Source organism: Episyrphus balteatus, chromosome 1, assembly GCF_945859705.1.
Source record: "Episyrphus balteatus chromosome 1, idEpiBalt1.1, whole genome shotgun sequence".
NCBI lineage: Eukaryota > Metazoa > Arthropoda > Insecta > Diptera > Syrphidae > Episyrphus > Episyrphus balteatus.
The window spans coordinates 10,418,195-10,562,373 of record NC_079134.1 but is presented as its reverse complement, the minus strand read 5'-3'; the positions used below and the strand labels follow the sequence as shown (position 1 = coordinate 10,562,373).

The following is a 144,179-nucleotide window of genomic DNA, read 5'->3' as shown; positions in this document are numbered from 1 at the left end:
AGCTCATTTTGCGATAGTTTTTTTCGAAACAAAAATTAAAAGAATGATGCAGAAGGCTTATTTTTTGGTGTACAAAAAAATTTTTTGTAGTTTTTTCCAAACAAAAATTGCAGAAGAAAGAACAAATTTTTTTACTTTTTATTGTAAAAATCTCACTTTTTGCAAAAAGTGAGCATTGTAGGTATGTAGTTATACCTACCTACCTATACTTTCCAGTCATTTTGCCAAGAAAATTTCCTATATTGAAAGGACTGAAAAATTGCCTAATATTTAGACCCCAATCTTTATGAACTTGCCCAATAACAAAAAAAAAAAAAAAAAAAAAAATAGTTATGTATAGTTATGTATGTATAGTAAATTTATTTTTATAGACCAATTTTAAGAAATCTAATAATATTGTTTTCTTGTAAGTCACTCATTGGATTGGAAGAATGCACTCTGGAGGTCTGTTTAAAATTTTTATGTCTTTTTCTTTCACTCCAATGAGAGTACCCTTTTAGTACTTATTTTTGCACTAACTTTTGAAGGTTTTGTGTTCTTTAACGCCACAAAAGTGTAAAAAATAAAATTACTCCGGAGTACTACGGAGTACCCCGGATTTACTCCACATTTTTAGTCAGATTTATGGCGTTTTTAATTGGCAATCTGGAAGCAAAAAAAAGCAATCTGAATGCGTTCAATTGGGCAAAACTGACAGTTCTGATTCTGAAAAAAAGAGAATTTCTCTTCTGGTTTTAAAAACAGAATCAGAAGCAGAATCACTCACACATTCATAGATTTAAATGTCAGCAGTACAAAATGTTTGCAGCACAAATACAAATGAAATTTGGCGCGAATACACATATATGTGAAACATGTTAAACTCAAACAATACATTCACACCAAACTTCAGATTCTTCGGAATAAAAAAAAAACTGTTCAATTGGGATTCCGAATCGAAGAACAATTCCGGATTGCCAATTAAAAACGCCATTACATCGATTTGCACCCAAACTTATGAATTTGAAGCTTGACATTTTAAAATTTTGTTTGAAAAGAGAAAAATTCGAAAAGTGTTTCTTTAAAATTCTTTTGTTATTAACAAACAACAACCATTATGAATATATTTCCTATTATATTATATTCCACCATTTAAATTTCTTCCATTATTTTCCAGTATTTCCATGAAATTGAAAGCCGAATAAAAGAGTTTTTCAGCTAGAGTTCTTCATTAATAAAAAAAAATCATGTGCCGATCAGAAGTATAATGAATAATATACCAAAAGTAAAAGTAAGTCCGCTTCTACAAGAAGCTATAGAAGCACCTGTAATGCTTTACAGAAGCAAAATTGTTTGTTAGGCGCTTATTATGCTTTATATGTTATAAATATTTTTTTTTTTCCAATTCATAAAATTTTTTCTATAGACCTGTTAGATATCACTTTTTTTAAGAAATTATTCATTTTTGCCTTGCCACACTTTCACAAGATTTCGTATCACCGAATCCGCCGGTGCGGAAGTGATAGAATGACATTTTTTGGCTATGTCCCTTCAAGCAAGAAAACTGAGTTCAACAAAGACACTCCGACCTCAGAACGCAAAAAAAGGGGTTGCACTCACACACTTGCAACTTTTTGTATATGAACACAAAAGTCGAAGGAGAAGCGTGGTGAAAAATGCGAAAAGGAGAACTGACGAAAGAAAGACATGTCTTTGCAAAGGCAAGAAAATGACAAAGCGCCATTTTGTTATTTATTTGTTATTTGTTGAAGTTCCTCGCGTGTCGTGCTCGTGACTCGTCAAAAATAATAATAATAATATTATTAATATTAATTGGAATAAAAAACAGGTATGCATTGCTGAAATGTAATTTCTAATCAATAATTAATATTTTTTATGTTTTTCGTAGGAAGTCATCTTCTCCTGCAGCCTGACGCCACCACCAACCATGAACAACATTCAACAAATAAAATTTTGGAAAATCAATTATTCCTGCCGCTGGCCTGTACCTATGCTGTTTCTTTAGAAAATAAATGTAAACATTTGTGTTTGTGAAAGTTAAATAAATAAAACAATTTCAGTGAAAAAAAAATAAATCTTGTTCTTTTTTTGGTCGCAAATGCGAAACGTAATCCCTTTTTTGTTCCTCTTTCTGGTAGGTTTTCGCTGATCCGCCTCGGGTCCGACTTCGGCTCCGTTTTCTCGGAATGGAGGTTTTCACCACACCAATACATATGCAATCGACTTCGCGGTGATTATAATTTCCATACTAATTTGAGCCGCTTTCGGACCAGTTTCTGATCCGAAGTCGGACTCAGCTCCGCCTCAGGCGGAGCGGATTCGGACCGAGGTCGGACTTGTTTGCTTGAAGGGGTAAGTGTAAACAATGACATATGTCGGTAAGCAGTTTAGTGTGTTTTCGTGGATCGATAATACAGTTCATCCCGGGGAGTTCACAGATTGAAATTTGATTCTGTTGCGGATCGAGTAGATTCCCGGGGAATGTGTCACTGCGTCTTCTGTTATAGGCATGCCTATAACCGAAGACGCAGATGCACTGCGGCGGGAGTGAGAGTCACTTTCACAAGATTTCGTATCACCGAATCCGCCGGTGCGGAAGTGATAGAATGACATTTGGCTATGTAAGTGTAAACAATGACATATGTCGGTAAGCAGATTAGTGTGTTTTCGTGGATCGATAATACAGTTCATCCCGGGGAGTTCACAGATTGAAATTTGATTCTGTTGCGGATCGAGTAGATTCCCGGGGAATGTGTCACTGCGTCTTCTGTAATAGGCATGTATATTTGTGGTGAAACAGAATGATACCGAGATCTTAGTTGAAATATCCGTTTGTAAATCATTAATTACAAATCGTGGATAAACCTCATCATCATCGTCATGTAGAAAAATTGATTTAATAGAATCGAAAACTATAAAATTATTTAATTTGAATAAATCAATCATCTCTATTTTAAATTTTTTTTATGGAACTTTCTGCCATTAGTGTACAAACTACCTAACCGACTTATTTCTTCTCATACTTTTTCACTCATCAACAGATGTCGCTAACTACACTAGAAAGAAACATGTGCTTTTTTTGTATTTCATTTTCTGCTTCTCATTTATCTCAACTTTCGCATAACACACACACTTTTTGATTTTGTGCTCTTCTTGTTGGTCGATGATTGCAAAAAAAAAAAAATAAATTCTAATAAACTTTGTTGGATTCATATCATATCTTCTTGAGCTAGAATGCATCTTTTATTAATAAAATAAACAGACACCACGGGGTTCGTTTACGTATAGTTTCATATTCGTTGTAGTTCAATATTCGATTTATCTAAATTTAGCTTTTGTGTGATTGCGATTTGCTGAATTTGTATTCGTCTTCTTGTTCGGCAGGGTAGTGGATATATTATTGAAAGATATGCTTTTTTTAGTTTTGTAATCATTTAAAAAAAAGTTCATTCATCGACCCAAGATTAAATTGTAAATTAATGACACAATTGCTTTCAAACTCAAGTGTATCCCGAACCCAATTGGAATCCAAATGAAATCAAAATTGTTCCAAAATAGTGTCAATCAGAAGAATATCCTCTCAACAAAATAATCAATTAAAAAAAAGTGAGTGTTTTTTTATGTTGTCTTATCTCAAAAGTACCTACTTTCCATCAATATTTTTTAAGCTTCTTTAAGACTTCTCCGATAAAAAAAAGCAAAAAAGCCTCCAAGGCCATTTAAATTGTTATTAAGCATTCATCGTATTCGTGTTTTAGTTTTGTTTCTTTTTTTATTCTTATTTTGTTGTTTAACCAGTTTATTGTCTCTTATTTGTATTTATTTAAATTTATTGCCATTCTCATGAAAGGTATACCAAAAGATACCAAAAAAAGAGAACTTAAAAGCACTTGCGCTTGCATCTGCTATCTAGTCCTTTCTGTCCTGCCACCTGCTTCTTTTCCGGAGCTCTCCATCTGCATGTTGTTCCCTTTCCTTTTTTGCAACAATTTTCAATACGACAACAACTTGACCCTTGAATTTTCCCTTTTTTAACCTTCGATCTGCAATGCCATCATCTCGACATCATTTTGACGAAAATAAAACTATAAATTCTTAGATAATTTCTGTTATTTTTAAAAATTGGCTAAACTCAAAATTATTAAAATTAGGTCTTTCTTCATTGACAAGAGAAACGAGGGTAGTCGGGGGGGGGGGGGATGTGTGGATTTCTTTAAAAAATTAAAAAAAATACAAAAAAACGGAGGCAAAAACATTTAATTCTTTGCACGTTTCATTAATGACGACGGGAAAACCAAATTTATTGCACAATCGAAATGAAAAATTTATATATATTTTTTGTTGTTTTGTTTTACCGGCATCGGGATGAATCGTCTTTCAGCCAAGTCACTCTTATAAAGTAGTCTCTGTACAGTGTTGCCCACCAACTGATGGAAAATGTAGTTCCATTTTGTTTTTGAAAATGCAAAAATAAGAACGTTGCTAATTCGTCAGTGGAAAACTAAATTTTTCTGAGTCCTTATAAGTACAGAAAGTTTATTCGTTAAATACTAACGTTATACATATGTAGGTACATTTTCTTAAAATTAAAATTACATATATAGGTATTATATTATTACAAAACTAAAAGAAAAACTTACATCTAATGTACATTATGGGTTATTTTGAATAAAGAAAATCTTTTTAAAGTTAAGTGATTTTATATTGTCAATGCTGGAGTTATTTATATTTGAATTTTTATTGTAAATATTAATTAAAAGATTTAAAGGGCTATTAGCACCGTAGTTTGATCTACTGTAAATGTTAGAAATTGGCAACTGCCTTCTCAAACTATACTGACTAGCAATGAAATTTAATCGACAGAGGATCGATGGAGCTGAAATCGATCCATTGATTATCCCGACAATTAAACAAAATTGTAGATACAATCTGTGACTAGTTAGAAATGGAAGATTTATAAGTTTAATACGTTGAGCGTAAGGTGGCAAGTTAATTCGATTTGACCATGGTAGAAATCTTAAGCAAAATCTCATAAATCTTCTTTGAACGGACTCCAATCTATTTATATGAACCGCATAATATGGCGCCCATATAACGCAACCATATTCTAAAATGGATCTTACGAATGAGACATAAAGAGTTTTTAAAACGTAAGGATCACGAAATTCCCGAGCAAATCTTTTAATAAAACCAAGAGTCATGTTAGCTTTTTTAATAATGTAGTCAAAATGGTCAGTAAAAGTTAATTTTGAGTCCAATACTATCCCAAGGTCAGTGAAACTAGACAAATTAGTTAGTGGTGATAGATTAATCGCATAATTATAGACAATCACTCGTGTAAAACACATTGTTTTACACTTGTCAATATTTAACAAATACTATGGAGTATTGCTTTCCGCCGCCGGCGGAATTTTTAAATCAGAAAAAGAGATACAATAAGCGATGCTAACTGAAGCATAATTATGCCTTTTAGGCATAATTTTATTAGCTAAGACATTGAGGCTTATTTTTTTGCCAAAAAGGCATAATTTTTTTCATTCCACTCTTGTTTTTATTTTAAAAGTTTCTTGTAATTTTTTAAATATTTTGATAAATACAAAGACTACAAATTATAATATTATAGGTCGTTTCAAATCAAAAGTCCTGACTCAGAGTTTATTTTCTCCCTTCCAATAAAATTGAGAACAAATAAACAAAAAACTCAATTTTATTGGCTCATTGCGACAAATCAACTCAAAAATAACAACAAATCATGCTTGTTTGAATGAAAGAAATGCTAGAGAAAAAAAATAAGCAAATTAAAAATCTGAATTTGTTTATTTATGATTTCTATGGTGACGACTCCAAAATAATTGAAAAATAAAAATAAGATATTTACTGCCCAATTATACAAATGAAAAGATGTGAAAGAATTTTAAGTTATGAATTGCTATCATATAAACTGGACATTTCTGGTCCATATTCACCTAGTCCTATAATAATATCTTCGACAAAGTTATCCCAACTGCCTTCAAATGATAAATAATTAAATAATTGTATGTTTTTTTGTATTGTCCGCGGATATGGAGTGATGCAAGCCCGGGAGACTTGCCTCTGCTTTCTTAGGCTAACCCAGTGAACCTCACAGACGGATAAATTAATTAAATAGGGATATCAAGAACTGTTCTTCATTATTTTATCGTAATTTTAGAAAAAGTTCAGCTGCCTCATAAATGCTTCCTTCCAGTAAGCGAATGAGTTTTTTTTATTTTTGCTCAATTTTCCATGGGACTTTTGATTTGAAACGACCTATATAACAATATCTTTGAAATAAATGTTATTCGACATTTTATTTACAGAATTTCTTTTTGCCATTTATAACTCTTGGTAATGTTTAAATTTTTCGGATAATTTCGTCCTCACTTATCAATTTTATTAGAATTCTGTATCTGTAAAAAAGCAATTTTGTTGCTATAAAAAGATCTAAAACGCTTGCAAATAGGCGATTACCTATTCCTTATTGGTGAACAAATTTGGTCTTTAATTTGTTCCAATAATGTAAAGGAATATTTAATTCACTTGAAGAAAATAAGTTGCCGTTTCGTGACAAATAAGTAGCCGTACTGTAATGTATAAATTTATTAAATAAACATTTCGTTTTGTGTTCTTGCACTTTTTGTATATAATTTTTCGAACATAAACTAAGAAATCTAAATTGAGGCCTAATTTATTTGAAAAGGTATACATTTCTCTCAAGTGAGGCATAATATTGACTGAATGGGTTGGCAACGCTGGATACAATCAAAGAAAGCTCAATTTCTTTTTAATTTAAAAGAAATTCTAATGTCTGGCAGTAGTTTACCTAGATTGCTTTCAAATTTTTCATACAACGTTCCATTTACACCCGAACGTTTTTATACCGGAGAAGTTGGTAAAACGCGGCACAGTGGACTGATCCATACATGCTAGACGTAAAAAATTCTTTCTTTTGGTTTAATGTTTTTATTTGACACAAAATGTCATTTAAACACGATAGTTTGTAATAAAAACAATTTTCTCGAACTAGCTGATTTCCAATTTTTGTCAAAACTTGCAGACAAAAGCTTAATTTTATTTTTAATCTGCTTGTAAATGTCGATATTTTCTTCTGAAATACTATATTTATGCAAAACATGTTCAAAAATTTTAACAATCCGTTTCTTCTTTGGATTCGAACTCCAAACGCCATAAAACTCCATACGTGAAATTGCAAATTCTACTAGGATTCAAACCAAAAAAAATATGCCTTGCAAATTGGTGCGAAAGAAAAAAATATATATTCTTTAACTAGGCTTGACACACTTTATAAAAACATATAATTTATCAAGACACTTTGAGATACTCATATTTAGATTGTCTAAAACAAAAAAAAAAACATTTTTAACATTTTTGACCACAAAATAAGTGTTTCACTGAAAGATCATTTTCAAGACAAGTAAACGGGACACAAGATATCAAACATGTAAAAATATTAGAGAACAAACCGACTAATACACCTGCCATTTGTTTAAATTTAATTCTTTTTCGATTCAGAGCCGATTTTTCAATCTTCTCAGATAAATTTATTAGGCTCATAAACAATCGGATAACAACATTGAATTTTTCATTCCTTTAAAATAATTTTTATTCTTCTCTGAAAGAAGCAGATAGTTTTCTTCATAGGAATAAGCTATATCTGCCTGTTGAAAAAATGATTTTTTCTCTATCAGAGGAATAAGTACTAGCTGACTGTTGAAAAATTGGCCCTCAAAAAAAATATAAAAAAAAATTTTTTTACTTTGAATTTAAAAAATTGTATTCAAGAAATATTAGCTGCGTTCCTTTGGAAATATTTATCTACTTTTTAGTACTTAAAACTACTTTGAACTACTTTGCTATACTGAAAAAGTAGTTCAAAGCAGCTTTAAGTACTAAAAAGTAGATAAATATTTCCAAAGGAACGCAGCTATTGCAAATTGAAAGTTTGAGTTTAAAGTGACAAAACTTTTTATTTAACCAACCAAATGTCAAGTGGATTGAAGTTCTGAGATCAGCTGGGTATTCTTATTGTTTACCAACGCATGAACAATGTTGAGTCGCAGTTGACTTTTTTACGTCTGACATGTATAGATCGGTCCACTGTGCGCGGTGAGATACGAGGTGCGTTCTTTTTATTACAATAGTTAACTATTGTTAACTATTGTTAACTATCAAACAGTTACAAATCGTAACTATTTACAACTCACCTCCATGATATGAGTTGAACATTCATGAGATTGTTGATGTGTCAAAGTGGATGTTTTGTTTACAAAACGAACACAAAGATTTTTTTTCTTTTGAAATAAGCGGAAAAAATGAAAATAAAAAGAGATTTTTGTAATTTTATGATGCGAGAGAATTTAATTTGATTAAAAAATTATGATTTTTTGTTACAATTAAGCAAATAAAAGTATTCTTAAAACAATTTTTTTGATGGTTTGACAGTTTAACAATATCTAACAATAAATCGTTCCTAAATGATTTGTAAAAAACCCAACAATTTTTAACAATGACACATCAACAACATTTTTTGACATAACAACGATAGTTGACTATTGTTAGTAAAAAGAACGCAGCTACGGCAAAGCGTGTCAGATAGTAGGTCTGTTTAATGAAAAAAGTCTAGGACAGAACAGATCAGAGCAGCACAAGTTTGTAAATACTGTCAGAACAAGAAAGAACAGAAAGGTTCAACTTCGTATTTAACAAGATTGACAGTTGTCTATATCAGTTGCAAAATTCTAATTTCAAAAATCATTTCTTGAAATGATTTTTTACTAAAATAAATGATTTACTAGCACTTTTAATATTCCCGTAATTTTTGTTTGTTATTATTCAAAATCTGTTAAGAAACTCACTTTTTAAAATCTTATTTTCTCTTATTTTTATCACAATCAAACAAACAGCTGACAAAATTGACACTTTTCACAAACTTGCTCTATCATAAAAGTAGGAGCAGAAAAACTTGAACTTTTCTGTGCTGAAAAAATTCATGGAACACAAAATGACAGAATGTAGAACAAGTTGGGTCGAGTTTTTTTTCATAAAACACAAAAACTTGTACTTTTTGGATCTTTTCTGTTCTTTTCTGTGCGGATCAGATTCATTAAACAGACCTAATTATACTAAAAATCTAATAATCAGAAAAATATAACTTTCTTCTTGTTAAAAACAATATGAGAACTTATAAGAAGACAAATAAAACGTTGTATTAAAATTTAAAAGCAATTGGTAAAGAACTTTTTGAGATTTGCTATTAGAATAAAATTAATATGACATTAAATAATAACAAAGTAGTGGATATTTTCTGATTGTACGTAGTGTGTTTTTTTATTAGAAAATAATTGTAGCAAAAACAATTACAATTGTAATAGGGTGGCAATATTGAGCAAGAACCATAATTGGCGGATGGAGTCGGAAGCTACTGTCAATTGTTGTTGTTTTCTTTGTATTTTCGACAAGTTTTCATCCGTCGAGTGCGGTTGCGAGCGCTGTTCCCCTTCGTTTTTATCCGACGATCCGACAATTATAGTTCTGGCTTTGCTTTGTACCTTTTTTTTAAGGTCACAGTAGAATGTTCAATGTGCATTCAGTTTCAGGACAACAAATTCGAGAAAGAAATCTACTTTCATTTCGTGTCTTTCTTGTTGTTGTGAGAGCACTTTTTATTTGAAACGATTGTCGTTTTACACTTACTTGTGTATTTTAACAAGGTGTACCTACAACATTGATTAGCATTCAAATGGAAAGTCACTATGCAATTTCAGAGAATAACTGGTTAACGCCTGGTTGAGCCTAATCGGGGTCAAATGAACCGGAACTTGGCGTTATACTTTGTTTAATTCCAGCCTATTTGTTTTGTACCTACCTATAAATACTATTCGCTCTGTCTAGAAGAGGACAGTGTAAAACAATTATTTTCATTATCAATAGAAGTACCTAGATTTATACAGTTGAGAGGAGATAAGCTTGTTGTTAGATTAAGTTGTGAGCTTTATAGTTGCTTGCCTCAAAATGGGTTAAATGACATGGCTTTGTTATTTGCGAGATGCACATATGTATACTTACCTATACACCTGCAATATTATAATTATTATTCTTCTGTTCATACTTAAAATGCATTTATAATTTGCTATATACCTAGTCAGAGATTTGTTTGCTGTTGCAAATTAAGTAATCTGAAGCCCCAGACTTAACGGTTGGAAGAATTGAGTGACATCTGCATAATGTGAAGCGAGAAATTAGTATGTAGTATTAGTAGATTGAAATATGAACTTTCTTCAACTCATGTTTAAAAATGTTAAAAACGAGTGTCATCAGTTTTACCATATTTTTTTTTTTGTTTTGTTTATTTCTATATATTATCGCGGTAATTATTTTAATGTTTTTAGTTTGTTAGTTAATGTTCGAAATTATTTTTTATAAGAGAAAAAGAGACTAGTTTATACGAAGGGATGATGCAAAATTTTCGACGTCATAAGTCTAAGGGCCCACAGCAAATTTTGGAAGTGGAGTTATAACTAAAATGTTAGTATGCAGTTTTTTTTTTGGCCTTATCCACTCAAATCACGAATTCGGAGTCCAGTAACTTTAAATCGGGGTTTTATATTGTTATCAGGAGGTTTAAAAGTTTTCCAATTAATATGAATATGCTGAATTCACACTATTTCATATTCTAAATACAGATGCATTATCATTTTTACTAGCCTTGGAGACCTCAATCTTGATGATGCGACCAATAGAAGTCAAGATATAAGCTGTTTAATCGGATCCGTTTGTCTGTTTAATTTTTGTTTAGTTGTTTGATTTCAAAACTCTCAAAAAATAGAGCCGATATGGTTATATTAGTTAAAAAATCGTATATCTTGAGTTCTTTTTTTTCGCATTATCGAGGTGGAGGTTTTCAGGCTTAGTTAAAATGACAGGTCATCAATCCCTATATCAGAATGTGAATCTGTTTGAATTTAGTATACTCACATTAATTGGAAAACTTGCGTTCTTTAACCACCCATTTTCAGCTTAAAAATGATTTTATTTATCTACATAATCTCCTTCAACCTAAACACACGTTGAAAACGTTTCAAAATATTCATTGGAATAATCGAGTTCATCAAACCTAAAACTTGAAAATTTACCATAGCAAAGAAACTATTGTGAACTGGGTGACAATGTTGATTTTGACGGTTGAAATCGTTCATTTCATATAAAATTAATAATAACTGCTAACTACCAAGTTTGAAAAAAAAAGAAAATCGCTCCAGTAGTTTAGGCTGTAGTTCGGATTGTGCGACCCCATTTGTTTGGCATTCTCCATCATCGTAAACTTGCCCTATTGTACCTTTATCCAAGTAAAAATAAATGAAAAAAATAAGAAATTCAATGTCCTTTATTTAAATTTGGATCTTTACTTATAAAATGTAGGTGTGATGCGAATTATGTACTTGTTTTCAAATTAAAAGAATTTTTCTTTAAAAAAATATTCACAGGAGCTTATTTAAATTATTGCACTATTTAAAAAAAAAAATATTTTTGGTTTTCTTTTGAATATCTATTTTTTTTACTTTCAGTTGTCATTATTTTATTTTGTTCAAAACAAAACAAAACAAAAATGCATGTACAAACAAAATATCAATTAATTTGTTTAAAAACTTGTTCAGCTAAAAAAAATTTAACAAAAATATAATCGATTTAAAAAAAAAAATACATCCGACCATCACTTGAGACATTTTCTCTTTAACATAATAGCTATTTCTCCAAGGTTAAAAGCCTCTATGAGATAATCTCAAAAAATGTACCTTGTTGACTTTTATGACACATAAGCATGTGACTTTTCTATTTTCACTATCATCAAAGAACACACAAAATACCTCCAGTTAATACGTAATATACAAAAAATACATTCAACTTGTTGACAATTTGCCAACATTAATTTTGTGAATAAAAACAAACAACTGTTGTACATCTCTGTAGTTCCGATAGAGGACAAGATATAGGCTGAAACAGGCTGATAGAGAAATTAAATTTTATATTTTGTAATGCTTACAAAAAAAAATAAAACGATATCCATTTTAGTGTAATGGACCATACAATAGTCTTAGTGCGTCAAGCGTTTTCTCGAAAACCACCTCAACCTGCAAATATTCTTTTTCATTTCTGTTACAATGCCTTTTACGATTATTATCTAATAAAAATTTATTTTTAATAGGTTTTTTTTTATTTGATGCCTTACTGGTACTATTTTTCTTTCTTAATAGTCACAGTCAAGTGAAAAAAAAATAGTGAGGAAAAACTAGTTGTTTTTCTTTTTTTGATAAGGATGTGGATGTTTCCCATCAGTTTTCAATGCATATCAGTCGGAAAGTTGTCAAATTCGTCTTCCTGACCTCTTGTTGAGTTATTGGCATGTTGGAAAAGACTCATAGCTGGCGTATAAATAGCATGTTCTAGCTGTTCATTCGACCATCTTCTAAAATAGTACGATAATGAATTCTTATATAACTAACATGGCAAACTATGCAATGCATAAAAAGTAAACCGAACCATTTGGAGAAGCAAGAACTTTTATTGTAACTTTGGTATTAATTCTATGCCCGCACGAATCTATCCAACTACTCGGATCTTGAAGCAATTATCCACTCAGTAAATTTCCACATCGTTTCAAGTGATTTTTGTCAGAAACCAACCGAGAGCGTTATTTAGCAGGTCCACCAAACGATATGTCACAGGAGTTCAAAGAACGTCGATAGATCCATTAACCTACCTCCTGAGAACAGAAACCTAAGTTATAGATCGATATTGCAATTGATGATCAGGAAAATAATGTCAAAACTGCTGTGGTTGTACAAACGCAACGAACGCTTCATGGGATAGATAGTAACATCTGTTCCTGTTGTCAACTGTTTAGGGAATTTCAAATGATTACGGTCATCAAAACTTCTACTGGTGATGTGACAGCTATCCGAAGTAAAACTAAGAATATGGCCTGTATTTTCAGTCGCTTTTAATCACTTCTTGCAGATATAAACACTCTGAGGAACGGAAATTTTTTTTTTGAGAAATCACAACTTAATTCAGGTCGAAATGATTCTCCTGGCAATGATACTGAACAACTGCTAGGGTGAAAGTAATACTTAGGGGACTGAAATGTCCTTATAAATTTCTGAGGGTCAAGCATGAATTCACGTTCGCCTCTTTCTACGTCCTTTGTTGACGGTTGTTCAAAAGAAGAGTTTTAAAGAAGAGTTGAGACCCTTAATAGTCAACTTTAAGATTTCAAAAAGCGCTGGGGCTTCAGTCTACTCAAAACTACTTTACTTCAAAAGTCTATGCAGATCTTAAAAAGAACGATCCCTCATACAACACAGGAGCATTGTTATCAATCTCCGCGATGGAATGCTACTTGAAACCGTAAATGAAATCAAATACTTATGAATTACCGGTTAGTAGCTGCTTCCTGCTATCAAAAGTGCTTTCACAAACCTTAATTAGTCAAAAGCAAGATGTAGGTTATAAAAACAACTCATAACCTACGGTTTTTCAATCTAGTTAACTTAAACGAAAACGCATATAGGATCTGCACGAACATGCAGTTTTACACTCTTCGATGAAACCAAAATCCAACAACTGGACAGCTTTATTTTTCAGATCAGGAAAATACCAAACACTTTTTTGATAAATATCAAAGACAGAAAAGAAGGATTACCCCATGAAAACAAAAACAACCTGGTCTAAATAATTTGAGACCACAAAACTAGCAATTAAGTGTCGGCCGTGACAGAAATTAATAAGTTTCGTTTGAATTGAACACCAAACCTCAGGCACAATATTTCGCTACAGAAATTCTCTCACTTTCTGCCAAAAAGGTGAGACAGTCATCAAAGCATTATTTGCTTTCCTAATTTCTTCTGAGATTGACTGATCGATTCAATCTATAAACTTGTCTATCAAACTATCTTCAACTTATAAAGTGTAGATAGGAATAATTATTTCATCTGCACATTTTTAATACTTTGAAAACAAATCGAAATAAAATCACACTTCATGTAGTGTAACTGACACTATACACGAGTATGAGAGTATATCAATACGAATAAGAAATTATGTCATCTATCTAAAATTAGTTCTTTTTTTCAAAAAAAAAAAAGCCAACCAGTGGCAACGGTAGCTAGCAAATACTACTACTTGGCAGCTTTGAATGAGTTGTGAGCAAATGTTAAATGTGCTTTTGTGCATTTTTATGATATGCGGTGCGGATCGATTAAATTCCCACCGCCAGCCATGCCAGTAGTGGGTTTCAGTTGTAAATCACTATCGCAGTCTCTGTGTATTGTCTCATTTTTGTGTTATACTAAAGACCTCATTCGCGGCTCTCGCTTTGTTTTTACCGGTTGTGTTTATTTTTTCAGTTTCTAATTAAACTGACTCGACATTTTTATTTGTTTATTTTAATTTTTCTTTTTTAAATAAAAGAAAAAAATTAATAATTTAACATTTTTAACATTTAAATGCAACATGTAAATAAAGATATGACAAGCGTGTTAAGTCGCTTTGACTGTTGCTGATGTTGATTTTTTATATTTATAAAGAATTTTTTTTTTTTCGTTACGACCATTAGAGTTGAAAAATATTGATTTTGTGATGATATAATCTAACCAACCAACCATACATTATATTGACGAATGTGAGTGCATCAAGAAAAGCTAATTCGAATTAGTATTAAGAACAAAAATATCAAGTAGTTGTTTTGTTTTCTTATTGATTACTTACATATGTTTTATTTAATTAATATCGATTATGTATACTCAAAACATTGGCACAATGCAAAAGCTTGCGCGTAGAATAATACATATTTTGAATTTTTTGTTGTTGTATTTTAAAATGATTGTGTTGGAAAGAAAATGATAGTTGTTTCATTGCCAAGTTAAACAAGTTACTTGTTGATAGAAGAAACCTATTGTTTTTTTTTTTTTTTTTCAAAATAAATTATGTGTACATTGACACCCTCAACTGAATCTTCTCTTTTTTGTTTTGTTGTTTTCTGTGCACAGAGCCCATTCAACATCTCTAATTAATATATCCTTCAGTGCAATTATGTTCAAGTTTAATGCTCTACACATTAATTACAAATGGCTCAGGAAAGTTTATTGTGTTATAATTTTAGCATTGGGTGGAATCGGATAGATAACTGATTTGAATATCAAACCATCACTTGGGTTCCTTTCAAAGTGATTTCTAAACTGCAACTGGTTTACGATTTTCAATTTAATAGAAATCAGAGGTTTTTAGTACTAGAGAGTTGAAAATATATAAAACACAATAAGCAAATGAACTGTATAAGTTGATCTCTAACTTAATTTCTGAAACTACATTTTAAAAATATAGTATTATGTTGGAACCAGTTTCAACAACTCTCCTTTTGATTAAACTGGTCAACAAGATTTTTGCCACAAGAACCAAAATATACTTTTCTGAAGGTTTTAGGGTTTTTTTTTGCATTTTATGACGGTAATATTTCAAAAATAATACAGTATTTCAGGCTTCGGCTTCGAGTTCAACACTCGTAAAACCTGTTGTTGTGACAAAAATAAAGTTTAATTTTTTTGACCAGTTTTATTTTGTTTAAGGTTCAAATTAAATATGTATGTTATAAATTAAATATTTAAGCGCTTTTGCAGTAAAAACGTAAACGAAGCTCAGAAACAGTATAGTGCAATCCACGAACAAAATTTACATAGAGCTCTTAATTATAAAAGTGAACTTAGTCATTGCTAGAAAAAAGAACTATTAAAACAAGTATATAACAAATTATATTTTAACAGTCAAACTCCATAGACTTGTTTATTAGAATATTCTTCAATTGTTTAGGAAAGAAAAAACAGTTCTCCTTGTAACAGTGTTAATAATTAAGATCACTTATGTTTGCATATGAGAAAGTGAATTTCGAAACAATTGTGCAAAAATTTCTATTTTGGATATATTAAGCATTTAAAATGTCAATGTCCCATAAGGATTCACTATATATAAAACAAATGTAAATAGCATAGTAAGTTTAACAAAAATTTTATTACAAAAAACTATAGAAAATTTATATATTGTAAAATGTTATAAGTCCAAAAAAATGGATTAATTTGTTTTTATTAATTGCATAGAAAATAACAGATCAAAAAGCCCAATTAACATACAAAACTTGATATTTTCAATCCATTTGTTTTAACTGAAAATTATTTACTTATGATAACATTATTTCAAAACAACTTAGCTATATTTTTTACATTAAGGTCTTAGAGCCGTTTTCTCAGACTAAACTTAAGAATTTAAGTTCTACATAAATCCTTATGTGACAGTTAACGCAGCAAATCGCCCTTAATCACTTGGATGTAGAAGGTTTTATAATAGCTACGTTGACTGTTGATCGAACACAGAGAAAATAGATATCAATCAATTTTTCAATTTTGCTTAAAATTAAAAATAAAATTTGTGTTTTGTTCAAAACACACATAAACAAAATAATAAAAAATTAAAATTTTCAATTTTAGGTTTGACGATAAAAAGAACGATTCTTTCATCGATTCTTTCGTCTTCAGAAGTGTACAATTTGAATTGAACCATTCAATTCAATTCTTTCTCAAAAAAGATCAATTCTTTTGCACAGTTAAAAAGCTATTATAAAGTACTATGAAAGTCTATGTAAAGCAGGGCTAACAATACTTCTTGCATCTAAACACCAAGTTTTAATTCTTTGACCTCCATTTAATTATTTGGTTCGCTTTGCCTTCCTGTACAACACGTTCTTTTTGTATCTCGCAGAAAATATGAATATAGTTTTAAAAACTGCAATAAATTTTCAGCAAAATATTATTTTAAACTTTTGGCATAATTATTTTGTTATCTCTTTCTTTGTAGCACAACATTCTGTAAGAATGAATAAAAAGACTTATGTCGTTTTCGATTGGTTTCACTCGAGGATTCACTCGTTCTGAAATCCAATAAAACGGTTTGAAACGCTTCCACTCAATTCTGTTATTTTGCGTTTGTGTAAAATTTTAAATGTCAAAAATTTGAATTAATTTTTTTTTCTGGCAAACTAGTGACATGGTATTGTATTAAAGTTGTAAAACTATAATTATGAAGACGACGACGAAGGAGATGATGGTAATAAATTATTCCATCGCTTTAATGGATTAATTTCTTGATTGAGTTTTTTTTTGGCATTTGAATATTTATGTATTAGTACTTTTTGAGTGGATTCTGATTTGAAATCGAGAAGAGAATTTCTCTTCTCAGAATCGTTCTAGCTGTCATTTTTATGCCAATAAAATGGTTTCAGAACCCTTCTGAATGCTTCCGGACGCTTCTGAACGTCCAATCGAAAACGACATTAAAAATATACTTTATATTTTTTTGTTTAATGTCCTGTTTTCCCATTATATTGATTCATTTAAAAAATATTTCCAAAAAATTGTTCTACTTTATTCAAATTTTACAATTTTAATAGAAAATATTAAGTTTAAAACTCAAAACGATCAATTTGATAAAACAAAAATAGAATAAATCCATTATAAAAACATTTTTAACTCCTCGATCTTCTATTTAGCATTCTCTATCATCTTTTGAAAGATTTAACAGTTTTCTCGAGTTCGAGTTAAAATAAAATTTTGTTTCCATTGGATTTCTCAGAAAAAAATTAAATTTAGAAGATTTTTAGAACTTCTTTACTAATTTGCTTTTTCTATGAATTGAATTAATAGGTACTAAACGCAGAACGATTATGATACGATTATGTCAGCATCATTATTGAATGGAATAGATATACATTTTTTCAGTACAATAAAATCTATGTTACGAAAGGTTATGCCCATTATAAATTCAAAACAAAAGAACATTACTTTGTACAGAAGTTCTTCCTAATTGATCATCATTCAAAAAAATTAAAATTAAAATTAAGCGACGGCATAATGCCAATCGTTAACGTAACAAAAATGTATTCAACCAAAACCTCTATGGGATCACCCAACCCAAAATAGTATTCCATCATTTCGATTTTTATTTTTATTTGGTTTGTTGGGATTCATTTTTGTTTATACTTACACCAATTAAGATTATTTATGTATTTTGTATATATTACGAATTAAAGGGACTGACAAAAAACGTGACAACCGTTAGAGTGAGAGATAAGAATTTCAAATTGTTTGCTCTCTGCGCTCTACACACATTTTATTCGTTAAGTGAGCTTTTTCACCGGTCTTTTTCGATGAAAGATACATTACTTCAACTGAATAAAAGTTTAAAGTATACCGGCCGGTTTGGTTGGTTGGCTTTAACACACACCTGTTCTCCCCCGCTCTCCTAACTTTTATTTTAGCTTTGTAAACATTTAATTTATTGGCACGAATATCTTAAAGTCTGAGAGAAAAATGAACGAAGATTTCTGTTATTATGAACTGATGACATCGTGCTTTTGAATAAGTTCTAAACTTATTTCTGATTTAAATTATCATAACTTGAAGGCTTTGAAGCAAGATAATAAATTTCTGTCCCTCTTTTTTGAATTAACTTGAACTTTCATTCTTATTTGCGTGTTTTTTTTTTTATCGATTTTGTTGTTGGTTTGTGGTTTGAATTTTTGTTTTATGGCAGTAATTATATTTTGAGAAAGGTATTGGAGCGAAATGACCTTGAGACGGAGTTTTTTTTGTTTATAAATATTTCATTAAGATAAGTAGTGATAAACTACATGAAAGAAAAATATACATATTAAGCTTTTGAAGCATGCAATGTTTGTATTGTTATAAAAATTAGCACATGTTTATTGGTGTGAGAGCTATGAAATAGAATGAGAATCTTTATTATAATGCAAATTCTCTGTAAGTCGTAAACTAAAGAATTTGTTTGACAATAAAGATCGGCGGTATATGTTCTTTTAAAAGACTTTGATGTATGCGCCAATAAACTGTTTGAAGTGCCATATAAGATGAATTAGCCAAATCTCCTTTCTTATTAATGTTAGGAAGTATTATCATCATTATGCAACATTAAATAGGAAGTAAAACAGCGGTACAATAGTTGCTGACATCACTGTTCTCGACATTCAGTAAGAGTATTATGCAAATATTTAATTGATAATTAATTAAAAAAATAATGATTTCATCTTTTACGTTTTCAATTTGCATGTGGGTAGAGCTTAGAGCACATGTACTAATGTTAATTTTATTTTGCGGTTTTTGTATAAATATTTAGAATATTCTTATTCATAAGCGAAGACAAGACGACTAGATCTATATTCATCCATTTTAGAAAATATCTACAAAATTTATCAAAAGAAAGTCGATAACACTATGAAAAATTATTCCAGTAACATAGGTTTTTTGAGTTGCTAGCTAAATTTCTGAAATGGTTCAATAGTTTTAATGATTATGGCTTGCTATATTTTTTTTTATTTAATGAAATATGATTTCATTCAAATGATTTCATCGGTTGACTTATTTTATCTGTTAATCGATCTAAAGCTTTTAAGTTGACTTGTTGAAATGAAACTTCAACCTCAAATAAATAATTGACGGTGAGATCAGGGACTGTTTTAAGTGGCAGTTCTTAAATCCAAAAAAGGATAAGCGATATTTCGGAGAAGCTGTTTATAAACATCGTACATACACTGCCGGTCTCACACATAATAATCTTACTTTACGAACCAGGCTTTCCCGACTTCTTTCAATAATATAAATGTCCAGAGTGTGAGGTTTTACTCGTTTATCCAGACTGAAAATGTTGTGGCGGTTTGAACTGACTGAACTTACATTTCGGTTCGTAAAGGCGGAAAATCAAGACAAATCTTACTAAAATAAGAAACATCACTCCAGACCATAACTTCGACAATTCGAAATCTAGAAAATAGAAATCTAGACTTTCTTTAATTTGATGTTTTAACAGAGTTTTTTTTTCATATTTTTGGTCTAATTTAGAGTTGGGCACTTTTAACTTCTTCCAGTTCCAAAACTAAGATTACTGACTTTTGTGACTGACTGTACTACATTATGTATTTCAATTAACCCCTTGTAACCCAACATCGTAAACTTTAAAATTAATAATGTAAATCGAAAGGGCTTTAGCTATAATAAAACACGTATTTTTTAAAAATTCAATAAATTCATTGTTTGCTTAGTTATTTCGAAATTTACGCAGTAAAAAAAAAGTTTAAATAATTTATTTTTATTCAAAGAAAAAGATATCTAATATTTATTTTTAGGCGCATTCCTAAAATCCAAAAATAAAACCCCGTTAGTTTATGCACGAAAAATATTTTTTCTGAATTTCGTAGTTTTTACATAAATTTGCTTGTTTTCCAAAAAAGCCGAACTTTCAACATTAACTGCCAATTAAAAACTATTGGTGCTATTTATTAGAAATATGGCGCATTATTCTTAAAGATTATATAAGAAGCTTTAAAAGAATAAAAATATGTTTTTTACAGCTTTTGGGCGATCTTTTCCGGTTTGTTACAGAAATGTCACATGGGGCTACAAGGGGTTAACACTTTATAGTTGTTAGAAAATGCAGCCTTTTTATTATGGTATATTTTTAGTGCATAATTAGGACCCTATCTGAATCTAAGAGAGAATTTTAAATCGCTGCAAAAATGTTTATCTGTTATTAATGGTGCGGAAATTTCCACAATAATCCCCATTTTAACCGAGCCTAAGGTTATGGGCTTGTGACCACTCTTTTGTTACATCGCCTCTAATATTATTGGTTAACAGACGTCTTCTTTGAAAGACAGTTTTTGTTGGAAGTTGGAAAATTGATATCGGATGTCTAACAATGCAATCCTGAACGTCCACGTAGAGAACCTTTTTCTTGGCATAAATCTCACTTCTAGACCGATCTAGTTGTCTTGTTTATTGAATAGATGCCAAGGAAATTTACAAATCATTAAAAAGAATTTGTTTAAACAAAATAACAGCCAAGGAAATAACAAATCTACTAAATCTCTTTAGAAGAATGAAATTACTCTTAGCTTGAAAACTTTTCTGAAATAGTTGATCTTTTATAAACTTCGCGTATCACATACAATTTCCGGTTTCTGTATGAACTTCTATATACGAGTAATAGTATAAACTCTTCTTATTTTTTAGCTTCAGTTTTTGGGATTTGTTCTTTAGTTTTTATGTCATTATTGAAAAAATACAACTAAAAACTTGAATATTTAATACTTTACCAATGCGATATAGCCTTTAAACACAACAGCAATTTTTTTCAGTTGTTCCGTGCAAATTATTTTTTAAATCATTCCTTTTGAATTCTTTGAAAACTTTTAAAGCCTTTAATTAAAAAATTCTTACCATTTTAAGTCTTTGAAAACCTAGCGCCAGTTTATTGTTTTATTCCCATCAGGTCAAAACTTTCAAGTCACTTTTTAAAACCTTTTTCAATTATGATGATCAATAACGATTTTCCCCCAAGATGTTGCAATAAAGGTGTAATGCAAAAAATTATCCCTTTTATGAGTCAATTTTTTGCAACAGGATACACAAAATGTATTTGAAAAGACAGAGGTGGTAATATACACACAAATCTACCTGTGGTCTATTCTAAGAATCAAATGTTATATACATTTTAAACGAACATTTAAAAACCCCTAAAATTATTCACGTAAAGATCATATGACAAAAGTAATTATGAAATTCCAAAATCATTAGACAAAAATGAATTTAAGAACGATTCGAAATTGCCACAGATACATTAACCATCTATCTGTGGCCGAGCTTACTAAGCATATTTTCAATTCCTAGAGCAGAGTAGTTCAAGTGAAAGTATGTAAACGGTTTTAACTAAAGTTGTTGTTTTTATTTGTTATTCCAACTTTCTATTAAAACAAATCCTTTTGGTTTTTAATTCAATTCAATAAATGCAATATATTTTTCTTTCATTTTAGATAAATATCCTCAAACTCTTTTATTAAAATAAAAAACAAAAAAAAAGACAAAATGCTTCGTAGCGCAGCTAATCCCGCCTTGAAACTTATCCTAGGCCTTGGCTTATGCACCGTCGGCGGTGCCATGTTATATGTTTATTTTAAAAATCGTGACGAAGAAGAAGATGAACTCGATAAACTTCGCAAACCGCGATCCTCTACCGCAACATCAGCCGCAGCCCCAATTCAAAAAGAAGTGAAAATCCAAATGACTATTGGCAATGAGTATATACCTCTTGTGGTTGGACGTGCCGGAGCCAATTTGGCTCGTATCGAAGAGAGAAGTAAAACAACTATTCGCTTTAGGTATAAAATCTATTCAAAAATGATTTCCTTTTTATTTTCTATCTAACATAAAATCCCCTTTTGCTTCTTCCAGAGACAAAGATGACATAAGTAAGCTATGTGAAATTCGTGGTTTTCCTTTGGCAGTGAAAGAAGCTAAACAAATGATTCTCAAAGAAATCGAACGCTCTCCCATTGTCAAGGAGGAGATCTTCGTCCCACAGAGTGTGTGTGGTAAAATAATCGGTCGTTGTGGTGAATCAATGCAGGAAATCTGTCGCCAGTCTATGGCCAAAGTGTCTGTTGATTCGGGCGGGCGTAATGGCGGGATCCATAAACGTCGTATTGTCATTACTGGCAATCGTTCTCAAGTGAACATTGCTAGAAAACTCATCGAAGATAAAATCCAAGAAGATGAAGATCTCAAAAAATCCATGGAAGAAGTCGAACTCACAAGAGAACCTCGTCGCAGTCCCACCAACAGCATGTCATCAAGTATTTACTCGTCACAAACCTCGCTGAATTCTCAAATGCTATCGCCACGTGAGAAACTATGCACCAGTGAATATGAAAAACCATTGGAAGTGTATGTTTCGGCAATTGCTTCGCCTGGTAAATTCTGGGTTCAATTGATTGGACCGCAATCGAAGAAACTTGACAATTTGGTCAAAGAATTGACTGACTATTACAATGTTGCTGAAAATCGTGAATTACATACGATTACTGAGCCTTATTTGGGACAAATTGTGGCGGCTGTCTTTAAGTATGATGGCAAATGGTATCGTGCAGAAATTGTGGGCATTCTCCCAAATGAATACAATGCCAATGAAGTGGTTTTGGATTTGTATTTTGTCGATTATGGTGACAGTGAGTATTGTTCGCCACATGAAGTGTTTGAATTGCGAACGGATTTCCTTACTCTGAGGTGAGTTTTGAGAGATGGTAAATTGATTTGAATTGTTTTGTTAAAAGGGGATTTTTTTTTTGTATTGTTTTATTTTAGATTCCAAGCTATTGAATGCTTTTTGGCAAATATTAAGTCAACTGTGCCAAATGATCCAGACACATGGGAACAGCAGTCAATAATACGATTTGAAGAATTCACACAAGGTAAGTGTTGATATAATAGTTTAATTTTATTTAAGGTGTAAAAGATTACAGTTGCCTCCCACCGAGACTACACTGAATAGTCTATTTGAACCACTTCGGTTTCTTATCAACCGTCCCCCATTTCCCCTTTAGTCGAATACTTGATTACTTCCAGGTTTCCGTTTTGAGTTCGTTTGCGTCAGCACATCCAAAATCAAACAAAGAATTTTTCGGTGATATACATACAATTACTTCTTTCTGAGTGCTAGAAGAATAGAGTTCGAAATAGAGTTCGAAGGTTTAGCTTCCATCACATGCACGAAATTCATTGGTTCAATGAGTAAATTTTGCTCTCACATAGTTCTTGGCTGCTCCAAAGTTTTTCAAAGCTCTTCTACCAAATAATTTTTGACTGCCCATTTCCAACAGTGGTAATTTATTAAAAAAAAAAAAATTTGTTATTCCGACGATGCACAACATTAAAGTGAAAATAAGCTTTCAACAAAAAAAGTTTACCCTATTAAACGGTCTCATTTGGCAGAATTCATATTTACACATAAAGAAACTCCTTTCAGTGGGAACACATGTTTACAACGATATGCTCATGTGCCTTCTCACGTAGCTTTCATTGATAAACCTCTCTTCAAATCTTTTGTCGCAATAAACAATCTGCCATTGAAATTTCGTTAAATTTTTTCAATATTGTTCTCATAATTCTATGTATTGAAATAAAAATGGGTAGTTCAGTTTTTATTTTGTCTTCTCATCTCATTAAAAACATTGTAAATCAAATAATAAAATTTATATTTTCATTTCAGTTGCAAATTGGAAGAAATTGATCTCTAAAGTCGTTACATACAAGGATCGCCCGAAACCCGGTAATCGTTCCAAAAGAGAGGGATCTCCTGTGCCTGGAGTTGAACTTTTTGATTTATCCGAAGGTAAGTTTTTTCATTAACAATTTTGTTTTTGAAAAAATTACTAATTTATATCAACTCACTTTTCTAGGTCATGAGGTCAGTATAAACAATTTACTTTTGTCACATGGACTCGCATTACCCGAAAATGGAAACGAAGTTTTACGACTTGGTGGCGGTAATTCACCCATGTCCAGCCCCCGAACTATTTCATATGAAAGTATACCGACCCACAACGAAGATATTCCCGGAAAAAATCCAGCCTATACAAATGGAAATAACTCGCTAAGCTTACAAAGCAATAACACATCAATCAGTAATAATCCTAAACAACCAGAACAGCAAATACAGCAAGTTGCTGGCGATTACTTTAATGGCAACTATTCAGTTGAAGAAGAAAGTGATTTAAATTCAACTGGGAAAAGTAGATTTAACAATTCGAATGGACAGTGGAAGAACGTTTTAAGTTAGATTATTAGAATTCAGTTAAAAAGAAACAAAACAAAAAAACGCATAGATTTAAGTTTATTTTAACTTTTGATGATGATATGTAAATAGTTGATTTAATTTTTTCTTCCCTTTCCTACTTCTATATCTCTTCTATGTTCTCTAAATCTATGATTTTAAGCTTTCATAAATTATATTGCAGAACCCTTAAGATATTCTTATATAATTATAAGTTGACTTATATGTAGTTTTTAGAGTTTCTTAAATTATTTTTGCCAAAATTATAAGCAAAGCAATATTAAAGAATCAAACCTAAACAAGATAAAACGTTTTATTTGAAAATAAAGGTAATCGGCCCTAGTGAGGTATTCGTCGGAGCGGAAAATTCTCCGATTTCATACGAATTATGCTTTGAGGTGTGCTTCTGACAGTTAAAAACTCTCCGACGGATACCTCGCTAGGGTCGAATATCTATAGACGTGCCAATTTATATCAATTATAACAGTTTTTCTTCATTAAAAGCACGAAATATTCAACATCAAGCAAGCGGAAGAAAAACATCTCTGTTATACAAAAACTGTTATACTGTTGGCATGTCTTGAGTGATAGTCACTGATTTCTATAACACACTCGATAGTGGATTCATATTCAAAAAATTACAGTTTTTTTTTATCGTTTTCTTCCTTTTACGAAAAGTGAGATGATACAATTTTTTGGATAATAGTATAACAAAATTATTATACTTATCTCTGTCTATCTTTATCAAATTTAAGCTAATATTAAATGCTCCATTTTTTTCCATTTTCATTTTTACTGATAAGTAATTTACTGTTGGAAACAAATTTTATTCGAAGTTAAACTTCTTTTGTCGCGTTTGTTCTTATATTAACGAATTATTAAGGTGTGAACCTTATAAATAAAAAATGGCATATTTACACGAGTACGAAAAAAGTTTTGACAAAAGTAAAGTATAATTTATTTCAATCGCGTGTACATCTGTACATTCTCTTTTTGTTTTTAGCTGAAGATGCGTGCTAAATTTCCTTAATAAATTTTAGCTTGGCTTAATTGTATTGAGAATTTTGTATGGGAGTTAAAATTTAGTTCGATCTGCGTTGTAGTTCTTACACTATACAGAGTAAGACGGCACTGTGCGAGGTACACCCAATCTGATCTCTAATAAATTGAGGCAAAAAAAAAAAGTACATATACTTTGAACGGAATCCACTATCCAATGTATTATAGATATCAGTGGTTATAGCCTTAAACAAATTATGATATTGTAATTTATACCAACTGACTGTTTCTAATTTGTTTATTATTTTATGCCAATAAATGTATCTGTTAAAAGGTTATATGTTCAAATTAGTTGCATGAATAAAATTAACCTTGAAAATAAATGTATAAAAATGACAACAAAAATGTAAATTAAGAAGATTAAAATGGATTGTGATTTCGTAGTCCAACTGATGCCACATTTCGGAAAACGAAAAAAAACTATGATTTAAGATATGGGAACAGTCAATATGAAATGAAAAGAAAACATTTTTAGGAACTTAATTTAATTAATTTATTGATTTCCTTTATTTTATTTTATCATTTATAAAAAAAATAATTATAATTGATGTGTAAGTAAGGAAATAAAATTTTATTCACATATCTTGAAATACAAAAAAAAAAAAAAATGTAATGAATGTATCATCCAATATACAGCGTGAAAATGTAAAATTAGGAATGGTTATTTTCATTCAATGGATTTATTTTTACTTAAAGTGACATTTGAAAATAAAATTTTACTATCTATTTTAAAAATGAACTTAAAGTTTTATGAATTGCATAATATACATATATTTTAAATATACATAAGTATAATAAAATATTTACAAAAAAAAATATGCATACTGTTTTATTTGAACACAAACATGTCACATTTGCGATCATAACATTGCCGTATTGGTATTTTACTTAAAAATGGCTTCTTAAAAACCCAATTTCCGGTGTTTTTTGTTATACGATTTGTGTTTTTATATTTAGAAAGTTTAAAATTTTAAAGGACTTTACTGAGAAGCAACTTATTATTAAGTAAGCCAAAAAGAAAAAAAATTCTCTCTAATTCGATGTACTCGTCTACCTAAATTTCCGTTCAGAAAATGATGTTGACTAAATATCTAGTCCCTAATATTTCCTGAAAGTGTCAATGCCCAGCCCATTAACAACAAAAAAAAATAATGAATTAAGAAGTCATTTGGCTGGAATATTAGAAATGTGTATTCATTCTCTTCCAGTTCCATAACACAGCCACACAAAAAAATATAAAAGTTCTGACCTGGGGTTGCGACTAGGTTTTTCATATAGTTTTTGGGTCGCTAAAACCGAATCCGAAGTTAATTTTGCCTTATCACGTCAGGTTTTCGAGATAACCTCAAAAAATGTCACGAAAACAAAAAATTTTTTTCTCTGATCTGGATGTGCGAATATGTTAATCATATAGTTTTTGGATCTCTGAATCCAGATTCGGAGTCAATTTCGCCCTATCACGTCAGGTTTCATGTCAAAACCAAAAAAACAAAAGTTCTTATCTGGAGTTGCGACTAAGTTTTTCATATAGTTTTTGGGTCGCTAAAACCGAATCCGAAGTTAATTTTGCCTTATCACGTCAGGTTTTTGAAATATCCTCAAAAAATGTCTAAACTCAAAAAAAAAGTTCTTATCTGACATTTTTTGAGGATATCTCAAAAACCTGACGTGATACGGCAAAATAGACTTCGGATTCGGTTTTAGAAACCCAAAAACTATATGAAAAACCTAGTCGCAACTCCAGATAAGAATTTTTGTTTTTTTGGTGATGGGGCAAAATTGACTTCGAATCTGAATTCAGCGATCCAAAAACTATATGATTAATGTCGTTTTCTATTGACGAATCTCAGAATGAGATTTGTGAATTTGACAGCTGAAAGGGGGGTGAAGAGGGGAAATAGTGGACAAATCTCAGATTTCATGATCTATTTGCGTCATGAGATTCAAAAAAATGACAAAAAAATGAATCTGAGATTCAAGAATCTGATTCTGGATTTTTATCAAGATTCACGCATACAAACACACGCACTTTCACACACACTCCTCTGTTTGACATTTGTCTGAACATTTGTTGTTGTTTTATTTTTTTATACGCACAGATTTCGCACACAATTACAAAACTAGATTTCATACCCAACTAACAATTTTACTTCCACAAGGATCTAACGAAGCTGTTTCGATTTTAGAAATATTGCTTGTATACGACCATAGAGAAGCCCATCTGGCCCACCCGAGAAGATTGATAGGCCTTAGAAGAGTCATATGCAAGTTGATTGGAGAGACTCATTACATGTCTTTAATGCCTTATAGAAACAACCAACATTTGAAATTTGAAAATGTGTATTATTGTTGCAGGCTTTTATTTTTATTTAGAAGCTCTGAGCAGACTTGTGGAAGGATTGTGAAAGTCTAAACGAGGTATATCCCAAATAGAATAAAGAAAAAATAATATTTTTTTTTGTGTACACTTATACATTTTATTTTTTCATTTTCTTCTTTGTTTTCCATCCAGACAAGTTTTGCTTCTGAAATTAAATTTCCAAACACAATTATATTAAGAAAAAAACTTCTACTTACTTGACGCATTTTGCTGGATTTGAACCTCGTACATCCTGATTGAAAGTCCGGTACCTTACCCATCGAGCTACTCAGGTATATAATAAAAGAGTTTCAAATTTGGACTAGTTGAAACCAGAACTTCCTAAGGGCTTCGACTTAATTCCTGATGAGTTGCACTATCTTAAAGAATATGGTGACCATTTGTGTTTTTTTATTTTTTCAAAGTTATTATTTTTGGTTAGGTATTTTCTGTTTTTTTTTTTATATTGTAAAAAATTATTTAATAAAGACTTAATAATATTATATTCTGATTGTCAAACCATATCATTATTGAGAAGATGAAAGAGAATAACTTTTTACTCAAGAACAATTTTTCTGGAGCAGAAAAAAATATCTGAAAAATTCGGTTTTTTTAGACTTTAGAGGTTTCACCCGGATGCCGTCAACCCGCATTTTTCCGAAGCAGAAAAAAAATTTTTAATTTTTTTGGGCTTTTGGCTTTTTCTTAAAAATAAGAGAATTAACTTTGTTTTGAACTTAGGTAAAAAATCTAAAATGTCTATCAGTATTTTATAATTAAATATGTGGTTTTCCTTACTTCTCTACTTACTTGAATATGAACTCCAAATTGGTCAGTAAACCATTTTTAATATCACTATTTTAAACCAATTACCGATATGAAAAGATTCACTTTTTTATTTTTTTCTTTATAACAATGAATAAAAAAACCAAAAATGGTCACCATAATGGCACTTATCCAAATATTTCTTATTCTCATGAGTTTGCCTGACAGTTTAAAAAATTTAGCTTGTACTCACTTTCACAGGGCTTCTAGAAATAAAATTAGTTCGCTCAGGCAAACTTATAAAATTAAATGCTTTTTACAATGTTTTCCTTGTACTTAAAGGATCTCTACAAATATAAATAAATGTCCCCTAACTTCAAAGGCAAACATATAAAACTAAAAGCTTTTCGCGCACGCGCCTGAAATTGAACTTTTTTTTTTCTCATACAGAGATACAAAATAAACATTTATGTAAGTCGTTATATTTGAAAGTAATATAAAACATACTTTGTAATATTTTCAATCAAAAACAATGATTCAACAATTTTTTAATTCAAATATTAAAATGCAGTAACTATATCACATCTATTTTGTGGAATATTTGTTTAAAAAGGCAAAACCGTTTAATGCGGTTTATTTGAAATTCAACGTAATGTTTTTTTTTTTTTAATGAATATCACGACTCATATACCTACTATTGACATAATTTCGGTAATATAGAATTATAATAATAAATGCATTTAAGGCAATTGTAGGTATAAGTTGTAGGTACTTCTACCATACTTAAATACATACCTAAGTCATTTTTGAGTCTAATAATTTTCGAATTGGATAAAAAAAATACAAAGCATTCATAAAGATTTTGTAAGCAGTTCTACAGTTATACAATTTCTTTTGCAAAGCCATTTAAAAGAAGTCAGTTATTGGCTTTTATTTCTTGTGCTTCTACAATGGAATTTCATGTGGCCGTATTGAAATTTAAACGAAATGTTTACATTAATTCTTGTAGAAACTTTTAGATTCCACTTGCACTAGGTTTCTAGGAAGCGGTTAACGAAAGTTAAGCCTCGAAAGTTTGAATTTTCGATTCACAAACTAAATGCAAGCCCTGTAGAGATAATAGCTGCAAGAAATTAAAGATCTTAACCTCGTGGAAGTAAAATTGTTAGTTGGGTATTCTATTTGCAGTGGAAAATCTGAGAATTTTACACAAAAATCTCAAAAGTCAATAGAAAACGACATAACATATTCGCACATCCAGATCGTGACATTTTTTGAGGTTATCTCGAAAACCTGACGTGATGGGGAAAAACGGACTTCGGATTCGGTTTCAGCAACCCAAAAACTATATGAAAAACATAGTCGCAACCCCAGGTCAGGACTTTTATTTTTTTTTTGTGTGGCTGTGTAATTGAGCAAAATAAGGCGAGTCGAAATAGAGATTAAGATTATGGACTGAATTCATTAACGCTGTGATGCTCTTGCATCAAAAATGTTGTGCTAAAGTAATGCTTTGCAGGCAGTTAGTGTTTTCTTTCCATACAAAAAGTTGTGATGCAAAATTAGAGATGTGTTTATCAATTCAACCATGTAGTACGACCGACTTCGTACTCCATAGTTGGCCTTTTGAGCTAGATGTCAAATTCTAACTCGAAAATGGGAGAATGTTGTTGTTTTCCGTGTTATTTTTCATGTAAAATAAACGTCTAAAATACCGATGGGACCACTAAACAGGCATGATCTTACACTTCTTCGAGATGATTGGAATTTTTAATCATTGGCCACTATTCGGTATTCGTATTCGGTATAGTTTAAATATTCGGCCGAATACCGAATACCAAATGGAGAAGAAAAAAGACAAACTATTATATTAAAATGTGTGTTTTATTAAGAAATTGTAATTTTAGTACTTATAATCTACTAAAGGCAAGTTGTGGGTGTTTTTATAAACATCGGAAATCTGCGTTAGTACAATCGTCTTTCTGCTTTGCTGCATTAATGAACACACCAATTCTGCAGAATGTTTGCAGGCCTGCGTTGCGTTGGTACAATTTTCAGCAGTCACTGATAGTTCATAAACGTCAGAAAAAAAAATATAAAAAATTACCCCGGAATGAGTTTTGTTTAATAAGCAAAAAATATTTACTTTTCAGTTCCCGAAAATATTGTTTTTAATAACACGATAATTTTATAAACCGTTTCACATTAGGGTGGCTCAAAAAAATACATACTTTCTTCTAAAAAAAAAATTATAAAAACACAGAGTGGTTCACATTTGGAACAAATTATCTATGGAAAAAATATTTTTAGTTAGGGTGTTCAAGAAAGTTTTTTTTTTGCGTTTGAAAAAAAAAAAAATGATTTTTAGTGCACAGAAAGTTTTTTAGCAGCGTTTTATAGTATAGTAATGTTAAATTCATGTCAAATTAATTAAATTGAATTTGGTTGAATTCCAAGCGTAAATGTAAAATATACCATTTTTCTTAGCCACCTAATTTGAAAATACCTAACCCAATTTTACATTATATTTCATAAACCATGTTTTAAAACTTTCTCTGCAGTGAAAATAATTTTTTTCAATAACTTAAAAAAAATGTTTTTGAACCACCCTAATGGAAATTTTTTTTTTCTTCGAATTCCACAAGCAACCGTAGAAGATAACATTTTTTAGAGCCACCCTAATACGAAAAAAAAAAAACAAAAAACACGATTTTTAAATTTTCTGCGTCATTAAAATTTAAATTTTTCGAAAAATGAAAAAAAAAATTTTTTGCACCACCCTAATTAATATATTTGCTTTTCATTTTTTTTAAAAATATGTATTTACATTTATTAACAAAAAAAAAATTGAATCAAGAGTCAAATAAATTTCTTCGTGAGTTCTGCAGCAATAAAATTTTGGCTGCGCAATCTGCCCGATGTTGACGACATAATGACGTTTATGAACAGCAGAACTGCAGTTGGACTAAGTTAGTCCGATCGCAGATCTGACTTTATGAACACGACTAACGCAGGCCTAAGTTAGGCAGACGTTTATGAAAACACCCTATTTGTTCCGCATTTGTTGGTAGTAAACGATTACGTTTATCTTCGTAGACTGTTCCTGCTTCGAAAAATAGTCTTTTGCTGTAAACACTTGTCCCAGGAGAAGAAAGGTAGACTTTAGCAAATGTTGTCAAAATATGAAATTTTGTAGTTTGTGTTAACCACCACTTGTATGGGTCCGCCGTTCGATCTTGGCGAACAGTCCATATATATAATTCGATTTTAGATGTCTACCTTTGCAGTAATAGGTAGTGCGTTCAGACATTTATCTTAAAAGTAGTTCAGTTATTCATCGTTACAATACGATGTTGTTGGGAATTTTTAAGCCACATCTATTCTTAAGACAAAGTATAAAATTTTTGAAATTACCAACGTTTTTTGGTCCTTGGTCGAATATTCGTTATTCGGCCGAGGAGCGTGGCCGAATATTCGCTATTCGGCCAAATCAATGTTCGCGGCATCTCTAAATATATAGCTTAATTCTTAGGGCAAAACAAAACACATGCAAAGCGAAGTAGAAAAAATAACATAAACTATGTTGATTTTGTAAGTATGCAATGTTTTTTTCTCATGCATTCGAATGCATGATTTAGAAAAAAGAAAATACGTATACGCCGTAGTGATCAAGTGGCGTACACATTTATTTATAATCGATATTCTATATATTTGATTTATTTTTGAACAATGAAAATAAATTATCTCATTTTGATAATAAACAACAAAACAAAAGGTATAAACAAAAAGACTATATAACTACTAGTTATATGATCTTTGGTATAAAGTTCTAGGCATTGTTTGTCCAGATCGTGTAAAACTCTTCAACCGCCTTATCCACCAGTTGTTATTAGCAACATCACGTGAATCTCTGAATTGAATCACCCATTTTGCTATCCATCGGATAAACTGCACTATTATAGCCCTTTTTGACGTTCACGTGAACGTCGACTATAAAAATCTTGTGAAGTAGATACAATTCAATGAAATACTTTCTAACCTCAATTCAACTGTAATTTTTTTTTTTTTTTTAAATGTTTGTTACCTCAGAAGTTTCCTCTAGGTGAACCGATTTTGATGATTCTTTTTTATTTGTTGTCCCGTGTGGTCCCATTTCAACTTCATTCTGACTATGGCATCCATCAGATGACGGTTTTATATTTATTCTGTTTATGTTATAGCTACACCCGACATTTAACACTAGAGTATGCTAAAAAGGTCTTAAGTCCCTGGACTTTAAGTTGTTTATGCAATGGTATTTATATTTACTTACCCAGCTTTTACTCAGAATACGCATCTAACATTGAAGAACTATTTCGAGCAAACAAAATTTCGTTTGAAGTGGTTTTCGAAATACATTGCCTCATGTAAGTTGCAACATGCCAAACAATTATTTAAACCGAGGTGGAAACATCAAAGGGTTCTGCATTTATATTCTGTTTCATCCTGTTTCCTGTACTACAGCCCGTTTTTAAACGTGCCTAATACTTTAAGCATGACTGTACGTTTTGTAATAGGTAAATAATAATTTCCTTCAAGATGGACTAATTGAAAATATTTTGTTCCGTTTTCTCCCACATCTTCGATTTTGTTCTTGTCTCAACCCAATCTCTTCTTGTTTCTTCATTTGTATGGGTAAATGAAACCACCATATTTGTTTTTCTTTATCTATGTGTTTATTAATTTTTTTTCTGTATGAAATTAAAAAAGAAAAAAAACTAACAAAATTATTTCGTTTATTTTGTTTTTATTATTTTTTTTTGTTTTGTTTTTTTTTTTTTGGAGAGAAAATTAATTGATAACATCCGCATTTTGTGAGGAATAAAATTGTATTAATATTTATATAATTTGTTGTTTCTTTTCAAGATATTTCAAAAAAAAAAAAAAATAAAAAATAAACCTAAAAACAAAAAATGATTCTAAATTAAAAATAATTAAAAAAAAGGAAACTTCCATTTCTTTTTTGTTGTTGGTTGTTTATTCTATAAATTATAAATCATTATGTATAACAAGGTTTTTTTTTGATTAAGAAAAAAGATATAAATTTTTCTTTTTGTTTTTTTTCCATTTTAAATATTATTATTTTTTATTATTTTGTATCACTTATTTGATAGGAGACAAAAAAAAGAAAATGATTAAGTGCGTTATTATTATGGTTTATTTTTATTTATTGATTTTTGTTGTTTTAAATATTTTCTCTCTTTTTTAAACTTTCAAGTTTTAATTTAAAAAAGGTAATGAATGAGGTTAAATTTTTTTTTTATTTTGTATACTATTGTAATTTTAGTTGTAATTGTAATGGAGAAGAGGTTACAGAATAAATTAAATTAAAAAAAAAGTTTATTTATTATAAAATGGGCTGAAATTTATGATTTGAAAAAAAAAAAATTAACAAGATATTTTCTTTTTATATAAAAAAAGAGCAGTTTTTTGTTTGTTTTTTTTTTTTTTTTATTGATAAACAATTGTTGTTATCATCTGTATCCGCTAGACTATATTTTTTATTTCTTTTTTAATTTTAAAGAAATTCAATTAATTTCTTCTTCTATAGTTCTCTGTTTTTTGCCAATGTTTTTTTAATTTTTTTTATCTCTTCAATGGCTTAATTTTTTCATTTAGAAAAAAGAAAACAGTTCTGAATATTTTGTTTATATTTTTTTTTTTCTTTATTTTATATCATTTTCATGTCTACTTAATTTTATATTCCTAATTGTAGCAAATTAAAGTTTTTTATTTTTGTTTTTTTATTTTTTTTGTTTTATTTTTATTTTGTTTCCTCTAAAAATAATTAATAATTATAATAATAATAATCAGCAAACAATGTTATTTATTTGAATTAAAGAAAACCATCAACGAGAACATATTTAATGAATACTGTTCAGTATTTATTTGAAAACAAAAAAAAAATTAATGTAAATTTATAGTTTTTTCGTTTTTAATTTACAATTTTTTTTTAATGAAAATTAAATTTAAATGAATGAATTTTCTTTCGCCGATAAATAAAAAAATGATAGCTAACCGAAATTTACAAATTTTTTTTATGAAATTTTCTTTAAATGGACCAGCCATTTAAAAGGATAGATTTTTTAATTAAAAATCTTATAAGAAAAATTAATAAGCAAAACTTTAACTTATAGAATGTTTAATTTGGAAAACTCATGCTGATTGAAGAAGTCGTTACATTTTTTTACAAGATTGGGTCAGTTTTTTCTTGTTTAACCTTTTAACTTTTAGTACCCTGATATTCCAAAGGTTTAAAACTGGTTACTTACGTTGCTTTCGAGGTCCTGTAAACAACTAGAGTAAGACGACATGCACATTCCTTTCACCCTAGTTGTCCTGAACATTAGCCAACAATATGGTTCCTTGAGGATGTCAATGTGATGACTTTTCTCTAAGATCCAAGTATTCTGAAATCCAAGTTCTTCCCAATAAATAAATTGCCTTGGGAAGGCTTCGACACACTTAAATGCTTCATAATTGAATTCTTTTTTTGGTCCTTCGAGCTGAATAAATGCTTTTATTGGACACTACTGTTTTTCTTCTCGAAAGATTTGCCTCAGTTGGGAGACTATTCCCAAAATTTAAAAGCTCCGAACTTTTTTAAGATATCCTTTTCTACTTTCAGGGGCTATCAAGTTCTTTAAGAGAAGACCAAAACATTCCATGAGCTAAAAACAAAACAAAAAAATTGCTGATCGAACAAATTTGAAGGCAAAAGAAACCCATAAAATGGCGAAAAGAATGAAAGAAGACGAAAAAAAAAAAGTTCCAATATTTGTTTTTTGTTTAGTTTTGTGATTTTTTTTTATTTTTTTATATCATTTTTTTTTTTTTTTGAATAGCATAAAGTATTTCTGGTTGTTTCGGTTTTTTTGTTTCTGTTATCATTGTTTATAATAATAAATTTTTGTTTCCAAGTTTTTTTTTTCTTTTGTTTAAAATCATTTAGCTTCAGAACTTTTTTTTATTATTTTTTATATAATTCAGTTTTTGTTTTTGTAATAATTGTTGATGTTTTTTTTTTGTTTTTTATTTATTTTTAAATTTTATTATTATTATATAACTATTTACTATTAGGTTTTATAATTAATAATAATAATAATAACTGTATTCTTCTTGTAGTTCTGTTGATTTTTTTTTTCTTGTTTTCTTGTTGCTGTTGTTTCTTTATTATATTTTTTATTATTTTTTTGTTTAAATTTTATTATTATTTTATTAATTCTCTTAAAGGAAATAGTCGGGAGTTCTTCGTGTAACATGCGGTTCTCCACGTCTTGGTGCTGGGTCGAATTGTAGGCTAAAATGAAAAAAAAAAAGAAAATTATTTATTAATAAAAAGATTTGATTTAAAGATTTTTTGTTTTGATTTTATACATAAATAGGGGATTGGGGGCAAAATGTTCTGAGTGCCTATATACAATTTCCAACTTGTATCTAGTAAAATACTTTTAATAAACGATAATTAAACAAAAATAAAAGCTTTTGGAATGAATTTTTGAGCGTCAACTAATGTTCCAAATTAATTTTACTTTATTTTTGTTCAAATATCTATTCTCACCAAAATATTATACGAGATTGTTTTATTTAAAATTGGAACTGTTGGCACAGAGAAACAAAAATTAAGACAAAATTTGGTTAGAATTCATTTTTTTTAGGATTCGAATAATAATATTGTAATAGAAATATGTATATCAGGCGAGTTAAAAATGTTTATGGGCCGCAGATAAAAACTAGCAAACATTTTTATAAAACAAATTTATAAAAGAAAAAACAGGAAGAATGATAACATTAAAGTTTTCCATTGACCATTTTTTCTCAGACCAAGGTTAGTTAGGCTGAAACTTATAGGTAACTCATTCTTCTTAATGACTGAAGTAACTATGGTCGTATCGACATGTACATACCTTATCCCTACTTTGACAATCGCAATCGATTTTATATGGCAGTTTTCAAGTGTACAAAATACTTACATATAAAATCGGGTATACCAACTTCAACAATTTGGAACCTACAACGAATCACAGTAAAAATCGCTTGGCTCCTTTTTCATATTATTCGGCATTTATTCTATGTTACGGAAAAAAAACGAAGTAAATCAAGAGAACTTTTCTTTCAATGACATAATTTTGCAAGCCTTTTTTATATTTAGTTTTTAAGTTTAGATTTTTTTGTTTTTTTGATCGACGGGACGAACGATGCAAATTAACTTGAATTTGACATATTGCATGTAGGAAAGTTAAATCCTCGTTTTTCTTTTGATGTCCCAAAAGAGGATGCTATAACTTTGTTACATGTTCGTTATATTATGAATTTTTCTTGTAGTTTTAAGTTTTGCTACATCTAGGTATCATGGTTTATAAATTCTGCCACAATTCCAACAATTGCTGGTGTAAAAACAAAAATCAGCCTAAATTTAAAAAATAGATAACCGATCGACACAGCTTCTATAGCCATTTTCAAAAGAAAGACTGGGATGGAATCGGCTAAGGTGATTGTCACCTTTTTGATTGTCACTTTTGACCATCACCTATTCTTTGCTCTGAATAAAGTGATCACCAAAACCCTACAAGTGCAGAATACTCGATGAGTATTCGACTCAAACGCTGGAGACCGAGGTTCGATCCCTACCGGGGATCTGTATATTTTGTTCACAAGAAACCATATTTCACTAAACCAACTAAAATGTTCGTATTTATTTAGATTATAATGTAGTTCGCCGTTGAGGATTTCAATAAAAATAGAAAGTGAAAGTGACACCTTAATAGCTATCACCCACAAACCATAACATAAAGGTGATCGTCACTTTGATAATAACCTTACGTGGAGCAAAAGTATTTATTGTGATGATCAACTATCAACAATCACTTTAGCCGATTCCACCCCTGATTTATATTCGGGCGAGATTTGTAACCAAGATCCATATCTACATAACTCAGAACATAACTAACAACAAAGTCCTTATTTATTCCGGATTCCGGATATTAATACGGAACAAAAAGAGTATCAAGCCTCTGTCCCTGTTCTGTTCTAACGCATTGTCGAAAAACATTTTTGAATTGTCACAAAGTCTAATAATAAATGAATTTCTAATGTCGTTTTCTATTTGCTTTCGAAATTTTTGTGTAAATTTCCCAGATTCGATGGCACTCAACACTCTAGTGTCCATTGAATTTAAAAGAGACAAAAATATCAACTTGCAACGCCGTCAAATACTCCGACATGACACACACAATAGATAAGATAAGAAATCGCTCGAAGCATTTAACTGGGCATTGTGATTTTCGTTAAATTAACAATATCTTGCCTGTTATTTTGTGACCAATGCCCGCAGATTAGCTTACCGCATGCTTCAAATCATTCTGTCTTTGGAACCTAGTAGAGTAATATACGCTTGCGATGAACAAGCATCGGAAATGAAAAAAAAAAAAAACGAATAAAATTTTACATCGTATGGAGCAAAATAAAGATCGTTGAGTGAGTCTTGGGTAATAAGGCTATCTGATGACCAGTGCGGGTTTGTTGCGGGTAAATCAACCACAGATGCAATCCAGAGTATAAGAATCATTATGGAAAAACATCGAGATTCCTTGGAGGATTTGCATGTGGTATTGGTTGATTTTGAAAAAGCATTCGATCGACAACCACGAGATCTGATATGGGTGGCCCTCAGACAACGAGGAGTTCCGGAAACCTATGTGCGGATAATTATGGACATGTATGATGGAGCAGTAACTAAAGTAAGATGTGCAGCTGGAGTCACCGAAGAATTCGAAATCACAGTAGGTGTACACCAGGGAAGCGTCTTGAGTCCTCTGCTCTTTATTACCGTTCTTGATTACCTGCTTGAAGGCAAAGTGACGGACCCAAAAGTGCATCAGTTATTCTTTGCTGACGATGGAGCCATCATAAGTGAAGACCCGATATCCCTGCAACGAGCACTTGATGTATGGGTGGATGTTCTAGAAGGTAGTGGGTACCGCATAAGCGCGAAAAAGACAGAATACCTATGCTGCCCATTTTCTGATCCACACAGGCCTATTCCTGACATTTATTTGAAAGGTGTAATGCTTCCCAAGTGTGAAAAGTTTAAATATCTGGGGTCTATGATAAATAACGAAGGTACTTGTGATGACGATATCAATCATCGCGTAAGCGTAGGGTGGATGAAGTGGCGGGAAAATTCTGCCATCTTCTGTGATCGAAAAATGCCCCCTAAGCTGAAAGGAAGACTCTACACCGCAGTTGTGCGTCCAGCACTCACATACGGTTCACAATGTTGGACAATGTACAAAAAGTATGAGAGTAAGTTAACGGCAGCTGAGATGAAGATGCTTCGTATGACAGCAGGAGTAACAAAGCTTGATAGAATTAGAAGTACGAAGACCCGAGGAAGCCTTCATGTTAAAAACACCATCTCCCAAAAAATTGAACACGACCGACTCAGTTGGTATTGCCATGTTCAAAGGAGAGATCCTGAGAACCCCGTCAAAAAAGCAATATCATACAACGTTCCAACACGAAATAGAAAGAAAGGTAGGCCTAAAAACTCCTGGTACAAGCAAATGCAAAACCACCAGCATTCAGTTGGCCTTAGAAATGGAACAATACAAAACCGGGAGGCTTGCCGCCAATTTCTGAGGTCAACCCGGCGAACCCCACAGGCGGATCACTAGTGTGAAGCAGTTACGTGGGATAGTTATGATCCCCTTGACATCGAGATCATAACAGCGCCGAGAAAAAGGAAGAAGAAGATGGAGCAAAATTGTCGATTTTGACTATCAACTTACGACTAATGCATTGACCGATTTCAAGACGGAATAATATTCGAAAACTGAAAAATTTGATTACAACTGTTTTATGAAATTGTAGTGTCCTATAAGATTATTTTCTTTTAGAATATGTAAACCAAGTTGAGCACTATGCACATACCCTTTCTCCCAAGAACCAGAGAATCTCAACCTCAGTTTTTCAAAAATGTGTCGCATAACATGAAGAAATATACATTGCGTACAATTATCTTTTTAAAAATTTCAATATCACTGTCATGATTATGTTTCGTATGTTAACAATCTTTTATGTTTTATTCCTTAAAAACATTAAGTCAATGTTTATTTGCACGATTTACCATCGTTAGCCTAACATGTGCTGCCTTATAATTATAACTTTCCTTATATAGAACCACCCACCGTTTCACACAGCCAATAGCCATATGTATATCTGAACTCCAAACGTGTTGTGATATTATTATCCCCAACGTGCTATATCTAAACTCTAAAACTACCTATTTTGCTCTATCAGTGCCAATAAATCGGCGATGCGTGTAAGTGGTGCCACTATATACCCTCTCATCGCCCTGCCTGCCCAAGCTTTTATTAAATAAATATTATCTACAAGCTAGATACTAATTACGCCCACACATTATGCTTTCAGTCCATATTAAAAAAAAAAAAAACACAAGAAAGAGCATAATGTTAATCAAAGTCAATGAACTTCCGTTCTGCTTTTATACATAATGTAACACTGAACAGAACTTCACAAGAACTTAAAAGAAAACTTTGAACTAAAATAATATGTATTTTGTGTTTTATCTAAACAAGATTGTTTTACGCATTTGCCAAACTAAATATTAACAAAATTATATTTGACTATATAATGAGATATCTATTCCATCAAATGTGTATCCCATCGAAATTAAAATCTCACCTTTCTTCATTATTTATTTATCAAACAAAAATAAGTCTGAAATTCACTCAAGTTGTTAATTTCCTTGAATTAGATATAAAATCTCAATTGCGCATTTTAAATTGAAAACGATATCTTTCAGATTAAAAAATCAATAAAGGACGTTTGTATTTACATATCGTTATCTGTTAAACAGATAAGATGATGAATGTATAAAACGACCTTTGTAGTGTGTAATTGTATGTTCACAACTGCAAGAGTAAATAAATATCTTATCAAGTTTAATATATATTTTTGAAAGCATTTGACTTGCAGGCATTGCAGATAAAAAAAAAAGTGTTCACATTTTGCCTAGACCCGTGTGTTTGGATATCATCTTTTTTTTTCTGCTTTGCACAATGGATTTGTTGATATTAATGAAATAATGAAAATAGATATCACGTGTATGTAAATAATAGAGATTCAAGTATAAAATTGGAAAGTTGAAAATACATGATAATTGTTATAAAAATTAGCGCATGTCGTATCAATACGACAATATGTATGTTTATATCCAAATATTTTTGAATATTGTGTTGTCTTGAGCAAAAAAGTATAGAAATATGTATACCTATAGAAATTTAAATTTTAAATAAATAACAAGAAGATAATGTACTCTTGAACGTAGCTAAGGGAATTAGACTTTTATTGCACTAAGTATTATTTTAAGTCTACAATAAGAAATTTTAGTATTGTAAGTTACTGAAAAATTATCTGCAAAGCAAAAAGTACAAGTTTTTTTTACTGATATTGTCCTCAAAACTTTTCTGAGGACAGGTGGAAGTTTTCTGTCATAAAGGCCTGTATGCATAAAAAATAGTAAATACTAGAAATATAAAATTAATAAGTATAAACTAGGTTTGATATGCACAAAATGTGGATACAAAATGTTCATACATTACAATTTTTCAAGTAAAAGCATTTACTATTTTTTATGCATATGACCCAAAGAGTCAACTTTTTTTCGATTTATGATTTTAAGCCCCTTTTTAGAATTTTAGTTTGGTCACTGTCTACCGATTTAAAAGTTGTGTTCTTAGCCATTCTAGGGAAAATGCTGGTCTATTAAAGTAACACTTAAAATTACGTTAAGATAAAATTTATCAAATCTAAAGAAAATTGAAGTGTAGATCGACGGACATCAGGACTGAAATCACTGTTTTGGATTGTTCCCTCATCAACATAGTATTGCTACAAAACAAGAAGTTAACTGTAGTAGTAGAGAAAGTAAGTGGATTATTACGTAAAAAAAAAAGGTGTGATGAAGAACAAAATGAGCTCCAAATTAAATTTCACATTCTTCCAGTTGGACTAAAAATAAAATATCTTTTTAATTTTCAACAGTTGGCTGGAATCGGGCTAAATAAATAATTGATAGCAGGCCTAAAAGCACGAATAAGTTTTTTTTACTGAACCAGTGGCAGTGTATCGACTCGCTTAAGGGTCAATGCAGTGGAATTTCAAGCGAGAGGTTATCCTATAAACTTTATCTTTTTTATGCTTATGCTTATAGATTAAACTATAAATCTATTTCTTCTAGTAAACAATGCAGTTGCAGTACTATCTCAGAAACGATAACAAATGGAAAAGCAAACACAGTTATTTGGTTATTGGTTATTATGCAAAACACCTTCTAGAATGATGAGAGAATACTTCGTCAAAGGAATTGTATGCCAATTTTTCAGTATCAGATAATACAGAGAATAAATTATCAAAGATTCTGTTTAGTTAATCCAAATTTACCGAGTTAACTCAGGTTAATCTTTAATCTCGCAATGGAAAACTGGACCTTAGAACTGATATGACAGACATAAAGACAGAGTTTGCTTGCGACCGACGCAATTCTGACTTAAGATTGCTAGACATAGCAAGTTTCGCACTGAGACTTTTAATTCTTGACAGTAAACACAATGCAGAAGACATGGAGCATTATTATTATTTTCACATTGAAAATGGCTTGCCAGTTCTTCACCATTGGCCTGATTTTGAGTTAAATTAAAGATTACGTTGATAAACATCCTTGGCATCGGTCGTAACTTACAGAACGAACGTTCGATATTGCCACGCTTTTCAAAATCCCTACAATCATTCAGAAGCGTTTTAGCGATTTGAAGGGTTGTATTTAGTGCCATTTTTACCATCTTTTTTCGATTGCAGTGGGTTTTGAGATTTTTTTTTGGGGTTCGTAAAAAATGTTTGGTTAAGATAAAACTTGTTTTAGCTGATTGAACAGATAACAGACACACAGAAAATAAACCACACACAATAACAATTTCTCTGTAATCATGGTTCGCTAAAATATTGTGGAGGTATATAGAAATCATATTCTAATCCTGAAATTTGTTTTCCCAACTAAGTCAATAATAACTTTATTCAAATATACTTACAATGAAAATTTAAGTGAATCGTCTAATTCCATTAGAGCCGCTTGATTACCGCAACGGTAACAATAATTTGGCGCTGAGAAGATTGTGACAACATTACGATCGTGACACCAATTGTAGCCCTCCATCACCAATTGATGGGCACGTGAGACCAATGTAAGACCATTTGTGTTGTTAAATGTTTCCGAAATATCCTAAAAATTAAAAAAGTAAAAAAATCAATTAATAAATTAACAATTTGTATTGTTTAATTGAACTTACTTGACCAAATGTGTATCCAGCACCACGTGGTGAAATGCCCCAGCCACCCCTATCATCTGGATCAGACCAAAGTAGATCGCACATTGGACCTTCGTGTGGTACTTCTTGCAGGCGATCTAATGCGCGGATATGATCCAAACTATCAATCGATGGACTCAATCCACCATGCAAGCAGAAGATTTGTCCATCAACCAATGCAGTCAAAGGTAGGTAATCAAATAAATCGGTAAAGTATTTCCATACATTAGCATTGCCATATTTACGCAGACACTCATCATAAAATCCATAGACTTGAGTAATCTGTCGCGATTCATGGTTGCCACGCAAAATTGTGATTCTCTCACGATAGCGTACCTTAAGGGCAACCAATAGCGTTACTGTCTCAACCGAATAATAACCACGATCGACATAATCGCCCATAAATAAATAATTTGTATCGGGCGATTTACCGCCTATCCGAAAGAGTTCCATAAGATCATGGAATTGTCCATGCACATCGCCGCACACTGTGACTGGACATTTGACCTCTTGAACATTTGACTCTTTCGAGAGGATTTCCTTTGCCTGTAAAGAGAAAAATACAAAAATTGAATTAGAAAATATACATTTGGTTGTAATTTTTATTTTGGAATTAAAAATGAAAACTTTTTGGACATTTCAAAGGCGTAAATAGAAAGTACTTCTTAATCATTCTAAATGAAAATTCCTCCCACCATTTTTGTATATATTATTTTACCCACAAACTAAGAAAAAATACAAATCTGTTTTGGTCCAGACAGTTGGGCTGCATGTGGCGGCGCACCACCTCCTCTAAATTCAACAAATCTATGTCAATCGATCGTGAATGACCTTCTTACAAGAAAATAAAAATCGAACGTTTGTTCATTTTAATAATGAAAGAAATAAAAAAATCGTCACCAGAGGCTTTTCTGATGTAAAGTATTGTAGGCAGCGAAAAAAATTTAATTCATTTTTATTCTTTTGTTGGAATACATTTTTGTGTGTTTTAATTTTAAAACCCACTTCTCCTTTCCACAAAAAACCTGTACTTCAATCGGTTCATTTTTGCATAACTATTTTCAATCAGCAAGAACTACGTACAAAAAATATATAAATTTGATAGATTCAATCCCAACAACGTAAAAAAGCCTCCTCCCTCAATGTGGATTACAAACAAAATCTCAATCAATATTATATGTATGTAAAATGTACATTGTATAACAAGAGAGATAAGGAGGTATATAGTTGTTCAAGTGGAATAGGCGGCAACACTTAGACCGTCTGAACACGAAGCGCCTCGTTTAGTTCACGTGTTAGTTTGGAATGTTGTTTCAAATACATTAAAAGTTTAAAGGATTTGCAGAAATGCGATATAATCAGTTTAGAATAGAAGTTCCGGAAAAAATCAATTTAGAAAATCCTTAAAGAGATTGTGTATAATATTGAAGATTAAAAAAAATCAATTAGATTTTTTTTAAGCACTGGTTGGTGTCAACTTAGTCGCCGCTATAGAAAGTCGAACACGCAAAGCTGGCGAAAACTGTTACATGGTTAACCTACTCAAACGCTTGTTGGCATCATTTTTGTGGTCACACCAACATACAGTTAGCCTTTACTTATTTTGCGGCTAGAAATAAGATGTATGCTTTATTTAAAATTGTAATTTGAATTCGCTGTTGGTTCTTTTAAATGTTTGTCATTGAAACAGGAAACAACTTTTGAAGCAACAAATCCTGCAATTCTCCTATGCATCATTGTCTTCTTCAACACAAAATATTTTTTGTTTACAATTGCCGCACAAGTAAAGTCGCCTTAAAGAGCCATTTAGCGCCATTTTGGTACCATTATTGATTTTTGAGTGCCCATTCAGGCACTGGTCAGAAAGGGTGGATCCTTGAGAGTGATTTGCATAGATCGGTAATTATGGAGTTGTTGGTTCGGTAGTAAAATTTTATTGGACATATTGATAACCTTCGTTACTGTTTTCCACAATTCACGATTCCCGATTCCTTGAAGCCAGTGCTACCTTTTTTATATCCTACGCGCACTAAGGGATTTGACATCATTTAATCATAATGAACACAGCGCGAGCCTCAGGAAAATAGGGAGAAATTTATAGACGAACAACCACGTCGTGTGGTGCGTGCGGCTAAAGAAATAATCTCTGTACTTGACGGTTCATCCGAATTTGGGCTCAAGGAAAAATTAATAAGCATTCGTAGAAGCGCAATAAGTTTCACAGCAGATCATTTATAAAAATGAGAAAGAGAAAACGGAGCCATGGAGCACACCAGCGTTTCAGTGTGGATGACCTTGGAAGGAAAGAATATAAGTGCAATCGGTCAACAACATACTTTCTTTCGGCTGTTTTCTGACCAGAATAACGATGCCACAAAGTATTACGAACTTGCTTAGAGGGATTTCATGGACTAGTAAGAATGTTTAATCTGGGGTGGAATCAGCTAAGGTCACATTTGACCATCACCTATTCTTTACTCTGAGTAAAGTGATCACCAAAACCCTACAAGTGCAGCAATTTAGATGAGTATTCGACTCACATGCTGGACACCGAGGTTCGATCCCTACCAAAAAGGTGATCGTGACTTTGATAATCACCTTACGTGGAGCAAAAGTATTAATTGTGATGATCAAAAATCAACAATCACCTTAGCCGATTTCACCCCTGAACTAGGAGTTAAGATAATATTTCTTCGTGAAGTGTTGTTCAAGAAGGCCCTTAAACGGTTTTTCCTTGCTGGGCTTTTGGTTTTGAACCCATTGAGCTTAATTTAAAAAAAAAAAATTAGTAAGTCTTCGTTTCTTTTGTTTGAGAGGGCACAAAGGTTTGACATTAGAACTGGGCAAGGGTTGGATAACATTATGGAAAGGGCTCTAGAGTATGTTGCCAGGCGCTCATACTCAAGTGAACAACTGCAAATTAAAAAGAAGTGTAGTAGAGATGGAAATTCCGAAAGTTGGCGGATATTTCAGGCTAAGCTGAGATTTATGTATTTTAGGAGAGGATTGAAAATTGATATTCACTAGAAAGCTGCTTTGAAAGGTCATGAGTAAGTGCATCTCCGCTTAGCCTTTCGGACTCGGCAAATAATTGATGGAAAAATGTATCTAACTGAACTCAAAAGCTGAAATAGAAAAGAACAGAAAATCATGTTCAAAATTGTTTCAGAGAGTGCATTGAACAAAATAATAGTACTGTTCTGGAACAGAAAAACCTCATAAAGCATCAAAAAGCTATACTTTTCTATTCGGAACAGAACAAAGTTATTGAACAAAACTATGACCCTTTCCAATACTCAAAGACATCTCATTTTCTGACAACTGATCAATTAGAGAGCTTAAGTTAAGATTTTTTCGACAAATATAAGCAAAAGTTGGATGACCAACGCCAATAAATTTATTTTGTGGACCTAAACATTTCCATTCATCGAGTACTATCATTTAAAATTACTTAAACTTATGATTATTGTTTTCCATTTCTTAAATACAAAAATACTTAAATTTATTATTGCAAACCCTACTTTTTTTATTGCACTCGATTTATCGTTAAAGTGGGTTTTCAATTAACACAATTTAATCAACTCGATATCTTTTATAATCGGTTATATGCATGTATTTTACTCATATTGCCCCCACTAAGTCGTCGTCGTTTACGTTTGCTTTATGAATATTGTTTCTCCAATAAATTGCTGACAGATCCGATAAAATGCAAACAATTGAATAATTATTTTTTTTTGCCATCACACTTTATACGTCTTTTTTTTTATTTTTTTGTTTAATAATGATTGTGTGTGTTGGTTGATTCTGGGTCTGGTTCTAGCCAGTACAGCAGCAGCAAAAGCAAGTGGCAAATTTCCTAATTATTATTTAAACTGCACAATGTGCTAAGGAGGTCACACGGTACATTTTATATTGAGAACTTGAATTTGCGTTGCTCTTGTTTTGTATTTGAAGAGTGTACGATGTACGTACAAATGAAATTAAAAAAAAAAACCAAAAATAATTAATCTTTTTTTTTGTATTTGCATTTGTAGTTTTCAAATTCAATGTTGGATTTTTATTATGCATTGGAGCACAAATTACAACAAAAAAAAGAAACAAATAATAAACTTCCGGTTTTTAGTTTAGTTTTTTTTTTCACAGTTTTGTAGTGTTTAAAATGATGTTTGTTTTGTTAGAAAAAACTTATTTTTATTGCATGTTTGTCTATGTTTTTTTTTGTTGTGTTTAATTTTTCATTGAAAGTCGGAAGTCGAAAGAAAATATAAACACTTTGCAGATTGTACTTTTTTTTTGTGAATGCTGTTTGTATGCCCTGAGAGGAGGTGAGAAACATCGTGGTTAAAGGCGACGCGATGTACAATAATTTTTTGTAATGTTTATTTATTGTATACAAAAACTTGTAACGAATCTAAGTTTAAGTATAGGGGAAATCGTACGAACTTTCGTTTTATTTTTATTTTACAAAGAAAAAAAAAATATATTTATAAGATGGGAACCTTTATTAGTAAAATTAAAAATAAAATTATTAAGTTAAATTAATTAAAAAAATAAAATTAAGGAATTTGCTTTACAAAAAGGCTTGGTTGAAAAAGTTTATATATTTTTAAGTGGTTTCAAACTTTTGACGAAAGTACATACAGCTATGGACAAAGAAATAGCACACTTTTGATTTTTCTTACAAAAATTGGATTTATTTGGGACCTTTTAACTTATATATTATAATTTTTATATCAGGGCATGGATTAGCTTATAGGGATTCATAAAATTAATAATTATAAATTATTTTATTTCAATTCAATTTTTAAAAATTATAATTTGTAGAGAATACCCTTTTTTCTTGTGGACAAAGAAATAGCACACATTCCGAAAATCATAAAAATAATCATTTTTTAGCAAAAATTCTTACAATTTCCAATAAATTCAATACTACTAAGTTGGTAACTTGTTAGTAGACCACAGTTTTTCAAAGTTCCTTCGCACCTCTTTGGTAAACTTTCAACTAACGTCTGGTATCCACTTTGTGGAGTACGGTACCACGCTTCTTTGATTCTGGCCCAAAGATCGGTTGAATTTTTGAATTTTCTTTACCCACGCTTAACCTTGACATCAATTTATAAATTTTCTATGGGGTTAAGATTGTGAATTTGAGATGGCTAAGTGCAAACATCGATTTTTTTCGTCCGAAAACCTATCTTGTACTATTTCTGATGCATGTTTGGGTCATTGTCATGTATGAATATCTAATTAACTGTCGAGAAATATGGTTCCTCGGTATTCTAATGTAATATTAAGACAAAAGAATTTATCAATTCTGCCATCCACCTAACCAATGGGTCCTTACCATGCCAGGAAAATGCGCCCCAGACCATCAAATCCTATCCTCTTAGTTTCATCGTCTTGAAGTAATACTTTGGCTTGTCCTTTTAACATTTTAGGCGATGGACAAATGTTTTGTCATCGGTTCCAATGCGGTTAACCTTTATTTCATCACTCCAAAAGACTCTCATTCAAAACTGCATGTTTTTATTCAGATGTTTTTTAGCTTATGTTAGGTGATCTTTGATGTGTCTTTTTATATCATTGGATTTTTCTTGCTTACCTGTCTGTACAACTCAGCATCATTAAGTATCCTTCTTAAAAGTCTGCTTGACACTTTTTTCGCCGAATTCTATATTTACTTCGGGCAAAATCGTGCGAGATGACTTAAAGCCCATATTTGCGTTTCTTTGTGATCGCTCTATCCACTCGTATGGAAGTTTTGCGGGGAAGAAGTTAACGCAATTTAATTTCAGAGTTTAAATTTCTATTTGCTCTTTCTAAATAAATGGCTTTATCCATCATTTATTCGAAAAATTTAGATTTTAAGCTAATTGAGAAGGATTTTTCCCTTGACTTGACTATGAAGGTCAAAAGTAATTCTCCCTTTTTTTCGCAGTTTAATAATTTTTTCTGCCTATTTTTTTTTCAAAAATACTTGTTAATTAAATAGTAGCAATAAAATGAATGCATTTTCGTCTACAACTTTTGAACGCGGAATAAAAACTTAACGCTTAAACAAATGTGTGCTATTTCTGTGTCCACTAGCGAAAGAGACAGAAAAAGCATTATATTGCTAGTGCTAATAAATATAGAAAATAACGGTATTTTTAAGATATTTTTGTCTCCATCACTTTATTTCGACAATATACCAAAAGAAAAAAATTTATAAAAAGCATTCCTAATATCTAAAATTCGATTCGCATGATTTTTCTCAATAGTGTGCTATTTCTCTGTCCATGGCTGTATATGATAGTTCTCAAACACTGTTGGTTTCGTCAATTTAAGTTTCATTCATAAAAATGAAGATAGCTTCTTCCAAAACCTAATTTAAAAATAAAAAAAGGAAATACTTATAAAGCTTTTAGCAATGTAAACTATTGTTTACTCTCAAACTGTTTGAGAAGCTTTCAAGAATAAGATGTGCTTTTCGCTCACGGATAAGAAAATTCGCTTTGTCTTATGAGTAAACAATTATTATTATGCACTTACGAGAAAAAGCATGGAATTAGTCCTTTTAAAAAGACGAATTGCCAAGGTTACAGTATTTCTGCTGAAATATTTCGTACATATTTAATTTGAACCTGTAACTTTAAACTGGGACAAAATATAAGAAAACATTGCATTGTTTTCGTTCTATTTCCAAAAGTTGATTCAAGCAGGATGGATAAAAAAAAAACTAAATAAGTGTTCAATATCGGTATGTTTTAAATTGGATTGCTGTTAATATCGAATTTTGGCATATTTCTGTTTATTTGGTACAATCTTAAAAAAAAAAAAACTTGAATTCCTCGCCATTAGAAGCAGCTTAAGTTGTCATACTATTGCAATAAGGAATGAGCCAATGTAGACTGCCATCTTAGCTCTATTTTTGCAAATTTTGTATCACTGGAGTGTGCACCAAGGCAAAGAACTGGACAACCGCGTTGTACCATTGAGGGAGATGATAGATTCGTCGTAATGACTTTACTTTAAACAGTTGTTGCTATTTAACAGTTGAGTGAATAAACAGAAGGCCATATTTCAATTTTACATGTTTTCCATGTTTTCCATTTTTATAATGAAAACGGCTTTTTAAGGCAAAACTACACTCATGTTGCCTTCAATGGAAACTGCTAAAACGCCTTATTTCTTATATAAAATGACCATTCAAAAACTGAATTGCATAGAAACTTATTTGACTTTGTCACAGTTTTTCTGTGACAAAGTGTGTGAATTATTTGTTGAAATACGGCCTTTTGTTTATTCATTCCTCAGTTGTTTATGTCCATCAAACAGGTATCTGAATGTTAAGATTGTTCGAAATGTTAGAAGACACCTTAACGATTCGTCTTTTCTCTGAACGTCTTGCCACGAGACCAAATTCGACTACAATGCACCTTCAAGCTCGTCTTCAATTTGCTCAATCACATACGGTTTAGAGGTTGAGCAAGAGAGGCGGGTTATGTTCATGGATAAATCTGCTTTTAAACGTTCGTAGATGCAGAGTATGCAGACGACCTGTCGAGCAGTTTGGCCATTGCTGTTTTGCAGTGACCGTAGCTTTCGGGGAGGATCTGTTTTAATAGAGGAAGACATTTCAATTAAATTAAAAGTGAGTTGGTTTCGTGTCTGGTGGTGCTCGTCAAGTAGAATTAACTTCGGATCGGTACATTTCCAATATTCTGGTGGATCCCGAAGTTCCTTATGCTCTGTTTATTGGACAAGAACTTGTTATAATGCACAATAAAGCTCGATGCCATACTCGGAACATTTCAAGCCACGTTGTACTTCAAGCTGGCAGATGTGAGGGAAATATCCAAAAACATATCCCTAAGCTTGTTATTGTTCGAATCGTAGCATAACTTCTTCATCTACATATCGTCGGCGTAAAGCAAAATTGTTCTAAGGCCTTAAGAAATCCTATGTACTTCGAACAATTTTGCTTTACGCCGACGATATGTATATTAGTACTTTAAATTATCCACAAAGCAAAAATTAACTTATTTATGTCTGAAAATAGTAAAAATGACTAATCAAATATTATCACGCATGCAAATAAATATTCAATCTCTTGATTGACCAAAAAAGTACCTACTAACTGTAAAAGTGAATGCAAATAACTCATAATCAGACGTTTTAGTTTTGTACAGTATTTATATTCTCCAGCTTAAAGTATATAAAACTTTTCTCTTCTCTCAAAAATGTGTTTTGTTAATGTAAGTACAAAAAGTCAACGTGTTGTAAAATGTGTCCCGCGTGTGATGCACTGCACACTTGCACTAAAGTCAAATAAAAGTGAGAAAAACTAAAACTTGCCATAACCTCATTCCCACATGGAGAACGTGATTTTGTTTTCAACTTTAGGGCTTCATTAAAAATCATTTCTCACTACATACAACTACTTTGCATGATTTTTCTCTGCTCGCTCTTGCTCTGTGTATAGTAAGTTTAATGGAAAATAAAATAGAAAATATTTCATTTTGTGTAAACAAAGGAAATACAACTTTTTCATATGCAATGTGCATTGTATACTAACAGAGGAGATGTATATTTCAAAAGTTAGACGTAGAAAATTTTGGTCAAACTTTAAAAACTGAAAACAAAAATTTCACCCCACTAACTTTGGTATGTTTTGAAAGGCTCAAGGGAATACACGAGTGATATAAAGTTCTTAAAGGAAAGTCTCTCTCTCTCCAACAATTGAACTGAAAATTCAAGAATTTGTATGAAATTTTAATTTCAATAAAATTGAAGATAGAAAAAAAAAACAAAATTCACTGCAGCTCTCTTATCCTTCTGAAACAGCCCAAAAAGCATTGAAATCGCTTGAAAAAAAAACTTACATAGCCTGGCATAGATTTTCTCACAGAGTAAAAGTTTGTTTTTGCAAAATTCAACATTTCCTACACACTCAATGATTCTTTTGTGTAAGCCATTGTAGGCTTAATGCAGTTTATTTATAGAATCATTCAGCTTCAGCTTTAGCCTATCCATCCATGCACCATGAGCATACTTAGGTCGTTTGTGTAGACTGTAGAGTGTATAGTTGCAAGGTATGCAGGCAGGTACCTACTCTACTCTATATATATTTTTAAAATGACAATAAAAACCATTTTGCTCCTATAAATTTCACTAAAAAGGGAGAGAACAAGATGCATCGACATCCACAACGTATCGCGTGGACGTGGTATAATCTGGCTCGCAAAAACTATTTTAATTTGGATGCACGTTTTTTGTTTCTTCTTATTTTTTATTGCAATTTGTGCAATGATTCGAAACCAGAGCACTTCCTTGTTCTGGGTGTATGTGTTTTTGAGCCTATATCATACTTTGGCTGCCGCCGCCGCCGGCAGACGGCCTCGTTACTTGAAATTTAATTTTGCAAATTTATATTGAATTCTTTATAAAAAGGCTTGAATCTTTTATTTATATTTATTTTATTTTTGTATGTAAAATAAAAAAAAGATCTCTTAATTTTTTTCTGATGATTGCGAATGAATAGAAACAAACAAAGAAAAAATAATAGAAAGTCATTTGTGATATTACGACAGGTAGACACGCAAACTCTGCTGCAACAAACCACCAGAAAAAAAAACTCTGGTGAATTGGATTGAAGTGTATTCAGAGCTTCACAAATCCAAAATGTAACCTGAGACCCAAGATGTGCTCAGTGCCGCATGAAATGGAAGAGCCTACCTATACCCATTTGCAATTTGTTTATGTTGCTGTTCACATTATTATAGAAAAAAAAGCAAAAAAAAACAGTTAATGATAACGAAAGTTTATTGCAAATTTTCCAACTATCTGAACTAATATATCTCTGTAACTCTCTTGGATTGGTATTCAAATGAAACTTTCAGAATGTTTTTGTTAACGGGTCGGGCAATGAGTCATTCACCTGGGATGGAAATGACTACACCACAGACCACATTAAATGTTTTTTGTTTGTTTGAAACAAACAAAAAAAATGGAAAATAAATATTATACACGCTTAAATAAATATTAAATATTTTATGTTTCGTCGCATGTGAAATAATTATTTAATGGTTTGGGAAGAATCACAATTACCATTACAAAAAAACTAAAAGTAAAAAAAAGGCGATCATGTTCATGGCATTAATTGCGTTCTTAATCGCTCATTCATTACTCATAGTACAAAATTCTTGAAACTTAAAGTATCACGCACTATACATTTTTCATGTTCACCTAGAATTTGGAAAGGACAATGGCGCAAATTCATTGTCATTTTTAGACCCCAGTTTATCTTAGACTGTTATTTGAATAGGATAAACTTCAGTCTTTCTTAGAAGTGGCTTAGACAGTGTCTATGAATATGGCCTAAAGTATTTGATTGTATGACTCCTGGGAAGTCCATACCATGCCAAAAATACTTCCCCCTACACACCATGCCAAAAGTTACATTCCCAAACAAGAACGCTATCATTTTATAAGTCGCGTTTCTTTAGGATTGGCAAACTACTGATGAGTAGCTTACATTTGTGTTGTTTAATAAAATACAAAACATGCTGATTGCATCCAGTGGTTATTATATTTACTTGATTTATTTTAATTGAAATTTCATTAAAAAAAATTAAAAATAGTAAAAACATTTATTGGTACTTCAGATATCTTCTACAAAAACAGCGTACACACATGCACTTAAACATAAAATTGTAGTAGAATATCGATGTTTCCTATTAGATTCCATCGATAATTTGATTCACGTGCTTGGTTTCTATAAATTCTTCTAAATTGATATATACATATTTACAGTATTTTATCTTTAATTTTCTGAATCAAAGAAAACATCTTGGTTTTTATTTTATTTTCACCCACTGCCCACCTCTTAATTGATTTTCGAACAATCATTTCCCTGTGAAAGATATAAAAATAAAATCAATTCCCCGACGACACGTTGTATTGTCTTGGGAACTAGGCTTAAGTTCATTCAATAAAAAGATCTTTTTTTTTTGTTTAAATAATTACGCATTGAGACAAAAGTTGAGTGAATCATTATTGATAATCAATTTTCCACATTAAAATGTCTCATTAAGCATGACCAATTGTAGTTTAGCGCCATTATTATGTCACGTCTTGATGTCGATTTAAATTGAAACAATTTTTTTAAATTCGCTGTGCCTTCATTCACCTTCTCAATTTGAATTTAAATTGAGTTAAAACGAATGAAGAAAAAAAAATATTTGTTGCATTTTTTTTATTTGCTTAAATTTTAATTAAAATTTAATGAAAAACAAATAGTTTGATAGTAGGAAGTTAAAAAAATTAATGAAAAACACTTGTAAAAACATGTGTAAAATTGTGTTATACTTACAAACCAAACTACCCACATGACATTGCAAAACAAAATTGCATCATTTTGAAATTAAGAGAAAATACAAAACTGCCCACATTTTGTTATTATTTCACTACAATGGAAATTTTTCGCTTTGACATCACCCTCTTATACTGAATACACTTATTCATCTTTTGTTATTTGATTGTATATTCTTTTTTTTTTTTTGTTGCTCTTCTTTCAAAAATGTTTTTTTATTATTTTAAACCATGCAGGGAAAAAAGAAAGTAAACAAAATCCAATTGAGTCAAATGTTTTTAAATAATTTATTTTTGTTTAAATTTTGATTTGTATAAAAAATACAGTAGACGTCCAGTATAGCGAATATCCAAATATAACTTCGTAGGATTTAATTTTACGAAAGAAAATTTGTTTTTGGAAAAGCTTTAACCCTTTGCTTCCTAGTGGTTTCAGCATGAAACCACCTATTAATTACTTTGTTAGTTTTTTTTACTAAAAAATGGACTTCTCCTTTTGTACTCTCAGCTCAAAACATTCCTTATACAATGTTATTACTAGTACAATCATTATTTTTTCATTTTAGTGTGTAATTAGAAAATATCAAAACTTTTTTCAAAATATTCGTATTTTTTTTTTCCGGGAGCAAAGGGTTAAGAGCAAAAATCTTCTTAGACCAAAACTAAGTAGCAAACATTGGTACAATGATAGAATTTGGAATGAACGTTTCGTATAACGAATATCCAAATACCTATAACTTCGTAGGATTTAATTTTACGAAAGAAAATTTGTTTTTGGAAAAGCTTTAAGAGCAAAAATCTTCTTAGACCAAAACAAAGTAGCAAACATTGGTACAATGAAAGAATTTGGAATGAACGTTTCACTTGTAACTACAAATTAAGAATCAAGATTTTAAGGTAAATTTTATTACTGTATGAAACGCAGTTTTATTATTTTTTTGTTTCGGAAACTCATATTAACCCTATCGAGGTATCGGTTGAAAAGAATTTTTTCCAGTTTATCTCAAATTGGAAAAACATTCGTCGTGGTATCCGTTTCAGTTCAAATTTTGAAGAAATGTTTCAAAATCTCTAGAATGTTACGTTAAGATTTCGCGGACGTCATACCGACTTCGCTCTGTCAAGGCGCCGTCATTTTCAAAGTTCTAATCTATGAGTACCGCGAGCGTCATCATAATAGTCAAAGCGTTGACAGCATTTCTTTGTGAACAATCAAACGGCATGACACCCTTGGAAAAGATTTTGACGACATTTTTACGCGTTAACCGATTTCATTGACCGTGTTTAATGACTTGAAATAATGAAGCCTTCCCTTTATATACAGTTAAAATTTCTCCTGAAGCTTTCCGACAAAGAAAACTTGATAGTCAAGTTTTGTATGTCGAATGTAATTTTAGTTCGTCAGTTCCCCTTTGGAACTTGTAATATGACCAATTATTTCTATTAGAACTTTCTTCTACTTTTTACTTTAAATCCACTAAAAATAACAATTTCTCAAATAAATTTGCATTTTTCGTAAATTTTCCAATAACTAATTTTTTTTTGTTAACAAAAGGTGTTTGAAATGTTTTTCATTACCAATTATTTAACATACTGATTAACATTACATTTAAAACTTTTGCTATTTCTGCTACCTTATAAAAGATAAAGCAAAACCCTTTACAGGCCTTGCTGGTTGGCAGCCCGGATTCATTCAGCCGTTGAGAATTTATCTGCGGCTGACAAATTTAAGTGTGTTCATCTTTTGCTTGCAAGCATTGACTACAAGCTAATCAAAGGCAAGCGTTGAAAGCTTGCAGCTCACAGGTCATATAGACAGCTGGCGAAAATTTAAAAATTTATATAATTTGTTTAGTAACATGACATTATTTGCTATTATTAGGAGAATTTTGTTTGCCTCGGAATTTTTTGGGCAATCGTGAATCTCCCTGGGAATTAATTTCCAGGGAACAAAAAATCGTATGAAATGACAGCTAAATTTTCCTGGAAATTTTGAGGCCGATACCAATAAATTCCGAGAGAAACTTTTCATGATCATTTTCGTTCCCATGTTTAAAACATGGAAAACATTTTCGGGGATATTTTTATTCAGGATTGCCCCCTTTACCTATATTTCTATATTAATGAATATGATAGGTTTTGAATTGATTTAATTTTTTCTTAATTTCTATCTATACTGTTTCTTTCAAAAAAAAAAGAAGACAATTATACTGAATACTCGCCGATGATTTTGGAGTCAATATTTTAGCTTAAAATAATTTAGAAATCATCTACATATTTGTTTTTTTTTTTAATTTTTAAAGGAACCAAGATAATACATTTGTCCAAAGTCCAAAAAGTTATCTTACTCATATCATCATATAGGATCCAAAAATCATATTTTTTAAGCATGTCTTACCTGAAAAAAAGAAGACAAAATTAAAATTAATAATGTAACTTTAAAATAATTAAGGTTTATATTTATACTATCTTATATTTTAATAAAACAAAGCCGAAATTAATACTAATCAAATCTATAAAATAAATTCTACTTTGTAATATGATCTTGAAACACGTGTTTCGAAAAAACCCTAGATTTCCCAAAATCGACACGATACTATCAAGTCAATGTACTTAATTAAATTAAACTATTTATTTATATTTAAATGAAAAAAATAACAGAAATACTACAAATAGTTTTTGATTTATTTTTGAACATGTTCGTACATAGTTCATTCAATTTATTTTGTAGATGGATTATTTAGTGATCTGATGTATTGCTCATTTGAAGAAAATAAATATGTGACACTGCACCACCATCATCATCATCTTCATCGTCGTTGTCGTTGCCGTCAACGAAGACTAATAGCTAAATGGATTGTGAAAGAAAAAAAAACAAAATCAAGAGAGCAAAGCGAATTGAAAATAATGAATGAATTCCTGTCTATATGCATTTTTAGCAGCAGCAGAAAGTGACTGTAACCGCGACTCGCGGTAATAAATAAATATTTTTGCTATGTGGACAAATTTGCCAAGAGAGACATTCTCAAGTGACATTATAATTGACAAAAACAAGTCAAACCATTAGGTACTATTTTACTATCAAGGCATCCTTCTTTAATACGCAAATTTTAAGCATTGCCATTATACATCAAGTACAAAATATACATATACAACAAGGTAACGAACCTAAATTGCAACATTGACCTGTGACAACAAAAAACCAATCGAAAAACGTGCATCTTAAAATTTTCCTTTTGAATGCAAATTCTTTTATTCTAATTTTAAATTGTGATATTGGCAAAAGTATTAAAATGTTGTCTGTGGTTATGTTCGATTTGAAGTCAAATAAAAATATGCTTCAAGTACAAACTATATAGACCTTCCCCTTTGTGTATGGTAACAATTTCGTTTTTTCTTTTTTCTATATTTAGCCTTAATTGCTATTTAAATCAAGACATTACAGCTTACAGGGTAGTAATGTCTCTTGTTTTAAAAATAAAACGATTTAGAATTTTTTGTTGTGAGCTATTTAAGGCCAAGAAAATAAAAAACGTCACTCACTTATATGGGAATGTCGTTTGGGGTTGGAATTGGATAAATATTTTTCAAATAACGTATTTACTTAATAAACAAATTTATGGCATAGTAAATTTTGATGAATACGTTCGTATCGAGGCAAAATAAGGAATAAATTATATAAATTATGGTCCTTCATTTAAAATGTTGTGTTTCTTCTTTGATTTCTATAGTAAGTGGTGTATTATTCGATTTGAAGATATTGAAAATATATTACAACAAATCTATTAACTTCAAGACTAAAGAAACAATTCTTTTTTAAAATTTACTAGAATATTTAATGCACTTCGCCTTCAAGATCTGTAGTAATACCCCTTAAGCCCTGAGGGTCGATTCTCGATCAGTAAAGCTGTCAATTGCTAATATTCGAATGCGTTTATCATACTTATTTCCAACAGCGAGATAGCTGGATGGAAAAGCACTCGCCTCGCAAACAGTTGTAGGATCTATCCGCAGTGGCTGCCAGTTTTTTTTTTAATTAAAATGTTTCCATATAAAAATAAGATGATTTTCCGCCTAAACGCCTAAATTAAATGGATTTCTTTTAAATTTGTGGAATTAAGTAGATTTATTTGCTTTATTGAGGATGGAAGTCATCTTGGTCAGTTGTTGATCTTCGGTGCATTCTGTGTCAATATCCGTGGTATCCGATTGAACCCAATTCCAATTCAATTGAATTTAATGGAATCAATTATTCAGTATATTATTACCAGTGGTATAGGAGCAAACAATTTTGCAAACACAAAAAGCTTAAAATGAAATTTATTCTCTGAGCTTAAGCCCCAAATCTGCATTTTTTGACATTTTCATAAAATGCGTCATTTAACTTGTTATCGGTGCCTCTATTCACTGCGTCGACCCCAATCCTGTATCTGTTGCCTAGCAGCCTAAACTATCAATGTCAGTTGCATGAGTTTCTTCTTTAAAGCCGTTTTTCAAAATTGTATCGAATTTATAAAATGATTATTTTGTCAAGTAACTCAAGTAACCAGCGGCAATAACAAACAGTCTAGTAAACAAAAATATATTTAAATTTAAATCTACAAAACTCAATTCATCAACATTAACATTGCCGGGATTTCCTCGGGGAAATCAAAGATTTTTTTAGATAAGAAATTTAATAACTACTTGATGTTATAGGGGAAAGGTCAAAGTAGTTGAATGCGGTGATAAGAACTATACAATAAATACTCAATACCAAAAAGGAACTCACCAATAAAAAATGATATATGTAATAATTAATTAAATATGTACATAGAGTGTCCCAGCCTATAAGGGCGAATTTTTTTTTTCGTTTTTGAATACGCATACCCTTTAATTTTTTTCTAATTGAACCTAATAACTAAAAGATAGAATATTATAGAAATCGGATAACGATAACACCAATACGATATTATTATGATACGGCGAAATCATCAAGTACTTACATGTATCAACGCAAGTCGGCACGGGTTGCTGTGGTCCTAGTTACATGAAATTTTATTTATACGTGTTTTAACACGATTCAAAAATAATTAGAGGGTATGCGTTAAAAAAAAAACAACTATAATTTTTTTGGGACACTCTATTAGAGTCATTTACATGTAAGTACTTGATGATTTCGCCGTATCATAATAATATCCTATTGGTGTTATCGTTATCCGATTTCTATAATATTCTATATTTTAGTTATTAGGGTCAATTAGAAAAAAATTAAAGGGTATGCGTATTCAAAAACGAAAAAAAAAAATTCGCCCTTATAGGCTGGGACACTCTAATGTACATACATCTATTTTGTATAAAAATCTATTTTCTCATAGATGAAGATGATGTTAACACTCATTTTTTTCAAAAGGAATGAGTTATTGATTCTCAAAATTGAAAAACAAAAATTTTAATAACATTTGTTACGGCAATTAGTTTGAGTTAAATGCTTAACTTATTTTTGGAATCAATGAATACAATAATTTTTACTGAGATACTCAAATAAAAATTAAGTGAATCATTCAACTTTTCATATAATTCGAAATGAAAACAAAATCAAAAGAGAGGAAACAAAATGTTTGTGTGTCAGCTCATTGTGATAGAAGATGAAAATTATTTTTCACATAATACATTCATGCGAACTTTTTTAGTTTCCACTTTGTGTGTTGCATTTTTTGTCCATTCATAGAATAAACTAACCGATTGTGTTGTTTAATATCGTCGCTTTAGATCTCGTATACCTCGAAACGATTTTGAGGCAGTGATGCCCTTATATTGTAGAAAAGAATCCGGATCGACGAGGTATTCGATCTATAACGACAATATATAATTTTATTAAAATATCTGCCATGGCGGAATGTGACTTTTCGCAAAGGTAGTGGTGAGAACAGTATTACACCGGTTTACAAAGGTTCAACAAAATATAATAATAAATCTATTCCATAGTTCGGGATATTGTTCAATATTTGGAGAAATTCGTACTGATGCAAGGAAGCTGCAACCCAAGGTTCAACTTAAGCTGCTGAGCCAACCGTATATTACGCTTGTAACGAATCCATTGCAAGCCAAGAAATGTGATGGAAAATGTTTACTCAGGACGGAAGAAGAGTCGGGAGACCTATAAACTCATGGTAGAGTACAGTCGAAAAAGAGTACATCTCCAGGAACCGTACATGATTGCCCGAAGGAGTTCCGCTATGAATAACTCACCAACGTTATAGGTCTGAGGACCTACATAAGTTAGTAAGTTCATTCATAGCAATAACAGACACGTTCATCTGATGGTATATGTACATATACATATCGGCGCTATTTCCGAGAATTTTCTTTTAGTTAGGCATTTGAGAAATGTAATTTTTCACTGTCATTTAGCAAGATTAATTCCAACGTGTTTAAAAACGAATGCCAAAATCTTTTGAAATATTTTTTTAAATATCAGCCAACGAAAACCGGCAACAAATACAAAGAATTTATTAAAAGGAATCATTTCTATAGCTGATCATTTATGAATTTTAAAGATCTTCTAAGAAAAAAACACTATTGGTAGGTTATAATTTTTATTTTTCAAATAAACAAAATAAACCTTTTTCTTTCGGATAATCATCACTGCAAAAATGCTTTTAGAGATGCAAAATTAATGCTCAATCCATGATACTGACAAGCTTTAAAATATAACTTCATCTAAATGAATCGAAAAACCCTTCGTATTCGCTATTTGATTTAAAAAAAACATCCCCACGCATTTGTCCAAATATTATCCTACATACTTTTACTTGGCACGTCATTGCACTGCGTTGTGCCAATTTTTGTTTCGTATGACCTCATAGAAACATAAATCAGTTAAATAGTCTTTAAGTCTATGCGTTGTATTATATAAATCAAAGAGACAACTTTTTTTTTAAAGAATTTGTCTTCTTCCTAAAAGAAATTAAACAATTTGACTGGGATCTTAGATACACAACAATTTTTATTTTTTTGGTCTTTTATAAAAATAGTCCCCACCCCACGTATCTAGTCAAATGCTAATGCTAACTATTAGAAGATGAAAAAAAAATTAAATAAATAAACAAAAGAGAAAACTTCTGGTGCTGCTGTTCTACAACAGGAAAAATCTATTTTTGAATTGTTTAACACAAACACACATTCGATTGGTTTATTATTTCTTTTTTTAATTTTTTTTACTTATTCGTTGTTTTTGTTGTTTCTATCTATTCACTTTGTTATACAATACAGTTATACACTATGTACTAAACCAACGTGCTTTGCGATTTTTGTTGTTGTTGTTGTTATTATTATTGTTAAACTACGCAAAGAAAAAGCACTTTGATCACAGTAAAAACAAAAAAATACAAAAAAAAAACTGTTGTGACTGTAGAGTGGAGTGTGGGTTTTTTATAAAATAATATAAAAGAAATGAAACTTTCACAAGGACGTTGTTTTATTTTCTTTCTTAATTAACTTTTGTATCTTGTTTTTTGTTTCATTACTATTGAACAGAATTGTTAACAATATTACCAATTTTTTTTTTGTACTTTTTTCTAAGTAAAAGATTGAAATGGTGAATGAGGTGATTAGTTTTTCATTGCTAATCACCTGAAGGACTGACTGACAGACGGACGGACAGACCAACATGTATCTTTCCTTCATTTGATAAAAGATCTTTTGTAAAAAAAAACTCTCTTCTTACCTCTCTTACCTTCTACAACTAAGTAAATAATGGCCCAAGTTTAAATTTTCAAATTGAAATACTGCCTTGGGCAAGAAAATGATTCATTGTCAATGATTCAATTAAATGTGCTTTGAGAAATTACGACCAAACCAACAGAGATATAGAGAAAAAGAGATAGAAGAGAGAGCAAGTAAATAATAATGTACGTGGGATGTTTTTTGTGAAATAATTCATTTTATATATGTATCTTCTTCTTATCGAAAAAAAGATATTTAGCGGTCACGTTATAAATCTTATCAGATGGAGTGTGTTACGAGTATTTTTACTTGTTTTTCTAAGATAACTCTACGATTTGGAAAGTGTTTTGTTTTTACGCTAGTACAGTCTTATTTTGTTTTATCTTTCATTGAACAAAAAAATATTTTTTGAAAAAAGAAGATTAAAGAAAACAAATTCAATTCGCTTCAAGTCAAATTGAGTACCTACTGGTGACGAAGTACGTACTATATATTTTTCAAAAAACAATAATTTCTAAGTGGAAATATCAATAAAATAATGACATAGCAAAGTTTATTTTACTGGAAAACGTGACTTTTTTTCTTGGAAACATATAGGTTATTATTTCTATTTTTTTCTCTATTTATAGTTACATGAATCAACTAAATAATTTTGCGAAAATTTAAGTTTATAATACATACGGAGGGTTAAGAGCTGAAGTGAACCAAGTCACAAAAAGTGAATTCGTAGATATAACGAGTTAAAGAAAATGCGCTGATCATTGAATCTTTGTTGATTTTTTCTTGAACAAATGACAATTTGAAACGAAAGACTTTTTAACAAAATTAATGATAGATCTTAATAGAGTCAAGTCTTGTGCAAGTTTTTATACTAGATTTGAATATTTTTACTTTTTTGACTTGGTCCGTTAAAGCTGAGACCTCCATTATGTTAACTCATTTGGGTATTCATTTGGTTCAACAGATGCTTTGACAGTTGACTGAGTCTTGTTACAATTGTTTCATCATTACCGTTTCATTTTTCATGTAGCAAATTTAATAGTTGATAAACTTTTGAATTATTTTTAAATTAGATGTGTTGGGTGTAATTACACATCAAAGTATAAATATTTATTCAAATGGAATTGAAAAACAGACAAAAATAGATTGAAAAGAATCAACTGTTTAGTGATGTATCAAAACATTAAGCAAAATATAACTCTTTACTGACTATATTAGCCCAGTCAAATAAGTAAATACAATTTTCTGCGGGACGAAGTTTTTTCTATGGAATGAATGACCTTAAACCACAAAACAAAAAATTGTTTGGATGATAGGAGGTCGTGAGCTGCATTTTTACTCATTTAAACCAAAAATATGTAGTATTGAAGGTCTTTGTAATGTTAGATTCAAATCTTATACATAAAAAAAAAATCGAAAATCGAAAAAAAATAAAAAAATATTTTTTGGACCACACTAGTGGTGATGAAGATCAGAAGTTATTTAAAAGGAAGTTGCTTTGCATTTTAGACAAACAATTTAACACCATTCGGATTAAAAAAAAACAAACAAATTTGTTGTTCCTTTGATTTGAGTTGATGTGTGCAAAATACAGAAACCAATTTTGAGATCAGCTTTAGAATTGCCAAGTAGGTGACTGGTTATAACAAAAATATCAAAACAATTTTGGGATACATTTTTTATTGCATTTTATTGCGACTAAACATATGCTTTTTAGTCCCCTAAAGTTAAAATCAGCTTTTATATTCAATTCACATAATATTTTAACGCATAAAAACAACTGACATACAAAAATCAATACAAAATGACATACACGGAACTTGCTGTCATATATAAATATCTCATTGAATATAAAAAAAAGCTTTAAAAAGGCTAGCTAAACAAATTTATCTTCTTCCATACTAAATAGGTTATGTAAAAAAAAAAAAAAGTGGATTTGGTAGTAACAAGTCAAAAATATATGTATTATTTTTCTATTTCGTTAAAAAAAAAATAAATCAAAAGGTTGAAATAAATGTTAAAAATAATTGTTCATATAATAGCTAAAGGGTTTTCTTCCTTTTATCTTATAAATAGTACCTGGGTGACCGAGCTTTGCTCGGTATCCTTAAATGATATAACTTTCAGTGAAAAAAGTCAAATGTAAACAATTTTTTGGAGTAGGTTTGAGTTTGCAATGACCAGTTTTTTCGCGGGTTACAAAACACCACATTCCCACTTTATAATCCAGTTTATTTAAGTTGGAATATACGATCAGCAATGAATAGAAGGGTAACAGGAATCTGCATTATCGAAAATGTTACAGCAATGAGATCCCTTTTTGTTCAAATTTTCATTTACAGGTCAGAAAGTTTTGGATGGTGAATATAAAGTTAATCTTTTTTCAAGTTTAGCCTTGTCGGCAAAGCTTAGTATGAAGAAATACTATTTTTATCCCTGTCTCTGTTTTGTTCTGTAGCAGTGGATGCTTTGCTTTATTTCTTTTTTTTTCTTTCTTATACAGGGTGTCCCAAAAGTAATGGATCAAACGAAATATGCTGATTGTGGAACTTAAGGGCTCTCAGAATTTGGAACCTTGTTCATAGTGATACCAAATCAACAAATTACTTCAAAGTTTGAATACATGATCAAAAAGTCATGAAGTAACAAAATGAAAAAGAATAATGCGTAAAACATGGAACCATCCCTCAAAATTTTATTGAAATCGTTCCAAATACTTCCAAAATGTTGTATTTGCCTAGAGGACCAAACCATCAAAATTTCATCGAAATCTTTAAACCTTGTTACCAAAAAAAATTCGATGTTAAAAAAGTGGGCGTGGCAGTGGGCGGATTTTTCCCAAAAAAAAATTCCAAAACTTTTTACTCGCTTAGATAAACAAACCCTGAAAATGTTATCGATCTCGTTAGAGCCGTTACCGAAAAAACTTATATGTTAAAAAAGTGGGCGTGGCAGTGCGCGGATTTTTCAAAAAAAAAACTTCCAAAACATTTTACTCGCTTAGAGAAACAAACCCTGAAAATTTCATCGAAATCGTTAGAGCCGTTCCCGAAAAAACTTATATGTTAAAAAAGTGGGCGTGGCAGTGGGCGGATTTTTCCAAAAATACTTCCAAAACTTTTTATTCGCTTAGATAAACAAACCCTGAAAATTTCATCGAAATCGTTAGAGCCGTTCCCGAAAAAACTTATATGTTAAAAAAGTGGGCGTGGCAGTGGGCGGATTTTTCCAAAAATACTTCCAAATTTTTTTACTCGCTTAGATGAACAAACCCTGAAAATTTCATCAAAATCGTTAGAGCCGTTGCCGAAAAAACTTATATGTTAAAAAAGTGCGCGTGGCAGTGGGCAGATTTTTCCCAAAAAAAACTTCCAAACATTTTTACTCGCTTAGATAAACAAACCCTGAAAATTTCATCGAAATCGTTAGAGCCGTTGCCGAAAAAACTTATATGTTAAAAAAGTGGGCGTGGCAGTGGGCGGATTTTGTCCAAAAATACTTCCAAAACTTATTATTCGCTTAGATAAACAAACCCTGAAAATGTCATCGAAATCGTTAGAGCCGTTCCCGAAAAAACTTATATGTTAAAAAAGTGGGCGTGGCAGTGGGCGGATTTTTCCAAAAATACTTCCAAAACTTTTTATTCGCTTAGATAAACAAACCCTGAAAATTTCATCGAAATCGTTAGAGCCGTTCCCGAAAAAACTTATATGTTAAAAAAGTGGGCGTGGCAGTGGGCGGATTTTTCCAAAAATACTTCCAAAATTTTTTACTCGCTTAGATGAACACACCCTGAAAATTTCATCGAAATCGTTAGAGCCGTTTCCGAGATCCCAATTTTATATATATTTATATATATATATATATATATATAAACAATTTTAGCTCGTTTAAAGTTATAAGATACATAAATAAATCTCCGAAAAAAAACTTAAAATAACCAAAATGGAAAAAACATGAAAAATCAGACACCGGATGGTGGTGGTTTTTTTTTTGTAATATTTCCCCGTTTATTTTTAGAACGTCTGGATATTCTCAAACGAAAAAGACATAAATAGGGATTACAACCCCTCGTTTTTAGTGTTTATAAAGCAAATCAAATTTTACTAATTTTAAACTCAAACAATTTGAAAAATAGAAATAGAAACCTATTCAAACCCCCTATTACTAAATAGAAATTAAAGACTTCACGTTTATTTTAATTCAATTTAATTTTCCTAAACAACAAAGTTTAATGTCAATCAAATTGACTTTTTAAAGACCTCTCTCTAGTAATATTGGGAATTCAACTCACAAATACACGAACAGGAAATAATTCATTATTATTAATCATTATTTTCTGTGTACTTTTGCGATAAGTGTTTTCAATTATTGATTTAAAACCAACAAATCACGTTACAATAATTTTCTATACTATAAACAACCTTGAACTTGAAAACGATTAAGTTAACTTGAATTTTTTGCGAAAAGGCTTCTTATTCTGATTTAAAGTTTTTACTTTCTTTAAATACTTAACTTATATTGTATTATAATATTCATAACTGAGAAATGCCAAAGGTAAAACACGTGAAAGTCAACTGGAAAATCAATAAATTCAGGTTAAACGAAAAAAAAAAATAAAACTGGTTCGAGAACAAAAAAGTCTCTTCACCTCAAACACACAAGAACAATTCGAAGAAAAGCAGTCAAACTTCTATAGAATTTATGACCAAGGTCGTTTCTTTGTGGTTCACACTAAGATTGAACTTATACTTTTTTTTTAAAGATAAAGTCGATGTTGTCAAAAAGTCATGATGAATTTAAGATCACCAATACAGGAAAAAAAATCAATTCTTTTTCATCTTAAGATTTGGCATCGACAAAGCGTCTTTCAACAAGTCTTATTTTTCTGCTGAATTTGAACTATCAAACTAAGATTGCTTGCAAGATTGCAAGAATTAGACTCAAAAATGTTCTCGGGAGCAGCCCATTTTTTATTCAAAAGCTATTCCAAAAAGCAGAATTGATATTATGATGTGTTCCAACAATGATGAATGCATCTATATTGTATATTGCCGCCAGTGTTAGATATAAAGCACGTTTCAGATATAAAACAATTTTAATCAAATTTCTGCGACAAAACCTCTTCAGCATCAAAATATTGAGCTATGGTTCAAATAAAATGACACTACATACAAAAACAAACGAAGTCTGTGGTATTCCAGGATTTCCACTATGGAAACCGCTGAAGTATATAGCGGCGAAGTGCCTTAACAAAACTGAACGCAGATTGTCCATCCTTTTATTGACAGCGCCACCACAATACTTTTCGGCCACACGTAAAATTATTTCATCAAGTTGTATAGCAAGTAATCAAACGAACAGACTTTTTACAAAATCAATTCTGAAATTTTTTAAATATTAAATTAATTTTAAGCAATTTACATTCACATTATGCCTTCAGACTTAAAAAAAAAAAGAAGACTTTTAAAAGATGTCAATACTTTTTTTTCTAAAGAATCCATATCAAGCGAATGTATGACAACGAACGTTGTAAAAGCTTTACAACACGGAGGGGTTAATGTACAATCATGCTCTCGATGAATGACAAAAACGTCCATAAGATTATTATATACTTTTATTTAATTTCTTGTTTGACAAGTTTTCGCGTTACAGAAATGCGGCGAATAGTTCAATATAAACAAAGCATACAAAATATGTAAAGTTATTTTTAAAACTAGAAAAAAAAAGAATAAAAGAGAGGAATTTTACCTGTCACAAAAAATAAAACGTGGATGTCAACGCCGAGTAATAACACCCGGTGCTTTTTTGAGTTGACTTTTTCCGTCACGTCACGTTATAGTGTGGACAATGCCGGTCGATATACAGTTTTGGTGGAACTGTTTTAAATATACACATGCTATATTTGTTTATAGCAAGAAAATATAATTTCAGTTATGAAACTTATGCGAGTTCATTGTGTTTTTGTTGCCAATGCTTGCTACTTTAAGTAGAAAGTAGCAACTTACATTGGTAAACACAGCGAAACTTGTAATGACATTTAATTTCCCGGAAATAAATTTTATTGGAAACAAGTTGTTTCTTATTTTTATGTTTGTTGCCAGTTTTTGTTGGTTTTCTGTATAAATGTCCTTGTGTTGGATTTGGTTAAAATTATTTAATGTTTGATTGTAATCAATGTCAATGTTATCAACATATTATACATATTTTTCAGTTCAGATACATATTTTGTTTGCAATGCACAAGCACCATTGAGAAAAGATACAAACAAAAAAGCCAGGCAATCATTTTTCAATGCGAAATCCCAATCCCACTCATCTGTGAGTTGTTCCATTCATTTATTTCGAAAGGAAACTTAATCTCAAAAGATAAAGGGGCTCCCTTTTTTTGTCTTGAAGTTTATATACTCGTATGTAAATAACAAATCACATTTTTTTTGAAATGAGATAACCATCAAAAACACACACAATATGTTCTTGAATGATAAAGATATAATATTAAGAAAGAAATGATGGAATGTAATATGTATCTCTGTATTATTATTTAAAGAAACATTAAAGAAAGAACTTTTTTTTAAGAGTTGCCTTGGAAATAAAAGTAATGGCAATCTAAAAGTTCCATTGCGTCGCTAAAACTTATATAGTAGATGTACATTCATTCATTTTTGTTGTATGACCCTTTTGGGTGGTGTGGAAAACGAATTACAAATTTCTTTTTATTCACCAAGTATACGATCGAAGAGCGTATTCAAAGTATTCACTAAATGGATTTTCATTTTATGGAAAAAAAAAAAAGTTCTTAAAGAGGTTAATATGCGATGAGAATTTCAATTAAATTAAATTATTATTAAAAAAGAGGAGCGAAGAGAGTGGTAGAATGGAGAGTGGATGTGAATGTAAAAAGGAAATGAAAAGAAATTAACATTTTTTGACCGGAAATTTGAAAATTTCAATACACTAAGTGCATCTAAAAAAAGGAGTTCACTTTTATAAATTGCCATTTTGTTAGCCATGACAAAAATATAAAAACAAAGCTTATAGAACATAGTAGAGTCGACATAATGCATTTGCTTTCAAGTCTCAAGTGTGTACTGAATAGGTATTCATTTTAGGAAAATTTCGAAGAAGTCTCAAATTTATCGATCAGTTTATGGAATTTTTTTATGAGATTATCTTATTTTGAAGGCCTTACGGCCGATTTCTTCACAGAGTCCTAGCGCTAGTACAGGTCCTAGTCCTAAAGTTAGTACTCAAATCGGTATCAACTCATTTCTTCACTCAAGTACTAAGCTTTAGAACTGTCAATTTAGGACCGAGTACTAGTTAGGACTCGGTACTAGCTAGCTCCTCAAAATCAGCTAGGACCTGGTTATTTACCAATCGTTAGTACTCAAATCGGTCCCAAGTGATTTCTTCACACAAGTACTAAGCCCTAGTACTGTCAAATTGGTACCGATTTTTGCTTAGGACTTCCTAAAAGTTAGAACCTAAAAATCGACAGTCTAGCGACGATAATACTTGATTTGGTTGGAATTTTTGCATTTATTTCAAAATTTAATTAGCAGTTTAGAGATTTAGTGTCTTTTCAAATAGAAACTTTTTGCGTTTATTGATTTTTATTCTGATTTTGTGATTTTATTTTTTGTCGAAATTGTGCATTTTTTTTTTGTTGAAGAAAATGGATTTAATTTTTGATGCAGAATTGGTAAACGACATCTGTCCCGCAATTAAAAAAGTTGTGCCGTTAGACGTCCAACTTGTGCAAGAATAACTGAAATTCACTTACTGTAAAATATTGGTGTTCTGATCATATTTCTGTGTCATAAACCATATCCGCCAGAGTTGTTATAGAAATTTATAGAGACAGTCTCACCAAAGCGCTTCGCTAAAGTAAATAAAACCATAGTTTGCTTTTACATTACATATTTATAAATGTGAACTGAGAAAATCTTCAAATAAGTCCTTGACCTCAAGTGGTCAAAGGCCTCCACTCAACTTAATGGACGACCATGAATTCTGTCTTAAGAGTCTTCACAAGATAAAATCTGATTTGCAATTGATCTTAGTTTTCAAGATAAGAAAATGCAATAAAAATTTATATTCGACGTGACTTCTCCATTTAGTAACTAAATTGAAATAAAATGCACGACTGGGTCGCACGTACTTGCTCTTGTAGTTCAAAGCTTCTTTATCTTAAATATCTATTGGAAATTTAAGATTTTGTGGAGAAAAAAAAATAAAAACAAAAAAAAAATCGGAAGTAAAAAAATTCAATTTTTTAAATATTTTTTGAAACACTTTTTTTTAAATTTTTTTTTACATTTTACACTTTAATACCTATGATGTCTGTGAATTTTGAAAAAATTGACTTATGCTTTGATGAAATATATGAACTTAAAAAAAATGTCAATTTTTGAAAAACGGCAACGCCATATTTCCGCTCTCGGCATTTTTTGAGAAAAACTAAAAACGCAGTTTTGTTGGAATCAATAAGAGTACTGCGCACATCAAATTTAAACGAAATCGTTAGAGCCGTTTTCGAGAAATTTGAAATACCTCGAAAACGTTATATGGGAGATATGCGTTAAATTAGAGATATTAAAAAAATAAAAAAAAACGGTCCTAGGGAATTACGTAAAAATCATCTGTACCAAGTTTCAAGCAAATCCATCCATCCGTTTAGGCCCTAGCTCCATGTACAGATGGACGTACAGACGCACAGACCGACGGACGGCATGACGAAAACCACTTTTATGATCTTCTCCATCATCGTAATGTTGGTTTTGATTAAAACCTCGATTTTTTTTTCTACACGAAACCAATACTTGCCCTATAGAGCAAGTAAAAAGAAAAACAAATAATTTTGTGAATGAGAAAAGCTAATACGTTTTTGCATCAGCTTTGGTTTTATTGCATAATGATAAAAACGTGATACAATTGTGTATAAAATAAGTTTTATATCACTTAATATCTTTAATACGAAATACAAGAGTGATAAGACATGAATGTGTAAGCATACTGCGCCTTTACTGAACTTGAATGGTTTCGTTTTATGAAACAAAAATGCTTACTGAAACAAGCTGAACAAATAAAATGTTTGTTCTTGTCTCGACGTAATCATAACTCAAGAAATATCAAAAGGTTGAAATAAAATAAAAACAAATACATATTAAATTGATAATTACGCTCTTATTGAATTTTGAAGAATATTTTGTAGGTTAAGTTTTTCAAGTTCAGATAGATTTCCAAGATGATATGATTAAGTAAACATTCCACTACTCTCATGTTACACAACTTCAACTATCCCAAGTTTTATTTCAATTATGATTTTGCAAAACTTACTCAAACAAAAATTGCCAACAACAACAACAACACAAATCTTTCTTTAAGTCAGTGAATCACTATCGATTCTTTTTTATAGGCAATTATTGTGGTAGTTCACAGTGAAATGCCTGATTCCTTCACTCAATATGACTCACTATAAAACAGAATTAACATACATAAATACAGTGCGTGTTTGACTGATTTAATGTTTATTTGTTAAGTGGCACGAGCGGTTAACGATTTTGTTGTTGGTGTTGTTGTTGTAGGTTCAATGAAATAAACTTAAAGGTCTTTCCAAAAGATGAAGTTAAATAAAAGTTCAATGTTCTAAAGAGGTATACATTTATGTACAATTCGGAATCTCGGTGATAAATATTGGTTTATGTAATTCATTTTTGTGGCAAGAAGAATTTCTCAAGATTTGTTTTTCATGACTTGATATTATTTAATAGTAGGGAAATACCAATTTATAAGCCCCGGCAATGCACGACTATCATATAACCAAAACTGCTTGTCAAAAAATCTTCTTCTATTTCATGTTAATGCAAAGCCTTTCCTGAACCATTCCATTTAAAGCTTTAAAACTGAAAGTGCAAGGGGATACAATTAAATAATTTTCATAATTTTGTCAAACTATAGAACTCTCATCCATTATCTAACTATAATTATAATAACTCATTAATTATATTGTTGTCTAACGTTCAGCTAACAACAAATGAATTTATTTGTTAAAAATTGCCACAAACGTGACCAGCATAATATTAAATTTATTAAAAAAAAAAACGTTAATTTCTATTTTAGTTTCAAAAAGTTGAACTTTAAATTAAATGATCTTTGGAAGTAATAAACTTATTTCCATTTATTCAACTAAAGTCTACAAAGCAATTAAATACAAACCAGTTGCAATCAGTTACTCGTATAATTTGTCGTTCTAAATAAAGACAAGTGAGTTTTTTTTTATTTTCAAATGACTCGAGCTAATTTTAATTGTCTATACTCAATACCTCTACTTGAATTAGTTTTGTTTCGATTTACATAGATTATACAAAATTAACTCGTAATTTCGCTGGCGCTTCATGAATCATGAATGTTTTCTCTGACTAATATAAAATTGATCTAAAGTACACGTAAATACACTTACATTATATAAATATAGAATATTTTTACTTCTGTATTTGTTTATCGTTTACTTGTAAGTTAATGTTTTAGTATGATTAAAAAAAAGAGTGCCTAGTGAAAATGAAACTGTCTTTATTTTAAAATAACTGTTTTTTTTTTCTATTCAACTCCTGAAAATTCAATAAAACCCCTTTATATCCTATTCACATGAAGAAATATCTTTCAATAGTAGTCAGTGAATATACTACATAATAGCTTTTGTTCACCAGTCCACTCGATTGTGAATCTATTATTATATTTCCAAACAAGAAACAGAAGCTTTTTGGGTTTAAAGCTGGTCCCAATGGTCCCAATCAAATGAAAGTTATTAAAAACATTACAAATACTGAGTTTAAAAATTATAATATTATGGTGCATTTCACGAATATCTCAAAGTGCCTTTCACATGAACTGCGAAAAAAAAGCATCGTTATCGAAGTTTTAGAAAAGGTGATTGTGTTCATCTTCGATTTCCAAAACGAAACGGTCATATCATTTGACAACGAATATGGATTCAATGTATTTGATGTCCACTCAACTGTCCGAAAAGATGCGTATACCAGAAGTTAATATCACGTTCTTGCTTAGTCAACACGTTACAGTGATTAGTGATGTGGAATAAGAGCCGAAGCACTCCTCAACCAACACCTACTTCAGATTTGGATCCATTTGTTCAAAAATGTTATTAAAAGTTATACCTAAACAGAACGGTTATATCTGGCCACTATTTTTGGACAGTTTCAAAACAATAGATTCCCTGCACTAAACAGGTTCCCTTAAAAAGCTTATAGGTGTCTTCAGTTGTATTTACAGAATTTTAAAGATTAAGGTGGAATTAGGAGGAAAAGACAAAGCATCAACCGTTTACCTAAAATGGGAACTAGGCGCGAATAAAATCTGCAAGCGTTTGAATTCGATATAAGGACGCTTAATCTTACAAAACTGAGTTCTCACATTTTACAAAAACGAATACCTAAATTTGGTGTCGCTGCTAAGACTATGAACAAAATGCTAGCTAAAGAATATTGGAATGCTTTTAAAGTTTATATATGTAAAATGATGATGTTTTTTTCTTCCCTTAAAGAAATATGTTATTTTCAACTGAGTTTTTTTTTTTATTCACTTCAATTTATGTTTTCTTCAGAAATTATGTTCAAACACATTTGTACCATATGCTAAAAAAGAAACTATATTATGTTGTTACAAAAAAAAAAAAAATTATACAAAGATAGTGCTACTTGATTCATCTGTAGAGCATCTGTTTTGTATTCACAAAACTTTTATGTACCCGTTAACTATCTACAGAACAAATTTTACCTCCTCATATTAAAACTATATTCCAATTCTATAGAATATGGCTTCCTGGAAAACTCAACAACAAAAAAAGTGTTTGTATTTACTTTTCCCTTTTGGTTGCTTAAAGTGTCTGCTGAATATTTTCATTGGTAAGAGAGTCGTTCATTTGCAATTTTTATTTAGATATTCTATTAATAGAGATACCTAATTTATTCTTGTCTCTCTTCACTTTAAGCATTTGCTGTGTATCTGTGATAATTATTTGTAAACATAACCGCAATAAAATACTTGAATTATCTTTTATTTTTTTTTTCAAACTGAACTGACAACTGAAACAATAGACATTATATGCAGTGCAGTGTTACAATGTGATGTTGTCCATACTAATTCAACATTGTCGAATGGTGGGTATAGTTTCCGACTTGCAGCTTCAATGCAACAAAAATATTTCCGCTTAAAAATATTACAAACAGATAAAATACAAAAAAAAAAAAAAAAAAACAGATTCCCAAGCATTTGCATTGTCCTGTGGCTATAGAGGAATAACCAACGTTAAGAACATGATTCAAAAGCAATAAAACCTACGTTGTGTGTACGCTTTTGTATATAAATACATATTTATATGAAGCTATCCACTTTTATGTACATATCTACCTGACTCAGAAATTCAATTCCTTATCTGTTTTTTTTTTTTTTTTTAACTTTATTTTCTGGTCTCCATTTTCATATATATATAAAATGGTATTCACTACATTTTTCTCACATCATCTTCTCCTCCTGACGGAGTTTCTTTGTTTGAAATCAGGTTCTTGAAGTCTTTTTTTTTCCTTTTTTTTTTGTCTTCTCTCAACGGACATTCAAAAAGTTAGCCCTCGGACTAGGAAAAAAGTAGAGGTGGTGCATCTCTACATAAAAATAAGCTACGTAGAATATTCTACGGCCAATTAAAATTATTTATGCTTTGCAGGGAATAGATGTACCTTTATAGGTAGACAAGGAAGACTACGACGAACGATGATGATGATGGAGGATAAAAATGAAATAGACAAAGATGAAAGAAACAAGGATACTTCACAGGTTGGCGAATAGCCTGTTGACACGAATGTCTTTGGTTTTCCTTTAATTTTCATTTTTTCTTGGTTCTTCTTGCATTTGTAGTATAAACACAGTGACGTTGATAATTTTGTTGTTTCAAGTTGACACACACAATAAGAAAAGGCACCTTATGTGTTAAAAAGGTACCTACCTACATATGCAAAGGCATCTCAGTTCATGACTTTACTTTAATTTTTTTTAAGGAAATTTAACAATCTCTTTAAAGATAAGGCAATTTATAGAAATATAATGCGCAACGGCAAATACATACAAAAATGGTATAGCGAAATCATAAACAAACAAAAATAAACAATGGAATTCAAATTTGAATTGAATTGAAACTCTTAACTCATTTTGGGAGAATTAAATTTTCGTAAAAATATAATTGTATAGGCAAGTACACTGGACGGCTACAAAACAGATAAACATTTTTAACTTCTTTAGCTGATAACAGTTATCAAAATGTTGAAAAAGTTCAACCTTGCTATCCCGCAGATAAAAAGTCGCCAGTTGTGAGCATCAAAGGTTTTGTACAAAAAAAAAAATTAAAAAAAAGCTTCTAGACTTTTGAAATGGATATCAGGAATCAACAAAAAAATCAAAAAGATGATCACTTCATCTATAGAAATAAACTTAACTTATAGACATTCAATTTTGTATGTCTATATATCATTCAACCTTTATTGGAAAAAAAAAAACAGTGATATAGCAACTTTAAGCTATAGACTGCAGATTTTAAGATAAGATACATAAAGCGCTTGTAGTGAGAAAGAATAAGAGCATGTGAAATATGCAAGTTCCCAGAACATGTTAATCTTTTTCAACAACAAAATGAATTTTCAAATTATATCAGAGGTGGAATCGGCTAACGCAAAAGTCGATAGTTTATAGTAAAAGAAACGACAATTTTGCTACTTAATTTGTCTTTTATTGACTATCAACTTATTCCGCAAAAAAATATGGTTGAACAATGGATTTTTGAAAGAAAATAGGTAAGTTTCAATTCAAAGTTACAGTAAGTAGGTAAGTAGTAAGAAATTAATAAATTAATTTATTTATATTTTATATACCTACACAGATTTGGAATTTTATGAAGCTATGGCCTAGCCGTCAGCCTGATTAACAATTTTATAAATAAATTACATATGTATTTTGATAATACACATTTTTCGACTTTAAGTTGGATAAAAACCAAACATATTCCGCCATTAGTAAGAACCTATACTCACATATGGCTGTTAAAAAGTTGCTTAAAATCTTCCAGTAACATTCGTTTAAGATTTTGAGTTTTTCTTGCAAGGTTAATGAATATTTATCCCACAGTACATGTGTACTGTGTATTTATCTTATCCTCACACTATCCTCTTTAATTCACAAAATTAATATGTATTGACTTTTTTTAAGCTCTTTAATCAGTTTGGCGCATTAAACATTTTCCGGGTAAATTCACAAACGTCAAATTTTTTGGTAGTGATTACGCATCACTGCTTTTTTGCGATGCTGATTGTTGCTCAGCTGATGACGATGCGATGCTGATCGACAAAAAGTTTTACGTTTAAAAACAATTTTTGCTTAATGATGGAAATGTACTAATAAAAACTCTTTGTTATAATTAAAATCTGGAGCCTCACATTTTATCTCCTCCAGAACATTCCTCCACAATACTGACTTCGATTTTCTGCCTCCAATAAATTCACCTTCATATATTAATTTGCTTTCTATTAGTTGTTTAATTTGTGTGCTGGTAAAATATTCCCTAAATTTATTCATTTATAAACAATTTAGAATTTGATTAAATACTTTTCATTGTCCTTTTCCTTCATTTTTACTCCAAATCGCGCCGGCATCACCAAGTTATCACGAAAATTCTTGATGCTTTTTTGTTTGATATTTGCGCATCAGTTTATCCAAATTTGCAATAATGAACGATTGACTTTTAAGTGATGCTATTTATTTGCGTTTATGAACGTGCTACAGGAATGATCGCAAATCATCTCTGCAATGATGCGTTTGTGAATTTACACTCCATTATTAATAGCATTTGTATAAGTAATTGGTTCTGACAAAGTTTGTTATCCATGCCATTTAAGATTTCAATTGTCTTTTCCATTGAAAATGTAGGTTTACCAAAGAGTGACCTTCATTGCTATCTGAATATTGAACATAAACTTAGAAAATGCAAATGCAATCTTCTTAATAAACGCATAATTCAATAAAAATTAAATATTTGGAGTTTCCTATTGGAAGGCGTTTCACATTTTTTTGTTTTTATCATTGTCTTTAAGTTTTTGTTTGATTTCATAAAATTTTTTAACGAGTTTTCTGGAGTCAGTGCTTGGTTCCTCGGGACGTTCGGACACTGGTGGAATGTCGTTTATCCCGCAGAAAAGTCGACTACCCTAAATCCGTTATCGGATGTTTATTCGTATAGGCCAAGCTTTCCGACTATGCTTCCAAAAATGTCTTCTATTTCTAGCTTTGCATTCTAATCATCCAGGACAGTTTTAATATCGTAGCAAAGGATTTGCTCGTAGATTTTTTCGAGCTCGTAGAAACTATCTTTGGGTCTGGCTACACAGTGTTGTGCCCAATCACGATCCAATTCATATTTTCTAGGAACAAACGTCAAAAAGAGGGAAATCCTCACCCCTCTTGCCTACAAACTGACTGGTTAGGCGATTGAAAAATCACCGTGTAGCCCGGCACTTTGGTGATATCGTCATTCTCTTATGTATGGATGTGCGCACAAATCAGGCTTATGTTAGCGAATTTAGCCTTGACGCGAAACTCAATGTCCTTAATTCGTTTGCACGGTGTATTATCAGTAAATCCGTCCGTATCCGCGGCTTGTCGTTGTTCCATAACTACATCCTACACCTGGCCTTCCAAACCTAAGCGGCCTGGTCCTTCAATAACCTCAAGAACAAGAGACCGATCAAGCGGCTCCTTATTGGCCATGGCTTTGAATATGGCTGCAATGTTTATGCAATCGACAGGTTCGGCGATTAGCCAAGTACACATATCTTAACCCAAACACTACCTCATCTGAATTGCTAAATTTAAACTGATGAAATAGCCAATATAAGATGTTCACTAAGTAGTTCATCCTAACTAACTAGGGTAAAGGACAGTGTTAGTATCCGGACACTTTGTGACTTTTTTGCTATTAATAGGTAAATCATCCTAATAAATTCGAATAAAAGCGCAAATATACTTTCACTGATGTATTTCACATATAAATGCAAAGTTTCAAGCAGATAACCTGAATAAATTAAGAGATAAACTTCAATTGAGTGTCCGACATCAGGTGTGAGGTCGTGAATATGATATTTTGTAAGAAAAAAATAGTGAAAGCATTTGCAAAAACTAAGAAAATTGAGGCCTGTTTATTAATTTTATAACAAAATGAAACTGTTTGTTTTGAGTAAATATGATACATTTTGATATTTAATCAAAAAAATAGTCAAAAAGTTTTTTTTTAATAATATTTTTTAGTGTCCGGATACTAAAACTAAAATTTAAGACATTTTTTACTTTCCGGACACAGTGTCCGGATACTGAAAATATGAGGGAAATAGAAAAATCGCATTTTTAGGCTCTTAAATTGTAGTTTGGTTCATATTTTGGGTTTTAATGCAAGAGAATTGCATTTTTCTCTCAATGTTACAGTGTTCGGACAGGGTTACCTAAGTTAAAATAGGTGTGTCCGGATACTGAAAAACTAGATTCAGTTGCCGGACACCCTTGTTTCTAATGTAATTTAAAGTGTTTTTGTATCTTTAAACTTGCTATCTTTTAATGAATGAATTCAGAAAACATATCAAAGACCATAGAGGATACAAGGATTTATATAAATCCAATTCTAACTTTGAGAGAAGCTGAAAACATTAGTAGGCAAGGAACAGCAGTTTTTAAACAAGAGTGCATTATAAAATGGTTTGAATAGCTCTAAAATTATTTGAAGATTACTGGCCAGGAATATATTTCCATTTATGACTCGAGTATGATATTAAATGGTGATGAAACCAGCTTTTATCTCTACCCAAAGACTAGCAAAATTATACACGGAGAAAACATAACTCCAGGGATAACTTTATTTCTGGTTTATTTAATCATAATATAGTTAAGTACATTAGAAATCAGTTGAATGTACCAGAAATAAAGTTAAATATAGGTACCAGAAGTTAAGTTAGCCCTTATGCTTGATGACAAAGTGGAACATCCTGTGATGGACAAAAGTCACATTTAACACTAAAGTTAAGTGAATTTTGTTCCAAAATTAAGTTATTTTGTACGCATTGCCACCGAACACAACCCAGATCATGCTGCTGACTCACGTTAGTGTCTTTAAATCCCCCTAATCTGATTGGGAGATAACAGTTCATGATTAGGATGCAAAAAATGTAGGGCAAGCACTTCCAAACTGAATTTTTCACTACTTTCAAATGAAGCAATAATGAAAAATATGGATATGGTGTTGACAATGTGATGTTATTGAGGAATAAGGACCCCTAAATTTTGTTGTCACCTTCAGTAATTATGAGTTCTGGAAATATTCGTTCCGTTTTTTTTATAAATTTTTTTGTGTATTAGATTTATGTTCATATTTGTTTCAAAAAAAAGATGTTTTAGTTCATAAAAACGAAAAAAGAACCATAATTTCATACAAAATTATTGTGTCCGGATACTAAAATAAATTTGTCCGGAAACTAAATTTTGCTTCCGGACACTAGTGCAAATCGAACTTTTTTTATAATTTTTATTTTTAAATATTATAATGTTTTATTTAAAAATTATGTGAATGTAACATTACCTATTACAAAAATGCCAAACTTTAAGAAACTACCAAAATATTTGCTATAGCTTGAATAGCAATAAAACTATTCGACGTCAAAGTTCAAAAGTACCTTAACTGTCCGGATACTAGTGCCTTTACCCTACGAACAAATAATTCGCCCGAATTTAACCTCAATTTTGATTTTAACTTCAATTTTTAGTATTATAGTGAGCAGCTCTCTGCGGATTCAACGATTATTAGAAATTCGCAGGCGCCGGTCGCATATCCATATGAATGGCACTTAAGTCCGACTTTTAAAATTAGAATTTTCTTATAAACTCAAAATAATTTTGGTCAATGCACTAAATACCTACTCTTTATTTGTTTACATTTGTTTTTTTTTTTGCTCTGTCGGAATCGTTGGGAATAAACTTTTGAGAAATTTTGTTGAAATTTTCTTTGGAAATGATGCACAATTTCCAATAAAATTGTTGTATTTATAAAATTGTGTGAACGTGTGTTTTCAACCATCATCTTGTCAACTTTTCTAACCAAACAATTCTATGACATCACAAAATAAAGACATCACTCATTTAAAAAAAAAAAAAACTTCTAATTTATTGGAATTTTATCGAACACACAAAAATAACATTTTGTTAAAAAAAATTAAATTCACACATATATGCATAGAAAAAAGAAAATAATATTCTACCCAAACATGCATACACACATTTAAATACAAAACCAAAATGGCAGACATGTTTTGATTAATCCGGCCATTAGCCTAGAAAAAAAATTAAAAAAAAAACTTTAATTTATCAAAAAAAAAAAACGAATTAGATATCCAACTTGCTTTCATTTCTATAAAATTCATTTTAATCCAAAAATTAAAAACAACCAAAAAGAAAAATTAAAATTATAATTTCATTTCTTACGTCATTGTTTTTTTTTTTTTTTTTTTGTTAAAAAAAAATAAAAGAAAAAAAGAAATGAAATAAAAAAAAAGACATTTCTACTCAAAATCCGGTCTCACCCTTCTATGGAGAATAAATACCGAGTAGGTAGCAATGTTGCCACAATGTTACAAGTGTAACAAAAGTGTTACTTTTTTGAAATATTAAATAATTTTGTTACCATGTTACTTTTTATTCCGTTTTGTTACACTTTTTTTCAATAAAATTTTGTTTGTTTTTCGTTGAATAGAGTGAAAATTTCAACCGAAAGCACTTTATTATTCGACAATTTATGCAATAACTTTGACTATTTTGCAGGCAACAATGATCTGTTTATGGTAAAAAAGTTTTAAATCTATTTTTTGTATAGATACCTTTTTGTATTTGCTTAGGATTAAATGGATGAGAGTTAATGAAGGGAAAATTTATTGTGTTAATTTTATAAATTGTTTAATTTTAGGCTAGACGTTCTAGCCAAGAAATTCTTCTCAAAAATAGTACCCTTCAATTTTTAAATTATTCTCCAATGATAAAATAATAATAATATAAAATGCATTTAATTTCGAAAGTAACAGTTATCAATCTTAAAATGTATCTACATACATATAATCTAAAAGCTCTTGAGGATTTATAATATCTTTTAACAATACACAAGAAGACAAAACTGTTTAAAATGCAGGGCTATTTTTCAGAAAGATATAAAAACCTACAAAAATAGTTTCCCTCCGCCTCCAGTAGAACTTTTTTTTTTAAACTTCTCTAATTAAAACCTAGATGAGAAACGAAAAATCCTACACAAAAATGGCACAACTAAAAATAATAAATTAAAATTAAATTTTCTAGGTCCTCAAAGTCGACAGCGAGAATTCTGTCAAAGTAAAAAAAAAATAAATTAAATTAAAATCAAGAAAAAATATCAGAAAATACGTTTTTTGAACAAAAAAATAAATACAAAATATAGCTCAATAGCTCTAGGTTTTTGTTGTAGTGTTTTGTTTAGTTTTTCATGTTAATTTATTAAATTCTTTATCTAAAAATTTTAAATTCAACTTCAAACAAAAACAAAAAGGTAACAAAAAGATGAATTAGTGTTTCATTAATTGCATCCAAAAATAAAGACCATTAAAGCCCAAATAAAACATAAAACTACAAAATAAAACTGTCAACACAGCTCTTTATAACAGAAAAAAGGCCAGGAAAACTCTCCACATAATCCGGAATTCTTTTTTACAGCTGTGTACTGAAAAACGAAAAGCATATTAAAATTTTGATTTCGTTGATAAAATTTTGTTTCAGCTTCGTATTAGGCTCAAACTAGAAATTTCATTCTGCTTTTTGAAAAGTGAAAATTCTACTAGTTTATTTTATTTCACCTCTTTTTCGCAGCAGCAGCCTGCAGACTTCGTAAAAATAAGCTTTCAAATAAGATAAGATTCGATTTATGACTTTTTTTTAATTTGTTACTCTTTTTTTCCATTTGTTACGCTTTTTGAAAAATGTTGTTACTTTTCTAAAAAAGCCTGCGGCAACACTGGTAGGTAGTTGTCGTTGCTATTCGCCCAACTCTACCACACTCACTCGCAACAAATCGAGTGGGAATTCCAATCGCAATTCCGATACACCAACAAAAAAAAAGAGATTCAACGAAAAGATTATAAAAAAAAAAACATGTTTTTCAAATGAATTTCTGTGCAAAAAAAATATACAGTTAAGAAAAATCAAACCTATTTTCTTTCTCAATTTGCATAATCAAATTCGTTGTCATGGTGAAAATAAAAAAAAAATAAAATAGAAAAAAAAAAAACTAATCTCTCCAATAAATTGAGTGGATCACACATTTAATTCTTTTTTTCGTCGGTTCGTCATCCACTACACTACACTCCACTTCTTCTCTTTCTCATACACATTTAACATATCCACCCAACAGTAGCTGTATTCGTCGTTTAATAAATCGGTGACGAGTCAAGTTGAAACCAAATGATTCACCCAGCCCTAGTCTACTCTGTAAGCGAGAGCGAGACAAATGTATACAAAAACAAAATAAAAAAAAATCCCACTACACACATATTCCCCATTTTATTTTTCTTTCGTTTAATTTTTTTTTTTTCTTTTCATTTGACAAAAAAATTAGAACATTTTTTTAACACAAATTTAATTAATTCCAATTTGAATTCGATGATTTAAGCTTACCTTATCACACAGAGTTTTCACCTGTGTCTCTGTCAACTGATTACATTCGTTCAGCTGCTCAATCCATTGATCCAGGTCTTTTGTGGTCGCTTTATCTTCCATGGCGGTAGAAGAAAAAGTCTCGTCGATCTTTGTCGATTCAATTTTGACTGATTTTAATTAACCGGTTACAAGCGAGAAAAAATGTAAAAAAAAAATCCCGTAAAAACACACACTAAAAAAATGCGTTTCCAAGTCTCTTCGTTGTCGTCGTCCGACAAAAAAAAACGAGGAGAAACGTGAACGACACCGAACGGAACGCAACGACAGAAACAGATCCAAGGATGTGGTTATGAATATTCTTCTCAACTCTCTTCAACACACTTTATTTCTCCTGCTGTCTCACTCTATTGTGATATCAAAAAAAAAAAAAGAACGAAACAAATTGGGAATTAATAAAATAAACTTCCCTTTTCGATATATTTTTTTTCTCTTTTCTTTTTTTCGTCTCGCACCGAAAAAAAAATTGCAAATTAATGAGAATTTCTTTTTCAGCTAAAATACTTTTTTGTTGAATGCAAAAATGGAAAAACGCAAGTAAATTAATTAAAAAATGAACACACAAAGTAGAAATTGTAGTAGAAAAAGAAGAGTAAAATAACAATTATTTATAAATTTTATATTTTTTTGGAAATTTTTACACTTCACACGCACTGAGAGGATTTTTAAATGTCCGTTCTGCTTCGGTCTTGTGTTCGGGGAAAAATGGGCGATCGTGGTAGTTTTTTTCGGTTTCGATTGATTTTTCTTCTTTCTTGTTCCTTGGTTAGAGAAGTTTGGTTCGAGGGGTGTAAGAAGAGTGCGACGCAACACGGAAAATTATTTTCGATTTAATTTTTCTGTGTATATGTATTATAATTTTAAAAAAAGGGTTAGTTTGTTTTTGTTTTTTTTTTTATTTAGTTGAATAGGGTACTTGCTGAAGGTTTAGTGTAAAAATGATGTTTATATTTTTTAATGAGTTTTTATTTTATTTATTTATTAAAATTTTTTTTCTTTGTTGAAAAAATCGCGGAGCGAAATTTTGCGGATAAGCGAATTGTTTGAACTTCAGCAAGCACACTTGTACAAAATGGCCGATATGATAAATTTTATTAGTTGAAGAAAGAGCAGGAATGTGACGTCATATTCGTGGCGTTGCCTTTGAAAAGTTTCGTTAAATATGGTAGTGACATCTGGGTGGTTGATGGTGAAAGTAGGGATTTGACGAAGAATGAATGTGTTCAGTTGAGGATTGGGGGAGATTTTTCAAAGGCAGAGTACACACTAGGTTTGGGTTTATACGATGCGATTTTGATCTCTAAATGTAGATTACAGTTATAAAAAGGTAATAGGGGTATTCACGATCCGATGCAACTGGTCTTGTATCATTGCAAAAGTGCAAAAGTGTAAAATCTTACAACACTACAACAACAAAATATACGGATTAAAATTTTACAACAGTCTTGCACTTTTGCTATAACCTAGACCTATTGCAAAATAAAAATAAAATAGATTAAAATTATTTTTGACAGATGGCAGCTCACCGTCACGTCGCCCATGATAAACAGTTTGTCTTTTTTATTCTGTTTATTATGGTTGTCGGCTTGTCGGTACTCATGTCCCGTTATTTAGTTTCTTTTGATGTAAAATAATTTGTGAAAATTAATTAACCCGAACAAAACAAAGAATTAAATTATAAAAAATGGAAAAAAAAAGAAGAAGCAACAGTGGAGGAACAACCCTGTTAAAAAAAAAACATCATGGATTTCATTCATGCTTCAATATTTACTATACCCAACTAACAATTTAGCTTTCATTAGGTTCGATTTTTTCAATTCGGCAAGTTATAGCTAATAAAAAGTTTATTTAAAGTTTAATTATGCAGTTCAACCATTTGGAAGTAAAAGAAGACCTCTTTAAAGCCTTTTTATAGAGTTCTGAACAACACTTGTATATATAAATTACAAATGGTCTTCTTAAGAACAACTTAAAGATATTTACAAAAAGACCTGTTTGTCTAAGCATCATTAAGACCTGTTTAAAGAGGTTTACCAAATACATAACCCATTTTATCAACGCCTTGTTAATAAAGCTATTTGCTGTTGTAAGTAAACGTTTGATAGAAATGTTTGCTTGTTTAATTTGTGACATTTCCAATTTGTGAGTAAACATAAATGGTGTCCAATTGAATTTTACTTTAATATTTTTTTGTTAGTGAATTAAATCTCTTTTTAGCACTTTGTATTGGTTTTGTTGTGGCTATAATGAAATGATAAAATTGTAATTAGAAAAATATTAATCGCTTTCGCTGATATTTGCAGTCGGATATCTCCATCACCAAACTCAAGTTAAGAAGAGGGTCGGATATTTAATGAATTACATACATATGTATACGAACAATAACAGTGGTAAATCTGAATAAAAAAAAAAGTTATAAATAATAAACCTACGCAATTTTTTTTTTATCGAACAAAAATGCAAACAAAGATATGAAATATATTTTCATTTATTTGAAAAATAATTTTGCAAAGTATTAGCTATCTCAATTTTGGAGAATATAGTAAGGGACAAATTACAAAACCAATATATTCACAATTTTCCAGTTCTCTTTTACATTGAGTTTGGTCTGGTGGATGCGTGCTGGGCTGGTATGCGGGATACGTGGGTTCAATTCCTACTTGGGCCTTGTAAGTAAAGTAATGTTTTTTCAATTAAAATAAATTTATTTCATTTCAGGAAAAAGAAAAAATGCAGAAGAAGTACCAAAAAGAAAAAAAAAAATACATATTATAAAAGAAATAAATAAAATAAATAAATTCACATGTGAATATTTTTTTTCTTTTATATGAAAGCCTTATTCATACTGTATTATGATGTTCTTTAAGAAGCTAAATAGCGTTTTCTGAACACACTATATGTGTCTTTGCTAACTTTTGAAAGACCTTGTTAAAATGTTGTTAAAAAAGCTTATTAATTTCATAGCACTTGTGAAAGAAAGTCTTAAGGCAACTAAATAACCTCGGTAATTTACGCCAAAGTGGCTTGTATAAGATTTGCTATTGTTATTTTACAAATAAAAAATTAGCCTGTATTGACACTATTGGAAATCAAATTGTTAGTTGGGTAGATAACAGAAAGGGCGTTCACGATCTATTGTAAAAAAATAAAATTTTACATTTTTACTAGGCCTGTTGCACCAGATCGTGAATACCCCCAATATCTTTTCGCCAAAACATGACAATTTGGCGACCAATGTCAGCTACCGTAGTTTTTAATTGTTTTAAATTACCGAAGAAAAACGCACAAAAACCGAAAGGCCACGCACACCACTAATTTTTTTTTAACAATTATTGACCATATTTTCCGCGAAGACATACGAAGAAAATTTGTTAATTTTCAATTTATAATTTTTTCAAATGACATTTTATAAATTAAAACAAAAACAAATTTCTTGTTTACTGCTATTGTGCCTGGCTACACAGTGATTTTTCAATCGATTGAAAAATCACATGCGGTGGCTACACACTGTTGTGCCCAATCACGTTCCACTTTTACATTTTCTAGGAACAAACGTCAAAAAGAGGAAAAATTTAGCAATGGAACTGTACTGCCCTCAGAAAATTCAGTTGCCTTCGTGAGCATCTTCCCCCTTCACTCTTCATCTCTCTTGCCTACAAACTCACTGCTTAGGCGATTGAAAAATCACGGTGTAGCCAGGCACATTGAAATATAAAAATTAAAGGCCGACCTGATGAGAGATTGGTGCCTATTTTGGCCTAATAAGGCCTTATAGAAGTTGTTGTAGAAAATTTTGAATTTATGCATACAAAAAATGAATTAATTGAATTTTATTTCATTTTTTTATTTTCTTTTGATTTTTTCTGTTTTGCATTTTCTATGTATTATTTATTTTAATTTTTTCCTATTTTGTTTCTTTTCCTTTTTTCGAAATTCCACTGTTTTTTCTGTGGTTTTTATTGAAAAAGAACACATTTTTTTATCGATCGGAATCGATCCCACGTACCTCTGCATACCAAGCCGCAGCACCTTACCAGTAGACCATGCTAGAATATTAAAGATGAGTGGAAAATTGGGAACTAATTGAAACCTCACATTAGGGGTATTCACGATTCGATGCAAAATGGTCTTGTATCGTTGTAAAAGTGCAAAAGTGTAACATTTTCTTAAAATAAAACAACCAAATATACAGACTAAAATTTTTTTACACTTTTGCTATACCCCAACCCTATTGCAAAAATAAAATACAATGGTGCAAAATTTGTCTATTGTAGTTGTAGTAGTAGAAAACAATATTTTTCATTTTTACACCTTTTTGTTACACCGGATCGTGAATACCCCTATTGAAATGCAATGTTTTTTTCTAATGCGTTACAAACAATGCATATCTGTAGGATAAAAACTTTGCATAATTACAGGTGAAAACATTGCATACTTAAAAGAACCTCTTGGAACAGGTCTTATAGAGGCCTTCTGTCACTTGAAAATGCAAGGCTTCTTTAGAACGGTTCAAACAGGTCTTATAAAGGTCTTCTTTAACTGATATTTACAAGGCTTCTTCTTAACACTTCTAGATAGCCTTAGCGCCTGGCTACATGGTGATTTTTCAATCGCCTTAGCAGTGAGTTTGTTGGCAAGAGGGATGAGGAGTGAAGGGGTAAGATGCTCACGGAGGGAACTGAATTTTCTGAGGGCAGTACAGTTCCATTGCTAAGTTTTCCTGTTTTTGACGTTTGTTCCTAGAAAATGTAAAAGTGGAACGTGACTGGGCACAACAGTGTGTAGCCACCGCATGTGATTTTTCAATCGATTGAAAAATCACTGTGTAGCCAGGCACTTAAGGAGACCTCCTTTCTTTCCAAAATGGATGACTTGCGTAAGTAAGCCTTAAACTAAGCGTATACAAACTATAGCTTGTCGAATCGAACAAAATGGACCTTATGCAAGTAAAATTGTTACTTGGGTGGTGTATGTAGTTAAGCCTTAACTCTTTAAATCTTATCGAAATAAAAAAATAAAATCACGAGATTTATTCTAAATCTACTTAGCTAAATCTCGGATTTAGGCTAGGTGGAAACATAGTATAAAACAAAAAAAGAAATAATTTTCTGTTTTAAATTGGTTTTGATTTGATTTTATATCATGAATCTTATCCTTAAATTTGAAATTATATAACATCACTTGGCCATCTTAGAATATTCATTAACAAATTCAAAAACCTTATCACTTCAAATAATACTACGTTTCCACCTACGCTAAATCCGGGATTTAGCTAAGTAGATTTAGCATAAATCTCGAGTTTTATTCTTAACCTCGGATTGAAAGTAGGTAAACATCCTAGATTTAGGGTATCTGAACCCAAATCCGAGATAAAGCGAAGTAGATTTAAAATAAATCTCCAGATTTATTTTAAATCTACTTAGCTAAATCTCGGATTTAGCGTAGGTGGAAACATAGTATAAGACAGATATGTCTGAGCTAGATTATTCAATTTCAAAACTACAAATCAAATTGAAAACTTGGTAATTTCTTTAGAGCTTCTTTAAGTTTATTATTCGAAGCTTATCCGAAAAACAAGCTGTCCTCAGTTAAGTTTCTTTAACAGTATTTAAACAACTTATTAGAAGCTGTTAAACAAGTTGGAACCCGCCGAACAATTTTGGTTCTATACAGCTTTACAGATGCGATGGTTGCTTCTGTGAAGCATTATAGAAGCAAAATTGTTAGTAGAGAACTTCTATAAGCAATTAAATTCTGAAGCAAGCACTACAAGATGTAATACCTACGAGATTTTAATTAACAGAAGCTGTTGTGTTAGTGCCGGGCTACACGGTGATTTTTCAATCGCCTAACCAGTCAGGTTGTAGGCAAGAGGGGGGTGAGGATTTTCCTCTTTTTGACGTTTGTTCCTAGAAAATGTGAATCGGAACGTGATTGAGCACAACACTGTGTGGCCATAGCCAGGCCCTTAGTTGGGTTCAGCAACTTTTATCTTCTTTTTTTTCTTGTATCTTCAAATCGGTGGTAAAGCTGAGATTTAGCACTGAGTTCAAGGTCCATATGTGTTAAAATAGCCAAATGCATGCTCGAACCAAAATTGAATCACAGCTAATTAAAAATTCCTGAAGCAAAGCTTTCAAAAATTCAAATTAACCTTTAACGTATTCATTTTTTAATCGTTTTTTTTTACTCCTTTTCATAAATTTTGTATGATTTTATATATAATTTTTGTTGCGGGCAATATTTACAACAAATTTATTATTCCTCTGTTCCCAGCTTAAATACTCACCTACCCTTAAATTTCACGCCCCCTGTTATCAAGAATTTTCACAAAAGAAACAAAATGAAATTGAAACAAAATTTGTTGTTCTGTCAAACTACAGCCAACTTCACTCCAATCAAATTTTTCCTTCTTTTTCGTCAAACTTTTACCTCGAGTTGACGCGTGTCGCTAACGCTCCGGCAAAAGTAAATTAATTTTAAAATTATGTCTGAGACATTACAATTACGTGGTACCCTTTTGGGACACAATGGCTGGGTTACCCAAATTGCTACCAATCCAAAGGATCCCGACACCATCATTTCAGCTTCTCGCGGTAAGTTTTTCTCTCTTTTTATTCTGTGAGATGTCATTTTATTAGATGACCTAACCTTAAAAATGATATAAAATCCCTTAAAATCTTAAACATCCTCCAAGGATTCTACATTTTCTGAATGAACTCCTTTTGCTTATTGTGTCCTTTATTGATTTCTTATAGACAAGACCTTGATTGTGTGGAAATTGACCCGCGATGAAGACAACAACTACGGTTATCCCCAAAAGCGTCTTTATGGACACTCTCACTTCATCAGTGACGTTGTCTTGTCATCTGACGGAAACTACGCACTTTCCGGCTCATGGGACAAGACTCTTCGTCTCTGGGATTTGGCAGCTGGCAAGACCACTCGCCGTTTTGAAGACCACACCAAGGTGAAAGACTTTCTACTTATTTAGACTTGTTTAGGGTTTAGATCAGGGAATTTGTATTTAAAAGTGGTACCTCTCTTCTTAGTTTAGATGAGGTTTAGTTTGAGGTTATAATTCGCTACTTTGTGGCACTATAATTTGTTTTATACAACAAACTTTAAAGAGGTACCACGAAATTAATGTCGCCTATGCGAGGCAGAAGAATTTTTGAGAAAAAAAAAAATGGACAAAGTTCAACACGATTTTAACAGAGTAGCCATCTCTTGAGACCATGTTGAGAGGTTGCCCTAAGTTGTAAGTTTTTTTTAATAGATTTGTTTTTCCCTTAAATTCTTTTCCTGTAAAAGAAGACTTTTTGTCCTTGTTCCAAGAGGAAACTCATTTGTATTTTTTATCCCTCCAAATCGTAGGATGTTCTTTCGGTTGCATTCTCTGCTGACAACCGTCAAATTGTCTCCGGATCCCGGGACAAGACCATCAAGCTGTGGAACACTTTGGCCGAATGCAAATACACCATCCAAGAAGACGGTCACACCGATTGGGTATCTTGTGTGCGTTTCTCACCAAACCACTCCAACCCAATCATTGTCTCGTGCGGTTGGGATCGTACCGTCAAGGTCTGGAATTTGGCCAATTGCAAATTGAAGAACAACCATCACGGACACAGTGGCTACTTGAACACTGTTACCGTCTCACCTGATGGTTCTTTGTGCACTTCAGGAGGTAAGGACGCCAAGGCTTTGTTGTGGGATCTTAATGACGGCAAGAACTTGTACACATTGGAACACAATGACATCATCAATGCCTTGTGTTTCTCACCCAACCGTTATTGGTTGTGTGTTGCCTATGGTCCATCTATTAAGATCTGGGATTTGGCATGCAAGAAGACTGTTGAGGAATTGCGTCCAGAAGTTGTTTCGCCATCAGCCAAGGCCGATCCACCACAATGTTTGTCGTTGGCATGGTCCACCGATGGACAGACTTTGTTTGCCGGTTACTCAGACAACACCATCCGTGTCTGGCAAGTGTCGGTTTCAGCTCACTAAGAAGAAGTGGACGTGGACATGTGGATTTGTTTCCAAACAAACAAAAAAAAAACGTATTTTTTTTTTTTATATAAATTGATGTTTGTTTATTATATAAACAAATAAAAAAAGCCAACAAAATAAGATAAATTTAGTTTTAATTTTTTTTGGAGATTTATTTTTTAGAATAAAGTAAGATTGTATATTATTTAATATAAAAAAAGAGAAATTGGGTTATGAATCGAGAAAATTGAGAAGGTAAATGCGCAGCAGTTGACGAAGCGATGGATTTTAATTGGAAACTTGTCGATTTCGGACCAATTTCAGTTTAAACGATTTTGTTGTTTTTGGGTTTGAATGGAATAGTAATGATTTTAAAGGCAAGTATGACTAACGAAACGAATCGAAGGCTCAAATATTTTTTTGACTAACGAAACTTCCTGTAAGATAATTTTAGGTTAGAATTTGTATACACAATTGTCGAATGGGGTATTTTCGAGCATATTCGATCCTAACGAGGTATCCGTCGGAGCAGAAATTCGTCCGATTCCATACGAATCGGAGAGTTTTCACCTGTCGGAAGCACACCTCAAAGAATATAAATTGGAGAATTTTCCGCTTCTACGGATATCTCGCTAGGGCCGGTTTAAAGTTTTATATATTCTGCGATTTAAAGCTTTTAGACTTGAATTTATTATTAGAACGCATAAGGCTATTAAACAGCATACTCACATTTTGGTTATCACTCCACTCCCAAAATTTGTTGTGGGCGTTGCGAGAAAGATTGAAAAAAATACAGCACTTTTGTCATGCAGCCCGTTAAGGTAAGAATTGCTTAACACGAGGGGTGCTTTCATAAATGCATGGTTGCGCAAGTCTGACGAATGCAAAGCTTTCATTAATGCAAATGACAAATGTCAGTTGTTCATAAATGTAATACGCAAATATTTGCAGCGCAAATGTGCAAATGAAAAAATTCCCATGCGCAATGAATTTTAACTGAAGAAAGAAGGAACATGACGTAAAAAATGATAAAGCTTTCCTTTATTTCTCAATTCTGTCAAAATTTTGATTGGAAATTCAAAATTCAAGTAAAAATAGCCGCGATCTTGAATATAATAACTTTGTAAACATTAAGAGAAATGTAAAAAAAAAGTTTTTTTTCTTAAAGGAAGAGGAATTGGTTTATTTTGGAGAAGAGGCTGAATTAAAACTTCAAACTTTTGAAAAATGACGCAAATCAGAAAAAGTGTTCATAAATTCTAAGTAAAATACATGCGCAAATAGTTTTTCTGACATTAGTCTGATCGCAAATGACCGCATGTAAACAAAGCAACCATGCAATTATGAAAGCACCCGAGCTTTTGGCTAAAGCCTTGTTTTTGGTTGTGTTCGTGAACGAGTTGAAGGAGTTTTGTTGGTATCAAATCAAAGGCAAAACTAAGCACTTTCCTGGCATAGAATTTTTTTAAGCCATTTGTTGAAATTTCGTTTTTTATCCATACAAAGTACCTAATTTTAAAATTTTATTAAAATATAAGGAAAAATTAGACAAAAGGTGCGATGCAAATTTCGTTAATACAGGCATTAAAGAATCAGTGATGTCAAAATAAAGGTAATAACATATTCTTTCAAAATTTAGAGGTCTGCCGGATCAAAGCTTGACATTTCACCCCAAAGCCTGTGGGAACGTTAGAAGTGAAAAACGCTCCTAACCTTCAAACAGGCTGCATGACCTAATTTCCAATTCCTGACTTGAAAGACCTTTGGTTTTCAAAAGAAGACTTTATTAGCTTTAATTTAAAATTAAATTCGCCTTTTAATTCTGTAAGTTAAAAGGGGCGCAGTGTATTACTTGAGACTTTTTCCTGAATTATTCGTAGTTTTGCATATTTTATTAATTATTATTACCTATTAAAACTTTATTAACAATTAAATAAATTACATTGTCAATAATTATATATATAGCTGGAGCTGCTTGGGCTTTCAGCTAGTTAAACAAGAGATAAGTTTTATAAAAGGTTTTCTAAATTTAGTGCTGACATAATCACATATACATTATTTACATTATCGAATGTTACTATGGTTAAAAGGTTAGATAAGTTTGTATGAGCAATGGATTCGCTTATTAAACTGACTTGTTTGCAAGATATAAGATGACTTATGCTAAGCGTATGGTTTTCGTCGCAAAGGTGGCAGAGCGGGGGCGTATCGTTGGTAAAGAAGTGTTTGTGGGTAATGTCTCCCATTCGGAGTCTTATATAAGTTTTTATTTTCTTATGTGCTATATCTCTAGGGTAGGTGACTTTTTCAGCATTAGGGTTAAATTTGGTGTAAATGTGTTGATAGTTTATCCAGTTTGTTTTTCTCTTGTATTTCCATGTCTTTGGGTCGTTGTTAAGAATCTATCAAGCTTTTTCCAAAACACCGTTTTGTATTTAAATGCTAATGACTTATTTTTATTTTATAGCGAAAAAGTTCCTTAACTCATCGACAAACATACCAAAAAAAAGGCTTTATTTAAAAACTCACTTTCATCGCTTGTAACCTTAAAACAGACTGCGTTTCGAAACTGACAACCTTTGACCCGGAAAACGTCGGAATTTGAAAAGGGGATGGTATTGACACCAATATCGTCTTTTAGCTCTATGAGATGCACAATGCACTTTACCTCATATGCCATATGCGGGCGGAAGACCTGTGGTTTTCGTAACTATTAATAGCCTTCTTTCACTTCCAATTTGAAATTTTCTTTAGCTCGATGAGTTGAGCGTTTCTGCAGTGGCCGCCCGGTCTACATAGTTAATTAAGCAAAATGCACAAACAATCCAAATGTAGGTTTTTAAATGCAATTATAACATACATAAAATATACCTAATTCTTTTCTCAGTTATTTAACGTCAAATGTTGAAAATTGCATATCGACGATGTTTTAATTTAGATAAAATATTTTTTTGCTAGTATACCTACATAATTGCATTTGTTAGCCGTGTTTTATTGGTAATCAGTAGAAATAAATTAAATTCCATTTGTACTAAAAATTAAATTTTAATGAAACTTAAGGAGTTTTACTTAAAAAAATTTCCAAAACCAAAGCTCTTTTAATGTTTAATGCTTTATTTAAAATATTTTTCAAATCGCTGCTATTTTTTTGCTCGCCACTGTATATGTTAAGAAAAAAATTTTCTCTGTAAACCAGCAAATAAAAAACTTTTGTTTATCCTTAGCAATCATTTGTTGTTGTTTACCGTGTAAAATTTTACTAAGCTAAGTACTGAGTTACCAATAAAACACGGCTATTATTAAATTTTTGTTAAATTTGACCCAAATTTGGAAAAAATCTTAATTATAACATTCGCTTTAGTTTAAAAAGTCATTGACAGGTGTAATTCCAAATCCACTTGATTTTAAAGAAGTTTTCACAACTTTTTGAAAAGATACAAATTTTGCGATGGATCGAAAGATTAGGTTTTACTACTACAACTTATTTTTTCATAAATGTTTCTTAAAAATACCGAAATTAACTATCTGCGTTTTGTTTATTCTCAAACAAAACCAAAAGGCTTTGATCAAGGACAAGATTAACTATTTATTTATTTTTTTGTTGAATGGTCACTGCAAAGCATTTATTTCAAAATTTCAATTTTGCTATGTAAAAAAAATAACTTGCCAGGAATTTACACAACTGTTAAATGCAGCAGTGTGTTTAAAAGTGGCAAGTGTGACAAGTAGAATTTAGATTTCCAAGTGATTGAGTACACTCTTTTCTTCACTTATAACGAGTTAATTCACTATCCACAATGCTGTACTTGAAGGCGGAGGGACTTAAGCACCAGGGACATAACGCCCAATAAGAGAAAACCGATTCCGAATTAAAAGACGCAATCAATAACGAATCATACAAACATCTACATAATTTAAATATGAAATCTTAACGTTAATTTGTACATGATTTTGTTTGATTTATGGAGTAAAATCGTTTTTGCTTGACAAAGTAAAACAAAAAAAAAATATAAATATGTAAGTTCAGGTGATCTGCGCTGAAACATTATAATCAGCCCTATTTCCACCCGGAAAAATTGACCTAGAAGAGATCATTTTTTTATTTGATATTAAATTTTTCAGATCTCGATGCACTGATGCACTTGGATTTATCGTGCACTGATGCACTTTTATATCTCGCTTGTTATTGTGCAAACATTCTGTTTCTTATAATAATTTATGTTTGCTACAAGAAAACCTTATCTGAATAAAATGCTCGAATATTTTTCGTTTATTTATTTTTATATATTTTATTCACTTATTTAATTTAATTTAATGCAAAAAATGTTATAACAACAAAACACTCTTATCTCGTTCCATTGTCATTTCTTTAATTTATTTTGATTACTTAAACATTTATTTTATGCATCCTAAGCCTGTATATTTGTTTCGTTTCTCGCTGCTTTGCTAGTTTAAATCGCTTGTTTTCAAATAATAATAATAATTTAGTCCTTAAAATAGGTAACAAATATAAATAATTTAAAACAAAAAAAGAAAACAAAGAAAAACATAGAATTTAAAAAGATCAAATTACTTTCTTTTTTGTTATAAATAAATTTTTAGAAAAAAGTCATTTCTTCTGCTATTATTTTGAGCTTGGTGCATTTTTATTTAACGTCGACCCAGCAGAATTTGTGGGCGATGAGATTACAGGTGACGCTGCATTGCTGCCGATTTTATAAACGCCATTTCTAAATAGAATAACTAGGACTGTTATATTATCTACAGAGCCACGATAGTAGGACTGCATGGCTAGACTCTTGGCTCCATAATCGGCTTCGTGGATATGCTCTTTGATGTAAGCGACAGCCTCTTCATTTGAGAATGTATCCCAGAGGCCATCTGAGGCAAGAATTAAAAATGTCGGTCTAAAGAAAAAAATAACACGCCAAGTAAAAAATTGAATGTTTATAAATATGATTGTAAACTTACTTATGATCGTTTAATTCGAATGTTAATATATCTGGATTTGCTATGACTAGATTTTTGTCTTTTAACGGATAATCACCGAGCGCTCGTGATGTGGCCAAAATGCCAGCAACACGCCATACACCTCTGAATGCGATAAATCCACCAGCATCGTGTATTCGTTTTCTTTCGCGAACCTAAAAAAATAATTGAAATATTCTTGGAATTCGATTATGTCACAGTTTTTGTTTATGTTCTTACCTGTTGTGGTTTGTGATCGAAAGACAGTGGTATCGCCACACCTCGTGAATCACACATGACACCCCTTGAGTCGCCCACATTTGCAACAATCAGTCTGCTGCCCTGTATGATGGCAATCAGTGCTGTTGTTCCAGCTATATTTGTCTATACACCAAACAAAAAAAAAAAGGAACATTGGAATGCTTCTAATACAAAAATAAATTTCAAACTTGTTTTTACCGATTTTTTAGCTGCTTCTACAAGTTTATAATCAGCCGCCAACACTTCGTCGGTAATCATTTTGCCGAAATTTATTTTACCATTTTCAATGTAACATTTTGCATCGAAACTGGTTGGTGGAGCTGGTTTGCTACCAGCATCTTTTGCATTGTTGCTAATGTTAAAGAGGTTGTCTTTGCCCAGGGGACGAATTAGGGAATTAAGTTTGGATGTAAAAACATCTGTTTCACGTTGTGTGTTATTTTGTTTTGGCGATGAGCAGTCATCTGTTGTACTGTGGAGTATAAAGAGTTAAAGGTTAATATGTTTGTAACATATAAGTTTTAAGAAGTTATTCAGAGGAATATTTTAAAGATGGAGTAGCAATTTGTTTTGCAATTCAAAGGTTAAAAGAGCGAAATGCCAAAATAAAGCAATAACACTAGCACTACGACTTGATCTGGTAGATAATCTGTAATCTCTCTGGATAATGGATTTTATGTGGTACCTACTGATTTTAAAATTGGACAGATGCTGTAATCAAATTTCATCTATCAATTGAAGTCTCATTTCATCATTATGTTTCTATGAGTAAAGATAAATTAAAATCTTCCTTGAATAGTATGGTCTGAGAAATCGTGTGCAATTTCTTGGGAAACAAAGAAAAATAAAAAACCTCTTTAAGATTAGATGTAAGAACGTGGATTTGCAGTCAGAGCAAAACTAAAGGCTAAAGTTTTGAGTTTCCGAGATGTCAGCAATTAGCCTAAATTCCATCATATGAGCCTAACAAGCACAGGTTCTACGAACGCCTTGCCAAAACCTATGCGTAATTCCCTAAAAATAAAGTAACGATTCTATTTTGTGATTCCCATGCGAAAGTTGTTAAGGAAAAACAAATGCAAACGGATTCTGCATGACATAGTTCCCCGAAATGAACTCACTTATTGATTTCATGGCTGGGAAGAACATACATAATGCTTTGCCTTAGAACTTGCGAATATCCTATAACTGATGCAATAGATCTTAAAAATCGCTAGATTTGGAATGGTGCTGAAGTATTAGGATTCACAAACAACCTACCGCCGAGAGGAACTGGGTTGGACTATGGGAAGCCCCATAGTTTGTGGTTCCATAAGTAGAGGGCATATCGACAGCATTATTTATAAGGAACGTTTTGTTTGGTATAGCAATTCGTATGTGCAGTAGACAGTTAACATCGCTCATTTTCTGCAACAACGACATATCTAAAAAAAAAATAGATTTTCAGAAAAAACAGTTTAAAAGTTTCTGATTTTTCACTTTTTTTATACATATATTTTTCATAGAGTATGAAGTGAAACATTATCCATGTGAGCCAATTCAAAATCGGATAAGTTGTGTCGATTTCACAGAAAGATAGACAATGAATGAGAGCTATCCGAAAATTGTCTAGTTTAAAGATCAATAATATTTTTGAAGGAGGTGGATGTTTGAAGAAAGGGCATTTTTGAAATTAAAGCATTTTTCAAAGCAGGACGAAATATGCTTTCAAAAGTACCTTTTAACAAGACATCATTTAACGTTAATAATCATTTTTAGCAAAAAAACAGAACCGACTTCCATGGCTCAAAACTGGGTTTTATGATTTTTAAAATAGTTCCTATGGCTAAATGTAGATGAAATTGAAATGGGACCACACTGCAGCCACCAGCTTTCCAATACAAAAAGATTTATCAAAATTGGTTCACTCAGTCCAAAGTTATGCGGTAACAAACATAAAAAAAAAAAAAAAAAAAAAAAAAAAAAAAAAAAATACAGACGAATTGAATACCTCCTCCTTTTTGGAAGTCGGTAAAAATGTCTTCTTTTTTTGCGTACAATTCATAAACCGATAATATTATTTAATTAATCGTTTCAACTCTAGCTGCCATCAAGTGACTGCAGAGAATGTCAATGGGACATGATAGAATTTCAGGCCTGGTTTAAAAAAAAAAGAACAAAGTCGGTAGATCTTAATGAAGTCCTTCGAGTTTTCCATAAATAGGGCGACCAGGGCACTGAAATAAGTAACAGACCAGTAAAAATAGATTATTAAAAAAAAAAAAACAATTTGTAACAGGCTGATTTTTGTTAATAGTTACAAAATCAACAAAAAAGAGCAACAGAAAATAAAAAAAAAATATATACTTCTAAAGCTAGACGACAAACAGTCATATTTAAATGGTTTTTCAAATGATTTAGAACAAAATCAATACAAAAAAGCAATTATTTGAAAATGTCCTCTCCTGAATTAGTTATTTTGGAAAATTATATCCATTTCTCATTTAAAATTCATTATTTTTAGATTGAAACCGAAAAATACAAATCAAACACACAAAATACGCTCCAATTTATCAGTGTTTTCAATTTTCAATTAAAATTGTTTTAATTTGTACGTACGTCGCATTTGGCGATATATGTTCGTATACTATTTAGAGCATGTCAAGTGCATACAATGGCGTAGATATATAAAATATATATTTTTTCCAAAAACTAATAACTCAACTTGCCGCATATTTTCAAGTTGCAATACAAAAAAAAAAAATTGAAAATATAAACCAAAAAAACAAAAACAATAACACATCCAAACCGACATTCACTTTCAACAACCAAATCTCAGCGGGGGCAATTAAATTTTCATTTCTACTTGGATTCGAGCCAAGAAGAGGGACGAGGATGTTGTTTTTTGTTTTCTATTCACACAACCGAATATCGATTGTGCGATGGGCGGGAAGAGGTGACATGACTAAATCCATATTTCCCAAAAAAAATAAAAATAAAATATAAGTAAAAAAAATAAAAACAAATTCCAACTGGAATCAAACGATGCAAAACAAAACAAAATTGATGGTGGCTTTTTAAATATCCTACAACAATATTTCTATGATCTTTTATCTTGTTGAACAAATTTTTGAAAAAAAAATATTCCACTTTGTCATATTGGGAGGTGGTTCTCTGTTTTCAAGGTCAATTGGGGGTAAGATTTTCAAGTCTGTTCATATACAGACCACAATAACAGAAGAAAAAAGAAAAGAATGAAAACAAGCAAAAAAAGAGGTTTGTTGTTTGTTATGACTGGAAGAACAACAGCGGTTTTGTCTGGCTAACGACGTCTTTATTTGAGCCGAAATGACGTGTTTACAATATTGCATGAAAACTTTGTATCATGATGAATGGTAAGAAATCTGCTTTCGGTATAAAACGATGGATAGTCACTGGCTTTTTGAATAAAGATTAGTACATACTTTGTTTGGCTTAATGCAGTTCGTTTGATTAAATGATGAATAGTAATAGTTCATTGTTCTTTAGTTGAAATAAAATATTTAGGCTTAATATGGTCCATATGTATTGGTTTAAGGAGCTCAGGAGTAGTCACTTGTACAGTGCAGTCATTTTCAACAATCGAAATTTTATTCTATTTGAAATTCTTTTTACATTGGGCCATATGCATAAAAAATAGTAAATACTTGTACTAAAGAATCAATAAGTATAAACTTAGGTAAAAATGTTTATCCAGTAACCCTATTTTTTTAATGATTACTCGGAGCCATGGAATCGACCAAATTGGTAAAAATATGCTCCCAGTAATTTTTTAATAGGGCACTTAAATAGGTTTGGCCACAAATTTGCAATCGGGTTCGAGTCAGGTGTATGTGACAAATACTCTAATTTTTTGTCCCAAACTATTGAGATTCAATGCTTCGGCTTCCAAATAAAAGATATCAAGGATTCCAAGAAAAAGTTTTTCCAACAAGAAAAATATATTTGATTTAATAAAAACGATGTTTTTGTTACAGAGTTTAGATTCAGAATGAAAAATTATTTAAATGAAAATTGAAAGCTAATAACAAACAAAAAATCGATTGCTACAATTTCAATACAAACCACTGTTTAATGATTTTTAAGGAACGTTTGGGATAAGCTGGAAGAACCAACACAGGTATTTCTTCTTCCAGATATCGACTCCAAAATGTCTCTGAATGACCAAAAATTCCTTTCATTTAGTGTAATTGGGTACAGCCTGCAACTGTTAAATAACCCCAAACCGTCACCGATCGTCCCGGTGCTTCACGATAGGGAGCACATGTTGCTCAAACATGTCGCCTTTGAGTTATATTCCACCATATCGGAATAAAAAAAAAAAATAAATTTGCTTTTATACCTAACTGAAAATAAAATTTTTCCATTTTGTTATCGATTAGATTTATATAATTTTTTTGAAAATTCAAGTCTGTTTCAATAGTTTAATTTTAAAATTTAATGTGGTTTTCAAGACCTTTAGCTTTCCTTTTCCGGCGATTTCTGGCAGATGGAATGGGATTTTTGCAGGTCGAAAGGCATAGGTTCAAAATTCTTTAAACGCTTTTTTGTTATTTATCTAAGCATAATTTAGAATGACTTCGACCAAATTTTGTCTCATATTTTTCATTAAAGTAAAAAGTTCGGAATTATGAATATTGGTTCCCAGGAAATCATGTTATACAGGGTGATTCAGGAGTAAAATGCCAAACAAATAGAGCGTGTAGGTTGGGTCGAGACAAGAAAAAAATCGTATGGAGGGGAGGGGGGGTCTATTCCCCCTCTTAGTCAAACATACATGAAAAATACAACAAAAACCCGCAGAAAAATATGACATCTCTAAATTTTTGTTGGGTTTTGTGTTTTCGGAACATTCAATGCCAAGATTTTAGGTTAAGCCCCGAGGCGTTTTTTTTTTGTCCAGTTTAGCCCGGTGGTAATAAAAAAACACACCTAGTGATTTATTAAGGAGTCACATTTTTTTCTCCCTAAAGATCTTGAACGAAGACGGATAAAGAAACGGAATGTCGGAACAAAATCGGGACAGATATCGGGACAGGGTCTAAATGTCGGGACTGTCCCGGCGGAATCGGGACGTCTGGCAGCCCTATTTGTCTATTATTTTTTAAACATCATTATTCTAAAATTAAAATAAAAAAAATCAACGTTTTAGTAAGTCGTTTATTTTGAACAAATTCAGTACGATGCAAAGGATTATGGATAAAAAGAAAACATGTTCTTAAGCTGCGCGGATTGGTGTTAAAAGTATTTTTTTGGACCAGATTGGCACATTCAATGCCGTATAAAACTTTGTTATGCTGATTGTGCTAAATATGTAACTGCAAATAGGCAATTAGTTGAGAATGGGATCAACTTCTTTTGTGTATAGTTTTGTACATTATATTTTGCAATAATTTCGATTCTTAATCTATCGAAAAAGTAGCAGAGTCGGTGTATTCGAAAGTTTCTGAATTATTTTGATCTTCACAGCAAAAATAAGTAGTAAATACTTGTACTTACTTAGCAAAAGTAAGTAAGAAAAATAGTTTGGTACAATTGTAGCTTTGGAAATATGTATACCAATCGGTACGGAATATAAAGAAGAAAGAAAAAGAATTTATCTAAAGTTTTATTAATCTTTACTATCATTTCGATCTGCGAAAGGAACACAGTAATGTTATTATACTTATTAAGAATTAAAGTTCGTTCTCTCAGATCCAAGTACCTAAATCCTACAGTGCGTATATTTTAGTCAACGACAGAAAGCCGCCTTGATTTGTAAATTCATTAGAGTATACACGCTTAAACATCCCAGTGAACTTCAGACTTAAAACCAATAAAAAAAATTGATTTAACGACCAAACTGGTAATGTCTTATTCAACTAGAAGATTACAGATATTACTAATTTTGATAAGAAGGTTTTGCGCTGTACTCTATCAGATTTAATAGTAATATAAAACGCAATAATATCATATTTTTTTTAACAATGTTACCATTAATGTTACCATTGACTTCAATTTTCACGTAATGCTAGGTTTACTTCTTAGCACTTGTGAAGATAATAAAATAAACAAAAATGATTTTTGAACGAATGCCTGTCAGTTAAAATGTACAAAACGTATCTTTTTACCAATTTCATTTAGATAAAAAAAGATAAATAAAATTTTAAACATTTTGCTATATTACCTTAGTGATTTGCGTAGGCTGTCTTTTCGTCGAATTGATGCTGATGTATCGTTTTCTTTATTATTTTCATCTTTTCGACTGGACTTCCTTTTGAGGTAGGGACTATTTTCATAGTCACTTGTATTATTAGTGTTATTAACTGCAAGTTGATCTCCACCATTTTTTAAGAGTGCAGCTGTTTCGGTGATTTTGTGATAAATGTTTTTCACTAAAATATCTTTGGCAAAATCGGCAGCAAATTCACCACCGTGTCCATCAAAGACGGCAAAAAATGATATGCCTGTATCGTTGTTTACATTTTCTTCAATGATAAATCTGAAAAAAATATAACAGAAAGAAAATGAAAAAAATGTAATTTATGTAAATTAAATTGAATTCAATTATGTTGGAATCGAGAAGGAGAGTGTGTGTGCAATATTTTGTTGAAATAGCGAAAGTGGAAGCTATAACAAATAGGTAATTTGTAATTTACAAAATGACCTTTGGGATTAGATTGTTTTCTGGTGATAAGTGTATTATGAAGGTACTTAGACATACAAGGTACATGCTTTATTACGCCTCAATAATTTAATCAGTGATTAATTTTAATCTTGATACCTATAATAATTATTAAAAAATTACAAAATGATAGGGAAACAAAATATTCAATTTTTTTAAAAGAATTTTGTACATATAATTTTTGAAACAAAATTTAATTGCACTTTGGATGATTAAGGAGAAAAGAATTTGGTTCAGTTAAAAGATAAATAAATTTTTGTATTATGTCATTTGCTGATTAAAAAGATACACCGAAGTGTTGCAATCAAACTGATAAAAAAAATTAATCAAATTTGATTATGTACACATTTTGGAATTATCGCATTTTTTTAAAGTCACCATGAATAATTTTGTATTGTTTAGTTGAATTGTAAATACTAAAAAAAATCGCAAGACCAGTTAATTAATTAACGAACCAGTAACGTAATTGTTTATTATTTGCAATCAAATGTAACGGAATAACTAGTCACCATCTCACAATGCACAAAAAAAAGACTGTAAAAAATGAAATTGGGGAATTGGAATATCCTACTTTCCCAGAACTAAGCTCGATATAAAATCTTTTTAGATGCTCAATGCCAAAGCCAAAAGGAGGGTTATGTGCTGTCTGTGGGACAGTGTCATGACAACGATGCGCTACTTAAAACCGGACTACTCCATAATTTCTACAATCAAACCTATAAACAAGAAAATACTCTCATCTAAAACTATAATGTGATTTTAGTTTTAAGTGCAAATTTTGGTTTTAGGTTAAAATAGCATACCAACCTTATTTTAAAAACTTTTTTCTCAAAAAAAATAATTATAAAAAATTACATTTAAAGATTTTGAATTTTTTTATTTCTAAAATGCATCTTAATAAAAGAAATTGATTTAAGATGTTGTTTTTTGGCAACTTGTACTTAAAGAGCAGTTACGTGCTGCACAGTCGTGCTATTTGTTTGGAACTTTTTCGAGAGTGATTTCGGAGATAAAGTTAAAGATAAATAGGATTAAAGTTGCAACTAAAATTTTGAAACTGATTCCGGTTACAATGTTCACAGAGTATTGTTGACTTTTTGAGCGATAACTTATCGAGTTGATTTGTCATTCGTTACAAAACGGTCCACTATAACTGCGAAATTCTGAATATTGGTTCTTTAGGGCAAGTATAGTTTTCGTGTAAAAAATTAAAGGTTTTCCATAGAAAATATTACGTATACGCCACAGTGACCCACAAATCGTTCAATTTTCCACTTGAATAACTTGTCTACGAAATTTTCCTAGATGCCAAATACCAAATGTAATTTGTTATGGGTGTTTTATGACATGAATGAGGTCATGTATGTTAATAGTTCTATTTAGTAAAAATGGTGTCAAATAGAAGGTTCGGTTTCAGGACCTTTAAATGAATAATATTTGGTAACTCAGTACTTAGCTCAGTCAAATTTTGCACGGTAAACAACAAAAAATGATTGCTGAGAATAAACAAAAGTATTTTATTTGTTGGTTTATAGAGAACTTTTTTTTCTAAATGTATACTTTTTTACCTTCAACAATAAAGCGTTTGTTGTTGTTTACAGCGTAAAATGATAACTCAGTAAAAAAAACCGAGTCAAAATAAAACGCGGCTATTGTTTTTTTTTTTTAATATTTTTTCTGTTTGCTACGGCTAAATCATGACAGAACGTTTATTGTGTTAAGCCATAAAATATGGTATCAAAAGCCCATAATATATGATTGTTTCGATTAACAGGTATAATGTACGTCTGAAATTTCATATTCGCATTCCTTTTGGATTACAAAGTAGAATAATAGAATGTCTGTTTTTTTTAATGGATTAAAATTGCTTCTTTGGACTTCTTCATCCGAACGTTCTTCTTCTAAATCTATCGATTTCGCAAATACCAATATTAATGCTTTGACTAAGTGGGAACCATTGTCAGTCACTTTAGCATTCAGATTGATTTTAGGGTGCATTTCGCTGAGTGTCATTGCAATAAATTCATAAAACTCTTTTTAAGTCTCAGCCATATATCAACCACAGCCTATTACTGTATACGTTCTCGTCCTTGTTAAGTAATTTTTAATGTTATGAACAAATAATCGACATTAAATTTATGAAAAGTAAGAGGTCAAACAACAAATAAAAAAACATTTACAATGTAATATCTGGAGTACACTCTGGCGTATACGTAACCAACACAAACAAAAATTCAAGTAATTTGTTTGTTTACTTTAATTTATTTTTTTTTTTGTTTTCGTATATTCGCCAGATACAGTGCAAAAATACACCCAATTTAAGATTGCAATTCAGGGTAGGGATAATCTTTCTTAATTTTCGATTCAACTTTCACAAAACAAGGTCTCGAGATGAGAAGAACAAAAATAAAAATTGCAATCGATTCACAGTCAGTTACAGTGAGCCAACCACATCAAAGATAAATTTTATATTTATATTAACTTGAATCCAATTTGGGAAAAGATAAAATAAATTTCCTTGAACAGAAAAAAAAAATAAATAAAAACAAAAAAACAACCAACTGGTCATGGACGAACGTCAATTTTTGTGAGGAGGAGTAAGATGAGATTCATTAGCGCAGAGTTCAACAAAAGTTTGAGGTCAAATTGAGTGCATTTGCAATTAAAATTGAAAATTTGTATCTGACAATAATTACTCTGTTGTAACCGCGAATCCATTTGGATATATACACAATGCGGTGCTGTCCACTGCTCTGTGTCACTTATTGTTTACATTTACTAATTTTTGAAATCATTAAATTTTTAACTCAATTAAATTGGTCATCTCTCGTAATGAAAGTAATTATACGATTGCAGGGGAAAGTTATTTACTCTTTTTTTTTTTTTTTCTTCTTTTTAATGATGTTTGACTTTATTTATGAATGTCATATCAATAATATTTATAGAAAATGAACGTAAGAAAAATAAAATGGTTTTTATGAATATGAAAATAACGCAACCGCATACAATGGGTCAGTGACTCGCATTTATCGTGTGTTTACTTTCATTTTTGTAGGAGATGCTTTAATTTGTAAACAACACATCATTATGACTGACGTTTTTCAACAACAGAGTATTTTAAATTTAGATTCGTGTTTTCGGTGTATTGATTTTGGGATGCATGGCGCCATTTTAGCATTTTGGCGGTATAGCACCTTAAATACAAAAATGGCACAAAAATCTTCTTATGTACACGCTTTCGATGAGATTTTTAAAAAATATTTTTCTTTAAACTGTAATTAAATTATTAAATTTAAATTGACTTATTTATTAGTTATATAAGAAATAATTACAGTGTGATTATTTTCTCTAAACAAAATAGAACGTAAAACCCTTTATAACATGAGGACGCTGATGTCCCAGATAAACTTATTACAAACAATAAAGACCCTTGAAGAAAAATTGCTTCTTACTTTTCTTAATATCTGATATTTTAAGTAAACCTTCGATTAACAATAAGATAATGAAGATGGGTTATTTGTTATAATGTCAATAAAAAAATTATGTGTTGGTCTTGAACGAATTGTATTTTTAATCATGCATTATTCGTTATTGATTTCAGTATTTTTTTTTCCATTGACCTGAATTCTCGTTGTAGTTGAAAAGAAATAATAAGAAGGGACATTTTGACACGCAACATACTCATATGCCCTTAACTTTTATGTTAGTTTGTACTTGCACAATTTATAGAAAATTATAAAGTACATATTTTATCTAGGATTCATGATTTATTTTACTTCACCATTAAAGTAGATATACAGGGTGTCCCATAGTAAGATAGGACAACTCTAAGGGGTGATTCTTTCGTATATTCTAAACAAACATTTTTTTTACAGTCATGCTCTGTCTGCAAAGCGATGATTAAAGAAAATGCTTACTTTGGTATACTTTTACTTTTTAGTGGGAACGAAAATTTATTTTTGTGTGAAGTTATAACCCGTTGAAGGTGGGAAATAATTTCAGTTTTTAATATAGTATACACAAACACATATGTAAGTTGTTGTTACTTTCACATGATTATGTTTCAAAAATTGATTCAAATTCGCTCGAATTTTTAATTTCACACCTCAAAATTGATTTTCAGAAACTTTTTTTCAGCTTTATGTTTATAGTGGAGTAACTAAAGCTCAAAAATTGGCAATATTAGGGAACCCGGCCGAACAGCTTAGAATTTGATGATCTTTTTTTTTCAAACGTCGGTAATTAAAAATACTTTAAAGTCTATAGATTAAAAATTGCCGGTGTTACCGTTTTGATTTTTTAAATTTAATTGAAGATTTTTTCGAACAAAAAAAAAAAATTTTTTTGAAAATTTTTTCTTAAATTTGATAAATTTATTGATGCCAAAAGATTGTCTAGGAAATTCAAGGAAAAAAATATATGGGAGTGAGGGACAATCTTCCATCGTTCAAGCGATAGATGCAATTTTCTTATTAATTGACTTCAAACACAAAAAAAAATATTTGAACACAACGGCAACACCTACAATATTAAAAAATACATTTTTAAAAAGCTAAGAGATGAGTCACATTTGTAAAATTAAAATTAAGTAAATTGAATGAAGGGCTTTTGAAAGAATGGTAACTGAACTTAGATTTTTGAAAAAAAAAAAATTATTGAAAAAATTTTAACATGTCGTTTTTATAACTTTTTCGTAATATAAAATGCATTTATTTTAAATTTTTTTCTGGCCACATTTATTATGATTTGAAATTATAAAACGAAATGTCAATATGTATTACGGTTTGTAAAAAAAATTAAAAAGTATTTCATTTTCGAAGAACTTTTTTAAATAGAAGTTTTGAAAAAAAATTTAACTTATTTTTTTTTTAAGTTCAACATCTATATATAAAATTATTTTGTATTCATTTAATAACCCTTACTGTTGAAAGTTAAATAGTAAAAATTTAAAGTTCTTATTTACCAAAGTCTTTGAAAAAATTAATTATTTCAATGCAAAAATTCAGTTTTTATCAAAAAAAACTTATTGAAATTGAAGTAATTTTTAATTTTTTTTCAAAAGTGTGATATATATTACCTTTTCTGCTTCGGAATTCAACTGATAATATTTATGGCCAAACATTTTTTAAAAACAAATTCATATTTTTTTAGAAAAAGTTTGGAAAAAAGTCATTTTAACTTTTTTTAATGACATTTTTTTTTTTAATTCTGAGTTTGAGGACCATTTTTTCAAAAACTTTTCATTAAATTTAGTGGATAAAAATTTAAGAGATAAGAATGAGCTTCTGGCTTTTTAAAAATGTATTTTAAAATATTGTAGGTGTTGCCATTGTTTTCAAAATATTTTTTTTGTGTTTGAAGTCAGATTGTGAGAAAATTGCATTTATCGCTTAAACGATGGAAGATTGTTCTCTACTCCCTTATATTTTTTTTCCTTAAATTACTTAGAGAATCTTTTGCTATCATTTGTTTTTTGAAATTTAAGCAAAAAAAATGGTTTTGTTCAAAAAAATTTTAATGTTAATTTTAAAAAACAATACGGCAACATCGGCAATTTTTAATCTATAGACTTTAAAGTATTTTTAATTACCTACGTTTGAAAAAAAAAATCGTCAAAATCTGAGCTGTTCGGCAGGAATCCCTAATTTGCTTTAGTTACTCTACTATTAGACTTTAAGATAAAAGGAATTTATTGGTATTGCAAACAAATATACAAAATTGAAAACTTTTAATTTTAAATCCTTCCTGAAAAAAAAAGAAACCTTTGAATCTCCGATACATTTTTTTTTCTCTGAATCTTTACAAAAATGTTTGTTCCAATACCTCAATTTGATTGCTCATGGATAAAATATCTATTTTACATAAGTTCATCTAGACTATTTTTTTGAACTTTTTTTAATCATGATTATAGTTACAAAATTTATATATCTTTTAGAAAATTGCATAAAACTTGATTTTTTTTGCATTCTGCTCAAAGGCATTAGGTTCTTTAAATTGTAGGTGGGAAATATCACAAATCTTCTTTTAGTGCCGAATAATAGTTTTTAATTAATGCGAAAAAAAAAATTAAACTTGATAAGCTTGCCAAAAGTGACACATTTCACGTTCAAATTGTCGAAGCAAGAACGTTTTATGTTAATCTTCAAATTACACATTCAAATGTTAGTACATACTGTCTATACACGTCAATAATTGACAAAAAAAAAAACTAATATTCTAAATGCTATTTGAGGAGATAAATTGAGACACAAAGTAATTTCATTGCAAAACTTAAAGCCAAAATGTTTCCCCCGGTTAATATACACAAACACTACTTCAAACCAAAGAGAGGTCGACGAGTGCCAATAAATTTTTCGTCATTATTTTTAGTATAGTCCTCATCCCATCATCTCATCATTTTCTAGTGTAGTCATTATATCTCAAAAGATGCCAAACTGATATATATTTAATCTGAAATATCTTAAAGTGTTCTGAGTAATTAATGCATTTAATGATGCAATTTTATCTAAAAATAAGTGTCAAATGTGCACACTACAAAATGTGACAGACAGACAATGATGCTGCATCACATTTTTTTGCACTTTGAAGAAAAAAAAAAAGTTCAATTGTTTTATTTGAAAAAATAAAATAAAAAGAAAAAAAAGCATTTTTTTTATTATTGCTTTGGTCAGTTGGTTATGTCTGCTGAATAACCCACCTTGAACTTTGAGACTTGGGTTCTGAGAATTTATTTCCCATACAATTTGAAATTGTTGCCATCGCAATGTTTTATTTAAATGAGACTTTTTAACGTATGTACTTTTACTGACGGATTTATAGCGTGAATTTGTTTTTAAAAAGACTTGTTTGTGCTGCTAATAAGATTTATTTATTGCTTAGAAGTAAGGAAGAAATAAACTGTGATAATTTTTTGTTTTTCAGTTTCTTTCTTTTAATTACCCGAGAAATTTTCTGGAAAAAAAAATTGTATTTATGATTTCGTGAAAACCTCAATTTCATAAAATTAAAAATAAATTTTTAAATATTGTCGATTTCTGAAAAATAATAAAATAGACATTAAAAAAAAAGTTTAACACAAAAATAAAATTATTGCAACACAAAAGATATATACTTTTTTAATTTGTTCAAATTTTCCTATCCATTCAACTTTTTTTCAGCGCATCCAAATGGATAAAAATAACTTTTCAGTCGCCAAGATATATCGTAGCGTAGTATTTGTTTTGAATATATTTTGTTTTTTTTTTTGGCAAATATATATTAAAGTTTAAGACAACTTGTAGAGAGGCATGATTTTTTTATTTTTAAATATTTGGAGGCAAACACTTTCCACACGAATTGATGACGAACGGTTTTTTTTTTTTGTGTCAAAAGTTAAATACCTATATTTTGCTTTTGTTAACAATAAAATATTCACAATTAGAATAATAATGGTTTAGATATATTTGAACTGTGAATAATTTTTTTTAAGAAACATCTGGGCATTTAGAAGAAATACATTTTTTTAACAATCAAACGATTTCATTGTTCTGGCTATACATACTCGTACATGCCTCCTATACGCTCATTATACAGGGTGTCCCAAAAGTAATGGATCAAACCAAATATGATGATAGGCCAACTTTAGGGCTCTCAGAATTTGGTAACTTGTTCATCCCAAATCCTTACGGTTTTCGATTTAATGCAGTTTTTGTGAAATTTCGAAAAATCCCGACTTTGCAACAGTATTTTGCTTCTTCCGCTGATAATTGATTTTTGTTTTTCACAATTCTTTCACTAAAACATTGCCTAATAATAAGAAATAATTAATTAATCAAAATATTTTTTATTTCATAAGCCATTTTGCTGCAAATTAATTAACAGTTCCATGTTTTATAAAAACTCAATTTCTTTCTTTTATTTCGGAGCAACAGCCTGAAAAAAATTTGTATGGTGTAGCACTGGTTTATTATCTTGAAAACTTGTCGTGTTATTGCAGTTTCCAAAAATGTATAAAAGTTTCCAAAGTTGAAGTTAGAACTGAAGATATTACAATTTAAAAGCAACAAAACAGGGCTTTTCAGAGAAAAATAACAAAGAAAAATAAACACAGTTTCTCGAGTGTTGTTTGTTTATTTCTTTTTGAACAAAAGACTCGATTTTTGTTTGTTATTTTGCTCTGAAAACGTCTGTTTTTTTGCATTCAAATTTTAATATCTTTCGTTCTATTTGCAACTTTGGAATTTTTAATACATTTTTGAAAACTGCTATAACACGGCAAGTTTTCAAAATAATAAACCAGTGCCACACTATACAAATTTTTTTCAGGCTGTTGCTCTGAAATAAAAGAATGAAATTGAGTTTTTATAAAATATGGAACTGTTAATTAATTTGCAGCAAAATGGCGTATGAAATAGAAAATATTTTGATTAGTTAATTATTTCTTATTATTAAGCAATGTTTTAGTGAAAGAATTGTAAAAAACAAAAATCAATTATGAGCAGAGGAAGCAAAATACTGTTGCAAAGTCTGGATTTTTCAAAATTTCATAAAAACTGCATTAAATCGAAAACCGTAAGGATTTGGAACGAACAAGTTACAAAATTCTGAGAGCCCTAAAGTTGGCCTATCATCATATTTGGTTTGATCCATTACTTTTGGGACACCCTGTATATAAATAAATTTGTTTTTGAAATAAAATAAGAAATAAAATGCGATTTGATATTTTTTTAAAATAATAATAAAAGTTGTTTTCAAAATTAAAGTCACACGTTGCAAAAAAAAAAACAAAACGGAAATAATGGTAAACATGTTGTTTTCAAAAACAAAGGTCACAAATATCATTTCTATTAAGTATCCTTTTGACATAATGATTTGGTATTGTACAGAGAGAATTTTAAAGTTAATAAAATAATTTGTTCAATTCTGTCTTAGTACCTATTTTCGAAAACTTGAACCTTATTTCAAACAATGAACAATTTATCGTGACTTAATCGGCTTAAGTGATTTAAAAAAATTGACAGTAATATTGCACTTTTTTATGCTCGATATTAAACAATAAAATAGTGTAATGTGATTGTCAAACATAATAAAACATACTAGCCGATTCCTTCGTTGAAAATTACATATCAAGCCATCTTAGCAAATTTAAATTTATCGTAAGCGCAAAAAAAACATGAATTATGGAAAACATTTAAGTTGTTTGTTGTAGTTTTCCAATACTGAGGACGAATAGGATCAAATTTGTCTCCTCAATTTTATCAAACATTTTTAAGCCATCTGGCCACTATTTTAACGAACATTTTGCATGTCGAAAAATTCAAATACAGGCCTTTTCAACAGGAAGGTTGAGCCACTGCGAGCGGCCGGTCGGTCTCATCTGGTCCTAGTTTTGACAAAAGTGCAAAACAATAATACAAATTTGGTTTTTTACTGGCCAAACGGAATTCGTATTAAGTGCATCGAAACAAATAGCACTAGGTGAAATTACACACACTTTTTTTTTGTTCTGGTGGACCGGTGCCGGCACACACAAAAAAAAAAAAACAATTGTCTATGAATTTGACTGAACCCACCTAGAGTCATATATTTGGAAGCGTTGAATCAAATTCCAATTCCAGGTTTTGAGTAAAGTGCAAAAAACTACAAAAAAAATGCAACTTTTCCACTCTTGGTGGTAATTTGCACTCGATACCGACCTGTTGGAGCTAAAAGGACCTCGGATTAGGATTCAACGCATCGAAAAACATAGCCCTAGATGGATCTAGTTCATTGTGTACATACATGTCACTTTCTATTTATTGTGAAATAGGGTTATCAAACAAAAATGACAACACCTATCATATTATTATGATATATCAACCTTTTTTAAAAGCCTCTTTTTCTAAAAAAATCTCAGTACAAAAATATTTGTTTGTGTATTTTTTTCTTCAAAAATGCTATTATTACGTTTGCTAATTTGTAATTTGCTCGCCTCGTTCAAAAACACAAACCAACGATTTGGCAGTCAGATGAATTGATCGATCATTTTTAGATTCCCTCCTAAAACAACGGTCGTATGGTCGTATCTATGTATCTGGTTATCAGTCGCAAAATGATAAAGTCTCACAAATCGACTGTGATCTCAGCAGCTATCGAACAAAAACCACAGGTTTCAATTCTTAATAAAATGCAGCGATTACCAACTTGCCAAACTGAACAAATTTTACAGTGTCATCGATGATACATTTATCAGAGGCATGCCCTTTACCAAAATATTAAGCTCTTTTTTGTCATTAGAAAAAATTGTCGAACACGCGACGTGAGAGATCCTATAGAAAAATATAGTTTGGTTTCGCTTACAGTAGTAGTAGGCTATTGATTATGTCGAAAAAACAGGGTAATAAGGAACTAAGACGTTCACGGGTTTTTATTGCAGGAATCGTTCAATGGGTTATAGAAGAAGATAAAACCGCGGAGTGCTATTAAATGAGAGGGTGGAAACTGAAGATAGGGGTGCAAAAGCCCCCTTTTTGGTTTTTTCAATATACCTCGTAAACCAAGCAAAATTTTGATATATTGCACATATAACTTTTTGTAGAGAATTAAATTTCCTATTGGAATAATGTTTTTTAAAAATTGAAAAAAAAAAATTTCCATACCAAAATAGTCGAAAAAATCATAAAAAAAATATCAAAAAAATCGATTTTTTGAGTTTTTTTGCTTTTTTACTTGTACATTTTTTTTGGGTTGAGATAGACATAAACGCTGCTCCAAAGAAAAAAAGAAGCTTAAATTTCCTTCAAAATTCTGTACTCACTAAATTTTTTCATTGAAAATTAACCGAAGTATGGCCATTTTAATCTAGCTTTTTTTCGCATTTTTAGTTTTACTCAAGTAAAACAGAAACATTTGAGGGGAAAGTACGATAACTTAAGCACCAAGAACTGATAATGAGATTTTGTAGAGGGGTTAACTACAATCATTGTTTACTATGGGAGGGGGGGTCAATGTCCCCCCTTTTTGGCGGGAGGGGCAATTTTCTAAAAAAAATACTTAAAATAAAAAAAAATTATTAAAAAACAACGGCAACACTTACAATTTTGATTGATACTTTTTTCAAAAGCTAGAATTATAAACTTAATATTAATTTTAAAATGAAGGTATTTTAATCAATTGTTTTTGAAATGCCTGATTTCAAAGTCAAAACTTGTAAAAAAAAGTTTAAAAAGCACATTGAGTACAATTTTTACAAAGACTGTGGACTTCAATACGAAATTGATCGACAGAGTAAACTGCCTTAATTGATTTCTTATCAAATCATGAAAATCATAATGTTCCTATGCCTTCTACTTTTTGAGAAAATTGAAAAATAGACAAAATACTTTCTTTATCGGAATCACTCGCTTATTTCAAAAACAATTGATTAAAATAACTTCATTTTAAAATTAATATTAAGTTTAAAATTCTAGCTTTTAAAAAAAGTATCAATCAAAACTGTAAGTGTTGCCGTTGTTTTTTAATAATTTTTTTTTATCTTATATATATAATTCTCCTGTGCGTTTGTTTGTGAGCCTACTCCTTCTAAACGACTGGACAGATTTTTCTGAAATTTGGTGGGTGTGATAAGGTCCATCAGAGACAGGTTTTGTTTCATAATTGGACCCGGTAGGTGGCGCTGTTGTCGAGTTGTAGGAAAATTGCATATTCTGAACGAACGACTGGACAGATTTTTGTGAAATTTTGTTTATGTGATAAGGTACGTCCGAGACAGTTTTTTTTATAATTGGACCCGGTAGGTGGCGCTGTTGTCGAATTTTAGGAAAATTGCATATTTTGAACGAAAGACTGGGCAGATTTTTATGAAATGTTGTGTATGTGATAAAGTCTATCCGAGACGGGTTTTGTTTCAAAATTGGACCCGGTAGGTGGCGCTGTTGTCGAGTTTTAGGATAATTTCATATTTTGAACGAACGACTGAACAGATTTTTGTGAAATTTTGTTTATGTGATAAGGTCCGTCCGACAGGTTTTTTTTATAATTGGACCCGGTAGGTGGAGCTGTTGTCGAGTTTTAGGAAAATTGCATATTTTGAACGAAAGACTGGGCAGATATTTATGAAATATTGTGTATGTGATAAGGTCCATCCGAGACGGGTTTTGTTTCAAAATTGGACCCGGTAGGTGGCGCTGTTGTCGAGTTTTAGGATAATTTCATATTTTGAACGAACGACTGAACAGATTTTTGTGAAATTTTGTTTATGTGATAAGGTCCGTTCGAGACAGGTTTTTTTATAATTGGCCCGGTAGGTGGCGCTGTTGTCGAGTTAGGAAAATTTCATATTTTGACCAGACTGGGGGCCAATTTGGTTCTGTGAAAACGTGAATCGAAAAAAAAAACTTTTTCATTTTAGCTTTCAAACACTCTTTTCACTTTTTCGATTCATTTGAAACGAAAAACGACTCTCATCCTATGATATCACAAATAATTTAGTTAAAAAAATATATATTTATATGAATATTTTTGATGTTTGTTTTCATTTTTTTCACAGAACGAGAATAAAATGAGTGAACAAGTGAAAAGCTTTTCGTTTCACTTATTCACAGAACCAGAATTGGCCCCCTGGAGAGATTTTTCTGAAATTTGGTGGATGTGATAAGGTCCATCCGAGACAGGTTTTGTTTCATAATTGGACCCGGTAGGTGGCGCTGATGTCGAGTTATAGAAAAATTTCATATTTTGAACGAACGACTGAACAGATTTTTTGTGAAATTTTGTTTATGTGATAAGGTCCGTCCGAGACAGGTTTTTTTTATAATTGGACCCGGTAGGTGGCGCTGTTGTCGAGTTTTAGAAAAATTGCATATTTTGACCAGACTGGAGAGATTTTTGTGAAATTTTTTGTGTGTGGTATGGACCCAGTAGGTGTCGCTGTTGTCAAGTTATAGTTAAATTCCATATTTGAAGTCCGAATGACAGTAGATATAGATTTTTATGAAATTTTGTGTGTGTGTGTGTGATAAGGTTCGTTCGAGACAGGTTTTGTTTTATAGTTGGACCTGGTATGTTGTCAAGTTATAAGCAAATTCAATATTTGGGGTTCAAAATCGCTCATATTCAAGGGTAATAAAAACAAACATGAATTAACTCTTTAAAATGTTAGTCCCGCAAAGAAAATTGTTTACCATCAGTATATCTCAATTAAATTTATGACTGCATCTTAAAATTTGTTTAAGTTGTTTCAACTACCATTAATACAATTTCCGCATAAAAATCAAATGATTTATTTTTTTTAAAGAAATATTTCGACGTATGTATGAATAGAATTAAGACGAAATCTTTTCATTTTTAATCGTTTTTTTTTTAAGATTTTATCCTATTGCTATTGTTTCGGTTACTGGCTCCAACATTACTCACACGGTAACGGTTTAGAAACGAACAAATACAAACTTCAATGAAACCAAAATATGTAAGAGAGAGAATACTATTTTTAAAGTGGATTAAAAATGAGCGTTGAAAGTGGATGCTACATTCCGCAAATAAAAATTTTGGAAGTTAAAACGAAAGTCAACAAAACAAAAACAATGGTTGTTTGTATAGTCGGTTTACGGACGATAATTTTACGTGATAACGTCATAAGAAAACAGGTTGTTTAAACAAAAAAAAAGTAAAAAGATCGTTCTTGGTGTTGGAATTCCAGGCCTCTGGTGCAAAACACAAATCATTAACAGTTTCACAAAAGAAAGGGAGAATGAGTCATATTTTTCTATAATGGCAGGCGGGATTCATCGATTTAGGCACTTTTTGCAAAAAAAAATAAGAAGTGAAACCAGAGCCAGTTTTTGTATATTTGTGAATTATATAACCTTTATTGGTTGAATAAATTCCGATAAAAATTTGTAATAGCTGTCAAACAAATGATTTGCTTTGTTTAATATTTTAAACAGTTTTACATATGTATGTACCTATGTGTAATGGGAAAAGGTTAACACATTACAAAATCAAAAATTGGAAATAAAACTTGGAAAAGGGGGAACGAAGTCCGCCGGGTCAGCTAGTTTTAAGTATTTTTTTTAGAAAATTGCCCCTCCCGCCAAAACGGGGGGACATAGACCCCCCCTCCCATAGTAAACAATGATTGTTTTTAAACTCTCTACAAAATCTCATTATCAGTTCTTGGTGCTTAAGTTATCGTACTTTCCCCTCAAATGTTTCTGTTTTACTTGAGTAAAACTAAAAATGCGAAAAAAAGCTAGATTAAAATGGCCATACTTCGGTTAATTTTCAATGAAAAAATTTAGTGAGTACAGAATTTTGAAGGAAATTTAAGCTTCTTTTTTTCTTTGGAGCAGCGTTTATGTCTATCTCAACCCAAAAAAAATGTACAAGTAAAAAAGCAAAAAAACTCAAAAAATCGATTTTTTTGATATTTTTTTAATGATTTTTTCGACTATTTTGGTATGGAAATTTTTTTTTCAATTTTTAAAAAATTTAATTCTCTACAAAAAGTTATATGTGCAATATATCAAAATTTTGCTTGGTTTACGAGGTATATTGAAAAAACCAAAAAGGGGGCTTTTGCACCCCTATCTTCAGTTTCCACCCTCTCATTTAATAGCACTCCGCGGTTTTATCTTCTTTTATAACCCATTGAACGATTCCTGCAATAAAAACCCGTGAACGTCTTAGTTCCTTTCTAAACTACATAATCAATAGCCTATAGTAGTAGTAGTGTGATTTTATTTAAAAACAAAATATTGAGATACATTATGCATACTTAAACACAAAAGTACCTGGGTGACCGAGCTTTGCTCGGTATCCTTAAATGTTATAATATAACTTTCAGTGAAAAAATTCAAATGTAAACAGCAATTTTTTGGAGTGGGTTTGAGTTTGCAATGACCAGTTTTTTCGCGGGTTACAAAACACCACATTCCCACTTTATAATCCAGTTTATTTAAGTTTGAATATACGATCAGCAATGAATAGAAGGGTTACAGGAATCTGCATTATCGAAAATGCTTACAGCAATGAGATCTCTTTTTGTTCAAACTTTAATTTTCGGGTCAGAAAGTTTTGGATGGTGAATATAAAGTTAAGCTTTTTTTCAAGTTTAGCCTTGTATGAAGAAATACTATTTTTATCCCTGTTTTTTTTTTTTTTTTCTGTATCAGTGGATGCTTTACTCCTTTCTTTTTTTTAACTTATGTATACAGGTTATGTATGCTGATTGGGGAACTTAAGGGCTCTCAGAATTTGGAACCTTGTTCATCCCGAATCCTTACGGTTTTCGATTTAATGCAATTCTTGTGAAATTTCGAAAAATCCCTACTTGGCAACAGTATTCTGCTTCCTGCGGCCATTAATCAATAATCGCAAAATATTACAATTTTAATTCAAGAAAACAGGGTTTTTCAGAACAAAAAACAACCAACTGAAAAACCCTGTTTTGTTGAATTCAATTTGTAATATTTTGCGATCTAACTGCAACTTTGGAAACTTTTATACTTTTTTGAAAACTACAATAAGAGGGCAACTTTTTAAAATAATAAACCATTCTCACACCGAAAAATTTTTTTGCGGTGTTGGTCGCAAATAAAAGTTAGAAATAGATTTTTTATAAAACTTGAAACTGTTAGTTAATTTGCAGCGAAATGGTGTATGGAATACAAAATATTTTGATTAATTAATTGTTCCTAATTATTTGACAATGTCGTAAAAGAATTTTAAAAAAACAAAAATCAATAATGGGCGCAAGAAGCAGAGTACTGTTGCCAAGTAGGGATTTTTCGAAATTCCACAAGAATTGCATTAAATCGAAAACCGTAAGGATTTGGGATGAACAAGTTACCAAATTCTAAGAGCCCTTAAGTTCACCAATTAGCATATTTCGTTTGATCCATTACTTTTGGGACACCCTGTATATTATAAGATTGACATTAGGTCAACGGTGTTGCTTTTTGTGAGTTATTTTGTTCTTATACGTTAACAATAGTCGCATTAAAACGAAAAAAAAAACGTAAAACAAAGATAATTAGTGATACCAAATCAACAAATTACTTAAAAGTTTCAATACATGATCAAAAAAGTCATGATCTAAAAAATTTTGTTTAGTTATTGTAACAAAAAGAAAAAGAACAATGCGTAACACATGGAACCATCCTTCAAAAATTTATTGAAATCGTTGAATCTGTCTCCGCTAAAAAAAAAACTAATATAAGAGAAAATACTTCCAAAATGTTGTATCTACCTAGAGGACCAAACCCTGAAAATTTCATCGAAATCTTTAAAGTTGTTACAAAAAAAAAATTCTATATTTAAAAAGTGGGCTTGGCAGTGGGCGGATTTAAAAAAAAAAAACTTCCAAAACTTTTTACTTTCTTAGATAAACAAACACTGAAAATTTCATCGAAATCGTTAGAGCCGTTTCCGAAAAAAACTTTTATGTTAAAAAAGTGGGCGTGGCAGTGGGCGGATTTTTCAAAAAAAAAATTCCAAAACTTTTTACTCGCTTACATAAACAAACCCTGAAAATTTCATCGAAATCGTTAGAGCCGTTCCCGAAAAAACTTATATGTTAAAAAAGTGGGCGTGGCAGTGGGCGGATTTTTCCAAAAATACTTCCAAAACTTTTTACTCGCTTATACAAACAAACCCTGAAAATTTCATCGAAATCGTTAGAGCCGTTTCCGAAAAAACTTATATGTTAAAAAAGTGGGCGTGGCAGTGGGCGGACTTTTCAAAAAAAAAATTCCAAAACTTTTTACTCGCTTATATAAACAAACCATGAAAATTTCATCGAAATCGTTAGAGCCGTTCCCGAAAAAACTTATATGTTAAAAAAGTGGGCGTGGCAGTGGGCGGATTTTTCCAAAAATACTTCCAAAACTTTTTACTCGCTTAGATGAACAAACCCTGAAAATTTCATCGAAATCGTTAGAGCCGTTTTCGAGATCCCAATTTTATATATATTTATATATATATATATATATATATAAACAATTTTAGCTCGTTTAAAGTTATAAGATATAGCATTGACTTTTGCCGTCAGCCAAGGTTTCGCTTACATGCGAATTATAATGTTTGATAACTCGATTTTGAGTTCTTTTACGAATTCTTGAAATTATTATTTTATTTTATTTTTTTTATTCTTTTATATACGCCATTTTTAGTTTTAATTTAACGTTCTTACATTAAATAGGCCAAATCAAATATAAGTCAACGAGCAAATTAAATTCCAACCACAAATTAAATAACAAATTAATAAATTGGCAATCGTCAACATTATATTTTCAAATTCTAATACAGTATTGGATCTATTTTGAATGTTTTTATTTATAATTTTATTTATAGGTATCTTCTATTTAAACGATGGCATGATGATGTGTTGCTTTATAAAAATAATCTTGAATTAGATCAAGACAAATATATTTGTTGTTTTAATAGATTTCGAAATATAAAATCAAAAATAGTTAAAATAGTCTATTAATGATGACGTATTGTTAAATAAATGTTTGAAAATTACTTTTTGCTGACTGTTAAAATGAACAGCTTTTAAATGTACAGCTGTTGTTCTGCCAATGCTGTAGTTGCAGTTGATTCAACATCAACTCGAGACTCAAGTTTTAAAATTCTCATATGACTGAGAGCAAATATTGAAACAATAGACTTTTGTATTATAAACGTGATTCTGGAAGTTTTTTAAAATACTCATTAAATCAAAAAATATCAAAAAGTTTCAAAAATATAACGAGGCTAGTCAACATCATAAAAATCTCTTCGCATTTCATAATTCACTAAAAACATATTTGTCTGTCAGACAATAAATAAAAAGTTGTCTGTGGTTTTTGATAAAAAAAATAAAAATATTGTTCTAGTATTTTTGTCTTAAGAATAAATTTTAGTAGTTAGCTCATAGCCATTAACCATTAGAAAGGACAAAAGCATAATATTGTGGCAACATAATTTTTAAGTATGTACTTAGTCATTTTCTATTTTTACTTGTTAGCTGCCACTTTACTCACAAAAGGTCGGCCACACCGGTGTGCCATTATTAAAATAAAATTCATTTTAATAATTCTTTTTTGTTAAATTTCAAATCTTTTAACAAATCAAATTAATTTTTTTTCCTACATAGCTCTCTCGTCATCGCAAAGATCACATGCACGCTCGGTTGGGTTGCGTCACATTGCAAAACTTATTTTAAATTTGTTGTTCTCCTATCACACAACAGAAGAAAGACCCAACTGTTAGTTGTTGAGTATGTACAAAAAAAAAATAATAATAATTAGACTATAAAAATTCACATGTGAGATGTGTTCATTCGCCTCCCGGTACAAAGAGGTAAGTTTTTAGAATTAAAATTATAGGTATAACGTGTGTTGCTGGTTGCAGTAGTTCGGACCGGACCGAACCGAGTGCTGAGCGTCCAAGCGTTAATTTCACTTTTTGTTTTCATTTTGCATGTCACTTTGAAGTTTCATTTTTATTTTGTGACGACTATATTTAGTTATAATCTTGATTCTTATGTAATTAATATTGTTTAGTTTCAATTTTTACTTGATGTGGGGTTTTTGCATGGATTTCCAATTAAAACAGTCATAATTAGCGACAAGTGCATTCCGATGTAATGTAAGCTATAAGATGATTGCTTGATAGTGGCAGAGTCATGCGAACCCGTTGAAAGTAAAAAATAGTAAGGGGTGATCAGTAGTACATTTATGAGAAGTTGGACTTCCTTATACAATACTTATCAAGAGTTTTTATTAAACTCTTTTTTATTAAGCAAAATTGTATGTCCTTAATTTGATTGTAAAGCTAAATGCCCACCAAAGATCTTGTTCAGACTTTTGAATCAATTTTTATATTTTCAGCTTATCAATCCCTACCAACTTACTTTCACAACAACATGTATCTCAATACTTAAAACTTTTAACATCGCATTTTTTTACTCTAAGTTTTTTTGCTTCAAATGTTAAATAGGTACATTTTTAAACGATTTAAAAATGTATTTAAAAGATCAAATTCTTAATGACCAAATATTTTAAACTTAAATAGACTTTAAAAACTGATAAATAATTAACCCCCCGAGGCACTTTTATGAGTTTTTATATTCTTCGCGCAGTTATCTATCTAATTTGAAAGTTTCAACTTTGGGAAACTCAAATAAAATTATAAAAAATTACCCATTGGTCTTTAAAAACAAAAAAAAAATACTATTAATTGTGCTGTTTTCGAAATAATGTATGAAGATAATAAATTCAATTTGTTAATGATTTGAATTCGGTTTGGTTTGCTTTTATTTCACGGAAATGGTGAAGAGTAAAATGAAGTGCTGTTTGCAAACTTTGGGGTATGATTTAGGACTAAACTTAAGTGATATGCTATAAAAATATGTTGAAGAATTCACTTCTTGTTCATTGATTTAATAGCTTTTGATTTGTTGTGACTCGAACTTGAAAACTAACGATATAGTGATCGTACATCTAAATGAATTGATTACTGCAAAACGAAAGCATTCATTTCACCTGTTATCGTATTCAGATTTTGTAAAGCTGACGAATTGACAATTAGATTTTTTAATTACAATTACAGGAATTTTTGTAGTGACCTCTTCAACCATCAAAATATTTTAACCAATTTTTTTCAATCTTCCATTATTTTGGTACTTTTTGCACAAAATGAAATATTTCTATAAACTCTTTTGGTTCTTGGTTCTCATTGCAAATGAAACGATCATGCCGAATTTTATCCCAGTATCAACATGGGAAGTGGGTTTTCTGAAAATATGTACCTGTTGCACTGAAATAGTAACTTCATTAAAAGTACTTTTCTGCATAATCTCGCAAAAGCCCTAATGCCTGATTCACAATATTGCGAGACGACGAGACGAGAGCGTTGCGATAGTAAAATTGATATCTAGTTTACGATGTTTAGCCAACTAATTTCCTTCTTTTTACAAACATACTACTATTTCCTGTCAAAAATAGACAATTAACCAAACAAAATCTTAACATTACCAAATGGCTTAGGATTTAAATGACCAATTAAAAATCTCGTCTCGCTCTCGTCGTTTCGCAATATTGTAAATCAGTTTTTTGCTGATGGTGGCCAAACCCTCAACGGGATTGGTTGGGACCTTGGGTATGTGAGTAAGAGTATAGATGCCAACAATCCACCAGAAAATTGCTATTAATAATTTTGTCCGGGTCAAGCCTATTTTATGTCCAAATTCTTCGGCCTATAAATGGATCATAAATGCATTAAAAATATTTTGTTAAGGCTTAAAACGAAGCTTTAAAGAATTCGACAGACAATTTTGGGCTAAAATGTTTGTTTTTTTTTAAAGATGTATGGAATTTTATTCGCCCAAAAAGAATATTCTCATCCAGGTAAAAATGTTTTTGGGCTCTTTTCTTTACATTAAATTATTTGGCAAATATTTAATCGTACCAACATTTTAACATTTTAAAACACACCGTTCTTCTTTCGAAGACAATTTTTGTTTGAAGTTCGATATCAGATGGATCAATTCTAGACTTATCTGAAAAGGTTTCCGGAGAGCATTTCTTATTTTCTAGTGTTTTTGACAAATGTTAAAAAACTTACAAATCGTTAAAATTAACAAAACCCACTTACCACTTATTTAACAGCCAATGAAAATATTTCGTTGACGAATGGGCTTCATGCCAAAATGAAACAAGTAATTCAAAAATGACTTTTTGCAAGATTAAAGATTACTTTATTCCAATAACTTCTGCATTATTAACTCAAAACTGGTGATTTTTGAGTTATGACAGTATTCAAGTAAATGAGCGATTATGTTAAAAAAAATGGCATACATTAGAATATCGATTTTTAGTCTTAGTACTCGTGTGAAAAAATCACTTGTTACCGATTGAAATATACTAACGATAACGATTTGTATAATAATACAGCAAGCTGATTTTGAGGAGCAAGCTATTACGGAGTCCTTACTAGTAATTAGTGCTAAATTGACAATACTAAAGCTAAGTTTACATGGGTGAAGAAATGAATTGATACTTATTTGAGTACTAACGTTATTAATAGACCGGTAGTCGCCTTAAGACTCTACATATGAAGAAATTGGCCACTTGGTTTTATCGCCGGTGTGTAAGATGTCCATTTTTGAATTAGAACCGAAAACAAGACGGTTTTACTACTGACATTCTCTCATTGTACGGTGTTAGTTCAAAAAGGAACATCGTACACCGGCGATAAAACTGAGAGTGTAAATGCAGCTAAGCATTAAACTACATTTAATGCACTTTGCAGATCTTCGTCTTTGTTTTGCTTCTGTTTTTTTGATGAAAAAGGAAATACATCCTTTTTTTTAACAAGAAAATTAAAAGTTGCCATAGAATACGTCAAAAATTATATTTTTACGATCATACGTTAACGTTTTGACTTTTGCCGTATCTATTTAATCAGTAGAAAAATGTAGGGACAGTTAGCTTAAAAGCAAAAATGGAATGATAAAATGAAAAGTCGAATGAAAACTCCGATGGTAAAAACTTTATCATTTCATTTTTTCACAGAACCAGAATAAGGACCCAGACAAAACGTTACATTCCTTAAAATTAAAAAGAAAGATTTAGGAACACGAAGAAGATTTGACCTCAAACTTGAAGATGGAAGTTTTCTTTGTAAATTAAAAGCTAGCATGTGTGAACTTAAGGGAAATAAAAACAGGCAAACAAGGGCTAAGTTTTTAGCGTGTGCATGAAAATGATTGTCAAACAATACACACACCTTGCATAAATCGAATGAATTTTTTTCAGATTAATTTCACACTTTCACACATTCATTTAAATTAATTTTTTATTTAAAAATTATTTTTTTTTTTAATTCACTCAGTTTGTTTATTTTTTTTTAATTACTTCCAGTAGCCTTTTTTATGAAGTAAAACTTATTTTTTTTATGAAAATAAACTGGGCTTTAATAAAAAGCACAAAAAATTAATACTCATTAACGTGTTTTTTTGACTTAAATGATATGAAAGTGTAAAAAACAACTTAAAAAACGAAGAAAATTGTAATTGATGCAAAATTGTGGAGAAACGGTTGTCCGCAGAAAAAAAAGTTTTGAGACAAACTTAAACTGTAATAAATTCTTGATTGGTTGTAAAAAAAATCTTTCAAATCAAACGTAATTTGGCAAAGATACGGCCAGTTAAAGGACAAGAGAACAAAAATCATAAAAACCGTGGTAACTCGAAAACGGGACGATAACGAGAAAATTAGCTCTTAAGTTTTTCGACTTAAAATGACCTCAGAATCCATGGTTTTCATTTGGGGCGGTGACTGTGGGACACCCTGTATATAAAGTTTTATTATTAGCCAAATTTTAAAATTTTCTTACACCTACTACCTATGCATATTTGAATTATGTCGTTTTCTATTGACGAGATTTAGATTCAGATTTGTGAATCTGACAGCTGAAAGTGGTAGTGAAGAGAGGAAAAAAAATTAATCCGAGATTCAAAAATCTGAATCTCGATTTTTATCAAGATTCACAAATGCAAGCAAACGCACTTTCACTCACACTCCTGTGTTTGACATTTGTCAGAACATTTGTTGTTGTTTTATTTTAAAAAGGTTTTTTTTTTATATGAACAGATTGCATACACAATTACAAAACTAGATTTCATATTCTATGTGCAAGGAAAAATCTGAGATTTTTACACAAAAATCTTAAAAGCAAATAGAAAACGACATTAAATATGTTAATGTATATGACTTGAAGACTGAAAAATTTAACTCTTTTAAGAAAACTTTGCAAGCACAGTACAAATAATAACATTGGTGTACTGTGGTTGCATATGTTCATATAAAGTCTTCATCATTTTAGTCAGAATTAAGCTAATTGGAGAACAAATTGCAAGAATTCAAATCGGTGTGCACTTTGGCTGAAGAAATTAAATTGGTCTAACATTAAGAATCTAATGTTTATAATCTACATTAACGACATTGTTAGCGTCTTAAAATATTAGCTGCGTTCCTTTGGAAATATTTATCTACTTTTTAGTACTTAAAGCTGCTTTGAACTACTTTTTCAGTATAGCAAAAGAAGTTCAAAGTAGTTTTAAGTACTAAAAAGTATATAAATATTTCCAAAGGAACGCAGCTATTGTGATGATGTGTTTGCTGATGATGCTTTGATTTACTGTGCTTGGGAAACTATTGAAGAATGTCACAAGAACGTGCAAGAAGATCTTAATAGTGTTCATGAATGGCTGTGCCAAAATAAACTTAAATTAAATGCTCAAAAAACTAAATGTATGATATTATCAAATAAAACATTTTTTAATTTCAATGGCAATCTGATAATCGAAAATCAAATAATAGAAAAAGTTGATAAAATAAAATTCCTTGGCATTATGATAGATAGCAAACTTACTTTTGAAAGCCATATTGAATATACTTGCAAAAAAATTTCAAAAAAGATAGGTTTCTTAAAAAGAATTAGAAGAGATATAACTATGTTAACAGCAATTAATATTTATAATGTCATTGTTAAACCGCATTTCGAGTATTGTTCAACTATTTTGTTTTTATGTAATGAAAGTTCAATTGCCAGACTCCAAAAACTGCAAAATAAAGCAATGCGAAGCATTTTAAAATGTAATAAATATACGTCAATTAATTTTATGTTAGAATCCTTAAAATGGCTTACAGTTAAACAAAGAATTGTTATGATTTATGAATATGTTAATGTTTGTCTTTAAAATTAAAAATAATTTAATGCCAGTATATTTGTCCAGATATGTTCAGTATGTTCGTGAAGTTCAAACTCATGCACTTAGAAATATGAATGATATGAGACTGCTTAATTTTATAACTGCCAGAGCTCAAAATTCCCTTATATACAAATAATCCAGTTAAATAAGGGTTTAACCTCGGAATGAATGTTAGTAGAAATTTTTTTTGCTCAATATCTTCCTTTTGCCATTCTATAACATATCTCAAAAGTCTAGAAAAATCTCATGTCCGCTTGTCGCGATTTCAAGGTCATATCGCGAAATGGAGATTTTCAAAATTAGCAAAAATAGGCTATGGTAGTATATACACATATGATACATGATTTCAAGGTATTTTTTAATGCTGATTCCAAAAAATCTAAAATCAAGACAATCTGACGTCTCTGGAAAAAGTTATACCTGTTTTTCATCTGTCAACTCATATTATTATAACAGTTGCAAACTTACTGCCGAAAAACCCTTAAAAGTTATGGTAGATGAACCAAATTTTGCATGAAGATTTTAGAATCCATCATTATTAAAAATCAAAACAATCCCTTACAAAAAATATATATACCTACGAAATAATGGTATTTTTTGATGGAGGGGCAAATTTTAGGATATGCACTAAAGAAGATTCTTGTTCATCTTAGGAATAAGTGCAAATAGGCTAATTTCATTCATTTTAATCTTTGTTTGGATATTCTTTAACTACCCTCAAAAATCTAAAAATATCTCATGTCCGCAAGTCCTAATTTTCTTGGTTTGAAAATAAGGTGTAGATTTTAAAAAATTAATAAGAAAAGTTTAAATTTTTATATGTATACCAACATAAGCGACATGATTTAAAGGTATTTTTTAACACTAATTCCAACAAAACTCACAAACAAGTCAACCTGACCATCCCTGAAAAGTAATGCACCTTATTCATGTTGATCTGACACAAATATCTGAAGTGTAGTTTTCCAATTTTTTTAAATCTGCACCTTATTTTCAAACCAAGAAAATTAGGATTTGCGGATATGAGATTTTTTTAGATTTTTGAGGGTAGTTAAAGAATATCCAAACAAAGATTAAAATGAAAAAAATTAGCCTATTTGCACTTATTCCTAAGATGAACAAGAATCTTCTTTAGTGCATATCCTAAAATTTGCCCCTCCATCAAAAAATACCATTATTTCGTAGGTATATATATTTTTTGTAATGGATTGTTTTGATTTTTAATAATGATGGATTCTAAAATCTTCATGCAAAATTTGGTTCATCTACCATAATTTTTAAGGGTTTTTCGGCAGTAAGTTTGCAACTGTTATAATAATATGAGTTGACAGATGAAAAACAAGTATAACTTTTTCCAGAGACGTCAGATTGTCTGATTTTAAATTTTTTGGAATCAGCATTAAAAAATACATTGAAATCATGTATCATATGTGTATATAATACCATAGCCTATTTTTGCTAATTTTGAAAATCTCCATTTCGCGATTTGACCTTGAAATCGCTACAAGCGGACATGAGATTTTTCTAGACTTTTGAGATATGTTATAGAATGGCAATAGGAAGATATTGAGCAAAAAAAATTTCTACTAACATTCATTCCGAGATTTACCCCTTTTTTCTCCTTATTTTACTGTATTAAAAGGTTTTAAGATTTTTAATAAATTACCGAGTCATGTCAAATGTGAAACAAATATTAAAAGAATTAAGAGAAGCATTGTGGAATTTGTAAGACTGAAATATTAATTAAGTATTTATAAACATATTTAAATTTTAAAACTTGTTAATTGTAACTAAAGCCTAAATAATGTGCTAATAAAATATTTATCTATCTATCTATCTATCTATCTTTTCGTTCATTGCCTACAACACTTTTTTTTTCTCAAAATGTTTAAAATGTATTTTAATTACACTTTCCTTTCAGCTGATTAATAATATAGGTAGGTATTCTTTCCAAATAATTGTGCATTGTCATTCTAATTTAATAAATCGAAACATAATCAACAATTAAATTATAACTAACCGGCAATCTACCTAGTCGTAGCAATTGTGTAATAAGTTTACAAACATTTTATATTCGACCTCAAGTCCTTTCTTATCACCAACTAATGCATCAGTTATAAAGAAAGAGAATTTTCCAGAAGTAGAAAAAAAAAAAAATACAAATTATGAAAAAGTACATTTGCACATTGTCAAGCGAGCAAAGTCTACCCAAGTACTAACTGCGTCAAGATATAATAGTTGCAATTTGCACGCGATTCCCTCTTTTTCTTCTATAAATAGATTAACCTCATTAAACTGCGCAGCAAAAGAAAAAAACAGTCTTCAATTGTAAAAATGCAATGAACTCCAAGTCCAAATGCAATTGCAATTGCAGCCGCCCCAAACCGAAAAACCAACCACATTTTCCATCGGTTCGGTATCGATTTTTTCTTTTCCCAGTTTTCTATTGCATTTCAAATACTTCCACTCAACCTACGACCAAACAAGCTTCTTAAAAAAATATACAAAATGCAATAATTTGAAAGAGTCATATAATAATCAACACTTACCTATCTTCCATTCGAGGTCTTCTTCCGAGTATAGCAAACGCCGAACTCTGTTGCTGCACCTCCTCCCAACATTGATGATCTGCCGATCCAGATCCATCAATCAGTTTCATTCGATTCGCCTTCTGGCGACCCAAAGTCGCCTGCAGTCGGCCGAGCAGTCCACGACCCCAAACATCAACCGCTTGCAAATAAACAAGAAATATGAAAAGAATAATGCCACAGAAAATGACTTCCGGACGAAGGACATATAAACGGCATAGTTTCCACACGTAAGCCAGCGGGGAATTAATCGAAGAGAGGCCGACGGCAAATTTGGACAGAATCTTCATGTGGGAGACGTATGTTTGGTAAAAGACCTTGTCCTCAAGCTCATCATCCATTAAAAGGGATAATTTTGCGGATTGTGTCGGTCGTCGAAAAGGACTTGGAATTTTTGTCGGATTCCCAAAGAAGGATCCGATGTGTCTTTTTGGAGAAACCGGCTTTGGGCAAAGTTTAATTGAAAAATATGCACAAAAAAAAAAAACTACACACGTTGTGAACAAAAATTGGGAATATAATTTTTTGTTTTGTGTACTTATCAAAATTACTGTTTATTTTTTATTGTTTACCCAAAAGAATATAAAGTTGACAACTAAAAAATATGACTTGAATTTTTTCTTGAAAAGAATTCTCCACAGCCTAAAAATTTCGTAGGAAATTATGTATGTTTGTTTTATAAAAAAGAAAATCTATATATTTTATTGAGTTTATTTCCAGTTTATATATTTTTTTGTTTTTTCTTCTTATTTTTAATATTTTTTTTTTTCACAAAAATTTATTTTCGGGGTTCTTTAAAAACGATTCACTTGTTGACAATTTGAAAATTCGCCGTCGACTGGTGAGCGAGCAAAAGGCGAAAATACAAAATAGCGGAACTTTTGAGAAATGTCATTGTTTAGTGTTCGATGGGGGAGTGGGAAATTTCCCTTTTTGTATGTGTCAGTGTCAGAAAGTAAAATAGAGCGAATTCGGAAGGGGTTATTGTTTTAGCGATTATTCGATACTTTGTTTTAGTTATGTGTGTTTAATTTTTGTGATTTATAAATAACTAACAAATTTAGTTTACTCAGCGAATGATAAAAGATATTTTTTTTTGTGCTGGCAGACTTTTGGGCGTATTTGAATTGAGGCATTGATTGTTTATTTTAATTTTAAAATTGACTTAGGGGAGAGGTGAGACAGCAAGCACAGAAACGCTAGTTTGGATCAAAACTTTTATTTTTTACGTTTATTAATTAATTATAATTTTTCAAGAAATGACAAAAAGTAAACAGTGAGACATAGATTTAAAGAAATCTATGAATTGAAAATGAATTCAATATGATTTTGTAGTGATTTTTCTCAATTAGCTCAATGGGACAGGATGATTTCTAACAACTTTTTTTCTGTTAATCTGTAATTGTTACCAGATGTCTTATCTAAATGCAACAGTACGTATAAGTAGCATCTTACGGCCATATTATTCACTAGTTTAAAAAATACATCTGGATGTAAACAAATGTCAAAAATAAATCCAATTCCATAATATTCACTAGAGTAAGTTCGGGTAATGTGGTATAGGTTGGTAATGTGGTACACTAGACTGATTCAAAAAAAAAATTTTTTTTTTGTTCAAAGCTTTGTTGAAAATATTTTTGGAAATGACGATAAAAAAATACTGTAAAAGTTTTAGCCCTTAATGTTAACATTTAGTACCGCCGCATCGCAAATTTCTATTTGTTTATTTGTGTTTAGATTTTTTTATCTTTATAATGGTTCATTAAAAAGGCTAGATTTAATCATTTTCTAGTATAAAATTGAACGCTCTACAAAATTGCATTTATAAAATTTAAAAAAAACGGACACGAAAAATTAATTAAAATAATTTTTAGTTGAAAAAATGAATAATTCAAATTTATTGAAGAAATCTAATATGATAGTATTAGGGGTTTGAGAGTTATATAGAAGGATCTGTGAAACCAAAACACAACATAGAATACAAATATTAGAAAATTTTGCCAAATTTTTTGAAAAACCTAATAATTTCGTCAAAAAATCGGAAAAAAATGAGAAAAAATACTTTTTATATTTTAAAGTTGAATAACTTCGAAACGCGGGGGTAAATCAAAAAAATTATTAAGAGCTTTTTTGTAGAGCGGACAATTTTATAAAAGAAAATGATTTTGTCAAGCCTTTTGGATGAACCATTAAAAAGATAAACCATTCTAAACACAAATACACAATCTTTCCCATACAAATCGTATGGGAAATAGATTAAGGGCTGAAACTTTTACAGTATTTTTTTATCGTCATTTCCAACAATATTTTCAACAATGCTTTGAACAAAAAAAAAATTTTTTTTTAATCAGTCTAGTGGTACACATTGTTTTCTAAGAAACTAAAGATATTAAAAGGACGTCTTTTGAAGCAATAGGTGACAACTTTTGTTTAACCAAAAATGTGTACTCAAAAACACAAAAATATTCCATACATTTCAAAAAATTGATAAATCTATATAAACGGTTACGTGGACTTTTTTTGGGTGCCTTACAAAATGCATTCCCAAGCGTTTAAAAAGCAATATTTACAAAAATGTATTTTTTAAATAGAACAGTTTGCTATTGATTTACGTGATTCCGATATGAGTTTGGTTCAAATCTAATTTTTAATATATTTTTTTAATGTTTTGTGCAATATCTCTGTTTCCGCTAATGTGGTATACTTACAATACTCTAATGTGGTATAGTAAACTCCTTTAGATTATGCCAAAATGAAATTAATATTTTATCTTAAATTTAACAAAACATAAGTTATTTTTAATCTTCTTATGTTTTTTCTTTCATTCATAACAAAAACAAATAAAAACATCTGTCTTGGTTATTTCAAAAATGAAGACACTCATAAAATATATAATATTGTATAGGAAAAGTGTATACCACATTAGCAGACGTATGTGTACCACATTACCCTCCACTTTCCAAATGTGGCATTTTCGAGGTCACTGCACTTTTTAATATAAAACTTTTTTTCTGAAACGGAAAACCACTGCAAAACATTCAAAACACGAAAATAATATACCATTGCATATCTTCACATCTTCCGATAAGTTTGATATATTATTTTCCGAAATATATTCCAAAAAGAAACATGTATACCCCAATACCCGACTTTACTCTACTTAAATCCAATCTTAAATCCAATTTTTTAAATCCAATCTCCTTAAATCCAAACAAATTTAAACTGCTCTCTGGAGGTCTGTTTAACTTTATAAATCCAGATGTAAAATTCATTTTCACAGTGATCAGTTGTTTTGTCAAGTATTTTGTGAAGGAAAAATAAACATAAATGCAAATTATACAAAATTTATTGAATAATCACATAATTTTTTTGAGTGAATAATATGAACAAAAAATTAAATCCTTGGATTTATGAAATTCAGATTTAATGGATTGGATTTAAAATTAACTTTAATCAAAACTAAATCCAGAGTGAACAATATGGCCGTTAGTGTTGAATTTTAGTTTAAATCTTGGAAACAGAAAGTATTTTGTGAGATAAAATACATATCGTATTGAATCAATTTGTTCATATAAGATATAAGTGAAGAAAATACATAATTAAATAAATTCAACAATATTTTAAACACATGCAGCCCTATTTATAAACTCATCATAGACAGTGCATAGCATTATGTACTCTTTATAATTTCTTTAAACAAAAAATTGTTATTTACCTATACACTTTATGCTACGTTTACTAGAGGTTGTATAAGCTAAATGTGTTTTTAGGTTATTTAGAGCCTGAATAAGAATATATTTTGCTTAAATGTCATTTGAACATCACATAATTTTCAGAAAAACAAAACATAGCAATGATTTGTATATTTATTTTTCATTGAAGAATTCATTTTTTGGATTACATTTGCAATTAAGTGAACAATTTGCAATCAACTAAAGCCCTGTTCCTTTGGAAGGTGGCAAAGTACTACTAGTAGCTTACTAGCGATTTTCAATGGAACGCACTTTCAACGAATTCAATACAAATCGTATCTACTCGGGAAGAAGAGCATGATTAGATGATAGGACTAGATTAACCAAAACATCTACTAGTAGTAAACTACCACCTCCAATGGAACAGGGCTTAAAACAAAAAATAAGAAATTTGGAGATTTGTTCCTGATATAATTTCCTGATTTATATTATGTATGTACATACCTATATGTCAGCTATTACACGAAGCCTCAAGAGGCTTGACTCTTTTTTCTAATTTTCTTTTGATAATAATTCTGTGAGGCGCGTACTATTACATGATGCCTCTTGAGTCCAGGCCTCAAATTTGACATTTCTCTTTTGATTTAAAATGTGTTGTTGTTGTATTGCACCAAGAAGCAAAAAGGAATGAAAGGGAATTTTGAAAAAAGAAAAAGTGGAAAAAGAAACGTCAAAAAAGAGTCTCAGAATTCCGACCCACGACTCTCTGGTCGGATAATTTTTCGTTTCATCTTTTTTTTTCTTTTGCACTCATTACGTTTGAAAAGAGGCGCGCCTCTTGAGGCTTCATGTAATAGCTGACTATGACATCCAAAACTTCCGCTCAGGTTTTTTTTTTCGAATCAGATGGAGTTGTTTTATCGACAGATGGAGTTGTCTGTCGTGTTTAAAAGTACTAATTTTCCATTTTTAGCACTTATTTGGACACAAACCTAGCATAACTATTGCTGCGTTCCTTTGGAAATATTTATCTACTGCTTAGTACTTAAAGCTGCTTTGAACTACTTTTTCAGTATAGCAAAAGTAGTTCAAAGTAGTTTTAAGTACTAAGCAGTAGATAAATACTTCCAAAGGAACGCAACTTATAATGGCTAAGAAATGTTTTATAAATAGAAATTTATGTGACGTTGCATAAAGGCTACATAAAACTTTATGTATTGTATAACTATGGAGCTGTTTCATGAAATCTAATAAATAAGGCTGATGATAATTAAAATGGGTTTGCCTTCTTATAGCCTGTATTCACTAGAGCCCAAATGATATAGTTACGCAAATTATCTCATTTCTAATGTCAAATCCTATAGAAAAAAAAAAATTGAATTTGAAATATGAACTGACCTCCTTTGCGAAATTATTTCATTTGGGCTGTAGTGAAAACGCTATTAGTTTTAAAAATATTTTTTTTTACTTGTTCATAATCTGATAAAAAAGTTACGTATACGCCATAGGTACCTTCAAGAACAATTATGTTCATAGGTAGTTGAGAAGCGAGTTGTGGAAGCCACATCTGTCAATTCAATATGGTGTGACCACAAACAAACAATCGCATTTTTGGTAGCCTTAATAGTAGTCTGTACTAAATGTATCAGTTTTAGGAGAAGAGAATAACAGCTAGTTAAGGATGCTGCTACTGCCAGCCTTGTGACCGCAAAAAAAAACTCGGAACTAATTTCGAGCGGCTGGCACCAGCTCGCTGTGACCCACGCTTTAAGCCTAGTACGCTGCTAAAGCGAAACGAAAAATTTTCAACAGCGAACATGTAAACAAAAAAATACCATCGGGTATTATAGCAAAGAAAAAATAATTAATATAGAAGTAAAAGAATTCAAGAAAAAACATCAGAAAATAAGTTTAAAATCAAAAACAAAACAAATTTAATTTCGTTCAAGATTTCATTAACGAAATTTTGTATGGAAAATTTCATTTCGCATCAGCAGCGTACCGGCTTTAGCTAAAAATAAATTCCTTACAAAACATAATAGTCTTGTTGGACAAAACTGTCCCAGTCTCAGAATAAAAGTTCTTATAAATTGTAAAATCAAAGAAAAGCTTTGAAATTATACCTACAGTTTAAAGCAAAACTCTCATCACAATGCCGTAGCCAATACTGTTTTTGAGCTGAATTTCTTGTTATGTGGCTAAACTTTTTCATCTTATAGTTTTATATATTTGTCTGTTGCCATTTTCCTCTTGAAAAAAGTTAAAAATCCAAAAAATGAAAACAATATATAAAAAAACAAATTTTTGTATCATTAGCCGTGTTTTTTCGGTTTTTTTACCCTTTCACAATTAAGGATTATTTAAAATAAATATAGTAATCGATTGTTGTTGGTTTACAAGACAAAATGTTTACTCAGTAAAATACTGAGTACCACAAAATCAGTAAAATACTATTTAAATTGCATGTTACATTTTTCGTTATTGATAAGAAAAAAATATAGTTGGTTTGGAAATTCCAAGGAACTGGTTACAGTATGCACAAAAACGGAGAATAATCTATCTGAAAATTTTATTTGTTTTTCAAGCTTTTATTTCATGTGTAATCGACCTAAACAATATATATTTGTTTAATTAACTACAAAAAAATATAAATAAAACAGACAAATTGACCGATGTCACTTATAAATTCCCATATTAAAAAAAAAATTGCCGCAAACCGATTTTTTTATCAACTCACTTTAATTTGTCTTATAAAAGAGTAACCTTGTCGATTTTGTAAGGGAATACCGTTGTTCAAAATAGTAAGCTCTAATTTGTTGCAGAGTTATTTATAGGCACAAAAAGCTTTTCAAATGTTCTAAAATGTATTCTTTTTTTTTAACATCGAGGGTTATCGTACTTTTTATCGTACTACATGGATCTACATTTCATCAAATAATTATAGCAGCAATTTATTACACGAAAAATTATGTTAAGCATAAAATAAATCTTTTGAGACTAAACCACTTTGTCAAACAATGGCTTAAATGCTTTCGTGTCCATATTTTCATTACAAAGGAAATTTCTAATTACCTTTTCAGGTAATAAATTAACCTTTCCTTTGACAACACGTAAAGATACGGGTGTGCATTTTACACTTCTTATGAATAAAGGATTTGCAATATAAACTTCCCACGTGACTATTTCAAAATACATCGACACAATTTTCATGTATTGAGCCTAGCCTCTGATTTGACACATGTCTTTGACCCAGGGGCCCAATCCAAGAGTGAGTTTTTATGTGTACACCCAAAAAAGTACTGTAAATTGCCTTGCGAACAAGCAGAGAAAAACTCTCACAAAAAACTCACGTTTTTTTTCCCAAAATAATTTTTGGGATATTTGCAATGTTATTTCATTTTGCTGCAATTTGGTCACCCTCCACTTATTTCAAAGTTTCCATTTAAAAGACAATTTTTTAATTTTTAATAAATAAATAAAATATAATGCCTTTAAATTGGGCACAAAATGAATTGGTATGATTGAAATCCCTTTTAAAACTTCCCTTCGGAGGTCAATAGAGGTCTATGGAAAATCTGTTCATCATAAAATTATCTACAAATATTGCCTTATGCATTTTTCTGTAAATCCAACCGATTTCGGACTATATTATAACGTAGTCATTCAAACTACATCAATTGGTTCAAAGTTTCGATATGACTCTTAGAAGTAGTCTAAGATTGATTTGGGGTGTTTTGACCCTCAAATGTTTTTACCCTGAGACCAAAACGTCTCAGGGTAGGTAATTTTTAATTTTGAGGGTCAAAATTAATTGCTAAAATTTTATTAAATAGTTAGTTAGTAGCTAAGTAACTTAGTAAGTTAGTTTGAATAGCGATTACAAGTGAAACTTATAAAAAACGTATTAATAAAAAGCAAAAGAGATTACACATGTATTTTCAGTATTCAAATACTGAATTATTCACTCTTAAATAAAACAAACCTATTATTACGTATCATGTATTATACCTACGCTTGAAACAGCTCTATTCCGAAAACGGTTGGATTTACAGAAAAATATATAAGCCAATATTTGTAGATAATTTTATGACGAACAGATTTTCTATAGACCCCTATTGACCTCCGAGCAACAGGTCACGAGATATATGCGAACCTTTTGTGACCTTTTGACCTCTATAACTTCTAATGCGGACGCGATATCAATGTCGATTTTTCACATCTTCATAACAACGCCGTAACGAAGGTCTATACCAAAATCGAGCCCAGTAGGAATTTTTCCGCAGATAAAACCTAAAAATTACTGGACTATAAGGCTTAAAGCAGTAATCATAAAATACTAAACGCACTAAAAATTAAGAATGTGATAGGTTTGTCGGAGTTTAATAATAACTTTACTGCGGAAAAATTATTCAAACTCAATTTCCCATATTAACTAATAAAATAATAAAAAAAAATACAAAAACTGCGACAATTTCACATTTTGTCAATAAAATAAGAAACCTAAATAAATAATTCGAACCAATACAAAAAATAAATAAATAAAGTACTCGTGCCTATTGACGTTTTATTTAATGATACACCACTTTAATACTCATTCTCTAGTCACCTAGTTCTAGAAAATGTTCGAACTTGAGGTGGCAAAGAAAGACCCAACATTGACTTTATAAGAAAAAATCAATATAAAATATAAGGTATATCTTTTATTAATGGTAATTTGTTTCAAATCGATATATAAACTCAAACCCAAATACAACAGGTGTAGAAGGTACACCTCCACCTAAATAAAGTTCAAACTGAGAGAGTGTTTTTAATGGATTTATTTTATCTAACCTACGCCAAGTCTATTTAAACAAACACTAATTACATACTCCTCCAACCAGCGTTACCGTTAAGCGACTTTAGTCGCTATTAGCGACCTTTTTGAAGCCTTAGCGACCAAGCGACGACTTTTTATTTAAAGCGACTTTTTCACTAATTTCATAATAGCGACTTTTTTTTTTCTTTCTAAAAATTGTATTTCTTTTTTAATTCTGAACATTTAGGCCCAATTTATTCACTCTCCATTATTTTTAAAGGCTCCATTAAAAATTATAAAACTGTCAAATCGCATACAAATTTTAAAATTTCCCTTTTTTAATGGCGACTTTAAATTTAATGGAGTGTGAATAAATTGGACCTTAGAGCTTCAAATTTGTGTTTCTTTTTTCGTTCTGAACGTATTCTGAGCTAGTTCAGAGCACCATCGATGGACTCAGAATAAAATAACTGAGCAGACCGAGTTGAATGCTGAAGGCTGAACACAAGCATTTAGCAAGTGAAATTGAAAAAAATTTCAAACAAATAAAATAATGGCGCAAGAGTGCAGTAGTCGTTCTAGTTTTTTATTTTTATTTGACCCTTTTGGACCCAGCGTTACTCTCATGTAACATATTTTTAAAAATTCGTAAAAAATATTCCATTAAATATTTTTTTAGGTTTCGATGGCTTAATTGAAAGATAATAATGCCTATTTATTTATTTAATATGTTATATGGGTACATAAGAAATAAACTTAAATACTAACAATGGAATTATTAAACTACTGGATTATTACAAAAATTTAGTCAAATATCATACCTTTAATTTTTGTTAATCGAAAAAGGGACTGATATTCACATTTTTTTCTTTTTTTTGCAAACATTTTTTTTATATATGGTCATAGTTTTGAAAAAAAGATATAGAAAATGTTAATGCAATGAAAAAAAATGTTAATTTTCAATGAAAAAATTTAGTGAGAACAGCATTTTGAAGGCAATTTAATCTTCTTTTTTTCTTTGGAGCAATGTTTATGTCTATCTCAACCCAAAAAAAATGTATAACTAAAAAAACAAAAAAACTCAAAAAATCGATTTTTTTGATATTTTTTTATGATTGTTTCGACTATTGTGGTATGGAAATTTTTTTTTCAATTTTTAAAAAACATTATTCCAATAGGAAATTTAATTCTCTATAAAAAATTTTATATGCAATATATCAAAATTTTGCTTGTTTTACGAGGTATATTGAAAAAACCAAAAAGGGGGCTTTTGCACCCCTATCTTCAGTTTCCACCCTCTCATTTAATAGCACTCCGCAATTTTATCTTCTTTTATAACCCATTCACCGATTCCTGCAATAAAAACCCGTGAACGTCTTAGTTCCTTTCTAAACTACATAATCAATAGCCTATTAAGATCCTACAATGAAGACTGTTCTTTTTTTAGTTTCTAATTTCGTTATTGTTAATGAAAACTTTGTTTCAAGACAACTTATGTTTATTTTTCTATGTAAAAACATATGAAAACGATTTAGCGACTTTTTATTTTTATATAGCGACTTTTTCCACAAAAAAGCGACTTTTTTTCAATTTTTCAGGTTAGCGACCTTTTTTTTCTAAAAGCGACTTTTTTAGCGACCTTTCAAAAATTTTCAACGGTAACGCTGCCTCCAACCTAACTTCTTCATGTCGCTCGGTCGGCATAAAAATCACGGAAATTACACAAACAAAAAAAATAGTAAACATTTAAAGTACACTCTCATTCATTAATGCAAACAAATAATATTCACAATTTACGTCTACTAAAGTGCGAGTGCGCAATTTATTTACATGGATGTAGAAGATTAATAAGCTCTTCGAGATATACAATATACGACACGACACGCTGATGCCATGCACGCTATTGAAAAAAAAGTTATGACGAAAAAAACGCGCGACGCTCATCGTGTGCGCGGCTAACGGTAAGTCATTTTCATTTCAATTTCACCCCAACTGACAGTAACGTGTGGACACTATCCGCAAAAGAGCATATATTATTTTATTGATGCAATTTGTTGCAAGAGGGTGATCTTTCGTTTGGTTTTTTTTGTTTTTTTGTCAATTGGCCAAATATTTATAAATAATTTATAAGCAAAAAGAACAACAGGAAAAATTATTATAATTCATGTGTTTTCATTAATTTATTATTGTAACACTTTGAAATCTTAGAAAAAAAAACAAATTTAACCTTGTAACTCGAAGTTTTCGTTAAACTTTCGTTAAGTTACATATTTTCACTTCTAAACAAATACTGTAGATTGATATACCTCCATTTATTGACAGTGACTTCTTGATGGACCGTTTCATGGCGTTTTTTTCTTTCGTTAAGTTTAGTTTGTTTTCTTATGTTATTGTTGACATTCTTTCGTTAAGTTACACTTTCGATATTTCAATTAAAATATCTCACCATTATTTGCAACTAATTTAATGATTCACATTCAATTTAAACACAACCCGAGTTAAATCGACCTTAACTTTCGTTGATACGAATTCTATTAGAACTGAACCGTACCGAAGCCCAAATGGAAGAATATTGTATATTTTTTTGTTTTGTATTTCTTTTAAAAATACCCCAAAATCCCCGCCAGACAAGTAGAAGAAAACACAACTGTGGTGACACTCAATTAAAAAAGGTATAAGGTGTAAGGGATGTTATATTGGGGCCTTCGCTCGCGCGCCTCTTCCCTTTTTCTTGAAAAACAAAACAAAAACACTTGCACTGCACTCTTTTTCCGCAAATACTGACTGAGTCGAAAACTAGAAGGTTTCTAGAGAATATACCTGCAAATAGGAACTACAAAAGCTAGCATAGTCTTTCTAGCTATCGAAAAGCGTATGAGCGAATAAAAATGGTCAGCGTCGTTGTTTGAATTTTATTTTTTTTCTCTTTTTTGTTGTTGTTGTTATTTTTCACGTATAATCGGATTCATAAATAGATAAATCGAAGCCGGATAGCAATAAAGGTGGCAAACATTTGTTTCTTTATATTGTAGGTTGCCCTTTTGGGCTTTTCTGTATAAGAATCTAAATAATTTGACTTAAGAAACTATTTTGCAAATATAGGAGAGAAGCAAAGTCGAAGTAGTCGACTAAGTGGAGCACTAAACACACTGAAATACAGGTGCTAGAGTGCCGGCAGTGAGCTGCCATGCCGGCCGGTCGGTCAATGTTGTACTATTTAATCGAACAGTTTTTGTAGGTGTAATACATACAACAAATACTGACGATGTCGATGATGACTACACTTTACGTGGTGTTTTTTTTCGTCTTTAGGGGTTTCTACTAGCTGATGGTGTGGATATGGTATCTAGGCCTCCTTTAGCGTGTAATAGAGAAAAAAAGTTGTAGGGGTCTGTTTGTAAATCTGAATAGCAAATTTCTGGAGAATACTAAAATGCAAATCGTGATATAGCCTATTTTGGGATTACGATTCACAGTTTGTTCAATTGGTAATGCAATTAGATTAACACCATCAGAAAGTGTGTGGTATGGATTTGTGGGGGGCTGTTAGTCACCTTTGCAGTTGTAATATGAAAAAAAAAAGAATGTTGTGGTGACCTAGATTATTGTGCGCTTAAGTTTAAGGCCATGTTTGCTATATGATGGATTTATACACTATGCAGTTACTTTTACTTGCAATTACAATCAGAATTCATAGTTGGTATACTAAATTGAAGAAATAGTGAGCATTAAATTTTCTTTAGTACAAGTTTGGGCACATGAGCTTTTACATTTGCCCATAGAAACGTGCATAGTGGTTTCTGATAATAATCTCGATTATTATGAAAGAGGTAATGAATTTTTTTTTTGACAATTGTATGTAGAAGTTCTATTTTTTCAACAGTTTCGGAATGAAAAAGTAAAGATGACCTTAAACTGTTTAGCCTCACCCAATGAACCTGAGTTTTCTTTTAGGGGAGAACCCTAAATAAATATTAAGTACAATATTAATTTATGGATATAACATGTTATTCATTGAAAGGAATTGTTTCAAAGTAAAAAATTTAATGGTTGGAAAAGTGATTCAGTAAAGTCTTATTTTCTTATTTCTTTCCGAATTAAAAATTTGTTGGAAAACGAATATAATGTCCCTTATTCGCTGATGTAAAAAAATGGTAAAAAATTAAATTTCCTTAGAAAACCAGAACAAAAATTTCTTTTTATGCTTTTTTTAACTATTTGGAGGAAAAGAAAAACACTACAATTTTTGTACGATGGTTACTTATTTAATTTCAATAAATTCATTAAAAATAATGTGAATTAATTTTCTCGACCATTAAATGTTAATGGACTTTCAGCAAATTTAAATTTTGGGCAATTTGGGTTGATGGAAATCCTACCGCGTTTTATTTCAGTCGTGGTTCAATTAGTCCACTTTTTTGCTTAAAATTATGACATTCATCAATGCTCTCTCCTGACAAGTTCCTTAGAAGAAAGTTATTTTATAATTTGTCACAATTTTGCTGCAGAAAAATGGACACAAATAATATAAAGAGAGAGCATAATCCATTTTCTAAAAGGTTTGCAAAAAAATTTGTATTGGATTTGAGGAGCACAAAATACAACGCTTCAAAGCTTATTGCTTGTGGAACTTGAACTTTACAGCATGTTTTCACTAGAGCCCAAATGAAATAATTTCACAAATTAGTTCATTTTGAATGTCAAATCGTAAAGGAAATGTCTTTCAAATGAGATTATTTGTGAAATTATCTCATTTGGGTCCTAGAAAAAACAGACCATTAATAAATTGATATTTTAATTATGATTTATAAATGTTAATTAGAATTCAATGCCACAAAATAAGTTGATCTATTCAAAAAATTATGAACTTCGAAAAGCAAGCTGTCAAAATGAATGCGTTTTTTAAGTTTTTGTTTTACCGTTTTGTTCCATTTTTTAAGTTTTTTACATTTATTACACATTATTTACCATTTTTTACGGCCTTTACACAAAAAATGTAAAAAACTGTTTTTTACACGAAATCGCCCATCAGTGATAACAATTCAAATCCACTATTTTCTAAGAATTTAGTTCAAACAATGGAATTACGAAATTTTAGTTCACTGTGGCGTATACGTACTAAAATTTCTTATTAGTTTTTTTTTTTATTTTCTCCATTACATTTAAAGTTTATCAAATCCCATTAGAAAATGATACAGTTCAATGATTAGTATGAACACAGCCTTGTGGTTGTAATGAACATAACCGTAACTTCGTTCAATTAACAAAGTCTCAGTTTTTGTAAAATAGTGAATTTTTTGGTGACAGAATTAATTTTTGTCATAGACGACTCAAAATAGGTGATCAGAAATTAGCATAAGTTATGAACAGCACGTAGTCAATTGAAAGCCAATTGATTCAGATAGCTTCAAAAATATAAATCAATATCGAATCTTGTAAACAACTTGCATGGGCTCATGAATTTTTATTTTCCCATTGGTGAATGGTGATTAATGAAAAATCCTTTTAGTAGAACCTAAAGTTTGTGACATTTGAAAATTATTACCTGAAACACTTCTTTTAAAATTTGGACAAATTTCTTTCTCTTTAAAGGAACACTCTTGTGCAAGTGGGATTTCAAGAGTAGGTGAATTACAATCAATTTTCCAGAAGTCAACAAAATAGACCGTACTAAACATAAAACAAATGTTAACCTAATATGAGGTGATCAGCACAAATATACATTTAAAACTAGCTATATGCTCTAAGTGCTTATAACGTAGGACCTCATAAGTTAAGCTTTGGAAATTTTTTGAGAACTAGCATCATATAAGAAGAGTGATTACATGGTGCATTTTCTTATGGGGCTCATAAAGTTATGAGCTCTTGAAGCTTAATTTATAACACCAAAAACTTATAGAAAACTGAACTTGAATTATCTGTATTATCCTGAACACCCCTTACATAAATGAATCACTAGCCATCTCTTTTGGAGTTTTACTATTGCTATGAATTTCATGTCCTTTATAGTGTGATGAGAGGTTGTAAAATGGCCTGAGATGGAACCTTTAAAAAGGGTGTAGTGCCAAATTTGCTAGAAATTTTTCCTGATTAATATCGTGCTCTTTTGATGAATGCATCATGTTACTTTCAAGAAAACTTATTAGCATATTGAAATTTCCGAAGGATTAAGGTTGTAAAATGTAATTTTTTTTTGTAATTGAATGAATTAGTAGAATCTACCGAAT

General features: G+C 30.7%; 4 protein-coding genes and 1 long non-coding RNA gene across 8 annotated transcripts; 2 read left to right on the top strand and 3 right to left on the bottom strand.

Annotated features, from left to right (window-relative positions):
• The first annotated feature begins 14,325 nt into the window (after positions 1-14,325).
• On the top strand, positions 14,326-25,943 carry LOC129921486 (tudor and KH domain-containing protein homolog). 2 transcript variants are annotated; one of them, XM_056003327.1, is made up of 6 exons: positions 14,326-14,716; positions 21,965-22,309; positions 22,383-23,213; positions 23,292-23,398; positions 24,196-24,318; positions 24,386-25,943. In XM_056003327.1, exons 2-6 carry the CDS (start codon positions 22,017-22,019, stop codon positions 24,763-24,765), a joined length of 1,734 nt encoding a protein of 577 aa, XP_055859302.1. In that variant the 5' UTR covers positions 14,326-14,716; positions 21,965-22,016; the 3' UTR covers positions 24,766-25,943. The 2 variants fall into 2 exon arrangements, with proteins under 2 accessions (XP_055859302.1, XP_055859303.1); XM_056003328.1 differs by lacking the exon at positions 14,326-14,716 and adding an exon at positions 21,786-21,842.
• Positions 25,944-36,159: 10,216 nt separating this feature from the next.
• On the bottom strand, positions 36,160-84,330 carry LOC129908701 (serine/threonine-protein phosphatase PP2A). 2 transcript variants are annotated; one of them, XM_055985517.1, is made up of 5 exons: positions 83,913-84,330; positions 83,220-83,605; positions 43,351-43,914; positions 43,093-43,283; positions 36,160-36,281 (listed from the first exon to the last, which is right to left on the bottom strand). In XM_055985517.1, exons 2-5 carry the CDS (start codon positions 83,319-83,321, stop codon positions 36,209-36,211), a joined length of 930 nt encoding a protein of 309 aa, XP_055841492.1. In that variant the 5' UTR covers positions 83,322-83,605; positions 83,913-84,330; the 3' UTR covers positions 36,160-36,208. The 2 variants fall into 2 exon arrangements, with proteins under 2 accessions (XP_055841492.1, XP_055841415.1); XM_055985440.1 differs by having other exon boundaries at positions 83,220-84,330.
• LOC129908813 (uncharacterized) lies at positions 80,467-81,141 on the bottom strand. Its single transcript, XR_008771327.1, has 2 exons — positions 81,110-81,141; positions 80,467-80,860 (listed from the first exon to the last, which is right to left on the bottom strand). It is a non-coding gene; the product is annotated as an uncharacterized LOC129908813 (long non-coding RNA).
• Positions 84,331-89,661: 5,331 nt separating the features above from the next.
• LOC129906029 (guanine nucleotide-binding protein subunit beta-like protein) lies at positions 89,662-91,288 on the top strand. The gene is made up of 3 exons (XM_055981653.1): positions 89,662-89,854; positions 90,017-90,228; positions 90,636-91,288. The coding sequence occupies exons 1-3, from the start codon at positions 89,746-89,748 to the stop codon at positions 91,269-91,271; spliced, it is 957 nt and encodes a 318-aa protein (XP_055837628.1). The 5' UTR covers positions 89,662-89,745; the 3' UTR covers positions 91,272-91,288.
• Positions 91,289-95,606: 4,318 nt separating this feature from the next.
• Positions 95,607-140,770, bottom strand: LOC129906273 (protein phosphatase 1L). Of its 2 annotated transcripts, XM_055981966.1 has the most exons (7): positions 140,259-140,770; positions 129,427-129,607; positions 102,667-102,981; positions 96,681-96,954; positions 96,462-96,605; positions 96,225-96,397; positions 95,607-96,160 (listed from the first exon to the last, which is right to left on the bottom strand). In XM_055981966.1, exons 1-7 carry the CDS (start codon positions 140,296-140,298, stop codon positions 95,878-95,880), a joined length of 1,410 nt encoding a protein of 469 aa, XP_055837941.1. In that variant the 5' UTR covers positions 140,299-140,770; the 3' UTR covers positions 95,607-95,877. The 2 variants fall into 2 exon arrangements, with proteins under 2 accessions (XP_055837941.1, XP_055837930.1); XM_055981955.1 differs by lacking the exon at positions 140,259-140,770 and having other exon boundaries at positions 129,427-130,237.
• Between the last annotated feature and the right edge of the window lie 3,409 nt (positions 140,771-144,179).

Excerpts from the sequence above, each read along its gene's own strand:
- LOC129921486 (XM_056003327.1), top strand. The coding sequence starts at position 22,017 with ATGCTTCGTAGCGCAGCTAATCCCGCCTTGAAACTTATCCTAGGCCTT. Across the intron at positions 22,310-22,382 it reads AAAACAACTATTCGCTTTAG|AGACAAAGATGACATAAGTA; the intron begins GTATAAAATCTA and ends TGCTTCTTCCAG. Across the intron at positions 23,214-23,291 it reads ACGGATTTCCTTACTCTGAG|ATTCCAAGCTATTGAATGCT; the intron begins GTGAGTTTTGAG and ends GTTTTATTTTAG.
- LOC129908701 (XM_055985440.1), bottom strand. The coding sequence starts at position 83,321 with ATGGAAGATAAAGCGACCACAAAAGACCTGGATCAATGGATTGAGCAG. Across the intron at positions 43,284-43,350 it reads CTGGATACACATTTGGTCAA|GATATTTCGGAAACATTTAA; the intron begins GTAAGTTCAATT and ends TTTAATTTTTAG. Across the intron at positions 36,282-43,092 it reads GATTCACTTAAATTTTCATT|CCTACAATTCGACCCAGCAC; the intron begins GTAAGTATATTT and ends TTTTCATTTTAG.
- LOC129906029 (XM_055981653.1), top strand. The coding sequence starts at position 89,746 with ATGTCTGAGACATTACAATTACGTGGTACCCTTTTGGGACACAATGGC. Across the intron at positions 89,855-90,016 it reads CATCATTTCAGCTTCTCGCG|ACAAGACCTTGATTGTGTGG; the intron begins GTAAGTTTTTCT and ends GATTTCTTATAG. Across the intron at positions 90,229-90,635 it reads GTTTTGAAGACCACACCAAG|GATGTTCTTTCGGTTGCATT; the intron begins GTGAAAGACTTT and ends TCCAAATCGTAG.
- LOC129906273 (XM_055981955.1), bottom strand. The coding sequence starts at position 129,806 with ATGGATGATGAGCTTGAGGACAAGGTCTTTTACCAAACATACGTCTCC. Across the intron at positions 96,955-102,666 it reads AGCCTACGCAAATCACTAAG|TACAACAGATGACTGCTCAT; the intron begins GTAATATAGCAA and ends TATACTCCACAG. Across the intron at positions 96,606-96,680 it reads TAGAAGCAGCTAAAAAATCG|ACAAATATAGCTGGAACAAC; the intron begins GTAAAAACAAGT and ends TTTGGTGTATAG.